The 130,865-nt window shown below is 41.1% G+C and overlaps 3 protein-coding genes across 22 annotated transcripts; 1 reads left to right on the top strand and 2 right to left on the bottom strand.

The window, feature by feature from the left end:
* Nucleotides 1-19,586: 19,586 nt before the first annotated feature.
* Nucleotides 19,587-70,368, bottom strand: fnbp1b (formin binding protein 1b). Of its 17 annotated transcripts, XM_030743356.1 has the most exons (18): nucleotides 53,559-53,663; nucleotides 52,679-52,794; nucleotides 48,937-48,993; nucleotides 48,438-48,585; nucleotides 42,536-42,598; nucleotides 41,340-41,444; nucleotides 37,204-37,332; nucleotides 36,499-36,645; nucleotides 33,959-34,150; nucleotides 32,207-32,395; nucleotides 27,568-27,582; nucleotides 27,237-27,272; nucleotides 24,615-24,724; nucleotides 24,355-24,487; nucleotides 23,811-23,932; nucleotides 23,531-23,697; nucleotides 22,383-22,541; nucleotides 19,587-20,446 (listed from the first exon to the last, which is right to left on the bottom strand). In XM_030743356.1, the coding sequence occupies exons 1-18, from the start codon at nucleotides 53,598-53,600 to the stop codon at nucleotides 20,439-20,441; spliced, it is 1,938 nt and encodes a 645-aa protein (XP_030599216.1). In that variant the 5' UTR covers nucleotides 53,601-53,663; the 3' UTR covers nucleotides 19,587-20,438. The 17 variants fall into 17 exon arrangements, with proteins under 17 accessions (XP_030599216.1, XP_030599219.1, XP_030599220.1 ...); XM_030743359.1 differs by lacking the exons at nucleotides 19,587-20,446; nucleotides 53,559-53,663 and adding an exon at nucleotides 70,090-70,368 and having other exon boundaries at nucleotides 20,512-22,541; XM_030743360.1 differs by lacking the exons at nucleotides 19,587-20,446; nucleotides 53,559-53,663 and adding an exon at nucleotides 54,319-54,705 and having other exon boundaries at nucleotides 20,512-22,541.
* Nucleotides 70,369-79,580: 9,212 nt separating this feature from the next.
* On the top strand, nucleotides 79,581-98,797 carry agpat2 (1-acylglycerol-3-phosphate O-acyltransferase 2 (lysophosphatidic acid acyltransferase, beta)). The gene is made up of 6 exons (XM_030742102.1): nucleotides 79,581-79,988; nucleotides 87,131-87,264; nucleotides 94,309-94,484; nucleotides 94,593-94,688; nucleotides 96,047-96,119; nucleotides 96,236-98,797. The coding sequence occupies exons 1-6, from the start codon at nucleotides 79,813-79,815 to the stop codon at nucleotides 96,391-96,393; spliced, it is 813 nt and encodes a 270-aa protein (XP_030597962.1). The 5' UTR covers nucleotides 79,581-79,812; the 3' UTR covers nucleotides 96,394-98,797.
* Nucleotides 98,798-99,961: 1,164 nt separating this feature from the next.
* egfl7 (EGF-like-domain, multiple 7) lies at nucleotides 99,962-110,462 on the bottom strand. Of its 4 annotated transcripts, none has more exons than XR_004020711.1 (9): nucleotides 110,251-110,462; nucleotides 106,795-107,053; nucleotides 106,136-106,258; nucleotides 105,111-105,223; nucleotides 104,181-104,276; nucleotides 103,884-104,087; nucleotides 102,035-102,097; nucleotides 101,537-101,669; nucleotides 99,962-100,469 (listed from the first exon to the last, which is right to left on the bottom strand). XR_004020711.1 is itself a non-coding variant. In XM_030743143.1 (9 exons), the coding sequence occupies exons 2-9, from the start codon at nucleotides 106,872-106,874 to the stop codon at nucleotides 100,450-100,452; spliced, it is 876 nt and encodes a 291-aa protein (XP_030599003.1). In that variant the 5' UTR covers nucleotides 106,875-107,053; nucleotides 110,251-110,461; the 3' UTR covers nucleotides 99,962-100,449. The 4 variants fall into 4 exon arrangements, 3 of the variants coding, with proteins under 3 accessions (XP_030599003.1, XP_030599005.1, XP_030599004.1); XM_030743143.1 differs by having other exon boundaries at nucleotides 101,537-101,699; nucleotides 102,021-102,097; nucleotides 110,251-110,461; XM_030743145.1 differs by lacking the exon at nucleotides 110,251-110,462 and adding an exon at nucleotides 108,920-109,044 and having other exon boundaries at nucleotides 101,537-101,699; nucleotides 102,021-102,097.
* Nucleotides 110,463-130,865: the final 20,403 nt, after the last annotated feature.

The raw sequence follows: 130,865 nt of genomic DNA, 5'->3' as shown, positions 1-130,865 counted from the left end.
CACTGCCAAACGCATCTTTCCCTTGCAACCGATGGCTGCATCACGTCCATAGTGGTCGCATGTCAACATGCGTACACCTATGCTGTTATATTGATTACAGGTAAATCTACACAGCTAATTATGACCAAAGTGCTGATGACAGTAGTGATAGCAAGGGGAGACTCATCTGTGTTCTAACACAAGCTGGATGTGTTTTAAAATTGACTTTGTCATTGAAGCTTTAATTTATAACTGCTTTCTTCAATTTATTGGCTGAAAACTGAAATAACAGAGGGCACTGCAGGCCACTGGTCTGATTATTACTGTATACGCAAGGGTTATTTCTGAAACTTTTACACCATAACGGGAGAAATTAGACTTTATCACAGAGGAAAGAATCTCCTCAGTGTAAAATTGGTTGACTTGCAGTGTTTCCTGATTTAATAAACAACTTTAATCTTCCTTGCACATAGAAGATGATGTTTGACATAATAAACCTGTTAAGGTGAACCACATCTAATCTCAGCTGCAGTGCAACTTTGGGCAACTGCCGCTTTTATAACTTGTTTTTATGTTCAGACTTGCCATTTCTGAAAATGTCTGTGTCATTTTGGTCAAAGCCGATGGCATCTTACGCTTACTCACAAGAGGTTCTTTGGTAATGGTGCCGTGAAACACCCTTTGCCATCACATTTAGAAACACTGGATAAGCATAATTTTACAGCACATAGAGGTAGTTTTTGGTCCCTAAACTTAACCAGCAAATGAAAGTAAAAGCAAACAGGAAGTAAAGATCGGCAGCATGGGCGGGTGTGTGGGTTTTCTCCGGGTGCTCTGGTTTCCTCCCACGGTTCAAATTAGTTAGTTTAAACCGTGAATACGGTTCAAACAGTTAGTGGGGTTAGGTTAATTGGTGATTCTAGATTGCCCATAGGTGTGAATGGTTGTCTGTCTCTCTGTGTTAGCCCTGCGACAGGCTGGCGGCCTGTCCAGGGTGTACCCTGCCTCTCACCCTATGATAGCTGTTAGTTAGTTGTTCTATCTAAAAACATGGTCACTGTTGCATTCTCATCATTTTTGTCCTCATATATCCCAAAAATCAAATCAGTTCCCAATGTGGGAAAATCACATGGCTGCTGCTGCTGCTGATTTTGGGAGTATCGTGACTGAAACACATTAAGCTTGAGGGTCGATAGGGTTTCTGCAGGTTGTGGTAACTAACTACTAATTCAGTTTTTACCGTAGGAGGTTCTTAGACTCAGGCTGGAGAGAACAAAAAGTCATGCTTATCTCAGGCAGCAGCTGTCTGAATTAGATGAATTAGACAATTAAAGGGGAATTTTTACTTTTCACTGCGGGAGGAAAGCCTATATCTCGGGCAAAGTCCAAATCAGTCAACCAACCAGCTAGCGTGCTTTTATCTCATTTATGTAAATGCTCTGCTGCTATGTATGTTTCACTTAAGTGAAGATACACAACAACTGCATTGTCTCATCCCCCCATGGGGATGAATAAAGTTTTCTGAATCTGAAATCTGAATCTGAATCTGAACTCTTCCTCTGTGATTATGGGGGTTCTCTTCTGCCAAACTTTATTGCATAGCCTCACAAATTTTAGCAGACCCCCACCCCCACTACCCCCACCCCCTGTTAAATAAGGCATTAATCAACCATCACACACTCTGCACATTTTGTCAAGTTTTTACTGCTCATGATCTGCTATAGGAGTTGAGGAGTGGGGGAAAAAAAAGCAGGAAATGGCAGAAAGGCGGAGGCAAAGTCAGGACTGTGTTGTTTGATTGAAAACAGCTTTCTGGTCGTCATTACCATGATGTTTTGAGAATAGATGAAGGCAAGGCTGACTCAAGACTGCAGCTGGGAATTATTTTGTTCCTCGGTCTTTGCTGATATTCTCAGAGATGATTTATAAACTCACAGCTGTGTCTATAACACGCTCACCATTGGACATGTTTCTTTTTGGATGGACAGGGCACTGTCATGTTCAACACGCTTAGTAAAAAAAAAAAGGCCACTTAGAAGAAGAAAAAAAAAAAAACAGCTTCATCAATAAATAGAAGCGTAGCTATCAGTAAAGGCGGCTGCAATCAACAAGTGAACGTTCAAGCCAAGTAACACGAAGATCGTAGCATGACAGCACTGTGTAAAGCCTCTGCAGAAGCCAAGCTCTGACAAAAGTGTTTTAAAGCCTGCAACAATGACTCAAGACTAATAAATCAGGAATAAAATCCAATAACATGGAAAATGTGAGGCAGTAAAAAATTCAAACAAGTGATATCAAAAAAGCACAATTCCACATGTTTTAGCACCAAATCAATCAATGTTCTTCATCTGTGAGCACAGAAATGAAAAAGTGCTACCTCTAATACTCCAAATGTACAGAACATATATATCAGTCATCATTTGCTGATGGTTTTTTTGTTTTTTAGCAGCTGTTCTGTTTATTTTAAGTCATTGATCTTGGCAACTTTTGGCATCTCGTGCTGGTTTCCTTGGGGAATCCTTCAACATAGGAAAGGAATTTATCACCCTGAGTCAGATCTATTTCCAGTTTTCCAGACTGAAGAAAGGATAACCCCATGGGGGTGGAAGCCTTGTTTAACTGATGAGGGGGTGGGAGTTGGGTGATTCACCACAGTTACCCCCCCTTCCCTTCAGCCTCCTGCCTCAACTCTCCCCAGGAGGGATTCATTACCAAGCGGGAGAGATGATGGCCATGGAAATAAAAAGAAAAATGGGTGTATTGCCTCTGCCGTTCTGTGTGATCATTGCAGACACGTTTCTTATGATGGTCAGTTAAGCAGTGATCAGCTGAAATAGTGCTCCAAACAAAGACAGCAAGGAGGAGGGGAAAGAAGAAGAAGAGGGAGGGAGCCGAAGAGAATGACAGACAGATAGACTGGTTATGTGGCAGGGCAGTGTCTGTGGCTCTGGTGGTAATGCATCCTAACTCAGCTCAGAGTTCAGGATCAAGGTTCTGGAGAGCACTGCTCTGCCGCGGTCCGCTGTGCTCCACAGGCCCTGCTGGAGACAACAGCATTACAAGCTGCTGTGGGTGGATTAGTGGGTCATAGTGCAATCCATAATCTGCTGAATTTACAATACACATGGGCACAGGACTCGAGCCTATACCCAGTGTTCTTCCTCCCTCCTTGCTCTCTCTATTTCTTTTTTATCTTGCATAATACATTTGGACATCCCCACATCTCACTTCTTTCCACACTTTCTCTTCAACTCGGTTTAACTCGTTCTCTCTCCTGTCAGTGGTAAAACAAAAAGGAGCGTAACAGCAGATGAAATTAAGATGATATAAAATAAATACTAGAAGATAACTGTGAGGTTTCAAGCCAGTTTGAGTGGTCTGGGGACTATTGAAGCTGATCATAAAACACTAAATCAAGGGTTAGGCTAAGATTTTGTTTGCCAAAGCATGTTGCAGCACTGGAACAAACATCTGGCAGACAGCTTTCTGCAGATCCCTTCAACCACTGACTTGTCTCTCCTCTTTCTCTCTGTGTGTATTTCATATCTTTGCAACTTTGCATCAGTGTGAAATTCTGTGTAGCTAACTGTATGTGCACTATGCTATGGGCTCCTCCCTTTGCATTTGCCAACACAAAGGAGACGGATAAATCATGTGGATTTGTGAGCTAATAAATGTCCTTTCATCAGAGAGAGCATAAGAACAGCATAGATAACAAATCCTGATTTTTACAGCCATCATAAAAATTCTCATTATCTGACAGGCAGTCACTTACATGGTTTCAAGTTACTGAAGGGAACACCAGGCATGAGAAGTGTCCCCCTCTAGTGGTGAGAATGAGAAACACATTTAAGATCCCTCTACAACCTTTCCAGTTTTCTCACCTTATAACACAGCTTTACAAACATTTCTAAACATTTAAACAAAAAGGACAAATATTTGAACTTCAACACAAAAAATATATATATGTATGTACAAAACTTATCTTTCGGTATGTTGTCAGAGAATATGTAACCTATGGTTACAGGATACTTCAGGTTTGAAAATACTGCATCAGCTTGAAAATAGATCAGATTTTTTAAATACCCTCAAAGAATTTCCTCAAGGAAAAACGTCTTTTTTTTTTTCAGCAGAGGCACGAACCAAAGTTTGCATTCAAGTTTGGGTGGGAATTAGTTTGTATTCATTAGAGCTTTGGCAAAAAAAAAAAAAAAAATCACATGTTTACACTGGTTATACATCTCATTGTTTTTGTCTGTGTGCATCAGATAAACAGTCTTTTTTTTCTCTCCTCTCTTCTTCTCTTTTTCTCCATACTGCTGATGTGTCACCACCCCACCCCACCCCACCCCCCATTCTTCTCCAGCTCTCCCTTCTCATACACACACACACACACACACACACACACTGGCTCTAGCGTTTCCAGATGTGTACAGAGATGATGTCATGGCAGACCGGAGGCATTGGCCTCTTATCCATCTCTTTCTCTCCAGAAAACATTCATCACAGACGAAGGAGCACGAGGCGGAAGAGCAAAGCGTTGATAAGTTCCCAGACAACAACGTGACAGAACAGCGCTTAAAATAAGGCTATCTCCCACTGATTAGTTCGGAGAGTAGGTTTTTCTGACTCACAGCCTGTTTGTCATGAACTCCCACCGGGGTTATTCACCACCAGACCTTAGAGCCTGGAAAAGTGTGTCTGAATGTTCTTTAATTTTGGCTTACATTACACCCCTGACTACCAGCGGTACCTGAACATCCTAAAACATGTGTAGGCTGCTGCAGCTGTTGCTTTGTACAAAAGTGGGTTAACTACCACTGACACAAGGAGAACAAGAGGGGCAGGAGTTAGTGAATGTTGTTTCAGTTGCTAGACAACTGCAGAGTAAATAAATTTCGGAGTAAAAAAAAAAAAGGGCCCTGGTCCACAGCGTGAGGCCTGTCTCAGACCTCTTGAGGATTGTGAAAAGGGGGAATGACTAGTGAGGGATAATGTGAGCTGTCCCTAACCTTGTTACACACCACAGCTGGGCCGGAATTCAGGCCTCAGACACCAGCTGTAAGGGAGAAACCCCAACTAACACCCCCAGAAAAAAAAAAAAAAAAAGGAAAAAGATTTCAAGTCCTTTTTTGGGTTAGCACAGCTAATACTGTACACACTGTCATGTACGTGAACTAAAACAGATGAAGAATTAAAATGAGCACCTTTCGTACTGGAAAGAACAAGCAACGTATTCTCTGTGATTTAAATGCTATCACGGAGTCACAACCATCCATTATTATTTTTTGGTTTTGCTGCCAGTTAGGACTAACTGATGGTGTTACACAGACAGTCCTGTGGAAAATGAAGTTCACCCCATGATTCGGTAGCTTGCAGAACCACCCTCAGCAGCAATGACGTGAAGCAATTATTTTCTCTTTGACTCTATCAGTGTCTCACATTTTTGTGGAGGAATATTTGGCCTCTCTCTTCTTTACAGCATTGCTTCAGCTCATTGAGGTTTGCAGGTATTTGTTCATGCACAGCTCGCTTAAGGTGTCACCACAGCATTTCAATCAGATGTAGCTCTCAGAGTGTTGCACGGTCTGACCCTGGGGTGAATTTGCTGGGATGTCCACTCCCGGGAAGATTGTGGCATTGGGTTAAAACACACCTGAATGCTCCAGATGAGGAAAACCTCACATCAACCTTTTATAGAGGTGCTCACACTTGTGCATTTTGTTAGCAGCACCATCTTAATTCCTACGGAAGCACCAAGGGTGCACTTTTTTCACACGGCTGTACTCCTAATCAGGAAGGAAGAGAAAGTAAGGAGGTACTGTAAAAATCAACGTTGGACTTGATTTCATTTATAGACTGTATATAAAAGATGTACACAGTTTCTGGTCTGAAAAGTTAAGCCTTTAAACCTGCATTCTTTCTAATGGCCAGCGGTGGGTGACTACTGTGGTTACAAAAGGAGGTCTGTGAGAAAAATGCCTTCCTTACTTGATTTAATAACTCATAACAAATTTATGGTCTCAACTAGTTTAAAATCTCCTTTTTTTAAAAAATCTCCTTTAATATAGCATGGGGGCAATTTTGTCAATGACAGTCCCAAATGGTAACACAAAACCAATTAAAAGAGATTTAAGGGTGTCTGTGCCGATGTCAGGCACAATGGAAGAGAGGGGACCGTGTGCAGCTGAAAAACATTAAAAAGTAATTGTGAATGGTGGTTACAAACCTTCAGAGACGGCTCAGAAAACAAATCCCCCCAAAAATATGAAGTTTGTGAAGAAAACATTTTGTTTGCTCAATGAGGAATTTATTGAGCAGCGTCTTTCAGAAGTCTCGGTTTAATTTACAGTGCAGTGTGGCGTGTTTGCAGATTTATTTATTATTTGTGTTCAAAGAGCAAAAACTGTGAGAATCACCACATAATGCAAACCATACACGGTGAGCATGCTGTGTGGAATTAGGACACATCAAATAAAGACATGTCATGCCGGACATTTAGCCTTTTCAGCCACAGGTGTAACTAACACCGTTAACAATGACTGTGGCCCATTTAGACACTCCAGTTCCAGGCGTCTGGCATTGTGCGTGATGACTCACTGATGTGAATTACTGGGACACCTAATGGAACAGAGGGATCATTAAAGTCATTAGTTCCACCTGTGCTTCTCCCACAGCCGGTACAACTCTCTGTCATGAAAAAAAAAAACCAGCTCACAATTCACTCCAGAGTCTTGGATCGCTTAAGTTTTGATCGTATCTTCAAATTACTCAAGAAATATCAAATCTCTGTCACTTTCAGCTTACAATGTGAAAAATTCAGTGTAGCACTGGCACATGACTCTTTTCACAGCTCAGTGTGTTTAAAATAGTGCAGGAGATCAGTTTAGCAGCCAATTGCTGACTTTAATCAGATTACTTCACTTTAGTCATGTAGTTTAAATCCCCCAGCCCACCCACATGCAACACTGCTGTGGTGCGTGTCTGCACGAAACGTCCCTCCTATTTGGACCATAAAAAGATCTCGTGGGGACGCAAAATTCAAAGCAAATAATCCAAGCAGCCTACAGAGGATTGTTTTTGATTCTCTGCTGTGATTAAAAATAAGACTAAAACTTGTCTTTATGCCTCCACCCCCACCCCACATCCCCCAAACCCAAACCTCCTTTCAGTCTTTCTTAGCCAAGTGGTTTCACAGTGTGACGAATCTTCCAGCTGAGGCTAATCTGTCCCAATCTGTGTGCCACCTTTGGACGCTCTGTTATTCTCGGTTACAGCTCATATTCAACTGATGTTTTGGTTGTCAGTTGATTGGAGAGAGATGCTTGTGGAGGGGAAAGGTGGAGAATCAGATGTGTTGCTTTAGTTTCCCGAGATGGTGAACCGTGAATTCAAGCAATGGCCAAAACCTGCCTTTGAAGTTCAAACTCTATTAAGTCAAGATGAGAAAATCATTACTAGCAGTTGCAACAAGAATCAAATGGAGGACCACGGGGCATTTTTGCCATGTTTGTTTTAAGAAAATACCATCACAGCGAGCTTCATGTAAGTGTCCAATTAATGAGAGACCAAAAAACAGAGGAAAAAAATAACTACACTGCTCAAAAAAAATCAAAGAAACACTTGGTCATCACAAAGTCAGTTAAACTTCAGGGATATCAATCTCTCCAGTGAAGACGCACAGACCACTGTGAACCCATTTTCATCTACTTCGGTGCAAATGAAAGCGACAACAGGTGAAATGGAGAGGTAACAGCAAGACAACCCCTAAAAAGGGAATGGCTTTACCGATATTGCCCAAAGTCTCATGCTACCATTAGTGGCAAGCAGCAAAAAAAAAGCTGAACTAGAGAAAACTCAGTCAGGAGGGATTTAGAGAGTGCAATGGTCTGTGGCAACAGTTCCCTTTTTGGGGACTGTCTTGTTGCCTCTCCTGTGCAACCGTTATCTCTTGGATTTGCACCAGTGCAGGTGAAATGGATTCAAAATGGTTTATGCTTCCTAGAGCCACCTTTTGCTGGAGATGCTACTAATTATGGATATGAAGTATGTCAGAATTAACATAGACACAAAATTAGCTTTGCTAAGTTTTATGTGGAAAAAACTGTGTCATGTCTGTTATGGCACAAGTGCACCCAACTATTTGTAATTGTGAGGAACTGTAAATGTAACTTTGTGTTCACCAAAATCATTTACGGGGTGTCTTTAAACTTCCACGTACAAAGTGAGAGATCACTGAGCAGCAAACGGTTGAATCCACTGCAACAGAGAAAAAGAAAAGCACATGAAAGAACATGTGAGAAATACATCCATGTTCCCTGCCCTGTTATTATCATGACACCAGTAAATATCGACTGGTTTAACATTTCTGATACTGAAGACAGCCCGGCCTGCGGCAGAGCACCAGATGATTCTGGAAGAAAATAAAACATGACTCAGTTTTTCTTGGTCTGTGAAGAAAGTAAAGAAGAGGAAGCATGTAATCGTGGAGATGCTTCCCAGATGGAAAAATGTGCTTGTTTTAAGTTTTGCCTCTATGCAACTATTATTAAAGAAATGTGGGTCAAGCTTGCAAAGAACTCACCTGCTTTTCTGTTAGATTTCCAGATCTAAGGATCAGCGTGTTTCGCTGGCACTTCAGTTTTATTGCTGTGTAAAGTGACGTGTCATCTGCATACGAATGTAGATGAGCACCGTCTTTAATTATACAGTGAGAATTAGGCTGAATCTCCAAGTGGAAAAGACCAACAAGAAGGAGAATTTGAATTTACTGCTCATTTTTTAATTTAAAACAATACTTAAGATCTGGAACTGCCCCCCCCCCCACCCCCACCCCCCCTGCCCTCCAGGTTTAACTAGTAATGCTAATGAATGCTGTGTTTCATGTAGGTTGAGGTAGGCCAGAGTCATCAGGAAACACTCAACCTCACTAAATTCAACTTCAACAATTATTTTTTTAAATAAATTTTGATAATAATAATACAAAGAAATAAAAAGTGAAGTCACGTTGACTACTATCTTTTATTTACAGTTGATAGGCAATCCTGAAACCAGAGCTTCTTAAAAATTCCAAATTCCAGCAAGTGACACCTAATCAGATTCAGCGCAATAACCTTTAATAGTCAAATAGACAAAATCAGTATATTCAGCTGAGCAATGTCAATATCTACATTAAGTTTTATAAAACTCAAAGAAGACCAGATGGGACGTCTAAGGCTTGTGATGCTAATTCCTCTGGGTTGCTATAATTTGTATGCTGGATACACTAAAGAGCAGCATATTCACATGGTGGGAAATAGAACTGAAATAAGAGGCTTTATGCTCATCAGATCACATAATAGGAACAAAGTGAATGCTGATGATTCACTGCCATGATTCAGCTTAAGGTCAAATACTCAAACAGCGGGGTGGTGATGAGGTGGCCATTTACAAAGAAACACTGTGCAAAAAAATACTGAAAGTTGGTGTTAGATGAAAGAATATTGTTTATACATATTCTAAATCGTAGGCACATTAACCTTTCCTGCCTTTGGCTTTCAAAAGACAGGCCGCAAAATAGAAGAAACCCCTCATTTAAAATGCGTTTGCCCATTTGGTTTCAGACACATTTTCATTAACAGTGTCTGGAGCACCCGTTCTGTGATTGGTAATCAGCTTGAGACTGGGAGTCATCTCGTGAATTAATTCCCGGAGAAATGAGATCTTCTGTCCTGCATGTAGCCTAGAATTTCATTGGAAAGAAAGCTTCTTAATAATTACAGCATATTTTGTGGGTCATTCCACCTCTGTATATACTTATTCCCCCAGAAGCTGGGGTTTGCTTCATCTATGAGTCACAACAGCAATCATGAGTCATCTCTAAACACACTTATTTGGTCAGTGACTTCTCTGGTATTTTCTTTCACAAACATACTTTTCCCATAAGAGTCCAAATTAAAGATGTTGTCCACCCAACAGCTTTTATTTGTTATTTCTGTAACAGGAAACTTTCAGCTTTGAATTTATAGATGATAGATACATACAAGCCCTCATCTCCATCAGGGTTTTGTCTGCCTGTGCGTACCAGTGTGAGGAGTCGGGAAGGATCTATTGGTTCGCTGCTGGCTCCACATGAGTGCTTTTACCATCCACTTTTGTAAGATGAGTTTTCTTTGGTGCGTGGAGTCAGAGATGGTCAAATGGTGTGGATGGTTGCCACAGCTGTAGTCATAGAGGGGAGAAAAAGACCTTATGAAACTGTCCAAAGATTACAAAGAGTGGCTGCAGCAACAGACGTTCCTTTGTCCTGCGGTGAAGGCATTCCTTACACTCGTGCACTGTGGTATTCATTGTGCATGCTCACTAAGGTTTGTTTCCAAATATATTTTTTCCATCGCGGTGAGTGCATGTGTGTGAGTGCATATGATGGGATCTGAAAGAGGACGATAACAGTGGGAGGAGCTCCATAGGAACCTACATCAAAAATGTCACCCTGCAATCCAACCGTGAGTGGCTCCTTGCCACTGTTGAGACCAAATTACAACTTAAGGTGGGGAGGTCAGCGGAGGAATTTTGTTGTTGGCCAGTTGTGTATGTGTGTGTTCTTTTTTTTGTACGTTTGTTTGTTTGTTTTACAGGTGGAGGGGTCATCTTTGAAGGCTGCTGTTGTCTCCCAAGCAAATCCATACAAAGAAAACACACAAACACTTTAAGGAAAGAGTGGAAATATTGAGATCCTGAGGATCGTGAGCTTTAATGCGGTCTATCAAAATCCACAGAAATCACATCACATGGGCTGTTTGGTTTTTTTAATTTATTTATTTTTATTTCTTGCCGTCTCTTTTGGTTTCCTTCTGTTAATGTGATGCTTTCCATGGCTTCCAAAGAACAAGGCTTCTGTTAACAGAGTACATTCACTGAAATACTTTAAATTTAAAGTGAAAACAAATGCAGCAGTGCTGAGCTTTCTCCTCTGGTAGGCAGCTTTTTCTTGCTCAAGTTTTCCCCCACTTAGTGGCAGCATATTTTCCACTATTGCGCCAAAGAATAAATGGGATCCATCGTAATTTTGCTGATGCCTGGAGCAAAAAGAAAAGAAAAAAAGAAATGAGAAGGAGAAGGCTCACAGAGCAAGAGATTTTCTGCTCGATTGCAAGGCGTTTTACAGCATTTGACCCACGCTTGTACGCCTTCGTCTCTAATTAGCAGCAGGTAATTGAAGAGCAGAGATGAGTGGATAGCAGCAGACAGCCTTGCTGTGGGGAAAGTGAAAAGTATGTGCTGACACACCCCCAGGCTCAGTGTAAACATATAGCTCACATCAGCGGTGCCCTAACCCCTCTTGCTTTTACAGCTTCGGCTGTGATTGCAAAAAAAAATAGTGCATGCTGGGAATCGGTTCAAGAGCACGTTCCACCCAGCCTGTAGCGCTGAACTCTCTCTCTTGGTGGATGTTTGTCTGTTTGTCTGTTCATCAGTGGGATTACAAAAAAAAAAGAAAAATCTGCCAGTTTCATCAAGCGTGGTGGAGAGGTGTGTCAAGGCCTGGGTACTGGCAGAGGATTCACTCTCTGAATGCCATTTTAAGGTTTTATGCTTTTCAGAGTAGACTAGTGCAGTGCCCAGGACAAGCTGTGCCAGTTTGGATCATGGCTTGCAGCACAAAGTTGAGCCAACATTTAGCTCCAGTGATTCAGCAACATTGCTTCTTGACAGTTGAGTAGTATGCTGCATAGGCTGATGTAGGCTAACATTTAATATTAAGCCACACAGTTTATCTTATGTGTTTGTGTTGCAGTAATAGACCAAAAAAAAAAAAAAATGATAATAAACAGCCAGAGTGATCCCAAGAAGCCAACAGAAATACACTCACTGGCCACATTATTAGGTACAACTGACCATTAATCCAGATGTCTAATCAGTCAATCGTATAGCAGCAACTCATTGTATTTAGGCATGTAGTCATGATCAAGACGACCTGCTGAACTTTAAAGGTTGAATGTGGCGTGGTTGTTGGTGTCAGACAGGCTGGTTGGAGTATTTCAGAAACTGCTGATGTTCTGGGATTCTCCCACACAACCATCTCTGGGGTTTACAGGGAATGGTCCCAAAAACAGTGAGCCAGTATCCAGTGAGCAGCAGTTCTCTGGGTGAAATAGTAAGGCAACAAGTAACTCAGACAACCAATTATTCCAACCAAGCTATGCAGAAGAGTACTTCGACATGTCGAACCTTGAAGCAGATGGGCTACGGCAGCAGAAGACCGCACCAGCTGACAGTCCTGTCAGCTAAGAACAGGAAACTGAGGCTACAGTTTGCACAGGCTCACCAAAGCTGAACAATAGAAGAACATTGCCTGGTCTGATGAGATTCCATTTCTGCTGCAACATTTGGAGGGTATGTACTAGCAAGGTGTGACCAATGAAGTGGCTGTTTCCAATGTCTGTGTGTGTGTATCCAATATCGCTGTTTTAAAAAGCAAACATGGCTGACATCATCAAACTGGTCACAGTATAACAGCAAAAACTGATCCGCAGTTGGATGGATGTTGATGTTGTTGAATAGAGATCCAGGCAGGCAAAGCCAGAAATATTTATAATAATCAATAAAAGGAAATGAAATAATCTTTGATGAAAACATTTAAAAAATTAAATTTTGATGCTCTGCGTTGGCACAACTTTTATTTTAGAACTATTTTTCAACCTTGTTTAGATGTCCTGCAAACATCGCCAACAACGATTCAACATCAACATATTTGCTGGAGAGCTGCAGATAAACAAAGGACGCTAATTGAGCCAGCCAGCGCTAAAGAGTCGAGCAGAAACATGCTGGGCCTTTAGGGAGGTTTCAGCCTGGGATGTCATTCAAATCATCCACTGGGGGAAGGTTGTAGCCACTGCAGCTGAATCTGTCAACTCCTCGAGTACCCCGTAACAGCCAGTGCATTTGGCTGTCTTACTTAACAGGAAAGGACTTTTAGCCCAAAGAGGACCTCTCGGCCATATGACTGCACTTGGGTCGTCAGTATTACACGGCTGTCGAGTAAGGTGAAGAACAGACGCCCATAAATCAGAGCTCTTTCCTCTGTAGTTCAGACACTTGTTAGCCATGTTGAGATCTCATTGCCAAATGGCATTGGCAGGAGGCTGCACAACGCTGACTCGACAGTCCGGGCTGTAATATGCGAAATATTAAAATACAGAAACTAAAGCCACACTCCAAGTATTAGCTCAGCTCAGGACCCGGTCTGCTGAAAGCTCAGCTATTCCAGGTGGAGGAACTAGCTTCACTCTTTCACAATTTCTAGTTTTGCTGACTTACTTTGTTACGCTGGCAAAACATCTGTTTTAATTCTGAGAAAGGCCACTGTGGACGTCATTTTGTTTGTTTTTATATTTGAAGCACCGGCTATTAATGGCTTATGTGTCCGTGAAGCCTAAGGTCTGCCAAGTGGCCTGAGGTGGCCAAGTTTCTTTTGTTGACTGGTAGTTTTTGTCTTCTTTTCCCACATTTCTCATACCTTTGGGAAGGATTCAGCATATTTTGGCTTTGAGAAATCCACCACAGCTGAAGACGGTCCAGTGAAGAAGACAAAGCAGCAGCAGGCCAGCAGTTGAGTGCTGTTCACAAGTGAAAGCTGTTTACTTATTTCAGGATCGATTTGACGTTGCTATTACAAAGACTGTGAATAACAGCCTTTGTCATTCTGTGCACCTGCGCTGAATCTGCGCTGTAGCTTCATTAGAAGGGCGGGAGAGGAGGTCCACGAGGCCCTCAGGGTCTTCTGGATGCCATCGTTTGGAGGACGCGAATAACATGCAGGAACAAGTGAAAACTGTTTGATCACATTTAGTGATCTCTGTCGTTCAGGAAGTTGAAGCAGCTGAAAATAGCCTCTGTTGAACTACAACGCCAAATTTTAAGTAAAACCAGGTCATTAATTAATGAAACAAGCTGCAAAGGTAGCATATGAGGTGACAGTCTCAAAGCTTTTCGCAGACGCCAGCCCTCGCTGGCTGTTAATGATGGGGCAGACTGGGCTGATCTCCAGAGGTGTGCTTTCCCCATCAGGCAGCCTGCTCTCACTCCAGGCCAGACAGGAACATAGCAGTAATGGAACAGAGTGAAAGCAGCAGGTAAAGCAGACTGTGGTGAGCAGCCAAAAGTCTCTTACAAACCTCCAAACAAGCTGCTGAATTTATACACCAGGTTTATTGATTTACTGGAAAAAGCGTGGCGCTGAAACAGTAGCATGAGCAGCACAGTGTTTAAGTCTCTCTGATATCTGAAGAGCCGGCCAAATTGGGCTTTTGAAGGATTTTGAAGCTCTCAAGTCAAGGCAAGCATATTTTGGGGGGGTTGAGCATAATCTTTATCATGTTCAAGCTGATGGGAATGCTGTTTGTTAAATCTCAGATTTACTATAATGTGTGTTAATTTGGGCATGACCTGCAGTTACCTCGAATGTTAGGCATGGCACCACCATGGCTCTAGGATCAGTCTGACTTTTAGGACTGAGTAGTCAGTTGATTATGTAGAACAGTTCACACACTTGATCCCCTGCCGTCCTTCCATCCTGCTGCAGTTAAAAATTGTGTGTTTCTCATTAGAGGGTGTCGGTACACTGAACCACCTGACAGCAACGACCTGTTCATACAGTACATGAACAAAAGACACATGTTGCCTGGAGTTGAACTTCTCCTGTTTTTCTCCTGTTAACCTACACATTCATATTACCTTATGATGATTTTAAAAAAGTTCAAAAATAGACTGTATATAAAAGATAGACTAATCCGCTGTGATGTCACCAACTGTTTTCTGGACTCCACATCAACGTTTTGGCAGCTGCCATGTTGCTTCGTTAGCATACTGCATTCAACTGTAAAGGTGTATTGTATACACACAAATATCTGCTGAAAAGTGCTAATAGATTAATCAACATAATACCAGAATCTCACTCACTAAAGTGGAAGCACAAACTTCTTGGTTGGGTTGTAGCACAAAGCAGGGACCAACAGCATAAACTCCTGACACAGTGACTTGAATTGGGAGGTTTCACAGCGATCAGCTGCAGCTTCCTGTTTCAGCACAAATGTCAATCAAATTCTATGCCCCTAACTTTAAGCCTAACTCATTTAAATTGAGGATGAGTTATAAAAAGAAAAGAAAAATCAGCCACCATTGAGCTGCTTTATCCACAGAGGCACAATAATAATGTAATAGACATTATATTCCATTAAAGAGCAGTGTAAATGTATCCACTGAGTAAAGAAATGTTTTTCCAAGGCACAGCTCAAAGAAAATGCATCAAACAGATAAGATACAGCCCCCCCCCTCCCCCAATATGATATATGTAGTAATATTTAAAATCAGACAAAATTGTACAAAATGCAGTAACTTAAATACAACCTTATAAATGGCTCTTTAGAGCCAACCTGAGATCATAAAAACTTAATGTATCAATATTTAATGCATACCCAGAGTCATTAAAGTAAAAGCAAAGTATTTTTGTGTACATGTAAAAGCTAACAATTTACACTTGTCTTTGGCTACAATAACACACACAAGACTTTGTGCAAAAGTGCGATGATCCGTCAGCGAGTGAATGATACAGCTTATAAATCTGCAGAGATTGTTCCCTGACTTATTTGGGTCCAAAGACAGATGGAAGATTAGTCTGAGGCAGCTTTAATCAATCCTCAAAGTTGAAAGCAGTGGCCTTTTTTTTTTTCTTTCAGAGAGAGAGGTTGTTATGGAGTGATCATCACCACACAAAGTAGATAAAGTATACCTGCCAAACCGAATGAAAGAATTGGGCATGTAATGCAATGCTTTGCTGCCATCTTCTTATTTCCACCTTTAATGTAATAAATCAAGGGATAGCTGTTTTTGAATGAATTATTTGTGTTTTTGATGGTTATAGTTATGTCATGTGATTCAATTTCCTCTGTTCTCTTGCTGCCTGTTTCATCTTTATTGTCTGATTTTGCACTTTGAGGATGACGCACATGTCTGCACAGGCCTTCATTAAAGTTCAAGTGTTCTTTCCTGCACGTGGCTACAGATGAAATTTTGGCATTGTAGGCCAACTCCTGCAAGTAATGTAAATTGAGGAGCATGCTGTTGCTCCCAAATAAACCAATTAAAAAGCAAAGTGGAAGAGGCTCTGAATCATGTTGGCAACACAAACTTTCTTGCCCTGCAGGATTCACTGAAGCAATTAATTTTCTTTAGCCTTTTCAAGCTACTGGGGAGTTCTAGGGAGCAAAAGCCAATGAGGCTGTTTGAAAGTGTGGTGAAGTGTGGTGGAGGAAGTGAGCGCTGCATCTGCTACACAGCATGCACCTGCATGCTGTGGGGCAGCTGGGATTCATCAGGCTGCAGCTTAGTGGTCCAGAATCAATATGTGTGACTACTGCCAGTGTCTGACTGCTAAATGCAATCTAACAAGAGTGCGGTTAGTAAGAACATCTTTTTCAAAGTCTACAAGACATAAACTGCTAAAAGAGAGTTAAGTAAATGCAACCTGATCCAAACTGAGGTCCGCCCAATGTGCGCTAAACATAAAACACAGATGGTTCTTGAATTATTTTTCATTTCCTCATTTTTTTCAGCAGTCACTGAAAAATAAGGCAAAAAAAAAAGAACTATACTCCCAAATATTCAAATAAAAGTTACCAGTTTTGAATGGAGCTTGACTACCCCCTGCTGGCCAAAAGAGGGAACTACATTTAGTCCTTAAAAGGAGCTTTTTGACATACAAAGCTTGAAAAAAAAGAGAAAAGTTTTGCTCAGGACTATGTTGCAGTTGTATACCTTAGAACAGAGATAGCCCAGTGGGTACTTCTGCCAGCTCAACTAATCAGAATAAATAAATAAAGTCAGACAGTGTGGTGAATATGTTTGAAATGATTAGCTAGATATATGGCCAGCTTTTGAACATTTTTAGTTAATAGTATGGAAACTGTTCATTAAAGTTATGTATAAGGTCTACCAGTACAGGTAAGCAAATCTGTATTAATATTAAATTGTTAGCTCACAGGATACATCAGAAATAGTTAAAATTAAGAATAAAAATGTAGAATTTACTACTAAATGCTTGGCTGGGAGTTGAAAATATTAGGATCACTTAGTATAGTTTAAGTACAAACAAGCAGTTGTGGTACCTAAACATAAAGAACAGTTGTTACAGTACTGTTTAAGTACACAACGTCACAAATTCAATTCAATCTAATTTGACTCAATTTTATTCATATAGCGCTAAATCACAACAAACAGTCGCCTCAAGGCGCTTTATATTGTAAGGTAAATTACAGGGAAAACCCAAATGTCAAAATAACCCCTATGAGCAAGCACTTGGTGACAGTGGGAAGGAAAAACTCCCTTTTAACAGAAAGCAACTGCTGGCTGAACCAGGCTCAGGCAGCCATCTGTCGCGACTGGCTGGGGCTGAAACGAATGGTGGAAATAGGAAGCTAGTAGTTATGAGACAGCATGCTAACCAGCCCTGACAGAGACCAGAGTGAAAAATGAGTTCAGTGTTTGTTGAACACATTTGAACATAACAGGAGGTCGTGATGAAAGAGCTTTAAAGTTCATCCGACGGGTCTTTGGGCCTTTTCCGCCTGTATGCTCTCAAACATAAAGATATGCTGCTGGATATCTTAAAACTTACATAATTTCAGTGGGTTAAACGATTAAAACAGGAGTATAAAAACAAGAATCTTTAGCTGTAAAACAAAGTGTGCTACAAGTGGTGCATTACAAGTAATTAAATCATAAAGCTCTGTCAGCAGACTTGATCTGTCTCTATTCATATAAAGTGCTTTATGGATAAAGCTGCTGATGCAGTTCATGGCGATTGATGTGATTTTTGTGGCTCATCAAGAGAAGAAAAACAAGCACACAATACACCATTTACTCTCCAGGCATATTTAATTGGCACAGTAAACACAATACAAAGTATTCAGTGCTCCAAAACACAAGCATGGCCTACCGAATGGAACACAAACGAAAAAGTGCAAAAACACACCATTTGGTAGACCTCACAAAGGAAAAGAAGTCTTACTTTGCAAAGCAGATAAAGTAATGGTAAGACTCTCCATAGTTAAAATAGATGTTTTCCTTTTTAAACTTTATTTATATACTTATATATTTTCTCTAATTCCATCACACCATTTCCACTGTACACGCAGTTTATTCTGGGGCATTGACAAGAAAGGTCTGTGGTGGTCTCACGTCTGAGCACTGGCAGGCAAACGGCTACCCTAAAGCTACTGCCGCCTCAGCAGATTTAATCTTATCATTTGCCAAACACCGTTTGATCACTGTGACACGTGAAGCGATGAGAGGGGAGAAAGCAAACGTGGTACTCGATTCAGCAGGGATTTGATCATTCCTTCCATCAAGAGTCCAAATGATCATTACGTCCATCGTTCCTCCATATGGGGAGTGAAATTCTGCATTAGACGAATAAACAATGGCTTCATCCAAAACACAAAACTATGTAACTGTTACTCATATTTGCAGTTAGGGGATTTTAGTCCCATTCAGATAGAATAAGCAACAATGTATCATTCCAGCTTAAAAAAAGAAAGAAGAAAAAAGAAGGAGAATCTCAAATCATCATATATAAAACAAAGAATGTTAAAATCACGTACGTTATGTGCCATTGAGCAGGGGGACATCATTTCTCTACCCTGATAGTTTCATGATTACAAATTTGCCCCCTTAGGATAATCACATCTTAATCTTCTCACCACACCACAGCTAACGTCAGCATCATTCCTCCTCTCAGTGAAACCTGATTAAGGCCCAAAACAGGTGATGATCGGCATTGTTGTCACATTTCAGTCAAAAAAACTCACAGGAAAACGATCACAGTATATTTTCATATACAGTAGACAGTAGGCGGAGCTTCTTACAAACATCAGGTGTAACTCAAATGTTCATAGGTTTGATTTTTTTTTTTTTTTTGGGTGCTGCTTGGACCAGGTGGAGCCACTTCCACAAGGTGATTAACTGTAAACTAGCAACTTGCATTAGACGCTCTGATCAAAACATAGCAAACTAGCACTTTTCATACATACTGTACTTACAGAAAAACAAGACATCCGTGACCTATCTATGCATGAGATCATTCAGGAAGGAAAAACAAAACAAAACAAAACAAAATGACATTTCGGGTCCCTATCGTCCTTTTTTGTGATAAAATTACAAAAATTTGGAGATCGCTTGCTTGCTGTTAAAAACAGGGAAACATGCCTTCTGAACCAACGACTGAAAAATGATGTATATAATTTAAAAAAAAAGAACCACAGGCACCAAACCCAAACAGTATCATTCAGGTTAATTCAAACAGTATGACTCAGCAATGAGGGTTAACTGAACAGAAAGGCTGGAGGGAAGGGGCGTAAGCGGACTTAACGCCCCCACCGCCTCCTCCGAGCCGCCAGCGCAGGGGCGAGGAGGAAGACAGGGCAAGCATGCAGCACACCACAATGCTGAGGGACCCCTGCCCCCTGAGCTGTTGCAACAAAAAAAAAAAAAAAAGAGGGCTGAAAGCAGCCAAGGGAGATAGCCTGAGCTACCTGAGGAGGGGGAGGGAAGGGCTGTGGAGGTGAGGAGGGGGTGGGGTGTGGTCAGAGAGAGGAACAGGTACCAGTGACAGAACACGAAATGGTTGGTTGGATGAGATGGATGGTGGATGACACCATCATCTAATGTTTTGCCCCTCCAGCTGGTCCTGGATATGTGGAAGTGATCATGGTGAGGAGAAAAGTGGACATCATAACACAAAAGACCAATAATCATTCAGATCAAACAAACATAGACCAGAAGCACAGAACACAAAGACACATGATTAGCACCTTCATTTCTTCTGTTTCCAGTTAGGTGAAAACCTGCAAACATGGAGCTGGTTTAAGTGGAAGGCGTGACTATGAGCATCTCGTGGCGTCAGATGAGCCTGGGATGATTCTGTATCGAGTCAGCGAGTGAGTCAGAGTTTCATCCACCCGGTCTTTTGTACGACGGCTCCTGCTGGTCTCCGTCCTTTCTCTGACCACACCCTCCTTCATGTATGTGTGTGTCACAGGGCAAAGGTGAGGAAAAAAAAGAGAAGTGGCAGAGGCAGGGAAGCCAGCAGCCTGAGTCATGACCGCACACGGTGCGAGCGGAGTTAGTTACATTAAGAAGCAAAGCTTTGCTGAAAACAACATAAAGCCAGTTGTGTACTGCAGCTGTGACTGCTGAATGGGGGTTAAAAATGGAGACGTTAAGAGCACTAAAATTTCGATGCATTCTATCTAAACTTTTCTTTGTTTGGAAAATTCAGATGCGCTCTAATCGGCCGTCTCTCTCTCTCTCTCTTTTAGACTCAGGTCATCTTTCTCTTTCTCTCTGACTCTGTGAGCATGTGAGGAACGTGGTGGTTTCTCCGAGGCTGCTTGCCCTGCCATTCCTCAGCCAGCCTCACACTTTTAGGAATCTGTAATTCAAAAAGGAAAATACAAACAAACAACAAAAAAATAAATAAAAAAAAAAAAAAAAGAAGAGTTAGCGTTAAAGAAAAGTCAAGACCAACCCAAACATTCAGATATGGAGAAGAGGGCACTGTATAAATATTAAAATGACAACACTGAGGTATCACCATGAAAGAAATGTGTGTTGGAAGACCTCCGTTGACCCAAAGAACCTTTGACCTTATTTCGCATTTGTCTTGAATGCATGTTAGAACGTAGTTACTACACTGTCACAACATGCTATAGCTCCCACAAATGCTGCAGCATGCACCACATTTCAGTAAGAATTACACTATGTGTAAAATCTGATGTTGATAAGAACCCTCATCTCTGCGCCTGTAACAAAATCTTTTAAACTGATAAAAGGGACACCGGCCTGTAGTGCTATTTATCCATCTCGATTGTTTTGGTGTGAGCTGCCCAGTTTTGGACATACTGTAGGACACAGGAACCTCAAAACGCTAGCAAAATCTTGACACGGTTAATTAAAAACATATAAAACTTTGTTACATGTAGGAACTTTTTTCTTGCTACCAAGTCCGTCTACCAGCGGCAACAGCCTCCTGTTAATGGCAGCGTGACAGGATGTAAACATCAATGGCGCTCCCCTCTGCTAAACTGTAATGTTAGCTAGCTGCATGTTTCTTTCAGTTAGTGGATGTAGTTGCACAGAAAGAAAATAGCACTAGAGGCCAGAGGAAAAATGTGTAAATTTTGTGGTGAGTGAGAGTTAAATAAGTGTGTGTCTGAAATGATTTGTGGAGGATATGGTAGCGCAGAATGTCTCGTTGTGACAGAGAAGCAGAAGGACGCAGAGGCTACACACGCCATGCTTTTAGAGTAAATGTATCAGAGACCATGCAATAAACCACAGAGCTTTAAAGTCACGACCAGCTTCATATCTCAGCCCAGCCTCGCCATATATACCTTAATTCAGCTAATTCTCAGACCTTTATTCTTTTACCAATGGCCTGGAAAAAAGAACCAGAACAGCCCGAATTGATCATTATCAAAAGATGAATAAAAAAAAACAAAAAAACATTATAAGGGGGCTATTACTGTTACTAAACTGGACGATAATTTATAAAATTACCCCCCACCGGGAGAATAACTCCTGTTGTAAATACACTGTAATTTCTCTAGAGCATGCAACACTTGAGGGGCAGCAGCATGATTGTTTTCCTTTATTTCAGTTTTGCCTACAAAAATATCTCTCAATATATATTCATACTGTACAGCTGATTTAAATTACATTTGCATGATTGCACATCGAGCATTATTTCTTTTTAGGGACATCACGTGACCAAAACACAATAACTTTTGAAAATTTAACTTTTACTTGACGCTCATTGTCTCATCACATGATGCTTCCACTCACTCAGCTGATTTATCACCATACAGATTCCAGCTTTGATCACATTTGTGGCCCAAAGTCTTGATTTGAGTGAAATATTGTGATTTGACATTTTAAATCTAAAAGAAAATCAAATACTGCATGTGTGAAATGTACAGATGATCACTGTTAGGAGCTGTTTTGTGCCATCATGAGCTTTGAGTGTGCCATATTTTATTTTCGATGACCACTAGGTGGCACTGCCGTGAATAAGAGAAGAGAAAACAGCAGGTTTCACTTCAAACACTTCATATACATCATATCTGACCGGCTCAACTCACAGTCAGCTCAGGCTACCAGAAGCAACTGTCCCAACTGTTATGAGGCGCTATGGACAAATCCGATTGGTCCTTCCTTCTTGAGCAACATGAAGTGTGTGTGTCTGAGCTAGCATCTTTAATCTCTGTAACTTGCCCCACTCATTTAACACACGAATGGGAATTTACTGACTCACGGTAACAAAAACCATCATAGCATAAACTTGCAGAGTTAAATGTATGTCATAGCACCTTTGGCATTTGTTTCCAAAAGGACTTCAATGTAGGACGTGGGCACATATCCCTCCTCATCCTCGTTCCTCCGCACTCGTGTCCAGCCATCTCCTTTGTCTTCTTCTATGACATATAACAGCTCACCCTCGGCCACGGCGATAGTGCCCTCGTTATGACCTGCAGGAGGAAGCAGGTCGCAAATCAACAAAAGATAAGAATGTGCAGTGACAGGAACTACTCTGAACAAGCCAGATTAGTGATGTACTTTGTAAATTAGAAACAAAAAAAAAAAAAGAGGAAGCAAAACCAGATGGTGTGTGGCAGGAAAATGCAATGTAACAATGTACTCACAAAAACTGCACTGGCCCTCTAACATGTATTCTGACCCAACAGCACAACATACACACACACACACACACACACACAGGTAGTGATTTATTCCTTTGAATTCTTTTTTCCTTTTAGACCAATGCTCAGAGGATTTTAACAATCTATGCCAGAACACAACGGGGTGTAGGGTTGTGACCTCTCTGGCAATATGCTGCACTGTCATTCATTTATATGATTCTAATCCACTACTGTCGGGTTATTCCTGGGACTATTTTTTCATTTCTTGTTGCTGCCGACTGGTTGGATTGCTGTTGGTTATTGTGTGGATCGTCGAGGTCAGCTTATGTAGTCCATGTTTTTTTCATACATTATTACTGAAAATAAACTGCAGAATGACTGCAATATTACTTTATCACTACTTAAACCTATGAGTCACATCTTCAGCGTTAACCCAGCAATCAGCAAAGCTAAAAATATGCAGGGTCATTATTTATATACACTAGCACCAGCCCTCAGATTGATCAGAGCTCTTTCCCACCTCTTCAGGTGCACTGACCTTTGTGTTTAGCAGCTTTGAAGAATTTTCCAAATTTGATTTGGAAATAGTGCAGCAGAGAAATTGGTGTATTTTTATTCACACTCCTCCACACATTTGAACAGGAAGGTCATATCCCTACTACTCCTCCTCATTTAGAGGAAACAAACTCCTCCACCCTTTTTCCATCACTCAGGTTAATGCCAGAAATAACAGGAACTTAGCAGCAGCCAGCAGCCAACCAGCAGGCGTCATACTTAGATTAACTATTTTTATTTTAAACCAGAGTTGTTGCGGTTACCTTCGAAGGGATACAAGGCTTTGCAGGTGCCGATGGTAGGCAGGACCTCTTCATCGTCAAACTCGTCATCGAACTCCGGAGCGGTGGTTGTGGGGTTGGGTTGGGCTTTGACCTGAACCTCTGAATTCTGCTCCTCTGTGTAGCTGCCATCCGGGCTGCTCAGGGGCCAACACACACACAGTAAATATACTGTGAAAACACACATAGATTTCTTCCGAAAAAGTAATGTGCGCTACAAACTCTGGGTTCTGGAGCTGGTGTTTATCAGAGTATACCATACCTCTCTCTGTCCTGTGCACAGTTGTTGCTCACTGTTGTGCTATTTTGGGTCTCATAGAGTCCGCTTCTCCGGTGTGTATCACTCTTAGACGGCATCCTCTCCTCCACCTCTGCTAACCAGCCCTGAAACACATGCAATCATTATGGATGTGTTAGCTCTAGCTTTACATTTTTGCTACATGACGACTTGGACGAATGACTTGAATTCTTTTTATCCGTGAGTCAGATGACCTTTACATTTGGCAAGAACCTGCACAGTAGGAACACCTCTGCCTTGCATTCGAACATTTTTTGCCACTAAACCGGGCCTTTGTTCTGGGACTTTTCTCTCCCTGCAGGGAGAACGTGAAACATGCAGCCAACCCCTCCAGCTGCCTCGCATCTTCTCCTAATATGGACGAGCGACAGGCTTCTTTGGAACTAGCCCAGCTGGAGATGTGTGTCTGAGCTCCTCATCATTTACTGTTTCAGATAAACCAAACAACACAGCCTTCCAACATTAACACTCAAACAGAAATAAGAGCTCATACAGGCACTGAACTAACCTCAAATTTCTGTACTTCAAACTGGAGCTTCTCAATGTTTTGACTTATTTCTGCTAGCCGGGGGTCCACACTGGCTGGGTCACCCATCTGAGGGTTCTTCACATACACATCTTTCATCTTAGTAAGAGCATCCCTGGAAGAGCAAATGCTAGTCAGTCACTGAGCCTTCATTTCATAATAAAGAGGCAGACACAACTTTTGGTTATAAAGAACAGAATGGAAAAGCTTTATAATACTATAGTAAAAACTCCTCTGAGTACCTCTGGTCCATCTCTTTTTGTATGTCTTTATTCAGCTCATCGAGCTTGCCCTGCAGCTTCTTCCTCCTCTGCTCTGGTGGCAGATGACTGAAGTCCTCTGGTCCAGAACCCTGAAAAAAAATCACATTGAGGAAAAAAATTTTTTAAATGTAGGAAAATAACCCACTTCAATAATGTTACATTTTTTTGTGTTTTAACAGGGATCTGTTCTAGATAGGTGCAGTATCTCTTTTGTTTTAAAAACCAAGAGAACCAAGGCTCAGGGATAAATGACCAATAGTTCAAAATAAATGGACCTCCCATTATGCTCTAACTGAATCAGCTGTGTGAAGGAGATACTGCAGCCGCTCTCTAATACACACTCTTTGATATTTAGGATGTTTGGCTGTGTATAGTCTTGAGGCCTTTCACCTATTCAGTCGCCACACCTAATTTAGAGATCTCTGTAAATGCATCGGAAATGTAATAAAAATATTAGCTACATCCTTTTATTGCTCATATAGTGTTTCAGGGTGAGCTAGCTAATGGATGTGAGGCAGTCTGACTCTTCTCTGACAGGAACAGCTCTTTCTTAAAATGAAGCTTATGCGAGCTGTGAGAGGTTGCCTTGACAGGGGTCATATTTCCTGATGAGACTGTTTCCAATCTATAACCCTGAACTGAAGAATGAGTCATGCTGCTCAGCCGCCTCTCATACGCTCAGTACACATCCAAATTCTGATGCTTGCACTCCCATAGTGCAAGCTACAAAACTCATAAATAGATAAATATAAACAAAATCTAAAAAATGTAAAAGTAAGTACAGTAACAGACTGTTATGAAGCAATCCTGAACAAACTAGCTGCTGCCGCTGTAAATCATGGAATAACCCACACTATGACATGGCAATATAATCACCTACAATACATCAAGATAGCTGACTAAAGAGTATGTATTTGTTTCCTTCGCTGTCTTTTTCCTATCATTACAGCTGAGTTTTAATGAACTCTGACATGAGGCCATGTATAGCTTAATATAGTAACATTACCATCAGCAGGTTAAATCTGATAAAAAGTATCCTTTCATTCACAGGCTGTCAATATTATATATGTTCCCATACAGTGTGGCCAGTTTCAGAGGGTTTATGAGCAGCTAAAAATAGTCGTATATTGTCAGAAAAAGTTTGTATTGTGTGGACTGAAGAGGTCAAGGCCCGTGATTGGATCTCATTGAGATGGGTCACAGTGGCACCACAGGATGTAACTGCTGGAGCTACAGACTGGAGGTCAGGATTCAATTCACATGAGCCAGGTCAAACACAGCACCTAGTTACCAAGGCAACCTTACCCCTTCTCCCTGTATCAGCATGCAACACTTAAAGGCGTGCAACACAACAAAGATCAGTCAGTCACCATGCAGACACATGCAGACATGCTCTCGTATCAGTGAGACGTTACAGTACAGACGTGATCTGTTAGTGTTTGCAGTATCCAGACCGGTGAGAGCACTATGATCTAAATGTATATTTATTCTACATGACTACATTTAATCGATAAACTAAAACTATAGGCAGACATTTAGTAATTTGGTGTTGTAGTCAACAAATTTGATGCATCGATGCAAAGGTTCAAACTGATCAGTCGTATTTGAATCAGGTACTGATGGACAAAAACAGACACCCAAACATAAACTGTAAAATTTCAAAAAGTAATTTTCTTTAAAATTTGGGGAAATGCACATGTCGGCATGCGCACCAACATCGTTAACATAAAGACTGGAAGCTCAGGGAAACAGAGGCGAAGCTCTCCTGCTCGCTGCCTTGAACGTAGGGCAATACTTGATGTTGTGTTACACGAACTGTTTCTTCTTTAAAGTTGTGCCAGTTATTTGCATCTCTTCTCTTTCACACGATTTCCAAGCCCGTCGACACTCCCCCTCTGCATCTGCATCTGCATCTGCACCTAACCCAAACCCACTCATTTACAAGTTCTCATGAAGCATGGAGAGACACGAAACGGTGACTCATCCTGTCGAGTGGATTTTGGAAAATGAATTTTGCTTAATTATTCCCTTAAAAGTGTTTTATTTTTGTGTGCTGGAAATACTAACAACTCTCTCTGAACCGCTTTGATACTTAAGGCAAGTTGTGAGCAAGGCAGGCGGGTTTGGTAGCGTTCTTATTCCCGCCCATTAGCCAACTGTAGAACTGAGATATACATTATATTATTTAGCACCAGTTAGCTTTTTTACATATATAACAGACAAAACTGTTACAGTCATAGTACAGCCTTTGAATTAGTGAAATTTTAGGGGGTTTTTGCATAGAGCCAGCACAGCTGTTTCCTACTGTTTCCAGTCTGTATCAATATAATCTCTTTACACACCATTAAAAAGTGAAAAGCATTCCCCAAAAACATTAAACTATTCCTTTAATCCTCAAAGTGTGTCATGTTTTGAAGAAACCCTCTCTTATGATAGGCTTACAAAGCACCATAAAAAATAAAAATCAATAAATGGAAGTGGCATGCAGTGTAAGGACAGGAGAAAACTTTCTATGGAACAGATTAGTAGACGTTACAGACAATAAGGACTACGAGACAAACTAAGAGACAGACGAGTAAAACACAGAGTAAATCTGATCACCTCAATGAGATTCCGGACGTGGGAATTGAGTGTGATCTGCATCACAGAGACCACGGACACATTTTGGGAGAGACAAAACGGGAACACAACCACAACATAAAAACAAACAAAGAACAACATAACACAAAAATGAGACAACGAGTCTCCGGTCCATTGTTGTGTTACAGCAAAACTTAATAATTAAATTAGATCCAAAAACAAACAAAATTAAGAGAGCACACCAAAAACATATCAGCGTACAGAACGTTATTAACACTGTGTTACTGGGACGACGTGACATGCGTGCTATGGTCATGCCGCTACGGTCGTGCAGTTATACGGTCATGCTTACCAGCTTGAGAGAAAGCTTCATGGGGGGAGAAGAGAGAAAAATGGCGAAGAGCGGGAGAGAGAAAGAGACAACAGATAAAAGTCAACATCAGGGGAACATTACGGCCATTTGTTTTATTTTCCTTTCAACAAAAATAGTTTACGTGTATTTTCTAATAATGCTTTACTCTGCCAGACTTCACCATATAAGGAAAAGAGGGTAAAGTGGTCAAAGCCTCAAGAGTTTGATTTATATACTAGCTGTGTAATGAAAAAAAGCTTTTTCAGAAACTTCTTCAGCTACAAAGACCCCGCTCTTTTTTTTAATGTGGTGAAGTTTAACATTTCTAACATGATGAATTCATGAGAAATGAAAAATAAGTTGGCAAACAGGCCAACCTACAGCACAAGCATGAAGTCACTGAGAAACGTTAAAGGAAGACAGATGCAAATTAAGAAGTAGAGGGAGAGTGACGGCGATAGAGGAGAATGTACCCTTTACTTCTTGTTCCCTCTCTGCTGCCAACACAATGACACACAGGGGACAGCAGAGGGCGCCAAAAGCATGTTATCACATTAGCAGGTCCATACGTTGACACGGAGGCAGATACTGTACACAGACAAGCTGGAGAGATGCTTTCAAAACCCAACTATTCACACTCGTGAAGAACAGCTTACAAATAAACAGGTCTCTAAATGTAACCAATTAAAGTGGCTGAGTAAGAGCCAAAAAACTAAAAGAAGTGTGGAAGTGTTTTAACATTTATATAATTTGCTGAGTTATTTTTTTTTGAGAAGATATGGTTCTGAATACAAAGAACAGAGCAGAGTAGGTTTATAACAATTGGCTGGTAGAGCCAGAGCAGGTGACTTGTAATCCTGTTTAGCTCACAGGCTGGTGCACTGAGGAGCTCTACTCACTTTAGTCCACTAATCAAGTCATCCACCTGGAATGGCCTTTTATGGTGCTTGCTATGCTGTCTTGTGATCTTCCCCCGCACACCTTCACATGTATAAAAACGATTTCCCCATACTGCTTCAGCAGAAGTGTAAGCAAAAACATGGGACCTTGTTTTTGTGTCTGCTGTGGGTAGTATCCAGAAATGAAAAAGAGACATTTTAAACTGAAAGCTTAAAGATACTGAAGTGAAAAAATGAAGTACAGCTGACACAAATGATCCTTTCATATTCCTTCTCTCAAACTTAATAAAAGCTATCTTTGACGTTTTTGTGAATTTAAAACATTCATAAACTTCTAGTGCTAAATAGTCTAAATTGGTCTGCTTTTATGTGACGCATCATTCTGTTCTAGTTTTTCTTTTTTAACAACAGGCCAGAATGAAGCCAACAGCAGGAATAAGGCTATCGAGGAGCAACTGTTCTCCGTTCAACAAAGCAGCCATCAGTGTGGCTTTTAGGATTTCTCAGCTCCATCTGATCTACAAGCATCATAACTTCTTTTCTGCTGCAGTTTGGGTTTCGTCTTTGTTTACAGCTGGCTTCCTGTAAATTTACAGTTTGAGTTAATAATTGCTGACAATTTTTTTGCAAAATAATCTCAAACACGAATCAATCTGAGCTTCCATGTGCTTATCATGCGACCACTTCAAATCTGCAGACACACATCAACAGTTATATTACAGACAGATAACACTGCTGCACTATGGCACACCAGCACAGAGAAAGCCCTGGAGGGGTAAATTCTGGGTACTGTAGGCTGGACCCAGATCCAAAGTGTAACCAACACCTTGTGTTATACATCCATACGTGAGATTTAATAAGTGTGGAGGGGCAATTCCTCAGTATCATAAATAGCATCCTTATAACTCCCCACATCCTCAGGTGCTTGTGACACTTTGTGAATTGACCCCTTTGTAGATGCTCAGTGGGGAAGCCCTGAAACAGCTGCAGGACACAGCAGACCTCAAGCTGGTACATGTGATGAGGGATGAAGTCATCATTTTCTAAAAATCATTCTTCCCGACTCTACACGTGTCACAACCATGTGATCAATATCGAGCCAAACACAGACACTAGCCTCCTTTGTGAGCATGTTTTGCCTAATTAGTTGTGAAAATCTCCTCAGACAACCATTATTGAGGCTACTGCCTGTGTTATACATGGCTTTTTTACTAATCACACACATCTGCAACTATTCAACGTTTATACACACCTGCTCACTCACACACACACACGCACGCGTGCGCACACACACACACACACACACACACACACACACACACACACTTACAACATATTGCCTTGCTTCAAAAGCATACGTGGGTCTGCCCAGAGTCCTCTTCATTAGCTCTTTGTGATAAATGAGAGAGCGCGGAGATTGTTGCTGTGGTGGTCATCAGAGAGAATAAAGCTTTGTCAATGAAACAAAACTAATGTGTTTAAGCTCTTATACTGTATACTGCTTTAATTTGACTCTCAAGACACAGACGCTTTCTCTTTTTCCTCAGAAACGACACACGTGCACGCACACAAAACAGCGACTGTGGATGGATTAGACATCTAATATGCAGTGCACGAAAGCTCTCCTGCAGGGGTAGACATCCTGCCATTGTGCAGAGACACAACACTCCACCTCCACAGGCACAACTACTCTAATCCCAAATGTGTTCTCCTTGCAGGAGGCGTCACAGGAATCTGACTGTGTTTTGTTAATTTGCCGTTAGCTGCAATGACAGAATATCACTGAAAACACATTTTACAGCTTCCGTTTCTTTTGCTGAATCTTTAAGCAGGAATTCTGCAGGACTTAAATTTGAATCTTATCAAGACAATAATAAAGTGTAAAGAATTATTTAGTATATTATATTACTTTTTGGGTTAATATTTTATGAATCAAATCAACTGATGTTTACCCATATATGCAACACAAAAAGGATGGATGATTAAGCATGATGCATAAGCATAAGATGATAAATGATTTTTATCAAGTATGACTTCAGTAAAATCACCTTTTCCCATTATGACACTGTATCTCTCTGTAGCCTTCTACATATACAATGCACTGTTGTTATGACGCCACTCTCTGAGTGTGTAACATCTCTGATAGGCCGCAAGCAGACACAGCAACACATTATAACATAACATAGCATTTATGCATCCAATAGTCCAAAAAAATTAAGACTTATGAAAACGTCCTACAGACTTTTGTTGATGACCCCAATTTGAAAAAGAAAAGTGAAGAGAAACTCGGCCTTTTATCTCAAAATGAGCACTGACAGCCTAATTCTGGTGCTTGTTAACTTGGTTCCTTATAGTTTTAGCCGATTTATTCCAAAAAGAAAGCAATATTTATTTTGTATTTTATATCAACCAGCATCTAAACAAACAAAATAAACTTTAATTAGACATAAAAACAACTACAAATCAATTCAATGTACTGTCATGAGACCTGGAAGGTAGCACTGATGAATTTAAATTCACTCTGTTTCTTCAAAGGGCCTTTCTAGTCTGATACAGCTTTTAACCTTTAAACCTTTATTCAGCCTTTCTTATGCCCTGAAATGTTAGAATAAGGTCAAACTTCTCTCTTTAATCTACGCCTGGTTGAAAACAATGCCTCTGATTTAACTCTTTTTATCACTCTTCTCGAGAGCTGTTGCAGCACATCCGCTTTTAGAAACGTGCGCTTCCTGTTAGACCTGCTAGAAAAAAAAAACACACTTCCCTCTGCACTGCCTCATTTTAATCATTTCCTCTTCGATACAGTCACACACTGCACTACTGCGCCACATTGTTCTTTTGCCTTTTCTGATCTCATGTTAGAACCAATTCATACCAACGTTTTTACTCTGAACTGCTCCCATTTCAAATCATGAGCATGAACAAAAACTATATTTGTGGAGTCCGGAAGGAACATTGTGAGTTACCGCCCATTCCTGAGGTCAAGGACAGCTGGAGAGTTAAGCAAAAAGAACAGGAAAGCACGCTGTGACCTTCCCCAGCAACTGTCGCCCTGTGTCTCCATACAACGTGCACTGGACTTTAGAACAGAAACTGTGATGTGACACACACAAGGGCGCTGGAGAGGTGCTGATAAAAACCTTCCTCCGGGAAGCCTTCTAAACTTACTCTGCCAGGCATCTCCCACCATATCAATCACTTGATTCACACTGTAACGTTAAACCATCTTCTTTGTGCTCCGTCCTCTATATCACGTGCAAAACCAAAAAAAATCTGCCTCCAGCAGAGACTGCAGAGAAGAGCGCAGGGAGCAACTGCAGTCTTCATGCTACTGCCAACACTGCTCAGGCTTCTTAGTTTCTGTCAGAAGGGGAAGGTGGTAGAGAGGGACTGTCATTGTGAGCACAGTTAATCTGAAGAATGAAGGGACAAGATGAACAGACTGCTGGTGAGTAAGACGAGTACGAGGAAGTCACAGGTAATGGTAATGCACTACAGAAGCATGCTAGAGAAGCACAAAAGCTGAGCACTGTATGAGTGAAGGTGGGACACTTGTTGGAGGTCACGTTGCTGACACTGAATCAGTAATAATGATGCTGTAGTCATGACCTTCCAAAAAGCATAGGGATTCAGTCTTTGGATTATTCACTCATACAGTGTAGCAGCTACAGAGCTCAAGTACAGGTATTCAGACACATGTACACATGCACAAAGCTGGCTGGACACACACACAGACTTACCCCTCGCCTCAGGCTCCGGAGGCAGTGCATTTTGGGTTTGGAGGTCATGAAGTCGTTGAGGCGGTGGGAGAGGGGCTCCTTGTGCTGCTTGGGAGACTGGGGGTCGTTGGGAACAGCAGAGGGTGAGGGTGGGGATGAGGCTGGGGGGGCAGGTGGGGGCTGGTGGGGGGACGTTAACAGGGACATAAGCTACCAGTAAGAGAGGGAGCCATGACGGAGAGGAAGAGGAAAAACGTGGAAGAAGAAGAAGAAGAAGAAGAAGGGGGCGAGAATCCAACGAAAAAAAGACAAAGGAGGAAAAGGAGGAGGGAACACAAAACAAAATAAATAAGCCTCCTACAAATATTAAAAAATAAACACACGCAACAGAAAAACCAAACGGAACATAAAAGACAACCAAAGGAATGTCAAAACCAGAGTAGCAGTTGTTACGTTGTGGGGGGGAAAAAAACTGTTGAACACATAAAACATAAAAAGAGTTAAAAAGAACAAAATGACCAGAGTGAGTAGAGAGCGTACAAATGTGTTAAAGCAAGCAGATGCACAAAGCAAACAGCACAGAGTTTCAGTCAAAGCGCATGCCGCCTTCCATTTTTGAAACCTTCTCCATTTTTTTTTTAACTTTCCCAACCTCATCAACATGCCAACCAAGACGAGTTATTCACCACATCCCCAAGGATAACAGCTGCTGAATTTGAGGCCATCATCAGACTTATCTAACTGCTTATCGCGACCCTAAAGCATCTGACTGCATAATTCATCAACCAGAGGTTAAGGAGTGAGAGTGAAGCAGTGATGAGATTTAGGATACCACATGATGCACATGCATTGGCAGGTGATTCAGAAACCCCTTCGTTTTTGGTTATGTAAAGCAATATTGTTTTTGTGTTTCTGTTGGCATGCATGTGTCCTCGTGTGCATGTACAGTGTAAATACCTCTCCGTACACTGTGCTCCCAAAAACTGCCTGTACAAGTCTGCCTTAATTTTGGGAGGTTGCACCATTTTCTGCACACCAGGGTTTCTCATGTAGCGTTGCACAAACTTGCTTTCTCTCTCACCCACACAGATGTGCAAACACACGCACACACGCACACAGAAAATTGCTCAATCATGCTCTGTTCTAATTCAATACCAACAATGTCACCAGCCCACAAGACAGCCAGAGATCAGTTCTGCTGTTCAGAAACAGGAAACTAAAGGAAGCTACTCAAGGTGGATCAGTCAGTGGAAAAGTACTGAAGGGAGTCTACTGCATCAGATCCAGAAGGAAGTTAATTTCTGCCACTTGAGTCCATCCATATAGGAAAAGGTAGAAATACATTAGTGTGTGTTACGGAAAGGAGGCTCCAACATTGGTGAGGGTGATTGCCAGGGGGAGGAAACGGGTGGCAAATAATAACAACAAAAATGGCAATAATAACAAAGAACTAGGAATAAATTTCTAAAGGTAACAGTGAACAAAAGTCAAAAAATCTATTAAAAATATATAAACTGAATACATAATCAGCACTAGGACTGTAACAGACACTACAAACAGTGAACACATATAATTCTACAGCCGCTATACAAAAAGTCAGAACAGACATAGTAGGACCTGTAATATCCCTCTGGCCCTCCATCCCACCCCACATAAATCTCCCTAAAGCTCAAGGTGACCTTCAAGTGAGGAAACTTCACTAAAGCTAGTGAGGCTTTGCGGTACGTTTGTGTGTAGAAGTGATTCTGAGTAAAGTGTTCATTCATGTGTTACCTTGTTCTTGTTCTTAATGAAGGGCCACAGTTTGCCTTTGCTCTTGCCAGTAGGCTTCTCTTTGCCCTCTTTGGTGTTGGACAGGCTGGTTTCAGATGCCGTCCTCTTCATGGCCTGGCCATAGTCCTCAAACTCTACATCTCCTGGGGGCTCGAACCCAGACTTGTAGGACTCCACCACCTGCTTTGAGTCCTAGTGAGAGGCAACAGTTGCAGCCGTTAGTAGAAAGCTTTTTCTTGGGCCCTCTTTAATTGCATTAGCTTTTCAAATACCAGACAATAACTAAAGGGAGGGTTTTTGCTGGTTGAGAGTGTTCTGAGAATCAGCATATATATATTGCATATAATCACTAGACCTGCTGGTGATTATATGCAACACAAATGCAGCCTGGTGACTCAGTTGTTTATAGTATTTTCTCTCTGATAACAATTCAAGAGTGTGTCATGAAAGGAGAGGGGCTGGAATTACTCAGTTTGTGGCCTACAGAAGAAAGAGAAAAAGACCTAAATCTGTCAGGCAGGAATTATGAGAGAACACTGAGGTCGGGGATACAGCCAGGCTTCTCAGACACAGGAAGAAACACATTCATCAGCTGCAGTGCACACCAGCCTATCTGAACTGATAATAGCAAAGGCTCTGGTTAGAGTTAGGATCAGGAGGTCAGAGATCTGCTCTTGTGGTCTCCACATACAAAAGAAGAAAAGAGGAAGAGAGTCAGCCAGAGGAAAAGTAGCATGTGATATGTTATTCCCTGCCGTTGTTTACTGCAGCACAATAGTTACAGGCTGGAGTCATCTTCTTGGAGCTGAGCCAAGCACGCGTACACACACACACACACACACACACACACACACACACACACACACACACACACACACACACACACACACACACGTGATCCCTGGGGATAGTCTTGTTTTTTATTTTTTTGTAATATGACAGGCAGCCAACATGTGACATCTCAATATATTACACTGTTCATTTACTCTTTAACAGAGGGAAATGCTGATTTAGCTATTCAAATAATAAATAACTATAAGCAATGAGACAGAACTTTACTATGAGGTTTAAATTCCCTCCTGTTCCAAAATGAAAGCACTAGAGGCCTACCTTTTCCTGACTTTTACTCGTATATTCTCAAAAATTCCTTTATTTAATAAGTGCTCCTAAATACCTGTCTTTCAGATTTCACACCTCCAGTATGCAATGACAAAAATGTTAGTCCTAAAGCCAAAATGGATATAATCCCAACGTCACATATCACGCTCACTATTTCAGTCTCCAGCAAGTTTCCTTCCAAAACCACACAGATATTAGACAATTGCTTTCCACAGGCTGAGAGGTACATCTGTTGAGGGATTAATGGAATTTGATGTGTAATATCACTGTAATGCCCCTTTAAGAAGAGCTACAATGAGTATATATATATATATATATATATATATATATATATATATATTAGGGCTGGGACTTTAACGCGTTAATTTCAATTAATTAATTACGGGGGAAATTAACGCGGAGATTAATTTCGATTAATTAATTACGGGGAAATTAACGCGTTAAAAATTTTAACGCATTTTAATCGCACTTTGCACCGTGGAACGTTTCTCAGTGCACGAGTTCCCGGCATACAGATTATATCGACGCACAATGTCCAAATTAGGGGCCGCATCCTGCGAAGGACCCGGCCCACGTCTTTCGTAGCCCACGAAGACCGCAAAGGCCGGAAGTGAGCGGCTAGCCTTCATATCACCTGCCGTCACCTCTGCGTAGCTCATGTCGCCTAGCAACCGTGAGTGTGAAGCACAGCTGTGTAAAAGCAGCTGTTAAACGGAGAACGAACTTTTTCTCCTTTTTGTGGTTTAATTTTAAGTCTTTAATTCAAAATAAGCTGTTAAAACAAGCATAACACATTTCAACATCAAGGAATACAGCTGAGAGAATGATTAATTTCCAACTATAACAAGTGAGACATTAATGTTGAATAAAACTATCCAGTTATGATGCTTAACTTTAATTTCAGGAGTTTGCTTATCACAGGAGCACTTCCACCCTTCTTTGGTCTGTGTAGTAGACTGGTGGGAAAATAAACAACATTTTGAAGTTTAAGCTTATGTATATTGATTCATTCATCAACTAAACTTAAATTAATATTTATCATGTCAAATATTGAAATGCGATTAAAATGCGATTAATTTCGATTAATTAATTACAAAGCTTGTAATTAATTCGATTAATTTTTTTTAATCGAGTCCCACCCCTAATATATATATATATATATATATATATATATATATATATATATATTTTTTTTTTTTTTTTTTTTTTTTTACCACAGAAAGCTGTAAAAGTCCATGATAGTTTGATTAGCTTTTCTCATTTAGATGGATGGATGGATGGATGGATGGATGGATGGATGGATGGATGGATAGATAGATAGATAGATAGATAGATAGATAGATAGATAGATAGATAGATAGATAGATAGATAGATAGATAGATAGATAGATAGATAGATAGATAGATAGATAGATACTCACAGTCTTGGGCTCAATGGATTCAGCAGCTTTCGTCATGCCATCTAAACATTTCCCAACGATGGGCAGCACTTGGCGGTCCACATCTGCAAATGTCTTCATGCACACTGATAGCCTCTCAATTCTTTTCTCCTCCATGTCTTGAAGTTTCTACATTTTGATGCAAGCATATTTGTACATAAATACAAGTGTAGGTCGAGTTTGGTTGAAAAAAAACTGAACCGCTTTCATCAATCTGAAAGAGCTGTCTTTTGATGCTGAGCAACAAAGGCTGGTCATATCACTGGAAATATGAGCACTCAAAAATCATATCATGAACATTACAAAACAGTGACTTCAAAGTCACAATCTGTACACCTTTAATATAAAATAATAAAGTGACTTGAAGAAAATGAGAGAGTAGAAAATGCACTCTAAATAAGGCCTGCTTCCTTCCCTGGGTGTTTCCTGCATTGCCAAAAAAAATTTTAGCAGGTGACCTGTGTTGGGGGGTGTAAACAGCTTTGAAATCACATGATGAGCAATGATTGCACATGAATGCATCATCCTGGGAGAAGAAGAGAAAATATTGCTAAATTGGAGAGGGTTTAATATATTTGTGTGGACAAAGTAGTTAAATTCTATATACTGGTGACACTGATGAACCAAAACCAGCTTTATAACAAATTAGCTGAGACAAATCATACACTGTAGTGCTGTTGTATTTACCTGGAATATGTTGGGAATAATTGTATAGTAATGTTCAGTCTGCTCCTGGTTGAACTTTTGCAGGTAGGAGGAGTAGTCGCTCTTACTGTCAGAGGCCATCTGGTGCCTCACTTGGGCTTGCTGCCGTGCCTGAAGAAAAAAAACACCCACAAACACATATATCACAATCACATTCGCTTCACTAAACCTCAGTGTCCCCTGGTGAAGACAGACCACACACACAGCCAGAGCATAAAAACCTAAATGAGTCAACATGATTGGGCATTTGAGCACTCATGCATGCACATGTACACACACGTACACAGTGAGCCTGTGAATGCATGGCCAAAGGTGCAAATCAAAGTTGGGAAGCAGCAACAGCCTTTGGTGTTAGGTTATATGTAGGCCAGAACAAACAAATAAAAAGGAAGAAAACAGCCTGCAGACGCTGCAGAATGGAGGGATTTGGATTTTCCCTACCCTCCCAGTCTAGCCTGCCTCTGCTGTCAATGATGTTGATTATTTTAAGCTAGTTCAGTCTAGGGGAAGGAAGGTAGGCAGTCAGAAATGCTGCAAGAGAGGCCTATTACGAATCTGCAGTAAGCAGATGGAGATGAGATTATCTCAGCTAGACAGCATGTGCAGTGTGTGTGTGTGTGTGTGTGTGTGTGTTAGTGCGTGCAGCTAAGTACTCATATCTGTTTCCTCTTTCATTCAGACCTGAGGCCTGTCCTCACATAAGTAGTGATTTCAATGGGTCATCTGTAACAAAGAGTTACCTCATGAACCTGTGATTGTGATCAGCATTTGATCAGCTGAATGCACGTACACACAGAGAAAAGTGCAGCTCTATAACTCTATGAGCCAGTCAAGGGAACATAACCCTGATCTGTCATCAGAGGAAAACATTTAAAGGACTTCATCCAGTTTACACCTACACACCAATCTAAGAGCAAGAGCAGAGTCTCTCAGACTCATTTACTCACACACACATACACATGGGTAAATGATAGAGGGAAAGGAGCAGATTAGAGTTGAGACACTCGTCAGATACAAAGGTACATTATTTCCAGCACATGAGGGATGACAGATGATACCTCGGTGGAAAATGATTGGCTGTGAGTCACACAGCCCACAATAGAAAGGAACGTGAAACCCAGATAAAAGCTAAAAAGCACATGGAGAAGTCCAGCTGTTTAAAATCTAAGTGCCAGCATGTGAGCATGCATTTAGCATATGTGCTTTGCAAGTGTAGGTGCATGCAAAGTGTGCTCAATGTGTTTAGAAATAATGACGTTACACATTATCACCATGGTTACTTTGCCAGTACTTCAAAACAAGCTGCTGTGCCTGCAGCCACATCACATCCTGTTGTCATTTTCTGGAAATTACCTGTTCTGCCGTCCCTAACGGCTCCAAATACATTTGTACACATTTTAAATTATTTATCTAGCTGTCAGATATGGATCATAAAGAGAATTTTGATGGAAAAATGAGAATGTGCAACACAAAGAAACTGAATGAACTTCATGAAGTTTTGCCGCACACAGCGTAATCAGCCTTTCTCTCATATTTCTTACACATAAACATCAGAGTGGGAACGTGTACAGCAGTAGACAGCGCGGTAAGCCACTGATCACAGTCAGACAGGACAGGGCGTGGTAACAGACCTGGTTGAGGCTATGTGTCAGACTCTACGGGAGACCGTGTGTATATCGAGACACAAGTCGAGACAGTGTGTGTTCCGACAGATACAAAAGGTTCTCTGCTCGCTGGACCTACCTTATGGAAACTTCGCTTCAAGGCATGGCATAAAATAAATATACAAACACACACATACACACAAAAGGATTGTTAGCTGTTTCCAGCTAAACAAGAAATTACCATAGATGCACTTCCTGCATCACCAGGAGAATCATCACTCAAAAGGGAAGCTGGCATCAGGATAAGACCACAATCACCACTAAAATAGTGCCATTTTAAGCTGCTGTTCCCTGCTATTGGTAGCGGCTGAACAGTTGAGAGGACTCCAATATGTTGCATTCCTTATACCTTATCACTGAGGATCTCCACTACGGGGAAGTCTGTCGGTGTGTGTGACGGCCGGGGGTCCCTCAAAGAACTGTAACTGCCTTTGTGGATATCTGGGCTGCCAATCCAAACCCCTAATTCAGGGATTTGTTTGCCAGAGGTGGAGAGGGAACACTTAGAGGTTTGCTCCAGCTGTGCATAAAACCACAAAACCTCAGCTCAACAAACAGCAGCTCTTTTGCATTAAGGACACTGCATTACCGACACACGCATCTCATGGAAATGAACTTTCAAAATAAAGCTCTGTGAAATATTTAGTTCACTGAGCTGCAGAATACTAATGTGCACAGGACTTATACACAATATACACAGCTTCTCTTTCTCAACTTCTTCTACCACCATGCCACCACCGATTCTGTTCATCACAAACCTACTCACAGGACAAAGGTTTCCATTATGACTAAAATACAAACTAGGCTATGGTTGTGACATTTCATCAGAGTGCTTTTTAAAATTTATTCTATAGAAAATGTACTGGTGTAAGTGTGAAAGTGGCTACACTTATATCTTACTAAGAATAACAACCTGTGGTAAGTTGTGAGTCATCACGGCTTACATACCCAAATCAGTAAGACAAAAAAAACCCAGTACACAAATAAAACCTACACCTACTTTTTTCCATCATATATCCAGATGCTTTGTTCATAATATAAGCACCTGTTATAGAAAGTCATTCAAAAGATCAGCTTTCAGCTTTTCCGATTCTGAGCTCTTCATTTCTGTACAACTGAAACATGAGTAGGTAAAAAAGTTCACTTAAGTTATCCACAGAAGAAGGAGAAAGACTAGAGAAGGATTAATGCATAACTAAAGGCTATGCAATATGAGTGTTTGTATTTAAATGAAAGGGCAATGCTGGCAGTTTGAATGTGTTTCTCCATGAACATTGCTGCTGACCATTTTCAAATGCTTTCTTGTATTGAGTGCAATAAATTACAGACTTGCAAAAAAGTAAGAAAATCAATGTTCCTTTAAAGTGTTTAGAAATGTCATACAGTGTATGCACATAAGTTTGCACACAAATGTAACCACAGTCTATTAAGATTAAGTGGGCCGTTTTGTCAGGAATCTGGCATTTTAAGATGCTGTTTAAATGGCCACTTTATAAGCAAGCAAAACTAGAACAAAGCAAAAATCAAATGATATTTTCATTTATTGAATTATGTGTAAAGTATGAATATTTTAACCTCTGTTAATAAACATAACTGCAATAAGAGTCGACCAAGCTCCTGTTTCAACAGCAGATTCTTGCACTGCTGTGTCCGGTCTTTCCAGCTGAGTTCAGTATTAGCCTAAGCCAATTGTAGTTCTCTGGCTGTATGTCCAGAGTGCAGAAAGGCTCTTTATTCCAGCCTGCATTTGCATAATAATCGGGTCTGAACTGTGTCAACTGTGAGCCTCAGCTCTGCTCCAACAGCTGATGAAGCAGCAGGAACATGCGCTGCTGACCCATGATGCCTTGCAGGCGTGGGAGCTATGTGGGTCTGACATTCTGAGGGCTCTTTTAATTGGTCATGACAACAGGAAATGACATCAGCTACAGGCCCGGGGGACTGTGGGCTATGAGTTCTAAGAATTGGGTGATTGCTGCTTGTGATGATTTATTGAACAGGACATATAATCTCTGAAACACCAAACTACTTCTGTAGTTCTTCACTATGAAAAAGCAAAACAAACCTACATGTATAATCCAGAGGATACACAAGAGAACTGCCATTAACACAATCTTTTCATACAGCAAAAAAGTGTTTGGTGGCTGCTCTACAGAGACAGTACAGACTTGCTGCTGCTATCAGGTTTGCTTAGCAGCAGATCACTGTGTTATTGGGACAATGCCAGCTTCTACATGCAGTCCCTGGCATCAAAAACATGGTCAGTCAGTCTTTTCTGTCTTTTAGGCTCAGTGGAATGAGGAGTCAGGGATGGGGCATAGATGTGGGAAAATTTGTAAAAGAAAATGGTGAGGAAAAAGGTTGCTAGGTGGGACGGTGAGAAGGCCAGGCAATTGTGTTAAGCATGGAGGATATAGGACAAGCTCACTGAATACGAGGTGACATGACACGTACCTTTTCCACGTCAGCCTTAGTCACGTTAATGTCAGCATCCATCTTCTCAAAGTATTGCTGCGCTCTGTCTGCCTCTTTACAGTCCCTCTCAAATCGTCTTTTACTCTGAAATAAAAGGGCATGAGATTTAATGAGATCACACACATTACATCAGTCATTTCCCGCCATGAGCTGTAGCAGGATCGCTATATTACTTGACTTTTAAATAAGCACGGTAACAGACGTCAAAATGCGTAAGTAGACGTCAAATTCATTTCAGGCCTGGCATTGTGTGCAGCAGAGGCCAGTTTATGTCAACTGACACAGGAACAGGGTCTGTTAAAGTCTGCAGTCTGCAGATTAAACAAATGTTCATAGTGGTCATTTGTGTACAGAAAAACAAGCATTCATCCAACCCTCTTTCGACCCCTCAAACTGAACAATCAGTGTTTGTTGGACTAGTGTGCACTCTGAACTATGCCTATCTGCCTCACATACAATGGTATCCATTGAGTGCACAGAGAAGTTTGAGGAGGACAAGGCATCTCTCTCACACGCTTTCTCTCCCCCGTCAAAGGGGCCAGGCAGAGATAAGAAGTAGAGTTCTGTGCAATTTCTCTTTAAGCTTCTTCACTAAAGCAAATACAAACAGAAATCCTGGACCTGCTCTTTTTCAGCAAGACAAACAATCTACTTAAAATCTGGTCTGCAGCCAATATTTAATTTATACTTCAGTATTTCAGCCTTGGCCGTGTTCTGAAGATCTTTTTATCTGGATACACCTGAGGCAGTATTGTGTGTTAATTAACACGCCCAATGTCATATTTATCATTTATAATGTGTAATTTCTGTCCTGCTCATTGCAAGTAAAAGAAATTGCTCTGTTTAAGGGCCTCTGCTGATTTACATTTTTTCAGAGAGAAATTCACTGACACTTCACGTCTGTGCTCATGTCTGTCAGTTTTTAATAATGATGTACTTTATGTGTTTTCCTTTATTACTGTTGACTGGTAGTAACCCTTCACTTGGGAAATAATTGGACTGATCTACAATGCATGGAGCATATATTTCATAAAATAAATGTTTTTTATTTCTAAAGTTAAAAACATCAGTTGTTCAGAATGGTTGATATTAGTCATTCATAACCTCAGTATATATATTTGTAGCTACTGCTGTAGTGAACCACTGTGGAACTGCATATAAATAGGGTCACTTACTGATTCCAGCTGTTTCCACGAGCTCTCAATGTGCTGCTGTGCCTTACGCCCATCATGGAAGTGCTGTTAGAGGAGGCAGAAAAAGGAAAGAAAAAATATTAATATTATTATACTATTCGTGAGCTCAAGGGATTTAAAATCAGCTGAACCTGCTCTTGCTATATTAGGGATTATGTCTCATCTTAATCATTAACTACTAATTCCTACACTGTGCCAGGAAAGTATAACTGCAAACTGAGGAAGCACTGCAAATTAAAATAGACACTGTACTATACATAATTATGACCACATAACCCACAATCTTAATGCTCAGAGACCTGGCCAAGCTTGAGCAGATGGCTATAAGTCTGTTTGATTTAAGAGTAACAACCAGATCCCCACAGGTGTATCAACAGTGCTCCAAAGGAAATGTGTTAAAATTCTAACATATACTACACAGCAATGAAAAAATAACTGAGGTAAACATTATAAATTCCATTTAAATAAAATGAGTGAAAGTTACTGTAAACAAAGTAACACAGACTACCAAGGGAGCACCAACAGTGTGATGAAAAAGGGCAGAAGCTGTTTGCATGAAGCACCAAAGTCACATCATGCTCAGGGCTTTGCACCAAAGGCAAGGTTTCTGTTTTTAAAACGCAAAAAAAATGATTTAAAAAGTCCTCTCTGCTCCCTGTTGAGGGCTCATGTGTATAATGAATGTACATTTATGGTATGAAGCTCAATGAATGTGTATATTTTTCTTACCAGAAATAGCTGAAAAAAAAATTATACCAAGACCAAAAAGTAATGAACCACTTTTGAGAATACACGTTGAAAGAAATTACTCAAAGCATTAACCTGCTGTGGGATGAGGGAAAGCGTTGGTCAACCAGTTCAATACTGTGATCTACTGATAATATTCATGAGTTTGATTCACAAGTTTGATTTGATTTATTCCCTTTTTTCTCTTTGTGGTTCACAGTGATGGGTCTGATTCAACTGTAATCACACTGGTGTTCCCCTAAATTTTCTCTAGAGCCATTAACAACTGAAATTTGTACTTTCCCAGCACAGCCTAGTGTTAATAAGCATGTTACAGCCAGGGCAAAGGGGGTAGAATAAGAAACAGATAAAGGCTAGCTGATATAATAATGACATAGCAGCTGAAGCAACAGAAAATAGAAAATCAAAGTGAACAAATCATGAAATAAATTCTAAAAGACTTGAACTATCTGGAGGTAAACAGCCCATAAAGGATTCTGGCTCTGTCAACCACGGCATATTGGAGAGGACTCGGTGGCAGCTGCTAGTCTAAACTTGTACAGCACATACACTGTGCTTTTTGTACATGGCCTCACTTAGCCTACTAACGTGCACTTGGCCCAGAGACAGAGCACATCCCTCTACAGCTTTCTGTGTGGATCTCAGCCAATTCCCCTGGAACTGGAAACACAGGGTACAATCTTAACTTTTGTTGTTTTTAAAATAGATTGCGATTAGCTATAAAGCATGCAAATACTTCTTTAACTGCTCACAGACACATTAATTCGCACAAGACTTCAAAAGGAATCAAATGAAAATGAAAACAACGCAGGGACTTGACTATTAACGAGGTATCCCCTAGTAACGCAGACTGCGGAAGCTGGGATCAGTAGCTGAGCTGAATATCGATGCTGCCATTCAATAACGGACCCGGGCTATTATAAAGAACAGAAAGCTGCTGTTTGCACTTCATTGGTATTTCAGTGCTTGGGAAGCACAAGGAGTTTAGTATTCAGACACAAGCAAGAGATGTGAAATCACGACTATTGCGGGAGGCTTAAAGGTTGATCTCGCTCGAGTCACATAGAGTAATAAGTGAGAATGCAACCTGGTGTACCTCAGGCATTCACACTTCCCATTTCCCAAAGTTTCGAGGGAAGCTGAGTAAAACAAGGAAGTGTTCCGGTGTTTCAGAGGAAGTACTTGAGCTTTAACAGAAAACAGGACATTGTGGAACTGCTGAAGTCCTAACAATGCAACGTTTAATTAACTATTTTGGGTTCGGTTTGATCTATGGGTCATGACCTTCAGACATCTGTTTAATAAGACCAAACTTTTCAGTGATGTAATTCTTGGTAAATGACAAGAGAAAGGGAAGCCCCCTCACAGACCGCAGCATCACAGACTGGGTGACAACCTTGTTACTGTGTTGTTCAACCAAATATTTGTCTCTATAACCACATATCTATGGAGATAAACAAAGTGTGATGACACTCTCCTACAAACAGCTCTGTCAGACTTATAAGATCTTGTTGGAGGATGAAGATTTACTGACTACAGGGGTGCATGGGGCTGATTTACTTTCAAACACAATAAAAAAGAGGCATCAGCCACCTAGGATGGCATGTGTACAGTAAACGGAGCAGATGCTCAGCAGTGTTTAAATTAATAGACTCCAGTGATACAAATATCCCTTGTAGTCCATTCACCCCTCAATGAGTATGTCATCTTTCTTCCATTCACGCCAATCAATAACAGCATGTGACTGCGTGCACTATCAGTGACATTTGACAGTAGTTCAGTGACCTCAAGCTGTTCCCATTACCAGAGCATTTGAAAGCAAGTGAGAGAAAAAGGTCTAACAGATTCTTGACCCAGACTCCAACCTTTTACTGCATTAATATATGAACTGTAATAAAAGTGGGATTGGAAAGTATGATATCAAAGACAGCCTGTTTAATATTTACTTAATAATGGAAAGTAGGCCTGCTCTTTCATGACTATGACACGTCCTTTATAGACATGGGAATTCCTCATACTACTACACAGACCCTTTAATGCCATCCAGGAACCAGAACCCTTGACAAAGAGACAAGGCCATAGATTTGGCCAACTATGATCCAGTAGATGCTCTTTATCTTATCTAACATTTTTTACTTCACTGGCATCCTTTTCCAGACTGAGCTGAGTGTGACGTGCACTCACAAGCTGCCTTATCCAACTTATTCATAAACCATGCTCTATGCTTTGAGCAAAGAAAGACAAGCCAACAAATATCCTCTACTCTGTGACACAAAAGAGAAGAAATCCTCTTTGCAGCATAGCACTTGCAATTTTGAGCTTACTTGAGTCAAGATGTGCGCATGCACATCTGTGTGTACGCAACTGTTAAGTGACACATTATTCATTCATTGACTTGACTTTGGTCATAGGAATGCAAACCTGCAGCCCTGTACTGCTGTCAGCACACATATAATCATTAGGCACTGCAAATAGCCACAAGTTGTAGAAGTTCTAGAGATGGCAGAGATGATTAAACACTATGAAACGTCTACTAGGACTTTTCTCCTCATGTTGAAACCATTAGGCAACAGTTCAAACTGAGTGGTACTGCAGGGTTTGTTTATACTGAAGTCATTCTGGATTGATATATGCATGCTGTGACTACTGGAAGATCCAATGATCAATTCTGCCTCTCACCTTCCTATTTGCCTTTCCACTCAACACAAGAAGGCATGTGAGGACACACCACAGAGATGTGCTGTTTTTACTGGGGTTTCTCTTTCTTGCCTGTCTCAAAGAGATAAATAAGGATAAGATCCTCTGGCAAAAGCACCTAATTTCCACTGCCTTTCTACTAAACGCAACGCATATTTTTAGAGGGCTTGACAGCTAAATAAGCTACTTTTTTTTTCCTAGCTGGCTGAATGTGTCACATATTTATAAAAAAAAATGACATATGAACAGTTTTGTAGCATTTATGGGTCTTTCTCAGTCTTCCCTGGAGAGGACACTTAAGCCACGTTGTCACAGACCTGGTAAGGACAGCAGTATGCTGACTGAACACCTTATTATGATTCCTCAGCACAAACAGTCCAGTGAGACTTAAGACCCTTCATCCTGTATTAACCCTGCCCCCTTTTCAACATTTCATATTACACTTTAAGGCATTAAGCAATGACAAACAGGACAGTATGTTGTCACAGGTCTGAAATATCTATTATATTTCTTACTGTGCTTGCAACATTTACAACATGTCAGCTTTAGTCTAAAATATAAAATCTGATTCCACCTTTGTAAAAAAATATATCTACTGTCTTAAATCTGTTAAGAGAACATTCTTGGCCTCACCTGATGCCACCCCAAGCTAAGCTTAGCAAGAGGTTCACTCAGGGAAACAGTAAAGGGGAAGTGTAGAAAGTTACAAAACAAGCCCACATGAGAACCTAATGAGGATTTTTTTTTTCTTCTGGGTTTTTAATGTGTCTTTTACCTGCCCAATAAGCTCCCTATAAACCCTGCAGGGGCTGGCCTTGGCCTCTAATCCCACTGTCTGGGTCTGCCTGCACGGCTTTGTCTACCACAGACAAAATGCTGCAGAGCAGACACAGAGCAGTGCTTACAAATAGGGGGAAAACTGACAAGTGAATGATAGGAAGCTGGGGTCATAAGGCAGACTGCTTTGCAAACAACACCCAAGATATCACTTTCACTAGTAGTGCTATGAAACCCAGGGTTTTTCTGTAGCTGGAAATTTGCTTTTGTCAGCAGGCTTTTCAACACTTGAATAAGCCAGAGCATGTTATTCCCCACCATTCATGAGTTGCATAAATGTGCTTTTAAATCTAAATGTAAAACAATATAAATGAATGAAAGTTTAATAGGCAACATTTACTCCACAAGGACACTGTACTAAATATGAGAAACTCAGTGTCTTTAGATGAAACAATTCTCTGTGGAGATCAAGAAATCTAAGTTATAGGGTCATGCTATAAAGGGGAACCCCCAGCCCAAGCTAACTGAAGAAATACTGTTTTAGGCATCTTTAGTCAAGACACATGACACACTACTGGCAACATGCGCTGCAAAAAAGATGTGAATAAAACTAAGAAAAGAAAGGTTTTTGGAGAGAAATGAGAAAGAATCAAAAGCGGACAAAACAGATATTTAAGACTAAAATAAAGTAAAAAAAAAAAATACGAGGAAATGCAGAGAAATGAGAAGGAAGAGTGGGGTCAAAGTGACATCCTGCAGCCTCAGAGCAGCAGGGGTCTGTCCAGTGAACCTTTACAAGAGATAAATCTGAACCCTGTAAGAGATCTTTGCCTCAAAACCAAGCCAGGCTCAAGCAAAGTTGTTTTTATGTATGATTTCCCTTGGCAACGCAGGAAATCCCCATTTTCTTTGTGGCATCTGCATCTAAAACTGAGCTTAAAATTCATTCTGATCACTAATGATGCGGTCCATGGACTAACTGTAGCAGCCTTGATGTCTGCACTTGTGCAAATGAAAATGCAATCTAAAAAAAGGTCACTGTGCCTTTGAGCAGCACTCTGGTTTTGGGTTTCCACTCCAGTTCCCTCAGCAGGACTTCCAAGACAAAAGAGTTCATGAAAGATTTTCAGAAAATTTTTCCAGCTGGCTCGCTCTCTCTCTCTCCCTTTCTGCTCCTCCACCACCTGTATGGTTTTAATGGGTACAACCCTGTTGTCTGTGTCATGCAATGCAAGCCCACCACTCTTTCTGGTCACTTTATAATGGCAATGATAAAAGTGGCTTAAATGGTTAAGAATAGCATGTGGTGTACCAATATTTTGTTGGTTTAAAAGAGGGAATACATTTGTAATGATAGAGAGACGAAGACCGTGTTCCATAAAAAGGACTCAGTCAGTCACGTTCTGCTCTTCTGGTGAGCCTTTGGGTGTATCTATATTTACTCTGTGATGACCTCAGTTCATGAAGAACAGAGCTTGCAAAGGGAAAGCACTACCATAATGCTTGTAGCTCAGTGTGTCTGTTTTCTTTAAACACATCCTCTTGTCTGAAGTCAAAGTTTGTTTTTTTATGGCATGTAGCAAATGACAAGATGATATGGACAAAATTCAGAAAAAAGAAATAAAAATCTAATTAAAAAAACATCAACTATCAAAGCTCTCACCGATTTTCTCTCAGTCTTGAGTTCCTGCAGGTAGCGCGTAAGTTCGGTGATGATAAGAGATGTCAAGTTCTCAGCTATAACCTCGTGCTGGCCTGCATAATCATTCAACTCATTGAGTGTTGTTAGGAAGGCTCGACAGAAGGTATACCTGGTGGGACACAGGAAGTGAAGTCAGAGGAAGGACATGGATAACAAATAACTGTAGTGGTGCTTTTAGTTTTTGTTTTTTTAAAAAGGGAAGATGAGAGGATACCACTCCCATTTCTATCAATTATATACAAGGCTACAGCAAAAATAATAATAATTCATCCCCATTCGAATTTGTCTTTTTTCATGATTTTAAAAATTAGATATAAAATGTTTCTAGTTGTAAAAAAAAAAAATGCTGGCTCTTCTACTTATTTACATGTCTTCTCTCCACCATAAAAAACTAATAATTTTTAGTCTCAAAATGTCACCACCCTTCCTTTTACTTCTTATGCAGCATCATTTAACGTACTTGCTCTCTTCCTCTTCTTTGGAGTTCTTCTTGGGCTGATATTTCTTTGATAGATTCCTGTAAAGACAAAGAGTCTGGTCAGAAATTTCTTACTGGAAGTTTATAAAGTGCCCCACCCACAGACTGGTAGTGCACCATACCCATTACATTACCCTGACACTGCCCTTATGGACCTGCCAAAGGATCATCTAAGTACGCCATTCAATGCAGCAGAGTGCTTTCTGCTCCTGCTGCTATGTCCTCTCTCTCGAGGTCATAATTCAATGCCCCCAAGGAGTATGCATGCAGAGGCAGTCACCAGAAAGAAGCTCTTCTAAAGCAGCCATTACCCTTGTTTTGACTCTGGCTGTATGTTAGTGGCACAAGATGAGAGGAGGGCAAGAAGGGGGAGGGAATGTAGTAGACAGGGGTGTGTAAAGATGAAATAAAACATGGTTGCAGCTATAGGTGCATGGCTAGTGATTTGTATGGAACGCAAATAGCTACTTTTATTGTCATTTCAGGAGTGTTCCTTATTGTCTTTCTCTCAGACAAGCAACATGATGAACTGGAGGCTTCAGTACATCATGTCACTCGTTTCATAAAGACAGTGCGACACACTCATCAACAGCCAACTGGGACTCTGTCAGCAAATCACAATAACGTGCACTATGCTCTGATGGATTTGGGTGCACACTGTGTGCTTGTGCCTTTAGGATCCTTTGTCTTATTAAGGAGCACTGCTGTCAAATTAAAAATGAGCAACCAAGCAGTGGACTAACAAAAAAAAGACAGATATTAAAATGATAAAGCCATGAATATGTTAACTGATACATAGAAAAGACATATAGTGAAGTTATAATTAATCATAACTGAAAGTGAAATTTTCCAATGTAATGTCAGGATGATTTACTGACATTATCATCAAAATTATTATAGCATGTCAACTGTTTGCAAAGAGCTGATTACAGTCACAGGTGGCTGTGTTTGATCTGAGATTATATCAGTTTATTCGCTGATGGAACCTAAATGCCTCAGCTTGCACAAGAGCTTGCTTAATTCATGCTGAAATAAATAATAAATGTATTAAGAAAGATGTAATGTAGGTCTGCATGAACTCCATCCAGCTCTCTCATGCCCACATCCCCCACGCCTCGATGTCCCGGTGGTGTTTGTACTGTTGCTAGGCAGATCTATGTGCCCATCTCTCTCTCCTTTTCAGCAACCTCTAATTATAGCTCCAGTTCCCACTCACCCATTCATTCACTCACAGCCAGAAGCCACGTGTCAGACTGTATGTGTCCCACTCACCTCAGCAACATATTTGGAAAAAAATGTTGAAACTAGGGTAACAGCTAGCTTTTAATAAGGAGGGTTAAATGAGGGAGTTTGTGTATCTAATTTAAGAGAATATGTCTCCATATTTTACTGGAGATTTCCTGAAACAAAATGTCTGTAGTGGTTAGCAGTAAACATAACATTAACATACAGTAATTTTTCACCCTCACCCAGTGTGTTTTTATCAGGACTTTATTCCCACTTTGATTTGGATTATTCCAGACTGGGCTCTAGGGCAAAGGAGGGTGGGACATTAATGCACTGCTCTGCAATGACCAGACTGAAGCATTGTGCATGTTTACACCAATTCAAGGGAAGAGGATTATTCATGGATTAGTGCAGCGTGTGGTCGGTATGGTGATGAAATAGTGTAAAGTAGAGCGATAGCCATACGTGACATTCAGTTGATTAGAAATGCAAAGTGTTTCATATGATTCAGATAACATTTATTGCAGCTGTATTGAAACTGTGGCCTCACTTATACAGTTGGTAATCAATAATTCCTCCCCCATAACTGGCCCAATTCTGCAGGCCTATTGATCTGACAAACATTTTCTCTGTTAATCATTTAGTCTAGAAAAATATAAAAAGTGAGTCTTCAAATTATTTGTTAACCTAATATAGTATTTGTTTTTCTGATTGACTAAACAATTAATATACTAGCAAGCTAAACCAGGCAGCCCTACCAACTAACGTTTTTAAATACACCTGTGCATTTCCTGTTGTGACTCCTCAAACTGTCTACTGTGATAAAAAATCTGCCCAACAACACAGCTGAGAGAAAGGAGGACTAGATCTAAGGATCAATTCCATTAGTTTATTAGAGTTAAGAGCTTTGCATTTCTTTTAGTACGCGCGTGTGTGTGCCCAATAGATTAAACCTGATCTCACGACTTAAGTTGATTACAGAGGATAATTAGTCCTGAGGTATGGCCAAGTAGCACCACAACAAAGACCCAGTGTGTTGAAAACAACAAAAAAAAACCCATAATGGCAAAACTCCTGCTTTAATGTCCTAATTTCCTCATTTTAAACTTTTCTGCCAAGTTTGCCAATGCGCACGTATCTCTGCATGTGCCTACTATATAACAGCAAGACTTCTGCATAAGCATAGAGGCTGAAAACATCCGCACCATCTGGGTAGCCTTCAGTTCGATAGACCTACCATGGCTAGATGAGCTGAATATACTGTAGGCAGATGCTACTGGCTAATAAAATTATTGGATATCTATATATTTGTTTGCATACAAGTTCAAACCTCTGAGCACATACTGCACATTATTAGTCCATCTTATTTTACTGATAGAGTGCATTAATTTAAATTTAAGGCAATGTATTTTACATGAAATTAAAAATGGTACAGACAAAAAAAGAGGACCTAAATACTTCAGGTTCAACAATGTTTTTTTTAGCAGAAAAACAAGAGCAGAACAAAATGAATAGTTAGGAAAACTATATGCACATATCATAAACAATCAATTACATATTTCTGTTTGCATGTGTCTGTATTTAAGTGTGAAAAGTTAATGAGTACAGAGATATGTGGGTAACACATGCACATAAACACAGACAGATAGTATTATTATCTCAAGCTGCCTTAATTCTCCAAAAACAGGAGAAGCAAGGTCTTTATACAGTTACAGGGTTACAGGGGGTTGTGAATAGTGGAATGGTACTGGCTAGATTCTGTGAAACTGGGGGGGTTAGGGGTCAATACTTAAAGCATTAGCCATATTGCGTGGCCTCTTTAAAGAGGAGGATTGTGGATTTGGGGGGTATCTCCCACTGTGCTGGGATGCAGGCGGCCTTGTGAGGTGCATCCTCTCAGTGCAGGACTGCTCACGCTCCCACTACTTCCCCTGAAACAATAAGTGACTGCAGCAAAACAGAGTAGAGGGGGTGGGTCGGACACTTGTGATTGGAGGGGAAAAAAAATCTGGGTCAGACCTGGGGTTGATAATGCTGATACCTAGTAATCTCTATGGAAACACAAGCTCAACCCCATCCCCCCCCCACGACCTGACTTCCTCTTGCCTGAAGCTGAAGCTAGCAACACAGACAGCATGCAGGAGAGAGTGCAAAGCAGCAGATAGACTCTTCATAGCCAGAAAGGACGGTGCTGAAACAGACAACCTCTTCCGCTTGCATGTTTGGTTCTGCAGTTACATAAGGCAATTCTGCTTCCCTGCAGACAAACAACAGCACTGCTGTGAAAATATGAGAATTTCTTGACAACTAATATTCCAATTCAGTGCTTTCCACATGGGATTGCTCATTTCAGTTTCCCCCTCCCACGGGAGGCCAGAGGTCAAGGTCGGCTTCATAATGAGGTGTTTAAGATTCAGCCTCAAGCTTGAAGGACACTTTAGTAGGTCAGTAGTTATTACAACTGCTTCTGCAATACTGAGCAAACTTAAGTACTCACCTAATCTGTTTTGCATAGCTGATTTCAATTTCTGATCTCTCCTTGACAAATTTGGTGTACTTTTCCACAAACTCGATCCCCCACTGTGTATGCTTTTCCAAGTTGTCAAACTGATCCTGCAGGAAAGAAAAAGACAGTGATTACATCATTGAAGAAGGACAAAAATAAAACAACATGTAATGCCATCTACACTAAAATAAGAAAGATAAGTTAACCATTACAAATGATTAAATCAATTCAATGAGGACACTGCTAAAGACCTACTATCTTTTACTCATTTACTCTGGCCTTGTACATTTTTAACAAAGACCATGGCAGTTGAGCACTGCTTACACTAATCATTAAGTTTCTTAAAACTGAACTTCTGTTTGTTTGTCGAATACCGTTCATCTGGCTTCCCACAGGGCATGCGTTGGTTTAGTCTCAGTAACTGATCAAACACACATAAATTATGAATTTAAACCCTTCAAAGGTTGTGTTTCCTTGAATAAGCCTGCGACTGTCCTCTTGACACAGAGTCATTTTCCAGTGAGTTTCCTTTGGCTTCTCTTAATTTAATTTCAAACTGTGGTCTGTCACAGAGAAAAAGTAGAGCTCATAGTAAAAACAGGCAGCAGCAGCAGCAGTCTTCACTACTGATAACCAAACACAGCTGTTCAGGCTGAACTCATTCTTCATGATTTGTTCATGACTTGTGAGGAAAAAATGAGCTTTAGTTGGCTGAGCTCATGTCTCGAAATTCATCACTTCAGAAAAGTAAAACTTTCATCTGGAATATCAATTAACATACGTGTAACAGCAAAGCTTTACTAAGGATCATACGCTTTATTCCAAAAGATCTTATAACATAATTGCACAGGTGAACAAAAAAATTAACGACCTTAATGCAGCTCCAACAATCTCCCATCCTCTCCTCTAACATGTCGGTAGTGTTCCTGAGTGCAGATAACAGTTCTTAAGCTGAGTGTGAAAAAGTTTCTTTCTGTCTAAGCAAATCATGCAGAGTACTTCAGAACCACTTTAAACATCCTCCACTAAAAGCGCTTTCATACCCGAGACAGGAAGTGGTTGTGGTAATGAGAAGTTAAAGAGGTGCTGTGAGTCTATGAGAAGGCGTGTTAAACTGTTTTTTTTCTCAGATTTGGAGCATACTCAAACACTTCAAGACAATATACTTCTAGCTTTACTGAAGCCACATCATGTTGTATGAAGTGTGATGAAACACCTTTGAAACAGTTTTCTCAGATTTTACTGGATCCCACTGAAGTACTCAAGGAAAACAATGGTGCCCGCCCCCCCTTTCCAGGGCACTCTGCATTGTTAATCAGTCATCATCAATGGGCCACTCAGCAGAAGATGAAATCAGTGCATTTACATATTTTACTGAAATTAAACTCATCAATCCTATTTGTTTCTTTACTTTCAGTCAACTATCTACTATTTTTCTTGTTCTTGTCTAAGTACATGCTCACTCTGAGAACCCCATGTGCCAATTAAAGCAGTCAAACAGTATTTACTTCATTATGATTAGACATCCGGTATTCAGGGCACAAAACAGAAAACAATCAGCACACGTAACTGCAGCCACATCATGCACATTAAACCCTCCTCTCTTCCTCAGCACACGTGACTCAGATTACCCTTTTTTGCAGGGGCACCATCTTATCCACTGTGTCTTGTCGTGGAATCCTTTAGAAATATCCAAATCCAGAAAATGTCCATCCAATGTCGTCCAAATTAGTGCGCCAAAAAGCTGAGGCTAGTTTGGAGAGGGTATCCACACTACCATGTTCTAGGTATCCACAGTTAAAGAGTAATGTCCTGAGGAACAATGAACCCCCACTTCTACACAATAACAACAGAAACTGCCCAGTTGTAGCAAGAAATTCCTGATTATCCAGAAGGAGCAAGAATCCCAAAGACCAGGGGAGGAACTAACGCAGCACTGGCTCACTTGTGTGCATGCTCTGAATCTGAGTCCATGGCTGCCCACAGCATTCAGGCTTAATGCTCCATCAGCCGTAAGGTGGAATAAGTGGGATGGGAGAGGACAGTGAGAGAGTGCGGAATAACAGAGGGAGGGGGCATGAAAGGAATGGAAATGACAGAAGAGGCGGGATTACATGGGAGGGGATTAAAATTAGAAGGGGGACTAGTCCATGTTGGTGGGGGTCTCATAAATATTGTCACCTTTCTCATTTTACCATAAATGTAATTAAATACGTATTTAAACAAAAAAAAAAAACAATAGCTTGAAGCTTAAGAGCCACAATACGATGAGTCCATGAATCAAGAGGCACTTGTTGGAGTAAAATGGAAAAGCCATCAACAAAGCAATTTGCCAGCTACAACAGAAAAAGTGTGCTAATAAATTATGAATTAGATGGAGAGAGCTATCAAAGAAAACAGTCCATTATGCGAAAGTAGGACAACAAGCATATACTCATACTCCTCATTACATCAACCCTCATTTTCACTCCTGTGTTGTAATGCCAGTATCACAACAGGAGTAGCAGTGACATCCAGCCGGGCCAGATTGGACCTTTCTGCAGGCTGGGTTTAGCCGTGCATGGTTTGAAGCAAGTGTCAGTGCTCTTCAGGCATCACATATAAGGTCGGGTATTTTGAAGGCTCTATTTATATGAATGTGGACTGAGGTGTAATGGTTAAAGGGACATAAAAACTGCACATATAGAACAAGCTATGCATGTGCAGATGCATGTGCAGAGATGACAGCTCAAACCACAGTGCCACATGCTAAGCAGAGATGCTAATCCCATGAGGGCACTGAACAAGTGCAATGCTAATTCATGTTAAAGATGTAGTAAGCTACAAAAAAACAACAAAAAAGTACACTTATCTACCTCCATCTACCAGGAACCTCTACTTCCCGCATAGGTGTACCAACAGGATTGGCTTATATGTTTCCCATTTCTGGCTGTTGATTGGCTTCACAACATTGATTTGACACAACAGATAAAAATTAGCAACTGTCACTGGTTAAATCTCATTCTATTTGCCAAAAAGCCAATACCAGTCAACAAGGCCAATACAGCAATATATTAAAGAAAATTAACGATGAACCGCTTCTGATAATCTTTTGAATTGATAATGATTTGGGGCATGTTTAGATTTTAGACATTTGGTCAGTTTAGTTGAGGAAACTGAAGACAACAAACACTTGTAACTCTGCAAAACTGTGATGGACACTTTTTACTGCGTTTGACACTGAATACACTGAATGAATAACAGAAAATTACAAGGAGCATAATCAACAATGAAAATGATTAGTTGCTGCCCTAAAAAAATTAAAAACCCAAGTATTTGAATTTATCCACACCCTGCACCCCTGGTACTAATGGCTTATTACTCCCAATCTTTCATCTGCTGCCTCTGACACCTGACCTTATTCCTACAGGAGCGAGTACGTTGGAATTCCTTCAGGAGATGACCCAGGCCCACTCCACTTATTATTTCAGGAAACAATCCCACTCAGTGAGAGCCATGTACTATTGCGGTAGTACGTGAAAGAAAATAAATAGAACTGCATGGCTAAATATTTTTTATTATCCAGGAAATGGAAAACAGGTTCAAACTGAGAACAAAGGGGACACTTAGCAGTTGCTAAATTTACGTAGGTGGCCCATGGGCTGTAAGAAAACAAATGCATGTTTGTATTAGGATCAGCCTCATTACCTCCAACGTTCCTCAGCGTTTAGGAGGATTATAGTGCAGGTGAAAGTATCGGACTGTCAGTTAATCTGAGCAAATACATGTTATTTAGCAACTAATTCTGTTCCAATCTCACCCAAAATAAAGGCCCATTGCCATAGACAAACATAAGGCAAAGGTGAGCCTCATCTTTTGCCCTGTATTGGCAATCAGAGCAAAGAACATCTGTAAGGAGTTAAATCCCTGCTGGATTAAATTCACTGAAATATTTTACTTTGTAAACAATATGATATCATGTGGTTGGTTTTGGTTCCTCCTTCACCTGACAGAAGGAGCTTCTTGTGTTCTTATAATAATTACATTAGCAATAAGAGAGCTATTCAAAAACATCTGGAGTAATCCACACAAGAAACGATCAAGATAAAGAAGGCCCATTCAGGGTTTTTGTGTTTTCTTTATCTATTGTTTGTTTTTTAGATGCAACAGTGGCCTAATCTAAGGTAATTTCATCCTATGGGAGACAATAAAATAGCCTTATCTCCAGTGATCATGAATAACAAATGCACCTTTTACAGCAGTCTGTATTTCTTTCACTATCAGAGAAATGTTGTTATGTCTGACATCAAATACGCATCAGATACAAACAGTATTAAATCAAGAAAATTATTTTCTGGCCTCCTGCCTTTTCTCCTTTCTTCAACAGAACATAGTAGAGAGTAACATTCGCACCCAAAGTCAGTTCAGAATAACCAATTAACCTAATTAGCCTAACGTAAAAAATAATAATTTTAATTAAAAAGAAAGATATGTCATTCCTAAGTCATCTTTCCCCAGGCCTCGTTGAAGATTTGATTATTCACGTTTGATTACTACCAAAGCGTCAAAGCTAAATGTTAGTATTCAGGTCAGCCCCAGACTTTCATTTCATGAAGGAATGCAGAGAGCAACAGAAAGGAACCGCTTAGCATGGCTATCGCTCCTTTTGTATGATAAAGTCAGGATAATGAGATCATGGAAAAAAGAACCTGAAACAGTCTGTGTGTTACAGCAAAGCGAATACAGCTGGCACACTTTTATATTACTGGACTCTTACCATCCCTGCAGAGGTCAGTTTGCTGCTCTGATAACCACAGTAAAAATCAATAAGCCATTAAAACACAAGAAAAGCGAAAGGACCTGTTTCACTGGTCAACTGAGGTGAAATAACAGGAAAAGGAATTGCAGACTAATAGCTTTAAAAAAAAAAAAACATATAAATTGTCTAATTATTTTGGATTTCATCAGAGAGTATGGACAGTGTGCTTCACGCATTTGTCTCTGCAAAGTAGTCAATTCTACAACAAATTAAAAATGCATTAAAAATAACAACAACACACCAGTAGGAAAAGTTTTACTGCTATTGTACTGATGCACCTCTATTTGTTTATGCAATTACAAAATGGCACTTTAGCCTTTAATCTGAGTTCAACTTTTCACATAAGAAGCCTAACCACTGACCGGAAACCTTTCAAAGAAAAGAAAGAACAAAAAGTGATGAGCTCACACAAGCACAGAGGGGAATCCAGAGAGGTCGAGGAGACAGATGCTCACCTAGAGAGGGAGCAGCAGGACAAAAAGTCTATACATGCTTTTGTATTTATTTTGAAGGGTCAATGTGTTGACTAAAGAGCAAGAACAGCAGGCATATGCTGTCCAAGGAGGAGCTCTTTCTTTCCTACTGGTCTGGACTTTTGCTGGTTGAAGGCAAATACTCAGACCACTGAGGTGCACAAGTTTTTGTTTCACACCAAGATAATGTGATCATAAAAAAAAAACCAAAGATGGTTTTAGATTGGTTTTAAACTTTAGTCATGGTAAATGTCAATGAGCTATTTTGAGTCTCTTTAGCTAACAAACTTTTTCTGAATGAGAAGAGTGAGAAAAAAGATTTTCGCTGAGAAGTGGTCGTTAGGCTCTGAGGGTCATACTAATTAAAGAAAAAAAAACAAATAGCCCAATTGTTTTAGGCTGGTCTGTTTTTAAGTGATAAAGTTACATACAGCTTTTTACTGAGCATGCACACCCCACCGTCAGAGAAGCAGTGAAAACTAGTGTCCCCGATGAGTGGGTCAATGCAGCGTTTTCTTGTGCCTCCTCACGACAGTGGGCGTTCAGCAGCAAGAACAAATATTTGGTGGAGATGCCAAACCCTCTCTCCAGCACACATCGGGCTTTGTCCAATAAAGCAGGGTGGAACAATGCCTCCATAGCCCGGTATAACCCCCATGTCCGAGAGGAGTTGCAGGATAAGGGACACACAAATGCAAACGAGCACATCCATAAACAAAGACAGTTGATCATGTGCGCGGCCAGTGAACAGATGTCCTCAACTATTTCACTTTGGGTTAATAAAGGTTGAGAAGTGTTTGCCAGCAACCCTGTCTGATACTCTGTGGATCTGGTTGGATGACTGGACAGCACTGATGATTAGCCAATTACATTACATGTTAATTTTTTCTGTCCTTTTTTTTTTTTTTTTGCTAATGGCACTTTTTGCCCTGCCTCCAAATGCATATTGACAATTGCCAGCTGTTCTGATGGTGGCTCTTTGGATATAAGAGCAATATCACCCAACTCCAGTCTAATATATGAATGTAAACAAATTCTTTCTTCATGCAATTCAAAAAACTAGCACTTATTTTCTGTACCTGTTTCTTAATGCACTCATTGAGGACTCCATGACTGCTGTATAGCTAAGTACAGGTCAAACAACTATGCCTATAAGCTTGTTTGGACAAATTCTTATTGGCCAGTGTTGTTTTCATAAGGCCAAAAGTCACATCAATAGCCTTTAAGACTTGAGGCACTGTTTTTTTTTTTTTTTTGCAGAATGAGGAAGAGACTATCTATGAAACCTGCGGTGTTTTCACAACTCTGGTCACCAAATAATGCATCAGTTTTCATACTACAGATCACAACTACCAACAAAATCATTGTCATCAACCGCCAACTATAAACAGATATCTAGCTCATCTGTGTGAGGATGTTAACTGTGAATTTATGATAATTATATCTCGGAATATGTTTGGTCTAGTCATAGTTTTGCAATGGCACGCACACCCAATCACAGCTTCACCAGCTACACCATGTGATATTAGCACAGTAGAAGTAGCTACAGACATTCATTAAACAGAAAAATGGCCCACAGACTTTTATTTTAACAGCACTTTGACACACAAAATTCACTAAGTTACGAAAGTCAATAAACAGGCTACTAACTAGGATTACAAGGAATGGAAAATTTAAAGAAAGACCATTAAAATTAAAAAGAAAACAAATAAAAGTACACTTATAAGAATTGCAAATTTAAAAAATAGGTTAAAATAATTACTATGGTGCACATGCTCTATTTTTATGTCTAATTATAATGACTTAAGGCTAAAAAAATCTAGCAGGAAGAACACACTCTAAAAACAGTGCCCCATTTTCAGCCCCGCACACAATAACAGAATTGATATTTGGAAATGACGTTTATTATCACTGTTCAGGATCGGCTATCCACTACCTCACATTAGGTGATATGAAAATAACTCTGAAAAAACAAGATACACAGGCCCAGAGGCAAATGCGAACATGTGCAGACGACCATACACGCAAAACTTTCTGTAAAATATGAACAGCTGTTTGGGGCGGTGGGTGACCTTATGTGTAAGAAGTCTTGTTTGCATGCCATGCAGGTATTTATAGAAACAAATCCTCTGCCAGTCTGAAATTTAAGAATGCGAGTTAGTGTATACATATGTGTATAAGTATAATGTATGCATGTTCTTTGTCGTCTCACAACACTGGTGAGAAGTATCAGCTCTCAGAAGTTGGTTTCTTTGATAAGAAAAGCTTCTTGTGGCATTTAGGTAACAGACAGTTGCTGTCTGTCAGTAATAATCAAAGGGGTGGTCAGCTCAAAGACATCAAAAAGAAAGCTCTACTGCTCTACTCTCTTCAGCACTTTCCTTCGCAGGTTTTTCATTTTGCTAAACTCAGTCTCTCTTCTTCCAGTTATCAGTATATCACAACCCTTTATGACTGGTACTGATACCTTTGACTAATCCTAATGTTTATCTGAACTGAACAAATTGTTATGCAAATGTGACTGAAGTCAGAATCACTTGACTTACAGCACTGGTCATTTTCATCTGCAGAAGCAACTGTAGATACTCTTCATAAGGGCTCAGCTGCTGCTCCTCTTTTTGTTCCTCTTTTTCTGAACCCACAGAAAGAGCACTGTCCAGAAAAACAAAAAACGCACTTCTTCTGCGTAACATGGTCACTGTTTTCATGAAGCAAAAGAGTAAGGAAATAAGTCGCAAATGAAGTTAATCCTGCTCACAGCAATAAAATACACAAGAAAAACAAGTCCTGGACAAACAGATGAGTGTCGATAGATTGAAGATCCAGAATACAGTATTGCAAAAATGCCTGGTAATATCTAATGCACAAATATTTTCATTTTATGAGGGTCAGTGTAAACTCAGCAAACCCAGCAAGAATAAGAAGCATAATGAGAAGGAACAACAGAACAGTAACCAGCATGGAATTGATTAAACTATGTAGTCATTAATCTGATTACTACACCTCCCCTCTAACTACCTTTACTACCCAATAGGCTGCTCTGTGGATAATCCTGCAAGGCCAGCAAACACACATTAGCCATTGTTCCTGCTGAGCTGTTTTTCTTCTTTTGGAGGATAAAGCTCTTTAATTCTTTATATAACACGAACCGTGTGGAATGAAGGAAACCTTGAACTTTGGAAATATCAATGAACTGTAATGAAACTGTATACTAGTCTGCCTGGCATCAGTTGATAATCATCCCTCATTTATTCAGTAAACAGGCTGGAGGGTATCCACATGTACCTGTGATAGAGTCTCTGTCCACAAGCCTGATACAATTATATAAATGGATGGCTAAAGCAAGACGGGTACTGGCTGACCAATGAATCAATTTATGCTTTCATATATAGGTGATCTGTACTCTAATTTACCCTAATATTTTCTGATATTAGCATATTGCAGATATATGCTATTATATGTTGACCTGTAGGAAATTTCAGAAGAACTGCATACTCTGTTCAATACTGAGCAACATGTATCGTAGTCACAATTCTTCAGAACATCCAGGGGAAGAACGTGTGTTTGAATTTAGGTATTTTTAAATACTGTAATACTATCCAAAAACATGGTTAACCGTCTATGTTGTTGCTGTTAAGTATGTAAAACAGACTGTAAATACATGATGGATGTGGCCTCCGTGAACTCACCCCATTATCTGAACTAGTTTTAAAGATTTGAATTTGCCAAGATTGTCATCGTTGTTTTTGTTTTTGCTGGTTTTTTGTTTGTTTTTTAAAGTGCAAAGTTATCACCAGCTTGACTAGCAAGGAGCATCTATGTACTGGTACATCATACAAATACAAATATCCTCTCATTATTGCTAACATACAAAAAGTAACACTAGGAATTCACTCACTAAAAAGCACAAAAAAAAAATATGCAGAGAGACTTTGTACAGTGTCTGTTGGTCTAATTAACTACACAAAGAGACAGATTTTCTGTCAGATTATGTATTTAAAAATGCTCCAAAACGCACCAACACCATGAACACCCACCTGTCATTAAAAGTGACCACCAATCACATGTAAGTCTGAAGACAGTTTCAATGAAAGTGATATAAAAATTAACCCCCCTGCACAGTTGCAGATTGCTCACCTTTGGAGCCAGCCTCAAATGGCCATTTGAGGAAATCTGAGGAACACTGGCTTCATTTTACAGGCCCAGGGGCTGCTGCTTGGTAAATAAATGCGGACACATACCAGAGTAGTGAGTTAATACTGGCTTCAGGTTCTAAATGACACCCCTGGTCAGCTGTCGTTAAAAGTACACTTGCTACATAGGTTTCAGGTGAATATCTTGTCGAGGCAGTCGTGCTACATGCAGCCATGGCATGCCTGATTTAAATGCTTTCCACTGAACAACATACTTATAACATGTTCTTTTGCAATGGGTCAAAATACACCCTCTGAGATTACTGTGCATCTTTGAAAAACAAGTGTCAGTCATTAAATTAAATCATGGCTGCCATGGGTCTTGTGCATTTAAAAAAAAAAACACAAACAAACTGCACTAACTTATAATTAAGTCTGCTGGCAAACATTGTGGTAGTAAATGACAGACTAGATTATACATGTTTGAATTTTATGTATTTTACACTTTCAACTGTGTGCCTTGCATAGACTTTTCTGCCAGTGTCATGTAATATTTCTTGCAAAAGCTCCTTACTCACTCAAGTTTCGCTTCAGATGACAAGGGTCAAATCACTCTCTTTAAGACCAAGTCAGTCTCTTTAAGAGCGGCATAACACAACTTAAAAGTGAAGTCACACAACCTCTGCTAGTACATCCAAATGAGCAGTGTTGCTATTAAAACAGAGAGCGTTGTTTTTCACTGGTCTGTCTGTCAAAGTAACAGATAAACAAAAGCCAGTAATCTGGTAACAGGTCACATAAACTCTGAAACCATAGCTACATTTATATATTCATTCCCTTCATGCTAAAATATCAACACTACTTTTGCACAATGTTAAGGCCTCAGGGAACATGGAGTACTTTCACTAATCTAAATGAGCTGAGATATGTGGTTGGTACAGTTTCCCAAGCAAGTTCTGAATTATGTGGTAGTTACATTGCTCCACCCTAACACGCCTCATCTCAGGATATGAGTAAAGATGGTCCGTTTTCAGCACTGCCTGACACGTCAAGCGGATTACTCATCCTGGAGGAACTCAAAATTGTCAGCGTGTTTAATTATAAAAGTTCTAAGCAGTGCTTTCTACTTTAATGTGCAGTATATGGAGGGCTAACACCTGCTCAGGGAAAAATGTAAGTTTATAAAGTTTGTGAGGGAGGCTGCTGTTACTGAATGGAGCTAGGACTTAATAGGAATCATGGATAAAGATTTTAATAATATTTACACTACAATCAGTTAGAGCTGCAACAATTCCTCGAGTAACTTGAATTATAAAAAAAATCCATGACACAAATTTGTTGCTTCGATGCTTCATTTAAACTCTGCAGGGCTCAGGTGCCTCCGTGTAAGCGGCGTGTTTCACCCACATTAGGAGCATTAAAGTTCTGCATCGTTGCAACAGATTTGGAAAAAATGACCCTTTAACACCGAGTGGATCATCGCTGACATGTTTTTCGATGCCTCCACTGCTCTCTACACAATCGTGTATCTGTGTGTGTGTTGTGTTTTCAGCTGTAACTACCCGAACGCATCGCCATCACCTCAGTTTGCTAGTGGGCTAAAAATAGACCTGCAATAGAAATATATTTAGGAGGATGCTTGTGAATACAAATCACTACAAAATTAAATTCACGCAGCCCCAATGTTTTTCAACAAAACACTGGTAACACAACAGCAGCAGTTTTAAGCGCAGTCTGTCTGCACACACGAGGCAAGCGCAAAGAGGCAGAGCCGTTATCGAGACGGTGAGCTCAGGTGGAGCGAAAGGAAACGTTTTTCTAGTGTACAAAGCAGCAGAGCTTTTTCCTGTAACCACCATTAAACCTTTGTTGGGAAACAGCTGGAGGTCCTTCATCATCCACCTTATCAGCAAGTGTCAACGTGAAGAAAAGAGAACTTTGTAGCTGCTCCGTCACTGCTGTTTGTTTCACACAGCAAAAAACTGCAATACAGAAGTTAAAATATGCAGATGAATTGTTAATATGAATAAAGTATTTCTTATCTGATTACTCGATTAATCCATGGAATAATCGATAGAATACTTGAATACTCTCTATCCTCTCTGCCTGGCATCATTAATTATTAGTGTAAGTCTACACACTTCATATTCAAAATATGAGTCTAGCTGAGGCAAAATGGGTTTAATGCAGCTTCCTGCAACAGCAGACTCCAACCCAATGATGTACTTTTGCCAGGAAGTCTCCTCAGGCTCAGCTACTTAAAAACCATAAAATATGAAGTCACTTTTTCAACTGTAAAAAGAAAAATATCATAGATATAATAAAAACTGAAGGGACTCAGGCTGATACAGATTGTTTGCTCAATAAATTGGTGCATCCTTAATAAACACTGTACAGACACGGTCATTGCAAACAAATATTTTAAAGCTCTTTCCAAACCAGTGGGAAATGAAGAGGGAGCAAGAGAAAAGAATCACTCAGAATTTTTAAAGAAAGGTATGAGTGGGCTAAAGCAAATGTAGGAATTGACTCCTGCAGTTAAAACAGTGGGAGACAAATGTGTGGCAACTGGATGTCTGTATGATCCAGCTTTTATTAGCACTGAATCGTTTTACAGTCTTAAAGTAACTGATAGCAAGCTCTGACCACATCTTGAATAAAAATGAGGAGATTTCCAGGTGGCAAAATATCAGGCCAGTACATTCACACAAGCAGCTAACCTTTTTTAGCACATACACAAGCAAGATGAAGCTTCCTAGATGGCTGCATCTAACATCTGTGCTGTCATATACAATTTGTCTTTGGGGATAACCAAAGGGTAAAAGCCACAAAAATAACAGACAACAAATACGCTGCCGACAGTACAAATTGCACTTACAATATGTGGTACAATATAATAGTGATTAGGACAATACACACAGCTACAAGGCTCAGGTGACAATATGTCAAGCTGAAGTGACTGCCGTCCAATAGCTGTATATTTTCCAGTCACAGCAATGATTAGAGACTGACTTTACAAATAACAGAAGAGGTGGTGACTAAAGATTAGAGGTTACATTTACAGTCTGTAGCAGGAAGGACTGAGTCATATATTCACGGACAACATGACAAAAAAGCTTAAACCACTCCCATTGTGGAGGAAGCAGGAGGAGGTCACATGTCATCTGAAAAGCAACAAATTCCCACTTTTAAGAAATTAGTAAATGTGAGTCAAAAGAAATTTTACTTTAAAAATGGCCTATCTAATAAAAAAGAAATGCTGGGAGCCTACTCTGTATGAATACCCCTGTCTCCTGCTCTTCTCTCCTTAAGGAGTCTGGAGCCTTTAGCTCAAACACAAGTCCATTCATCTCCATTTTACCATCAGAAAGGCTTAAAGGAAGAGGAGCAGAGAAAATGGACTGGAGGTGGTATCACTGAGTCAGCAGGTGGGTGGCGACGGGTATAAGATTTAATGGGGAGGTCTGCTGTAGTCTACCAGAGGTTTCAGTCTCTGACCCCCGCTGACTCCAACACACTGATAGAAGGAAACAAACTAGCTCAGGTTTCAGTCCTGGAAGTGTCCTGAATATCAAGAGAATACCAGGAGGGATGAGGCTAGACCCTGGGGGAGCTTGAATCAAGATGAAGTAGAACAGCAGAAAACCCTGAGGAAATCTCTCTGTAACACTGTTTCAGACTCCGAAAGCTCCACCAGGAAATGAGCCCTGAAACCTTCACTATGGGAAATGCAAGACTAAAACCTGTGGAAAGCAGACCATCAGGTGTTGCTTGAACATTTCCAATTAAAAATATGAGAGAAGAACACAAACAAAATTTTAAAATCCTCTCCAGCCAATAAAACTTTCCCTTTTGATAGATGATAGACTTATCCATGCCTTGACTGAAACAGACTATACAAGATTATGCACAAAGTGGGAAAGTGCACTTAACTTAGAGGCCATCCATGGGCTATTCTGTCCTCTTTTATAAATCCAGTGACACTTCTGTAAAGCTCAACTCACCTTAAGCTGCTGCTCTTTGAATAGAGTTTCAACCTTGTCCATGTTTCCTCATCAATTAGTTGTGTGACAGGAAAAGACACTTTTATATCTTACAGACTGTGAAGACCTACTGGACTCCTGCATGCAATTGTGAGAAAAATGGCTTATGTCCAGTTTCCAAATTATCCACAGGAGAGAAGTGAAACATTCAAGGTGTGTCATAGTGGAAAGCTCTATAGTCACACTTTAACGTAATGCCAAAGGGTGAGATTAACTTCTTTTTTCAGTTTTCACTAGCTATAAAACTTTGGTGTTTGATATTTTGTGTATCTACTTCTTTCGTTGATCTCTGTATAGCAGTAATTCTGCAGCATAAAGCACCAGCTATACATCGTGCATCTGTGCAACATCTCAGCTGCAGTCTTGCTTTCTTTAATGTTTCAGCTTGACTTGATTTAGAACAGTTATTAAGAGTAGCAATAACCCTATAGTTAGCTACAAAACTGTCAGTTTTTTCTGACACCAGGTCCACTGTGACTGACACCAGGTCCAAACTTGTGACTGTGAAAACAGTCACAAGTTTGGCCACAGCTAACTTTATTTAGTTCCATTCAGTCACATTTGTAATGCCTATTCCTTTTTGTTCATGCATGTGATTTTAATTGATTTCTTCCATTCTCTGCTTGCACAGAAAGAAAAACCACTTGCTTCCAAATAATCTTGCAAAGATGTGTAATAATGTTCACTATCCCGATTAGGTTGTGTTGTCAGTGGGAGCCGGACGCTGTTTAGCATCAATGTTTTAAGACACATTTTGTCTCTTCTCAAACGCTGTTTTTGTATCACTCAGCATCTCATTGGTAATGTTACAAGGACAGCAGCGTGATGGCATGCCAGCATACATTCCCAAAACCTTTCTTTAAGAACACAGTGAATACTATAATCAGTGCTATGATGTTGCAACAAAGGTATTCAACATTTGGGAGTCAACCAACTGGTGCTTTATCCATTGTGAGTAGCACAATTCAAACAAAAGAGGCCCCACAAAGTCAGTTTATTTATTTACCCTGTTAGTTTAATTTCTAAAGCCCGCATTTGCAAATTTTCATTTAATAAGCTGTCAGTGTAATTTGCTAAGACTTTAGCCATCATCGTGCTCTATTGTGATAAAGCTTCAGTTAGAGTCTACTGATTCCACAAAGCAGTAAAGGGAGCAATATCACCACAAGACCTGTTTGCACGACCTCACCATGTGGCTAAGATTTTAGAAACTCTGCTCTACTTTTTTTTTCACTTCCTGAAATATCATTCACTTTCCTGTTCAAAGCGAGAAGCAACAGGATGAGCTTGTTGAAAAAGTGCAGCGCGTGTGGTGAGTCAACCTTCATCTGTCACGCTGCATGCATGCTCCTTTTAACGCTGATGTCCAGTAATTTCTGTTGCACTGGGCTAATGACGAAAGCTGCAATGATTAAGCAATCGAGGGTTGCCACAAGAATAATGTTTCATTCATCCATGTTCTTGCTCTGGGAGTGGAGGTAGACAGGTCGGCCGCCCATCGCAGAGTGAAGAGTGCCAGCCATATTGTTGTGTCTGTGCAACCACACAGTTAGCAATTAGATTTATAGCAGATGCATAGTGCTTTAATAATTTAGTGCAACAGTAAACTTTGAACCCTGTCATAGCTGCTGCTTACAATACACTGGTGGAAAGCCTGCACAGATCTAAAAACACTTATAATAATCATTTTACTGCAAAACCTTTTCTGACTTTAGCTCCTCTTATGTGACTGTTGTCTGTTTATATATTTTTAATATCCATCAAATTAACTGGCAAAGTTATATAAAATAAAAACAGTGCATAGATGCAAGGTGTGACTTCAATGTTCTAACCTACAAAATGCTGGTTTTGTTCTATTTTAAATTGTGGGTGCTGCCACAGAAGCAAGGCTGAGGTCACTGGTTTGGGACAACAGCACAAATAGCTGTGTGCATCCTCCACCTGCAGAGGACTGCTGAAATCAACCTGCATCCCTTTGGCACGCTAAAGGAGCGAGCGTCTGGATTCCATTCCAGTAAGCATCTGGTTGTAATACATTATTCTATGCAAAAGGCAGTCTATGTTTAAAAAACTTGCAAATGCTTTCCAGACCAAAAAGGTACACATGAAAGCCTGTAAAGTACCTCAAGGGTATGTTGGCTTTGTATGACTACCTGGGCGATAGCGTTTCTCGGTCAAGCACTGTAGTAGAAAAGTTAAAATACACAGACAACACAGGGAAAACTACAAAGAATGTGGAGTGCCAGTGGTTTTCTTTGTGAACCTTGGACCAGGTACAGTACATTACTAGAGAATTCAGTGAGTGCCTACCCCGCCTTCTTTTTTTACTTTTTTTTTTTTAGAAAAGAAAACACATCCCTGATTTAACTATCTCCAGACCCCCAAAAAATCAAACTTAAAATATTGACTTTAGACTGACTTTAGTTAGGGCAAAAAAGTGCTCCACAGTGCAATCCCTAAGAAACTGTGATGTGAAGAACATACTGCAAGCAGGTAAAAAGAAATTCCTCAAACTGAACAGCTCATATTAAAAGACGCTGTGTTTGTTATAAATATTTGTACAAAAAAGGTGCAACCTGAGTTTATGTAAATACAATCTGACCCTTCTGGCAGGTTCAAGCGCATGCTCCATTTTTGGCTTTATGCAGATATGCAATGACGCACAAACTAGCACATATCCTATATTTAAAACATGCAGTTAATTGTGAAACAACCAACAACTAAGCACTTCTGGGGAATCACGTCTTCTCAACTGCTTATTATCAAGTCATAGAAGGAGTTTGACACGGTCCTGTAATCTTCATTACTGCTTTGCTTCTCCACATGGTTGCCTTACAAGTGTGCGCATGTGTTTGAATATAAATTAGGAAATACCAGCTAGGACTACTTCCAGGTTGTACTAAGTTCAACACTGCCTGAAAGTCAATGTCAAAGGGAAATAGTATTAAAAGGGACATCATGGTAGAGGAATTTATTACAATAAGGTCACTGCGCTTCTACTTTGTCTTCTACAAAGATCTTGGTGACTCCAGAAACCATATTATTGGTTATTCAGCCAAACCAAAGCTACCATATTGACAGGAAATAACAGATTAACGCACGTGTTACTAATCACATTAATTAAAGCTCTGATCCTTCCATAATGTAATTAGTAACACCTGTGTTAACCCACTATTTCATGTCAAAATGGCTGCTGTGATAAAATGCTTGCTGTCAAGTCTATCAGAAATCTCTCTGTAGATGGAAACAGTCATTTTAGGCACAGAGCTGAGGGGTTAAAGGTTGTGAGCGTAAATGCATATCTGCTGAAATGAGTGTAAACTGTTACTTAAGGCCTGAACGATGTAACAATTTACCACTGTTATTAGTTCGCCTGTGAGCAGAGATGCATAAGTAAACCTTATCTACTTCCTCTACTGGCAGTGCAGCCCGTGAGATGTGCGTTATTTCCATGCTTGTTGGCCATGCATTACACGGTAACAAAAAAACACACACACACACACACAACCGTCGCCGCAAACGGGAACAGACAGGCTCAACAACTTGGCACCGCTGGGAAACGGGAATTGCCGTGTTACATTGTGTGTGAGGGGGGTGTGTGCAAAGCGTGGCTTTGAGATGCCCAAATGTAAACTAAAATGGATGTCGAGCTAACGTTAGCTGCGTATATTTATGCATCGTATCCTACTTGCTAACAACACTATGACACCTCGGAGTAAAAAACGCAAACGTTACCGCTACAAATTAGCCCCCCTTTTAGCTTATGTCATCGAAGCCTAACATAGAGCATAGAGGTGCATGCTTGCTTAGAGGTCGTTTTAGCGGAAAAAAACAACAACAAAAAAAAAGCGGGGCACTGCGCATTGTCACACGCGTGTTTATTCTGCGAACCGTTATATCCACACGGGCTAAATTACAAGCGTGAGCAAAACGTTACAAGTGCTTTGGGACTCACCCATAGCTCTGTCCCCCAGCTCATGGTTTCAGTGCGATATCCTCGGTATAATCCACAGCTCGTATCAAGTCTTTCCAGCACACACACAAACAGCGGTAGCAGACGTGATTTTTTTGGCCTCTGTGATATTCGTCTGTTAGCGCTGAAAAAACGCTCCTCTGCTTGTAGTTTTTTTTTTTTTTGTTTTTTTTTCAGTCTCTCATCCTGTCTGACACAAGATGGCCAAGAGCTGCAGCCTAATCTTCAAACAGGATAGTGTCTCTATATGCAGCGCGCGGGCACCAGCGCCACTGACAGCTGCTGCTGCGCGCGCACAGGCGAGAAAAAAAAATTGAAAAAAAGAGAAGAGCTTGGTGTGGGGGGGTGCCACTGCCTTTACCAGCATTTACCAAATATCCCTGCTCATTCATTCTCTGCCCTGTGTCACCGCACTGGTGAAAAGCCCGTTTAGAAATGCTGGAGGAACGTTGGGGGTGGGGTGAAAAGGGTCGCCACCCTTGGCAGATGTTTCATTGAATACTCCCAGAGGGTTTCATAGTAACTTCTGGCCAACAAACCCTACTTTCTCTCTCGCCTTTGTCTGGGTTTTCCCCCTGTTTGATGAGCCATGGTGATCGCGCATGGCGCCTGTAATGTAATTTTAACCTCACAAGAGCCACAAGTTTGAAAATTTTTGATTGTTTGTTTGTTTGTTTGTTTTGCTTTGATGGACCAAGAATGGCCAGAAGGGGGGGGGGGGAAATGGTGATATATTTCAACCTCGATGTTTTGTATCTACTTGAAACTTTGGACGCCGGCAGGTGGTCGTTGTTTGCATGTTATCACTCGCAATTCTACGTAAATGCCCAGCATCTTACACTTGCTCCTTCTTGTTCCTAATGATATTTTTATCTCGACTTTACTGGCAGCTAATTAAGTATAAATATGAATAGTGAATTATTCATATAAGCAACATGTTACCCAGGCGTAAAACACTGATCAAATCAGACTAATGTTATGGTCATCATGTTTATTGTGATCATTTATATCAATCATGGTCACTGGAAACTTTTTAGCCCCCTTCACACGCAACGCTGTCCTCTGTTGTTGTAGCAACACTGACCTCTGTTGGCAGAAAACAGAGGTACACCACTATACAGATGAAAGGAAACGGGAAGTACTAAACAAGAGAACAGAGCTCATGTTTATGGTGTTTAGATCTAAATATTCACCAGGATTAAATTATTTTGAATGTGACTCATAGTTCTGAATTGTACAAGATTTTGGGGGGAGTTTTAATGGAGCAAGCCATGACTGATTTAATTTGTTACGCTTGTGCTTTCCTGCCATTAGAAGGAATTATCTGTTGGAAAGACAATACTATTAATTTAAAATGGATATGTAATATCAAGCTCCACATTTATATTATTGGACTCTGTTAGAGTACCTCTGAATTAGTTTAAAATCATCCTTTTTTTTAACCAGGGCCTTGGTACAGCCCATCAGTTCATCCACTATCTAAAATGATTTAGTGATGAAACAACTTCCACAATATCCAGAAAAAAATTTCAGTATTAAATGAATAAAATTAAAATTACTTACGTCACTTAAACCCAAGTTAATCATTTTTATCCATTTAAAATTTGTAAATAATTTCTAAGTAGTCTGGACATCAATGTATATGTGTCCTTAAGTTACACTAGAAAGTTACTGCAATTACCTGAAAGTCTACTGTATGCATTTTCAATGAAATTAAGAGCACACTATAATGAAAGTGCTACAGAACACAACACAAAATTAATTTAATTTCAATGAAAACATTTTATTCCTTTAGATAATTAAAAGTTTGTCCAAGATCTGAGGCTGTTCCAACAACTTCAGTTCCATTATTATGATGTCAGACTCAACCAATGCTTCTGCTACCAGTCTGGCTGTGCTGCTGTTACTGCTGCTAAAAGAAAAGCACAAAAGTGCACCACTAACTAAGGCTTATGTAAAGGGAAGGTATGGTTGATGGTAGAGTTTGAGCGGTGGATGAAGTCCAGGTCTGGCAGGGAGCAAGCACAACAGGAACTTATTTATTAATGTACTTACCGAGTTCTCTTTGGACAACTGACATGACGGGTGGACTGCAGAGGACTGAAAGGCTCTGACTGTAAGAGGAGACATGCAGAGCCATGATGAGAGGATAAATATTATATTACTTTCATTTCCTGGAGACTTGGTCTTACCTTAACTGTAACTACTTTTTAAACCCTTAATCTAGCCCAAACCTTAACCTAAACTCAAAGCATGTCTTCATTTTAAAATTGAATTTAGTTTAGGGGAATTTGCTGTCCTCCTGAGTAAGGAAGACACATCCCACTAATGTGACTGTACAAATATACTTCGATGACACAAGTAATACTAGGCTCTACAATGAAAGAGTACAATCCAGTGTTTAATATGAAGTGATTTATGTTTTTTAAATATTAGGGTATTTTGTTAGGGAATATATATATATATATATATATATATATATATTACTGGCAGCCATCCCCAGCAGGTTTTCCTTTTATCTGATCTCCATTTTTTAAAGCTAATACAACTCAACACAACCAGAAGATGGCAGTGCAGACTTTCAAACGGCAAACACTTCCTCCCTCGTTAAGAAGGCACCAGCGCCTCTGCTTTCTCAGGAGGCTGAGGCAGGCTCGACTTGGGAGCCCAGTCCTTATTTTACAGATGTGTGGTGCAGAGTGCCCTGTGCTCCTGCATCACTGTGTGCTGTGGCAGCTGCTCCGTGACAGAGAAGAAGCCTCTGCTGACCGTGGTGAAAGCAGTACAGGGATTGTTGGCAGCAGACATCTTCACCAGCAGATGCAGGAAAAGGTCTTCCTGTATCTTGAAGGACCCCACTCACCTAGCACACACACTGTTTGTCCCCCTCCCCTCAGACAGGAGGCTGCAGAGCATCAAGAGGAGAACCACCAGATGAAGGAACAGCTTCTTCCCTGAGGCTGTAAGACTGTTGAACTCTGGTGCCGCTCTGTAGTCTCTGCTGCTCCCAGCCAAAGTTTTTTGAAACTTGAAATGGACTCTGACATTTTCTTATTTATTCTCAATTTACGCTGTAAATGTGCTTCTTATTTCTCATTTATATATATCGTGCTTGCTTCTTATTCTTACTGGCTTTTATAATCAGGACCTGAGTGCAAATTTCATTTCACCTCACGTGACTACATGTGTTGGAATGACAATACAAATCCTTGAATCCTTGGAAACCTTATCACTGATGTGTGCAGATAAATATGCAACAAATACATGCCCTGCAGAAGGAGAACCTTGGACAATAAATGAGTCCTGTTTGGATAATAAATGAATGGCTACATAAATCTGTCTATTTCATTTATAGTAAGGTAGATTAGAAGAGTTCTCAACCCGCAGATTTGCTTAATTAAGATGTGCAGTTTTATGTATATATTTTTTTATTTATTTCAGAAATGATTAATATAGTTCGGCACCTTTGTTCAGTTGACTTTAAAATTCAGTAGGGTGGCACCTCAGCCCTTTTCCATTTCACAATTTTAACACACCTCTAAAAAATCACACCCCATCAATATTCTTGGTACTCGTACTTTATATACTTTAAGTCAAAAATATTTATAGTATTTTTTTTAAGTCGTGATTTTTTTTTTCTTCACACTTTTATGCCCATACAAAATTTCCATACATTCTGTGCAATCTATACCAAAAAAACATGCTTTTTAATTAATAATAATAACAACAATGAAGTTACTAAGAAAATGTTTGTTTTCCTTTGTTCCTCCAGACGTCCTGAGTTTTTACACTGAAGATACTTCTATAACGGGCAGAGATGTATAAAGTACTGGAGTAGAGGAGTGGAGTAGAAGTACAAGTACTATATAAAAAAATTGACTTGAGTAAAAGTTGAAGTGTTCTTTCAACACCATACTCAAGTGGAAGTACAGAAGTACTCAATTTTTTTGGTACTTAAGTATTGCAAGTAGAAGTATTTCAAAAATTGCTACTCAAGTACCGAAAGTACAAGTACAAGTAAAAGTACAAGTACTGTGTATATTAAAGAAAGGCAGTCAAAAGTTTGATTATCATTGTTTATATTATTTCAAACATTTGAAAGGCACAATGTATTTGGCTGAAGCTGGAGTACAATGATAAAAGGCCATACAAGTGTTTACAAAAAAACAAACACAAATAAAACATCTCAAAAGGCCAGAGGGGCAGTCCACAGAGCAGCTAAAAGACAAACCTGGACAAGGTGTTCCTGGGACGTCATCCATCTCGATATCGGACAGTAAGCTGACGCGTTTTGTCCTCAATACTTGCAAGCAACAGCGCAAAAGGCGGAGACGAAGCCTGCGTTTTTTTATTAGGCTTGATCGCTCAAATCGCCCAATGATGAGCCAGCTTCATAAACCGTGACAGCGCCATCTACCGCTCTGGCATTGATACTATGACTTGGGGATGATTAATAATGTTTTCATAATAGTAACGAGTAACGATTCAGCACGTGAAAAATGTATCGGAGTAAAAGTATTAAATTAATCAAAAATATATAGTGGAGTAAAAGTGAAAGTAGGGGAAAAATATGTACTCCAATAAAGTACAGATACTGCATTTTAGTACTTAAGTACAGTACTTAAGTAGTTCTACTTCGTTACTATACATCTCTTATAACGGGAAACCAAGGGAAGGATGAGAATCAAAAGTGGTAAAGCATGGGTGAAAACTGAGGTGGCAACGCACTGGTGGCATCACTGAGGTTTCCTGCCTTCTAACCACAGTCACATCCTCTCTAGAAGCTCTCTGATGCCACTACATCCTCAAACACAGCCTTTCCCATGGAAAGCACACAGTCACTCGTTCATTTATGATTACACTGTCAGTAATATATTTGTCACATGTGTTTGAGCCAGGTAAAGACCAGGGAAAAATGAAGGCTTTAAAAATGTCTGTGTGTTGGTCATAGAGTGTTTTCAGTTGTGGTTGTTGTTTTTATCTGAAATTTCAATGTGGCTGGATGTATTTTTTTTAAACACTTCCTGTTTTTTATTAATTATATAGTTTCTCACTAAAGGATGAAATTGTGGTTTTTAGGGATTCTGTATTTTGTATATATACATATGGCATGACAAAATGATCACTTCATTCCTGAACTTGTAAAGAGAAGCAGTAAGCTGAACCCTTGACTGCAAGTTACTAGTTTGTGGATCTATAACTCACCAGACTGACAGATCCGACTTCTGTTGTTGCATGTTCTCACCATGAATACAGTATGAGTAATAATTACTGATAAACATGAGTAAAATTATTTTAATAATTTAACAAAAAACAAGATAGGAGATGCAAAAAAAGTTTACATTTTAACCCCTTAACTGGCAGCAAATAAAATCACCTGAAACAACTACATAACACCCTCTGGTTATTATTGGCTCTGAACAACCCATTTCATAACCTATTAATCGGCTGCGTCTGGTCCGCGGGCCGAATGAAGTGCATTTATATGGCAGGCTAGACCCGCCCATTTTGACTGACACCTCATTCGGCCAATCATGTTAAGAAATGGGTTTCCCAGAGCCAATAATACTCAGAGGGCGTCACGTAGCTTTGTCAGGTGATTTGGTGCAGCCAGTTACATGATTGGCCGAATGACGTGTCAATAAAAATGGGAGGGTCTAACCTGCCATATAAAAGGGACTACAAACGGCCCGTCACCGGGCCCTTGCCAGTTAAGGGGCTACCCACTGCCATAATCCATAGCTGTTGTGGAGCTCAGTATTGAAATGGAACCAGAGCCCCTTTTTGTCACGTTCTTTCTAAAAGGAACTTTAGGCTTCTCCCTTTTTCACAAGGGGTCACCACAGTAGCTCTGCATGTTTGATATGGCAGATTTTTTTCTAAATGATATTTAATGAAAGCTGTAGACTTGATAACATTTTAAAATCAAGCGCTCAGTGATGATGAACGGATGATGTCCAGATTAGGAATTGGACTCTAAAGATGAGAATCTGTCAGCACCAAGACAAAGACATTAACTTTTATCCAAAGGAAAAACTGTTTCCTTTAAGTCAATTTAGTGCAAACATTTTATGATAAGCAGAAATCATTTGGGAATCTTTTTGATATTTTGCAGATGAGAGAGCGTCCACTCCAGCACAGACAGCAGATACGACTGTTTTGAGACACACAGACTTGTGTTTGTGGAACTTGTTCAGCAGAGGTACTGACATGTTTTATTAATGTAATAGTTAAGTAATGGATCTGTGATGAAGCATTATATTATTTCCTTTCTTATTTAGCCAATCAGGCTCTTCTATTGCTGCTGCAACCCCAGTACCAAATGCTGCCATCTCCTCCTGGATTAGGAAGGGTGAGTAAATTGTTTGACACAGATTTGACTGTTTTGATGTATCCATTTAAAGTCTGTCTTGTGTGTAATAATAGATATTTGTCTTTTTTTTTCCCCCTTGCAGTCACTACACTCGCATCATAACTGCCGTGTCTTCTGTGAAGATCAGCCCTGACATACTTTAACCTCGGGCCATAAGCTGGTGAGCGCTGATACTCTGTATCATTTAAGCTGCTATTAGCTTCAGTATATCCGATTTTGTGAAAATCAGATTCTTATGATATCCTGTCAAGCCAAGGAAACGTGTGTGTTTCCTCCTACAGTCATCCACATCCCTCCTCTCACATCACTTCAACCCACCAAGAAGTCAGCTCGTCAGCACCATCACTGTCTCTCCCACACTCAAGACTGCATTCTCTTCTGCAGTAGTCTCAACTATACCTGCCCGCTACATGAGCCCTATGTGACTTTGTAGAATGGTTTTCATTTGTTTGGTTTATTTTTGTGAGTGTTTGTGAATTTTGTGTTTAACAGCCATACAGCCAAATGTCCTCTTTGGTTGGGAGGCTTTTATCAGTCATGCTGCTAAAGTTGTTATAACAGCTCAAGATGTTCCCCACTCTACTTTTTAAAATGTAATTTACATGCAAATTCAATTAACAGTTGTTGTTGTTTTTTTTGTGTGTATGTGGTTTTAAATTATCTAAAACAAAATGTAATTTTTCAATGTAAATGTGTTTGATTTTAATCTATAAAGATGCTTAACAATTTAATTTTTTGAGTCACAGAGATTCATTTCATGGGAATTAACTGCTGAATGAAGGTGTTTTACATTTTTAATTTGCTCTTAATTGCTGGAAAATGTGAACTCCTTTTTTGGAGATACATTTTCAGTTTGATTATTAAAGTTGTGGTTTAAGGGTCTGCACTGCCATCTGCTGGCTGTGTTGATTGTATTCACTGACACTGTAGGAGATAAAGCTTCAGACTTAACTGGTGTTAATGATGAGGAAATAACTGTGTGGTATGCAGAAAGAGGAGAAAATAGACCCGTTTTCTAATATTCAATTAACCCATTAGTCACAGCTTTTTGCAGGTCATCTCTAATCATAAAAAATTAGATATTAGTTAGTTATTAAGTAAAAAAAAAAAGATATTAAGTCAAACAGTGGCCTGATAAATGTATTTATTTATGGCATGATGAAACCATTCTGACTTTAATTTTTAAAGCTCCTCTTGGTAAAATATTTAGTAGCAGACACGTAAAAATCCATCAACCTTCAACAAAACCAAAGCTGCTCATTTTTCAAAAACAAAGTTCTCTTTTTCTTTATAAAGACTTTGGTGATTCAGTTTTACGATACATTACGTTTGCTGGTGTTACTGACCAGCCAAACACTACATCACTATTATGTGGACTTCAAGCCTTTTATGGAATCACCAGTTAACCTAACCTGCACTTTGGACTGTGGGAGGAAAAGTTGGAATACCAGGAGGAAACCCGTGCAGGCACGGGGAGAACGTGCACTCATGCAGGGTGGCTGCAGGAGGTAGAGCAGCTTACCTACTAATCAGAAGGCTGGTGGTTCAGTCCCTGGCTGCTCCAGTCTGCATGTGAAAGTATCCAGATACTGAACCACAAGTTGCTCTCCAATGCAACTGTGTGAATGTTAGATAGAAAACACTTAGCTGTAAAAAGATGTGAATGGGTGACTTGATGCACATTGTATAAAGAGCTCAAATAGAGTATAAAAGTGCTATACGAGAACTAGTCCATTTACTAGTCCAGCTGAACAAGAAGGTTCCTCATTTGAAGCTTTCTGAAAAGAAGTGTGAAGTCTGAAAACAGAAACTCTAGTTTCTGTTGTCTGAGATGTTATCCAGCATGCGATCTTGCACCAGTTTCTCCTGTGCTTTGTCCCTCAGTGTGTATTTAGTGCAACTGAGAGCTTGGATGACCTCCCGCTCTATTTCAAATTGCACAATTCATGCCACCTTTCCCAACCAGCAGTTCCATCCCACATTTAGACTGCGAGCTTCCATCATGTTCACCTTGCTTCACCCGTCCAGATGAACGGGATCATAACCACTGCTACATCATCAGGTGAATTTATTCTTAGACTTTCATAATTATTTAGCACATTAAGTACAGTACACCAGATATCACTAGAAGACCTTTGCCACGCTGTACAGTCACAATATTCATAATTTGTACTTTCACATCTCGGACCAACTTGGAAAACAGTTTATTTCTGACAATAAATTGCAGTAATAAAAGAAAATGCAATTCTGAATTTGCTGATTGATCACACATGAGCCATGATAAATAGGATTTGCATATAATTGTGCAGATCCCTGTACATGATTTTTTTTTTTTTTTTTTTAAACAGTACAAACAGTGAGACTGTGGTTTGTGTTAGAATATGTCACAAAGACCAGCGTGTTGACTTAAACTCCTGGTTAAACACCATCACGCCCTACCGGTTGAAAAGTAAACTTTACCAAGTTGTAAATGCAGTTCGGTCATTAAACGTTAACATAACGCTGGCATTAAAATGCATACTGATCAAAACATGTTTCCTCTCTTTCTTGCAGTTTCTTTTTTAATTAACTGCTTACACAAGGGGCAAATTAGACAGCCTTGCTACTGCCTCTGATGCCAAGTTTAAAGTCAGCTAGTGATTAGGATATTAAATTAGGATTAATGACTGATTGAACCTAATCTTCCACAATCATGTCAAGCAGAGCTCTCGGACGTGGCTGAAACTTCACAGTCAGGGCCACGGACAATGTCAGATTATAGCCGAGGACTGGATTATCACTGCTAATCCAATTATACATGTTGTGCTGTAATCGGCTGTCAAACTGCTGTAAGTAAGGATGACCACGTGGAGATAGTGAATTTACAAATTCTGGATTCGCAGCCATGCAAAAAACATAGACAAATAATAAAACAGAAATAAAAAAAAACAAGACATGTGGCTGCAAATAGGAATGATTGTAGTGATGTGTAGTTTGTGCTACCAAAGTCCTTCTCTCCGCTGATCAGTGGTCGTCTCTGGTGACATCGGACCACGTAGTGGCCAAGCAACCGGAAATAGAAAAAACCCCACAACTGATGACGATTTGACTCCACCTCATGATGCCATTTAGCAACAGATGAGCAACGCTTCATGTTCATTTTGTTGGGCCGGAGTGAAGCACCGTGGCCGCCGTGGTTCCCTAAAGGAATACTTCACTGTGTAATGTTTGTCGGGGCCGCGGTGCGTCCCCTTGGTCCCTCGGTCCCTCGCACCGTAGCTGGCTGAAGCGTTTGCGGCTTCCTCACCCAAACCCAGCGTGAGTCGGTGCTGCTAGTTTCTGTGGCGAGCGCTATGGATGTGCTGTGGATGATCCCGCTGCTGCTCATTCCGCTCCTGATGTGGACCAGCAGCACGTTTGTTTTTTATTTCAAAAAGTTCTTTTACGTGGCCTGGATGATGCTCCTGGCTCTGATCGGAATACCTTTCTGCATACTAAAAAGCGGAGGCAGAGACATTGAAAACATGAGGTGAGAAATTGTCGCGTGCGGCGCTCCTCTGACAGCTAGCCCGCGTTAGCCTGTTAGCTGGCTAGCGGGAGCGGTTGTTTATATTACAATTTCGGGTTTTATTCTCAGTAGAAACACTTATGTACTCATTGGAGCGAGGAGTTCATTTGGCATCGCAGCGCTGTATTGCAAGAGAATGTATTTTCTGGCAAACTATGAAATTTGCAAGAAATTAAGCAGAAAATAAAGGAATCCTTGATGCTTTTTTTTTTTATTTATCATAGACCCCTCTGACACATTGGCGATAGCGACGTGTGGACGTTAGCTAAAAACCAGGGTGCTAATGTGACGTTGGGGTAATGTTTGGCTAATCTTACTGCAAATACAGCGATAATATCTTTAGATAACGGTTATTATTTTTGGTGTATTTTATGCATACACTTTCCTGGAAACCCTGCCCACACAGGTGTCCACTGAGTTGTTGGTGTTCCCGTTGTGATCTGTGATCCTGTAATCTAGCTCTGCCTTTATAAATCTCTGTTTGAGAGTGTGTAAAGGAGTGACTCATGTCTTCAAGCCATAGTTGCTTCATATTCATGTCTGTTTTAGGGGGCAAAATGTTGCAAAGGTGTTATTTTACACTTGCCAAACTAACACAGTCAGCTGAGCCTTACTGTCAGCGTCCACGTTGTAGGGGGTGTTGTTGTGGTGGTTAAATCTAGTCAGTGGTGATGGCTTGCTGCACACAAATTACTGCATTTCAGTAATTACCCTGAAGGGACAGATGCCAGATGGCAAGTTTCCCCTGATTGGAGCTGGGTTACTGAATAGTTATGAGGTCCCATCCTCAGTGCAACCTCACTTGGCCCTGATCTGCTGACAGCAGCAATGTCAGTTGCAACAGCAGACCTTACTGCCTCAGTGCTCTAGGAATAACAGTGTCACAGTCATGTTAGCTGTGCCGGTGGTGTCATGTTGCACCAGTGTACCGTTCTGTCAGCGCAGAGGTTATCTGGACCTGTTGTCTGTGACAAAGTGACTGAACTGAGGTCAGATCTCGGACAGGGAATGAATAGACTTTTTTTTTTTTTTGGATGGATATTTTACACAGCAGACAGGACTGGAAGAGAGAGCTCTGTGATTCAGAGGGGTCTGTCACAGACATTTACTGTCACACCGAAGCCTAAAGGCTGCAGGTTACTGAATTAAACCTGTGGGCCACAACAGGCACGCATGTGTTCATTCGGTCAAAAACATCCATGAACACATCAAATTACAGTTAGTGATGTGCTTTTGAAACACATCCATTAGTTTAGATTTAATGGACACACGGTCTTACTCATCACTTATGTGAATGGCTACTTCTGGGTATGGGTCCAGCATTAGTTATTAGGTAGGATCTCATGACAGCAGATAAAGGACAGAGGTTTAGTTTTCTCACTCACAATTGCACGAGCTCATGTTCCATGTTGTGTAATGGTCTCGAACATCAGTGGGAGATCAGTGTTCCTGTCTTTTAGGCAAAGGGGTAAAATTGCCACTCAAACTTATGCAGCTGGTTTCCCAGTCATGGATTACGCATGGTCCTAGACTAAAAGGAAGAAGTCAATGAAGACCACAAAAGGAAAAAGTATTTAGTCCAGGATTAGACATAATCCCTGTATGGGAAACTGGGCCATAACGTCTACATGCTGTATTTAAAACAACCAGTTTTCTTGCCCTACGTTTCTGAAGGAAGTTATTGTTAGCTCTGTCACTCTGGGCCTGTAACAATGTTCTTGCCCTTGACAACTTACTGACCTAAAACTTTTGAATAAACCCAATAAGCAGTTTTATATTTGCTCATTCAATATGTTTTTTTTGGGGGGGGGACACGTCATGCTGACCTTTAGAGTGGCCAGGTTGTATGCGATTTATCCACTTGTTCAGATTGTACTCTCGGGGTTACTGATAATGAAATGAACCAAGGTAAAATAGCTTGATCATAAGTGACCTCTACTGAATAATTTTTATTACCCTTAAACATACTTACAGTTGCTGCAACACTAAGCCATTGCATAACCTGAGGCGTTTACTTTAGACTGAACGTGTTATCGCTGTTATTGCTATGTTGCAAGATAACCGAAAGACTATTCTGGTTTAAAGGTTAACACAAGTTCCCTGTAGGTTACTAGTCACACGCATATGCGTAAACCGAGCTTCAAGACAGACGCTTTAGAGAGTTTGTCATCTGCTGGGAACAGAAGTGATGGGTTAAGAATGTTCTCATGTCTTAGATTATGAAATAATGAGTTAAATCTGTCTGATCTGATTACCAAAGAAATGTGTCGTTCTATTCATCAGTACCTGGCTGCCACATTTCACAAATGGTACAAAAGCTATAGCTCTGCAAGGGTCGGATAATAATCGAGTATTAATGTAAATGGTATGTTCTAATAAGTTAATAATTTTGATGTGGGCTTGTTTAAATTCACATTTGTGCATCTGAGGGACAGTGAAGATTATGAATATCTCATTAGGCTTTAAACTATGAAAAAGTTGCACACATGCACTAGAAGCTATTTGGTTATGACCATTTAAAAAAAGAGAGCCAAAAAGACTTAGAGGTCAGATTGACAGAATTCTGGTGTGGTAATATTAGATGACACTGAAGAAAAAAATAACACTACAGTCAAGAGATTGTTTTGAGAAATACAATACTGTGAAAAAGTCTTGGGCCAACCCTCGTTTCTTTATATTCCACTTCCAAGGAGCCAGACTTTCTTGTTTTTTTTTTTTTTTGTTTTTTTTTTTTTTTTTGTTTTTTGTTTTTTTTTAAGTGGTCTTAAGCAATAATTTTCCAAGCTTTCTGAAGGTCTCTCAAAGACTTTCTTTGGACATTGGCTTCTTTTTCACCCACTTTCAGTCCAGGCCTTGTACCTGACCATTTTCAGAGGAATGTGTTTGCTTGTTTGTTTGTTAAGCTACTCAAGTGATGAACATCATGGATAACTTGGATAACAAGTAGTTTAAATTGTAAAGAAATGACAAGACAGCTTGCCTAAGGGAGTTCAGGCAGACTCTGTTTTTGCCTCACTGTAGTTCCTTGTATGTTTGCACATTTCAGTGCACCTATTTCCCATTCTCCTAGCAAGATATTAAAAAATGAAGGGGTGTTCAAGACTTTTGCACAGATCCAGAAACAGAAACTAGGTCCAGTGCAAATTCTTCAAAGAGTCTAGCAGTTCCTGATGTATATCAAATATTTGTTTTGCTTGAAATGCTGCTTAGTTAATATCTGTTTGCTGTTAATTTGTAGTAGAGTAAAATAACAGTTAAATTATTAAAATATGCATGTAACAAGATCAAAAAAACCTGGTGATTGGCATGAATACCGGCTTTTTTTTTTTTTTTTCCAGTTCAGTGGCTCATCACTGTATTAGCCTAAAACAGCTAATATTACAACACTGTTAGCTTCAAGAGCACTGCTAGCATCGGTGTCAGCTGCTGCAGTTTGCATTTTAACGTTTTAGCATTTCTGCATTTTTAACAGCATGTTGTTATAAAGTTAAAAACTGAAACTCAGTCACCTTGAATTTGATGTACATATCTAGATTCCTAAATGGTCAGTGCGTAAATGCAAATGCAAACCAGGAGGATAATTTGATTATATACACAGTGGGAGGGTAACAGCCAGGGCTGAGAAAGGGAAGGAACTGCATCATCACTGTAGCTAACTTTGTGGTGAAATGTGTGTTTTAAACTGAACATCTGTTTAAACGTTTAAATGTTTGTGTGTTGGTGTAATGAGCTTGTGTGTAAGTATAGGATGTGTAATGGCAATTACAAAATAACTTGTAATATGCTTTATGTAACTGTAACTAAGTAGCCATGTGCTCACGGTGCTTATGCTAGTTAGCCATGTGTGGTTAAAGCTGTAGTATTTAAACTACCGGTACAGCTTTAGAGTGGACCTGCATCAGGGTATTAAGAAATTACTTCCTTTTTTTTTTGTTTTTGTTTTGTTCATAATCCAGTTATAAGGTGATTACACCTGTGGTTAAAGCATTTGGTTCTCATAAAATTGCTGCATCCAGAGCATCTTGGTTTAACTTTTCCTCGATCATTCAGCATAAACACGAAATACTTAACTGTGTGTTTGTTAGAAAGGACCTGTTGCTACACTTCTGCTTCCCACTGTCATTCCAGATGTCATGAGAATTTTAATTCTCGTGACATCCCTTACAGATATTTGTCTTAATTTTCCTTAATATCCAAAAATATGTACCATTAATAGATGCCTTTTTTGAGTTAGTCGCAATCAGTCAGGATGTTCCTAACCCCTTAAAGCTGGGGAATTTAGCATTCCTAGGATAGTTTTCACCTTGTGAATATGTCTTGGCAAAATGTAGTCCTTCAGACACCCATTATAGCTGAAACTTGTGTCTGTGGACAGATTCTGTCCACAGACACAAAATTAAGCTCAAAATGAGAGCTGGGGTTAAAGATGAGTGTGGTCCAGGTCAGACATCAGCATGCTGGTGGGCTTCGCAGCTGGTGTTGCAAGTAAACTACCCTACATTACAAGGAGAATGGGAGAAAGCATTTTTGTGAGAACAAACGGAGGAAGATGTTGCAGTGGGAATATGATTCAGGGACGAGGAACGCACATTATGTACAGAAGTGATATTTCTCTTCCTGAGGCGAGATTGGGAGTGGCTCTGCTGCTTTTTTCTCAGGAAGGTCATTCAAATTATTGCTGTAACAGAAGCCAGTTTTAGTGTGTTGCAGCTAGTTTGTTATCCAAAATTAGTGGTACTGTTTAGCATGGAAAATTTTGGCATATGTTATGGCAGTATATTCATTTAACTGAAAAAAGGCTAAAGGGCATTGGCTTTCTTTGTGAGACATTTTGATATCAGATGTTTTGCATTGCTAATCAAAGAAAATCTTTGCAAAGTCATGTTAAAAAAAGCCTGAATCACCACATGGGTTTTGTTTTTAGTTGAGCTTTCTTCTTGGACTAATCTCCTTCTGCTAAAGGAATATGTTACATTCAACCTGCAACCTGTATGTTAGTAATGTCGCCAAATGAAGCGTGCAGTAGAGACACGGCAGCTCCACATTCACAGAGGTTTTCATGCATTCAGTTGGTGATGCATATAAATATAGATATGTTTTTTTTAAACATACATAAACAAGTTGCTGCTAATATGTTTGTGGATTTGCATTTAAGAGCTAGACTCATGATGGTGGTGAAAGTGTGGTGAAGCAGGAAGTCACAGTGGGAACATGGCAGACAGCGTGGGAAAGTAAATAAGGTAGCTAAGTAGTTAAAATGGAATATGATAATCACGTGCAGTTGCGGTTATGGAGTGAATACAATGCTTTTTTTGCCTCATATTTCACGGAGAGATCGCAATGTTTTGTATATGATGGTCTTGCAGTGTATTGTGTTACAGAATGGCTGTATAGTAGCACCATCGTCATCGTGGCCGACGTACACAATAGTATCATGTGTCACACCTGGAATGGCGTTTACAGTACATTGATGGATGGATGGATGGATGGATGGACTTTTCAAGCATTTTCTGAGTTGAAAAGCTGTGTTGTCCAGGGACAGTGTAGGCTTTAATGTGATATGTGGGCCAAAGACAAAATACCAGTCTTAGTTTAATCATGCAGGTTGGTACAACCCTGTGGTCTCATCAGGGTTAACTCAGAATCACAGTGAAAATTTGCCAAGCCAGCGTTCACCTTAGATCTGTGTTAATAAAGTTCAGAGTCGTCATCATGTTTGTGTCTACAAAGGTCGAGCTCCACAAGTCACAGTAGATAAACTCTGACCAGACAGATCAGGAACAGGAAACGGTTCACTTTCAGTCATAAATAGGGAATGGTTCAGTTTCAAACTTTTACAATTGCAAGGGAAAAAGCTTAAGAACCTTTTGGCATTATTAGAGCTTCAAATCACAGTTATAAACAAGCATAGGCTCACTAAATAACACACAAACAGTTGCACTATTCACCTCTGAACTTGTTGAGTAATCATACATGTGCACTGTGGGGGAAAAAAAAAAGTGAGCTCTTGTTCAGATCTCTTTAGGTCATATCACAGCATCTAAATTGGATTAAGGTGAAGACTCTGATGTGGCCGGTCCCAAACGCTGGTTTCTGTTGTAGATTTTTCCTTTTTCATTGTTGTCTCATTGCATCAGTGAGCTTCTCCATAGCTCCAGGTCATGAACTGCTGCCCTGACAGTTCCCAGGGAAAGTCCCTTGTAATTTTTTTTTTTTTTTCTTTTAACTGTAACTGCAGAAACTTTACTTTTTGAGATACTTTGAGAGTTGGCATGCAAGCCTATAGATTTCTGCACAATTACTGTAAGGTCAAAAGACAGCTCTTAGTTCTTGTCAGCAGACAAGCTCTCATAGATGGACTGTGTACTAACTGCCTATTAGGATAAGACAGAGAGAGCAGCTATCTTGCAAAGAGATGCGTAACATTTAAATGTCCATATATACCTTATACAGTTCTGACCTAAAAGAAGAGCAAATATTGAACTTACATTTGTTCGGTGACTTGAAATAATAATGTTCAGTCTATTGTGTATAAATGTATCCACCCGTTTGACACATCAGCATACCAGTTGAGGATATGATGGTAGTCAAAGTAGCTTAAAATTTTTTTCTTTATGTCAGAGATTGCCTTTAGCAAACTATTCAAAACAGAGACTATTTTTTTTTAAACATTTTAAATAACAAACCAAATCATAAGATATACCAAATATTATATCTTCCCACTATAGGTCTGTATTTTCAAATAAATAAAAATCTTTGAGTGCCTTTGCTCTTGTATATAAAATGTGTCATGAATTCAGTGTCAGAGGCAGATGGTAGAGCATTCACTCTCAAAGCTTACGGGAGCATTATACTTAGTGGGTGTTGAACATTTATTTAGCTAATGTCTTCTAAGACAGTAGTGAGTTTATTGCCTGGTTAAGGTTGGATTTTAAATATCTCAGCTGGTAAGCTCACTTTGTATTGTAATACCTTGGGGCTTAAAAGGCTTTACATTCCACTTTTACCTCCTACCTTTCATGAATGGCTTAGTAATATGTAGAGCACACGGGCCTCATAAGCAACCAGTACATGCTCACTGTGATTAATCTTTGCCTCCTCAGGATCATCCGTTTCATGGTTCGTCACGTCAAGTATTTGCTGGGTCTTCGATTTGAAGTGAGCGGCTGGGAGCATCTGCAGACCGAGGGTCCCTATGTCATTATCTCCAATCACCAAAGCTCCCTGGATGTTTTGGGTGAGTCTTTTAATGCTTTAAAGAAAGATATTCTTGATATGAATTCAATTTTATTAGATGTTATTTTTGGCATTTTAGCAAAAATGTAATTCGCTAAAAAAAGACAGAAAGGAAATGTAGATCAAGCGATTGGAGAGTGGGTGGGTATGCAGTAAAGGTCCAGCTGGCGGGGAATTGCTGGACGCCTGCTTGGGGTATTTACACCCATGCAGTATGTGTCCTCGCTGCTCTGTCATCAGGTAGGTCCATGTGATGGCACTCTGAAAATCTAATTTGAAACACATTTTAAGCCCTACAGACTCAAAAAAGATGACATTCACCAGGGAAGAATTGTTTTACAGTCCAGTCCAGTTCATTTTGAGTAATTTGACACCGGATTTGAAACCCTCAGTTCTGAAGGTGGAGTAGCAGCACTCCTCTGCAGGAGTCCCAGATGGAAGGAAAGGAAAAGCTGAGTCTCACTGATTGCTGGCTAATTTGCTTTCTGCTCCTTTGTGCTCCACTATGGCCCCAGTCACACAGGCCTAGAGACTGGTCAGTGACCCACTAACCACCAGTCAGTTGGGAAAAATGTGTATTCCCCAACTGGAGGGTAGTTTTTGTCACTAGATGAAATTGACGGCATGTGGTGCTGCATCAAAAACCTCCTTGTGATTGCGCTGGTCGCTAGTAGATTGCCACAGTCACCTGCACTTTGTAAGATGGAAGATGCCAAGTTATCTGCAAACACTCGCCAACTACTCACTAAGCAGTTGTGAAAATATGAAATGCGTGATGCAAACCCGAAATGTAGAGCATTTGCCTTCAAAGCAAAAGTAGCACTTATGTGTTGGTTTTGGTGGTAATGCCCAACTTTTATTTTGAAGGCGAACATTTTCCATTTCCAGTTAGTGTCGCACTTCCTCTAGTTTCAGTACGAAACTACTGGCGTCTGCACTAACCAAATACACATATTAGAGTAATTTAGAAAAATAAAGAAATAATGTAAGAAGAACACATCTTGGGTATCAGTCACCAGAAGAGCTCATGTCACCTGACTTTTGTGGGCAGTGTGTAGTGATATCCCACCCACCTCGAGCCAGTGTGTGCATGATGTGAAAACACACAAGTGACCAGGTAACTGGTATTGGTGTCGTCCGCTCAGTTACAGCAGACATTGTACCAGATATAACTTGTTTTTGCTTCAAACTTTATCCTTCATCCCTCATTTTCAATGTCAGTATAGCTAGAATCATTATTTTATTTCATGATGCTAACATAATTCTTTTTTTCTGCATAGTAGGTTAGTAGGTTAGCATAGCATTTCTGAGCCCTGCTCCACTTTGATGCTCGTTCCTTTGTGTGCCAACAGCAACAGAGGAATATGTAAATGATAACTACTACATTGTGGGTTATGCCACATGAAAACATTGCTGTGATCAGAGACTGCAGGATTGTCTGCGGCAGCCGTGATAGAACCAGACTGTTGGTGTGGCCAGATCCTGTATGCACTGGTCATTAGTCACAGTCTGGTTTGGATCAGTAAATAAATGGTGGAGCAAGACATCAGCTGTGACACCACTTATAGCTTTATAGCTCAGTTCATTAAGGGAAAGTCAGTGCAGGCTATTCAAACTTATTAGAACCAAATGCTGAATCTTTCCAGGTGTATCAAGCTTTAAACTCCCACTTACTTAAGCAACCAACCACCTTTTGTGGTTTTGGTTGGTAAAGCAGATTACAGTCTCAGATAGGCAGCAGGCATGCTAAAACTAGATTACTGCATTCCAGCTTTGTGCTGGTACTCAGTACTTGTCAGCAAAGAAAATTTTTCATAAGCTCTGCAAAGCGTGGCAGCTGAGATGGAGATCATGTGTTTGTTTGTAAGCAAGACTACACAAAACCAGCCATCTGAATTTGACAAAACTGGGTGAAGAGGCAAAACATGGGCAGAGGAACAACCTACTGCATTAGTATCTTTTTTTTTTTTTATGTGGATCCAGGTACCAGCTCCCCCCGACCCTGAATTGGATAAGCGGGTGGGCGGATGGATGATCCAGATAACTTTCTTTACACACCAATCACTAGAAAGTGTTGGCCTCTCAGAGCCATGTCTGAGCTGCACACTGGTTAGAAACATACCAGATAACAAAAGCGTGCTGTGGAAAGGTTCTGATTCTTCTTTTTCAGCTCCTGTTGTTGTTGATATTTTGAATGTCTTTTAACAGTACCTCATTCTTTCCTGTCCTGTGAGTGTTGAACACCAGCTTAGCAGAGGTACGTTTTCTCTCCATCAGTGTCTGGGGGAGAGTGTTTTTCAGTGCCGGTGAGTGATTAGGGCAGGCTCAAGGCCAGGGTAGTGATAGCAGGGGGAGAGCTAGGCATCTAATTAGCACTGACAAAACTCAGCATGTGGTTTGTTTGGCGTCCAAGTTGCCATACCAACTACTGTACCTAGCCATTAATAGATGCTCATCCTAGAGCGGATGTTAGAATAGTGTTTGTAAGTCCTTACTTCACCTGCCTGAGCCGGATTAAACGCATCTACTTGCTCTGCTGTTTTCTATTGTTTATCAGAGGAATAGCTTATAAAGAGAAGATGGAGAGGCCAAAGCGTGGATGCTTCATCTAGCCCCTGTTGCTGTTACTGAATGAGCTGCAGTCAAAAGGGCAAAAACATACAGCATGTGATTTCAGTTTGGCTGTTGTTGAGATAGCATCCTTCAAGCATATAGCCCTGCTACAGAAATCTTGGTCTGACCACTTGTGTTGGATCTCCTCCACTCTATCCAACTCCATCCATCCATCCATTTTCTTCCGCTTATCCGGGGCCGGGTCGCGGGGGCAGAAGCCTAAGCAGAGAAGCCCAAGCTTCCCTCTCCCCAGCCACCTCCTCCAGCTCATCCGGAGGGACCCCAAGGCGTTCCCAGGCCAGCCGAGATACATAATCTCTCCAGCGTGTCCTGGGTCTACCACGGGGCCTCTTCCCGGTGGGACATGCCCGGAACACCTCACCCAGGAGGCGGCCAGGAGGCATCCTAATCAGATGCCCGAGCCACCTCAACTGGCTCCTTTCGATGTGGACGAGCAGCGGCTCTACTCTGAGCCCCTCCCGGATGGCCGCACTCCTCACCTTATCTCTAAGGGAGAGGCCAGCCACCCTTCGAAGGAAACTCATTTCTGCCGCTTGTATTCGCGATCTTATTCTTTCGGTCACTACCCAAAGCTCGTGACCATAGGTGAGGGTAGGAACGTAGATCGACCGGTAAATCGAGAGCTTCGCTTTTACGCTAAGCTCCCTCTTCACCACGACGGACCGGTGCAGCGTCCGCATCACTGCAGAAGCAGCCCCGATCCGCCTGTCGATCTCCCGTTCCCTTCGCCCATCACTCGTGAACAAGACCCCGAGATACTTAAACTCCTCCACTTGAGGCAAGAACTCGTTCCTGAGCCGGAGATGGCACTCCACCCTTTTCCGGCTGAGGACCATGGCCTCAGACTTAGAGGTGCTGATTCTCATGCCAGCCGCTTCACACTCGGCTGCGAACCGTTCCACTGCGAGCTGGAGGCCCCCCCCTGATGAAGCCAACAGAACCGCATCATCTGCAAAAAGCAGAGATGAGACTCTGAGGCCACCAAGGAAGAAGCCTTCCGCCACCTGGCTACGCCTAGAAATTCTGTCCATAAAAATTATGAACAGAATCGGTGACAAAGGGCAGCCCTGACGGAGTCCAACACCCACAGGAAACAAATCCGACTTATTACCGGCTATACGGACCAAGCTCTCACTGTGGTTGTACAAGGACTGAATGGCCCGCAACAATGGGCCAGACACCCCATACTCCCGCAGAACCTCCCAAAGAACACCCCGAGGAACACGGTCGAATGCCTTCTCCAAGTCCACAAAGCACATGTAGACTGGTTGGGCAAACTCCCACGCACACTCGAATATCCTTGAGAGGATAAAGAGCTGGTCCAGCGTTCCACGACCAGGACGAAAACCGCATTGTTCCTCCTGAATCCGAGGTTCGACTAACGGACGCACCCTCCTTTCCAGCACCCTGGCATAGACCTTACCGGGGAGGCTGAGGAGTGTGATCCCCCGAAAGTTGGAGCACACCCTCCGGTCTCCCTTCTTAAAGATGGGGACCACCACCCCGGTCTGCCAATCCAATGGCACTGCCCCAGATCTCCACGCGATGTTGCAGAGGCGTGTCAACCAAGACAGCCCTACAACATCCAGAGCCTTCAGGAACTCAGGGCGAATCTCGTCCACCCCAGGGGCTCTGCCACCAAGGAGTTGTTTAACTACCTCAGTGACCTCACCCCCAGTGATGGTCAAGTCATCCCCCTCATCCCCAGACTCTGCTTCCACTACAGAAGGCGTGTCAGTGGGATTCAGAAGGTCCTCGAAGTATTCCTTCCACCGTCCGACTATAGCCTCAGTTGAAGTCAGCAGCACCCCCCCCGCACTATAAACAGTGTGAGTGAAGCACTGCTTTCCCCTCCTGAGTCGCCTGACGGTTTGCCAGAATCGCTTCGATGCCGTCCGAAAGTCTTTTTCCATAGCCTCACCAAACTCCTCCCACACCCGAGTTTTTGCTTTGGCCACTACCCGAGCTGCATTCCGCTTGGCCTGTCGATACCTGTCAGCTGCCTCCGGAGTCCCACAGGCTAACCAAGCCCGATAGGACTCTTTCTTCAGCTTGATGGCTCCCTTCACCTCCGGTGACCACCATCTGGTTCGGGGGTTACCACCACGACAGGCACCAACCACCTTGCAGCCACAGCTCTGAGCAGCAGCCTCAACAATGGAGGTGCGGAACATGGTCCATTCGGACTCAATGTCCTCAGCCTCCCTCGGAATGCTGTCGAAGTTCTGCCGGAGGTGGGAGTTGAAGATCTCCCGGACTGGGGCTTCTGCCAGGCGTTCCCAGCGCACCCTCACAATACGTTTAGGTGTGCCAGGTCTGTCCAGCATCTTCCCCCGCCACCTGATCCAACTCACCACCAGGTGGTGATCAGTTGACAGCTCAGCTCCTCTCTTCACCCGAGTGTCCAGAACATACGGCCGCAGATCTGATGATACGATTACAAAATCGATCATCGACCTGCGACCTAGGGTGTCCTGGTGCCATGTGCACTTATGGACATCCTTGTGTTCGAACACGGTGTTTGTTATGGACAAACTGTGGTTTGCACAGAAGTCCAATAACAAAACACCATTCGGGTTCAGATCGGGCAGGCCGTTCCTCCCAATCACGCCCCTCCAGGTCTCACTGTCATTGCCCACGTGAGCGTTGAAGTCTCCCAGCAAGACTATGGAGTCACCAGATGGAGCACTCTCCAGCACCCCACCCAGCAACTCCAAAAAGGGTGGGTACCCTGAACTGTCATTCGGCGCATAAGCGCAAACAACAGTCAGGACCCGTTCCCCAGCCCGAAGGCGCAGGGAAACTACCCTCTCGTCCACCGGTGAAAACTCCGACATACAGGCAGCAAGCCGGGGGGATACAAGAATACCCACCCCAGCTCGCCGCCTCTCACCGAGGGCAACTCCAGACTGGAACAGAGTCCAGCCCTTCTCCAGGAGACTGGTTCCAGAGCCCAGGCCATGCGTTGAGGTGAGCCCAACTATGTCTAGCTGGTATCTCTCAACCTCACGCACTAGCTCAGGCTCCTTCCCCACCAGAGAGGTGACATTCCATGTCCCAACAGCCAGTTTCGATAGCCGGGGATCGGTCCGCCAGGGCCTCCGCCCTCGGCCACCGCCCGACACACATTGCACCCGACCCCTACAACACCTCCTGCGGGTGGTGGGCCTGCAGGAGGGCGGGCCCATGTAACCTCTTCGGGCTGCGCCCGGCCAAGCACCACGGGCTAATGCCTGGCCACCAGACGCTCTCCCTCGAGCTCCCTCCCCAGGCCTGGCTCCAGGGTGGGGCCCCGGTAACCCTATCCCGGGCAGGGTAAACTGTTCCCTTGTTTTTTCACTCATAAGACTATCTATATAAGACATCTATCCAACTCTTCATCTTAAATTTTATTTGGGCCAGCTGCTTTATCTATGTGTGAGAGTAGGTGGAATATGGCACATGGCACATGCCACAGTTGGGCTCTCCCTCTGCTTTGAGAGGGCTTATTTTTAATGTCTTTATGGTAAATGTACATTGCTCTTGGAATATTATGCAATTACTCAAAGAATACAATTTATTATATTGGAAGGTCTCATTCACTGTATGTAGGTTCTCATTAGCTTATGTGTGAAGCTACAAAAGAGCTGCATACTGCTAGTCAGTGGTGATATCCTGCTGTGGGAATATTAGGAAATGGTGTGTGTTTAACTGCTATATCTATTATAGAAGACACAAAATATTTTAAGTCACTGGCAAGATTTTAAAAAGGCCTTCGAGATTTGTTTTTGCATGTACACCAAGTGCTACTTACATCGCCTGTACATGTAGTGTGTGTGTGTGTGTGTGTGTGTGTGTGTGTGTGTGTTGTGGTGTGGTGTGGTGGTCTTAAAATGCCATTGGCCAACTGTCTGGAACAAACTAGATCACTTGTTTATTTGAGGATGCTTCAAACTGGAAATGGCAGTAAGATTTTGGATGCTACAATTACTTACTGCCCCATCTTGTGGTTCATTACGCATTAGTACGGCCTGTACCTGTTTTCACTACAGTTGTCTCTGATACACAATGCAAAGACTTCATGGAAATGTTTTTTACAAGCGTAGCTTGAATGCAGCAGTCCAGTTTGTTTAGAGCACATTTCTAGTTGCAGTGCTCCTTAATTTAATGTTCTCTCATATTCGCAGTCCTTTTCAAACAAACAGAGCAAGTGTTTTGTTGTAGTCCTAATTCAGGAACAGTTTAAATGCATTTGAGTGTTCAAGTTCTCACACAGGTATGACTCACTTTATTTCTGATAAGTATGAAATTTGGTTTAAATGCATCAAAATCAGTGGTTCTTGTGTATTTACACACACACAAAAAAAATGTGTATATGTGGTAGCTGCAGTGTTTGACCATTCTGAAGATTAAGCCTCTCATTCTCTCTCAGGCTTGATGGAGATTCTACCAGACCGTTGCACCATGATTGCTAAGAAGGAGTTGATCTACGCTGGTACAGTAGGCCTCATCTGCTGGCTGGGTGGCATCGTCTTTATCAACCGCAAGAAGACGAGCGATGCCAAAAGTGTCATGGCTGACGCTGCCAAAACCATGTTGGAGGACCAGGTAATCTGCCTCTTAACGCAAAATATATCTTCATCTCAAGGTTCTGTCTTTAGTGTTTGGTGGAGAGTGTAAGATGATTAAATTGCCTTTGTCTTATGACCTTCGCAGATTCGTCTGTGGGTGTTCCCAGAGGGAACTCGTAACCAAAACGGCGACCTGCTGCCCTTCAAAAAGGGTGCTTTCCACCTGGCAGTGCAGGCACAAGTGGGTTTTTAAATATTTTCTTTAAAGACTTTTTAAATTTCACCTTTTTTGAGTTTGTTAGAGCTCTTCTAGCTTTGCATGATTCATACATGTGGACTAAGTCAATACTGCATCCTGTTGATTCTCTTCTCTGATGTTTCTGTTGGTATTTCAGGAAACTTCTGCCCACTTTTGGTTCCCAAAATAGTGAGGGGCTGATTCTAGACACACGGGGGAGCTAGCAGCCTTATATGGGGCAAGATTAAATTATGATTTTAACTAGATTTACTACACAGATAGCACAGATTTTAGCCGGGCATATGTAAATGCGTTGAAATGCTAAAATTACTTAGTTATTTTGTAACTATTTGCACATTTTTTGAGTGCTTTCACTCTGATATTTTTCTCCATTCCATTTGATCCATCGCTAGTCTACTCATACAAACTGATGAGAGGGACAGCAGCAGACATGACTCCCAGTGCAGAGTGGCTGCAGCTCAGCTGTGGAAATTTATGAGCTTTATCTCTGCATGCATGCAGGTGGGAGGTCTCTGTTCTCCAGTTAATGTTTCATAGCAACACTTGGGGTCAGACAGGTGGAATAAATTACACACGCACACACAAAAAAAACACTCTTGAATGAGATCTGGCCATAAACCCCAGCTTGGTTCACTCCAGGCTACAGTGGTGTGTATGTGTATGTGTATATGTATGTGTGAACTCAGATTTTGTAACTTGCAGCTAAAGATTGATATCAGTTTGGTTCAGACGTGCACCGGGGCTACAAAAATAAAGGCCTTCTGCTCCTCGTTAGAAAACACATTAACATTTTCTTAAGGGGTTCTTTCACTTCAGAGCTTGCTAACGTGCTCTCCAAATAGTGTGAAGTGGATGTTAACAAAAGCACTATTTTTTGCATGTGAAGTGGTGGAGCAACTTCATTTGAAATCTGGTGAATACAGTCTGTTTCACTTTTCCCTGACGGCTTTTTTTTTTTTTTTTTTTAAAACACTTGAGACTGTTTCTGTCTCTGCATTTGCTTCTGCTGAGTTAGTGCAGCCTTTCCATTCGTACCCAGCCGGCCAGATTGAGTGGAAACAGGACAGCCCCCAGGGGGAGACGCGTTTGGCTCAGTCAATCCTGTTGAAGGGCCACTCGGGGCCTTGGGAGAGAGCTACTCGGCCTCTATTAGCCGGAGTGGAGGAGATGAATGCTTGTCATGCTGAGTTTTTGTGTGTGTGTGTGTGTGTATGTATGTGTGGGAATGTACTGCTGGTTTAGTCAGGCATTTCTGCCATCTTTTGACTGATTTTTAGCGCGTCGTCTTAGGTCTTCCTTCCTGTCTTTGTTGTTTCTTATTTTTGTCTTATTTCTTACAGGTACCCATCATACCTGTCGTTTTCTCCTCCTACAGCAACTTCTACCTACGGAAAGAAAAGCAGTTCAAATCGGGTAACTCTGCTTAGCTTTTTCAGTTGTGTTGGGCTAATCGACATGAGCATGAAAAGAGCAACTTGATGTTCCCTGAGACTCCTGACTGTGAAGTTTTTTGTTTTTTGCCCCTGCAGGAAGCATCAGATTGAAGATCCTTCCAAAGATTGAGACAAAGGGGTTGACTTCAGAGGATGTGTCATCCCTGTCTGACAAATCCTTTGACCTGATGCGCTCTGCCTTCCTGGACCTTTCTGACTCCGTAACCCAGAGCAACGGCCCCATAAGGCACTGAACATTAATCTTCCTCCCGCGTCCCTTTTCTCCCTCTGAGACCCATCCATCCCTCCCTGAGACCTCCCCACTCTCCGCCCCAGGTTGTCCCACCACCTGGCCAGGAAACAACATGACACAAGTCTCTTGTCATGAAAGCTCTTCATGTCTAGTTGACGCCTGGTCCAGCCCGCCTCTGGCCTGACCATACAGCACAGTCAGTCCTGACCCTCACAGCTGCAGCAGCGGCGCTGCTCTGCACTCTGTGAGCGGAGTGACGGACGGCAAGCCGAACAGTGTGGATGTGTGTTGCTCATGCATGCCTTTTGGATGGCTCTGTCCACCTTCATCCTTGCTTTGGAAAGCCTGACTTTTTATTGTCTTACTTTATCACCATTTTGTACTTTCTTTGGCCTTTTTCTTCTCCTCCTTTTGTCCATTCTGCCTTCTGTTTAAGCAGACAAAACTTTGGCATTTTCTTTTCTGTTCATAAATGTCACTGGATATTTATGTTTTCCTCTCATGCTGCCTTGGTTTTAGTTATCTTCGGACGCTTAAACACACGTGTACACAAATTCAAAGTAGCCCATCTCCTTCCTTCCTTTGGCTTTTAGTATTTTCTCCCCTTTTTGGCATTCCAGTCTTTTTTCCCAAAGACAAAACAGAGTGGGGTCTCCACAAACTGTGGAGCGTGTGGAAGGAAGGACACGCCTGAGTTTCTTTAGCTCCGTCTCTCTGAATTCAGTTCTGTATTAGCTCTTCAACTCAATGACCAATATCTCCATGACATGCTTCATGATGTCAGAAAGCAAGGAATGCAAGATACTGTGTATAACAGCACCCATCTGTGCTGAATTTATGGACTTAAGCGAACTGATCAGATCTCAGTGTCATATGTTGGTGTGTCATTGTACATTCTTCCAGTTTGTCTCTCCAAAAATGAATTGAAGCAGCTGGTGTGCAGCACTGAGCAGCAAGTGTCCTCTAGCTGTGCTCCAAACTTCTGCTCTATTTATTTTTAGTCTTGCTTTGGTTGTTGTTGTGCTGCTTTTTTCTTTTTTTTCCTTCCCTTCTTCCTCCTAAGCAATCATGTTTATGTCCCTTATATACGAAGTGTCAAAAGAAATGAATTCATCAAGTGCAATGTCCAACTGTTTCAGCGTTACTACTGTTCCAAAGTGCGAGCTACCTGCTGTGCCATGACGAAGACTTTTTGGGAGGTTTCCGGTGTAAGCCCGTTTTTAACATCTTGCTTTGACCTGGTTCAACGGTTACCCACTGACCGATTTGCTCTTTGCATTTCCAAATGATTTAAGGCAGTTCTTGCCATAAGCAAGAGATGATTTAGATCTCAAGTATTTGTTCATATATTAGGATTAACTCGAGGGATCCCGAAGTACTAACAGACCTACTGAAAATGTATTTTGTTGATTGGCTTGTGAGGGGATGCCCCTGATTTTTTTTTTTTTTTTTTTTAAATAATAATGAGTTATTTTTAGTTGTGATGTTCTGATTTGATCATTTAAAAAGTGCAACATTTTGGCCTTAATTTTGATGGATCAGGTTGTTCAGCAAGTTTGCTCGGAATCGATTTTGTTTTGTGTTTTGTACTGAAAATAACTTTGAACCACTGACTGAACCGACTTTAGTTTATATCCAGGTCTCAGATTTTCAGTCTGCTCACCGTACAGCCATAAAATCACTAATTATACCCATCAAACACCATCTGAGAATGTACTGCAACATTCAGGATATTTGTTTGTTACTAATTGCAGCTTATGGTTTTTATTTATATATATATATATTTTTTTTTTGCTTTAGTAAAAGTGGGATGTCGTCTTGCATACAGTTGGCATCAAACGTAGGTGATTATTTGAGCGTTAGATGTTAGACTTAGTCTGACCTGTTGTAGACAGACTTCCTAAAGATCTCATGTAAATGGGTTTGTCTGTACTTTGGTACTAAGCCTGTACACTGCTGTTCATAGCTGAGTGCTTCAGTACTTTTAGTGAGCCCTGCTTTGGGTACATGTGAGAGTCAGGATTTCAGGCAAGTTCCGAGGCCAGTTTGAATTATAAGACCTTACTACTTACACTACTAATGACTCACCCACCTTTTCTTTATTGTTAATTTTTTATTTATTTACTTTTATTTTTTTCTGTCTATAATACCAGTTTTTTTTAATTTTTTTTTGTTTGTTTTTTTTTTGCAGCAGGTGTTTCGAATGTTCAAAAAGCACTCTACCAAATCGGTTTCTTTCCAAAAATGATCCTGTACCATATACATTTATTTAATGGCGTGTGCTCTCCATTTATTCTGTTCTCTCTTTTTTTGGGGGGGGGGTGTACAACAGATGAGTGGGTGGTGAGCTTTGGCTGACGGGCTCTGCAACAGTCCCGCTCATTTCTTTTTTTTTTTTTTTTTTTTTTTTTTTTGGCAGTTGTTTACAAACTAATATATAAGATATATTGGAAAATATTCAAAGTATTCTTAAAGCACTTTTCATGCCGAGTTCTGGTGATGAAAAATAAAAAGAGGTTTGTTTTCACCAAAGCTATTAAAGTGTAATTTAGATGGATATGAGGAACAGAGCTGACATCCTGCAGAGCCGTGTGTGTGTGTGTGTGTGTGTGTGTGTGTGTGTGTGTGTTTGCGCGCGCGCGTGTGCGTATGTGTGGTCCTTTACTGTATGTGTGTACATATGCACACATGGCATAGATGCCCATTGTAGTATCTGGTTAATATTTAATGTAGTGTTCTTGATTTCACATATTCTGGGTAAATGTGAATGCCTTGCAGAAGTAAATAAATTCTTTTTTTTTTTTTTTCTTAATTGGTCGTGCATTGAAATGTCTCTCGCCTTCCTCTGGGACTCGTTTTCAAATCAGTACTTACTGTATGAGACTCGGCAGTAATGACTCTAATCTGAGGCTCGACAGAACTTAGTTTGTTCCAGCTGTTTCTAGAAGTCCGTCCTCTGGGTTTGCTACATACCATCAGAGCAAATCTATTCATATGTTTCTCCTGAGCAGCAGAGTTGCACGTAAAGTTGCAGTAAATTAATGCCCCAGCTTCACGATGGGCTCAGCCTGGATGTATTCTGTTTCTATTTTCATTTTCTGCTACTTCATATTAATATTCCACTCTAACTTTGCTACATTTTGTTGCATGTTTGCAGTCGTTTTGCACTGTGAAGCACAGCTGACATGTTTTTTTTGAAACCTAAAAAGTTTTTCATAAAACAAAGGAAAACAAAAAAAAAATGGACTGATATTCATTAAGTGAGTTATGTACTCTAGTTTCTTGATTCTGAAGTAATGAGCCCACTTATTTACAGAATACAATCATTGTACAAACCCACTGCACCCTTATCAGTTTGGTAATGACAACCCCAGTTTATATGCATGTGTACTTTTTGATATACATAATTTTTTGAGTGTTTTTGATTCTGATGAAAACTTCTGCCACTAGTTGCAGTATTTCCTGGACACACAAGAGGTCAGTAGGTTTGTAACTGCAATCTTTTATCAGCACTCTAGACAAGGTTATGTATCTGCACACATTACTCAGTAAGTTGTGTTAGCAACAAGTGTTTTTGATTAGGAATTTTTATTACAAAATGTTACAAAACTAGTTACAAATGTCTGTTGGAGCACTGAGACATAACTACAAGTAATCATAATTTAAATACATAAATACAGATGCCCCGGGTCAGTTTGGGGCTGTGACTAGAGCACAAAGCTGCACTGATGAAAAACAAACACAGAAACTAAGTGGCAAGTTTGACCTCTGACTCTGAGGGGAGTTTGATTTAGACGTTCCTGGGGTGATGTAATCGTAAAACAGGTACTGTTAGAAAATCAACGACGTGACAGCGATTCAACGAGAAAAGTAAATGAACCTGTCGGGGGGAAAAATAAAAATCCCAAGTGATTACGTCGCAGTGTTACGGTCACCGAGGCTGCTCTCTGCTGCCTGCCGTCGCTCTGCTGCGAACGCCAGCGGTCTCGACGCGTCCAGCCTGGCAGGTTTGTGTCGATGGTAACTTGACTGGAATGATGGCGGTCAGGATCAGAGGCTAATTCTCCTGGCATGAACCTGCAGGGAAGAAGATGAAAAGAGCTGCTGTAGTTAAGTTTACAACTGTGGACTTTGTAATATGGCTGAAAGTGTCATCCAACAGGATTTCCATTCAAATAAATTACAATCCTTTTATTTTATAAACTGTAATACTGGCCAAGGAAATGTTTTATAGGAAAGACGTCATTGGTTTAAAATGTTCTTATTTAAGTTCATGCTGAAGTAACAATTATTGAAATCCAATAAAACTAAATTTCATAAAGTTTATGATTAAAAAACTGTTCTTTCAGAAATTTTAGGACCCATTGTCCTAAAAGTCCTGAAAGTATGTTTTATATTGATGTTTTTGGATTAAAAACAATTTAGGTTTGATAGAAATCTTTATACTATCCATAACTTGGATACTATTTATTATTCATCATCTTTATTTAAAACCACCGCAGCTGGCAGTCTCTACACAACCACAGCACAACGGGGCTGAATGTAAATACAAGTGAGATGTGGGCTCATGGACGCACAGCTGCACTGTAGCAGGAGTGCAGTGAGCGCAGCAGAGCCTGCTAGTGTTTAAATTAGGAGTGACGTGTGCGTCGCGCTGTCAAGAGCTGCTGAGACAGCTTCAGACAGAATGCCGTACAATTTTCTCCAAATATTCCTGATTGCCAGAGGATAAATTCCTCTAGTGACACCACGAAGTTTACGGTCTGTATTTGTAGTGATTGTTGGATAGACTGAAGTTAGTGAAATCATGCTCAGCTTGTGATCAGTTATACCAATTTTCCTCCAGTATAGTGTGTCTAACACTGATTGTTTCTGTCAAAACTAAATCCATGAGCTTTAATTAGGTCAAACTTTAAGAGAAAATGCATCATTTCACTTAGTTTGTCCGATTTACTGTACTCCATCATAGCCAAAGAGGTTATTACATTAGAGGCACAAGATTTTATTATACTGATGGACTGGATTGTGAATTTTATTACATTTGAGCTTTTGCATGGCCTCCTGTGTGGTGTATATGTATGTGTGTACACACCTAACTAAATATTGGATTTTAACCTATGACCAATAAGGTGGTGCTCGCTCACATGTGCCGAGGCGCTCCTCCAGAAAGCCAATCTGCTCGCTAAGGGAGTCGATACGATCTAATTGCTGGAAAGAATGGGACAGCAAGGTGGTTTTCTCTGACAAGCCCTCATCCAGGGACAGCGGGAAGAAGCTGCTGAAGGGGGTCAGCACCAACTGCAACTTCTTAACAGAGGGACAAAAATGAAAGGAAGTTAGGAAAAAGAGAGAAATGCTCCACAACAGGACTGCTACTCATCTTGTAAACAAATAAAATAATGTTATTTTCTATGCATCCATTTACTCTTTATAATTGTTTAACATAAGGAGGATTTTAATAAAGTTTTGAAAAGCCTCTTGTGTGGGTCTGGCATATCTCAAAATCTTTGGTTGGGGATTAAAGAGCAGCTTAGATGTTAGACGTTCTCCTGGTGAGGCAGACTGGGAGGTATCAGAGTAGGTGGCTTTTATGTGTTTGAACATGTGTTCTGGAGTTTTCTTGTGTACCTTTTCCAGGAGCTCGACTCTGTTCCTCAGACTCTGTACCTCCTCTGTCACGTTCTCCACCAAGCCAAACTTTCCATCTACAGAAAACCACACAAATGCAGACGTATACATGAGAGCGTGGAGATTTCAGGGTCTTAATTTGTGGAATTAAAGTGATGAGGAACAGAGAGAAGGGACAGGACACAGATGAAGGGTGAGAATGATGAGAAGTTTATATTGCATAGGATTCCTCGGAGCATCCTGCCCCTCTTCAGCCTCTCCTCGAATGAGTCATGACCACTGCAATGTCTCTAAAGTATAAACCAGTTAGAGGACGGCAGAGCTGCTGAGAGAGCGAGGGAATGCAGGATATTGGGGGCGGCCCAAAAAGCCAATAGACAAGCTGAAAGACAGAATGAGAAATAGGCAGGCAAACATTCATTCTTCCTGCGACTTGATTACAAGGAAGAGCCTGGCTGTCTCCATCCAAGGGGTCTCTGCTGCAGGCAGGACTGAGACTGGGACACAAACTTAGGAACCCCCCTGCTCTCTGGTTGCTCTTCCGCAGACAGACTGGGAATGGTTCAATCTCTCCCAGATGTGGTCCATTACTGAGACAAGAATAAATTGAGAAACAGAGTGAGGAGGAGGAGGAGGAGGTGGAGGTTCGTGAGGAAAGGGGGGGAGCTGGCGATGACCCCCAGCAGACCGGGTTGATGGAACTGGAATGAGAACACAAGTGTTGGCCAAGAACAGGGTGAAAAGAATGCAGGCGGGAGGGTGTAAGGACTGAAATGTAGAAATGTAGTCCAAGACTCTTGGCAGAGTGAGAGCAATGGTTCCCATTTAAAAAAAAAAAAAATATATATATATATATATATATATATATATCCCTCTGACATGTGCATGTGAACACAAATAGAAAACTATCTCAGGCAAAACATCTTACAAAAACACTGCAATCATTTTTGCCTCTGACAAATAACACACTGCTTTCCTAAAGTACAAAAATCTGTTATATTCTGGTTTTTTACCCCCCCCCGCCCTTCCTCTGAGTGTTTTTCTGTCCTTTTCGCAGACTCAGCAATACTTCCACCAATCTATCACGCCGTGTCACAGAGACGAGCAGTTTCCTTTGAACAGAGAAGACTCGCTCTGTGTGAAGCTCTGATAAACAGAAGGGAGTTTGGAGCGGAGCCTGAGAAATTTGGCAATCTCGCACACTTTACAGAGAAATATTTCTTTTTCTGAAAGTACAGGAGACACACACTCTCCTTTGGATTTTAACAATGTGGTGAGTCAGAAAAAAAAAAATCCCCAAGTTGGGAAAATCAGGACGAGGTATGTCTTCTTTAAACTTTCATGTTCCATAAATTTCTGAGAGCAATAATGTTGACACAGAATAGGAGTTAAAGGGAATATCCTGGGGTCAACAACCACATTTCTAGACATGGAGGGGGGGTTGTATTTTTTGTTGCTAAGTTACAGGAAGCACACATGGAAAAAAAAGAGACTTTTTCTTGGTAGGAGATAACATTTTAACTTTTTTTAAGAGAACTAATGGAGTGTGTGGGATAAAAATATGTCTGTATTAGCACGGGAGCTCTATTAGAGGCAGATGTTTGCTCTGCTCACAGGACTCATAGGAGTCATTATCAAAGCTCAATCGGTCCCAGTCTCGCCGCACGGGGCCAGACCGCAAGACATCTGTCTGGAGTCGGCACCAGTCGCAGTGCATTATTACTCACGGTACGAGTTGAGAGTGGCATAGCGCGTACCAAAAGTAATAATGGACCGCGAAGCTGGCCATGTTCCTCTCTTCTGTCCAGACACTTTGCTGCTGCATAACACAAAATTACACACACTCCTATCCTGTTCATTTACCTGCATCAGTGTCATGACCCGCTGTTGCCTGGCTGCTCTGTGATGAAGAGGGAGGACTGGCAGGAGGAGAAGGAGGAGGAAGGCTTTGACAGGAACGGCCATCTCCGGCTAGGGTGAAGCCCTCCCTGCATGCACATCGATAGCTGCCAGCTGTGTTCACACACTGCTGGGCGCACGGCTGCCGCTCGCTGCACTCATCCACATCTGACGGGCGAGAAAGACGTGCATACTACTGTGAATATACAGGCAGACGCTCCTGAGGTGGCTGCGCAGGTGAATGTGTGTGAGCGCATGGACCTGTTTGGCACTGGTGTCCCGTCCAGCCAAACGGACAAGCACACCGGTTGGGTCGTAAACAGGTACCTCCATTCAAACAGGGCTGCCCGCACACAGCTGTGAAAGACATTTGATTAAGGCGTCACTCTCATATATTAATTCTTAGTATGGCTGATAGCAAGGGTTAGTATAGATTCTGGAAACAGAGCCTGTTTCCAGAGTTTATTAAAGCCTGGCTTTAAAACTTTTTACATTTCTGTCACATTGAATCTAGTTTGTTTTAATCTGTACGAGAAACGTGCAAAGTGACATGTCTGAGTTCTAGGGAACTATGTTGTTTCACTTTCTCACTCAGATGAAGTGGACATTCTTGCTGAGACTCAGACAAAAAGATCGACACAAGCTGCAGCTGTAAATAAATTTAAAAAAAAACAACCTACCACCACCTAAAAACCCTGAGAATCAAACACATTTTATATTGTTCCAAAAAAAAAAAAAAAAAACTAAATACAAACCTAATTGACTGAGGAGTAGGGAATTAAGCAAAAAGCTAACGGACAAAGAGGAGCTAAAAATAGTGACTGTTATAAAGAGTGTACCAGGCTGTAAACATGTTTATTTCTGCTCTAAATCTGAAAACATTAACAAGGGTATCTAGGTGGAATTCTGGGAGCAAGCCTGAAGTGGCCATTTGAGGAACTGCAGCTTTGTCACTTCTGTATTAGATGCTTTCAAGACTGCAGCTTAGACAATCCTTCTGTTATGCCAAGCTAAGCTAACTGTATTCTATGGCTTCATATTAGATTTAAACATAAAAGTGGGATTAAGCTTCTAATCTTTCTCTCACTAGAAAAAAAAATATAGGCAGGTTTTCTAAAAATCTCCAAAAGCTGCACAGGGACAGAAAATGAAGTAAAGGACTCTGAAACTCATCACATCCCACCAAAATACCTTGGTTGCAGTTGTGGGAGTGAAATCTCCTCCAGCCCGGGCAGCACTCTGGGTAGAAATGCAAAGGAGAAGCTGCTCTGCTCACCTGTCGGTACGCTACCGAGTACGTAGTCCTGTGGAAACAAAGTACAGACCCACAGCATTGAGGCATTTGTAATCATTCATGCTGTCATCACTCTCATCTGTGTGTGTGTGTGTGTGTGTGTGTGTGTGTGTGTGTGTGGTTCAGCCTGTAAAGCCCTTTTCCATGATCTGTCACACTGCAGGAATGCTGATGAGAGGATGGTAATTTGGTGGAATACTGAACCACGGACCACTGACTTCCAAGAGTGTGTCAGAGATGAGAGAGGGCTGGAGGGGCTGGAGATGGTATCTATAATCAGAGTTTTTGCTGCAGCCTGCTGAGAGCCTGGTATGTTTAGCTTGCAGGGGGCGATAAACTGAAAGCTAAAGGGAACTAGAGTTTGAGATGTGCTTTCTTAAAGCAAAAACAAAGAAATTATTTTCCAGGTCTGTAATCGCCTTGATAATGAGCACACAAATTACAAATGCCTAAAAGTGAAGCTCAAGTTTGCTGGTGAGAGAAGAGCTAAAAGAGGAAAAAAATGGGGAGAATCTGGGGGCTTTTTTTGGGATGGGGGGGGGGGCAGAAAGCATCTGAGCTAGAGTGAGTCCAAAATAAACACGACCAGTCTCTGTGGGCAAGCAGTTCATTTCCCGTAGTTACACAAAGTATTCGATATTTAGATTCTACCCAAATATGTGCCACCATGACCCAGTTTTGTGAAAAATGCACATGCGTGTGTGTGTGTGTGTGTGTGTGCGCGCATCAAGTCAAGATCTATTTATGACTGTGCTCCTCACCCTTTCTCTTCCTAAACATGTCAAGCATTGTTTACTCCTTACATCTTCAGATAAAGGCCTGTCTCTTGATGTAAACTGTGCATGTCTGGTTTGGCTGTTGTTTCTGTGCACTGCGTCTGTGTGCGGTTGTTTGGTGCTGGAAGACTGAGAGTTTGTCTCACTTGTATGTGCTGCAGAGGCGATGCCCCTGACACAGGGTGAGGTAGGGTTTGTGCACCGGCTGGACGAATGACTCTGTCGTAGTGACAACACTGTGACGGAAGTCTCGGCCACACGCCCTCCTCCTGCAAAAGGCAGATGTGAGATCTGGTGTTAGAAACTGACCTGAATGCAGATCTGTGAGCGCTCCAGCTGCACCGGAAGCTGAGCTGGTTTTAAATGAGAGGTTTTTACAGCTTTTAAGTCATTCCAGAGCCGAGTTCAAACAGTTTGAGACATTTAAGCCCACTTCACTTGAAAAACTCCAGATTGGAGTCTAATTGCTCCTGATTGACCTGTGTAATCACTCCTGAATTTGTCCGAGTTAAGAGTTGATCTTTGTCTCCACTTGACCTTTCATTCACCTTTCAGTTTATTTTGGCCTGTGCACAAATCGACTGAAAATGGCAAGATGCTTCAAAGAGCTTAGAACAAATAGGAAGTCTTGATTGTTTAACTGCCATTTGACCAATCTGTACACACTCGTTCTGGCTGAAAATGTCACAATGAACAGATATGAATGACAGCTAAAGTGGAGATTTGCAGCTGAAATCGTGACAAAGCTACTGACAAAAATGACAGGCCATAATAAACACAGGAAGAGCATTAAGTGGGATGTTACCCGTGGTGAGCGAAGAACTGGGGAGTGGCCATCACATGAAAGATGAAGAGGGAGGAGGAAAGGAGCAGTATTTGGTACATCGTCTTCCTCTTTCCCACGTTCCCTCGCTGGGTCTCTTGGACTCTTCTCTGTGCCAGCCGGAGGGAAGAGGAGAGGAGGATAAGGAAGGGGTGTCGGCGGGGAAGGGCGTGGACTGTATCCAAAGTCTCCTCACACTGACTGTGTACGCGTTTCCTTCAAGGAGGTCGACTCCAGCTACCTGCAAGAAAAAAGCATGGAGAGAAGATGTGTCAAAGCAAAAACTTTTACAAAAAAATAAAGATCAAATCTTACTTCCTTTGAAGCAGTGGACCACTAGAGGGCTGGACTCTGGTGTTGGTGTCAGCTGTGTCATGTCTGTATTAGCAGATTTCTACTGGAGGCCACACCAGAGCCTGCACCCCTTTTAATAAAGGACTAGCACACTTTAAATCTGTGTAGACGATGTTAACGGGTCTGGAAAATCATTAGTGGGTTTTGCTGAGGATAGGTAAAAGGGAAACCTGTGAAACAGCAGACGACTGAACCTGGAAGTCATTAAGTAGCAAATGAGAAACTATCCGAAACTGGAAAGTGGTCACATTTGGATGGCAGGAAGTGGCTTTAGCTGAGCAGTGTGGGTCTGGACAAAGGAGAGACATGATTGTGGGAGAGTTTACATCAGGAAACATCTAAATAAGGCCTTGTTTCTAGCTCTTTTTAGTTTAATTCTGAAATTATTTTTCAAGAGCTGCCAGGATCAGAGCTTTCAATGCCTATCTTTTTTTTTTTTTTTTTTATAAACAGCAGTAAAAACACAACATATGCATCATTTTTGCTTCAAACTAAAAGTTTACTTTGCTCCCACTGTAAATTTGGATTTCTTTGCTAGTCCTAAACGTGCAGCTGACATTCCCAACAACACAGAAAGCCTTTTGGAAAGACATTGGATAACTTGATGCTAGGCGGATGTTTGTCTGCATCTGTAAGAACACAGAGAGGCATCAGTGACCTGCACCTGCCCTGCCTTTGAGACCACAGGGTAAAAGACAAAAGGCAAAAAACACAGAGAACTTTCATTTCACAGAAATGTTCACCCATGCCCTCACAACATATTAGATTATAACATACTGTAGAGGATTAAAACATAGGCTGCGCCACCCATTCCCAAGCAGGACTATCATAGTGCATGACAGTCAGCTTGGACCTGCTCCTGCTCCAATCCTCGCCTACAGGCATGTTTTAACACAGCCGATACTAAACCCTTGGGAAATCTCTCGTAGCACATTAAAACCAGCCGGGTGGGATTGCAGGTTTTCAGGGCTGTAGCCTGCTGGAGAGTCCTCGGTTATCCTGGAGGTGATGCTAAGCCTCGGATGACAGCTTGCATGTCGCGCTGATCTCCTGCTGGCTCTGTGCCTGGAGACGTGACATGCACTCCTAAAAGCCTGTGTTCACTCACAAATCACTGCAGAGAGGACGGCACTCAGTGCAGCAGGAAGCCACTTTCAAGACAGTATGTGTTAACAATCAAGCATCATCACATTGGCAGTGAGAACATTGCTACAGGGGGAAACAGTCGTCCAAAAAGTTAGTGTCAGTTAGGAGTGGTATGGGAGTTTTATTAGCTTTATTTTGAAGTCTTTGGGTGTCATTACGTACCTTAGGAACAATGCTACATAAAACATTTAATCCATGCTTATATATGGATATGCGAGTGCTTTAAAATGTAATCAATCCTGGCCTAGTGACACATTGAGTAATTTGACGAATTTTAGAGTCACCACGAGAGGGCGCTGTTTTGCAGCCTGCACATGAAGCCTGAAAGACCCTCGTCCCTCGCTCCCCTCTGCACAACTCCCGCGCACACGCACACAGGGTCACACGTTAAACGCATGATTTCACGAGAGAATAAGAAATAAACACAAAGAAAAACCAAAGCCCCACATTAAAAAAAACAAGCAGGGATGCTGGACACGCCATTACATACAGCGCGGGTGCATGGATACAAAAAGATATTCACAAACCGTGCAATGAACAATCTGCTCTTCTAAGATGACTCCCGCAAAAGAAACAACAGAACAAACACACAAACACACAGTCCTACACTGCAGGAAGTAGAGAAACAGCCCGAGGTTTGAGGAAAAGTTAGTTCCCTTATATTCCGCCACTGAGGGGAGAGAGAGTCCAGTGATAAAACTCCGCTACCAGTCAGGTTTCTCCTGGAGCTCAGACTGTCAGAGCGCATGGGGGGTGATGGTAGGACCTCCTCCCACTCCTCCAGCTGGGTGTCCCGCAGCTCACTCTGCCTGCACAAGAGGAGGAGTGGGGGGGCACCCGGTGTGACGTCAGTGTGCAGCTCTGTAGACTACTCAACTTTTTCATTCATAAACTACTGACTGTTGACTGGGTTGGTGGAGAGACCCGAGAGAGGCAGCTGATACATTTTGCCCCTCCTTTAAAGCAATTTACCCGTAACAGTGGAGCAGACTGGGTGCAGTGATCACTCCTGCAGCTCACACACGGTCACTGTCTGTGTGATATTATATTGTTGCTGCTACGCTGGAATAAATATGAATATATTTTTTGTTTGTTTGTTGCACAAAACCAGAGACATTCAGTCTCCCATTTCCCAAGTGCAAATGGTTAAGTTAACTGTTAGTCTGAATATTAAAAAACAAAACAACGGTGAACCTATACTTTAATTAAAATGAAAAATTAGTCCGAATAAATCTTTATCACCAATACTTATTAAGAGCACAGAGAAAAGGATAAATATAGTAGCCTATTGTTGAGACATTGAACACTACAACCCCGCTATTCGAACGCAAATGACTACACATTTCCCGCTTGTCTGATGGAAATTAATTCACAAATAGAAAAAGAGCACACTACTGCTGTGCTTCGGTTTACCTGTGCAGTCTATCCTGCGTGGCCACGATTCCTGTTATGATGATGGTTGAAAGATTTTGCATTGTATTCTTAATTTATAAAGTTGTACAGGTCTAGGATTCCGCATTTGTATGTGATGATTTTAAAAGAAATAAAGTCTCCAATTTGAGTTTTTTACTGCTCATTATAGTTAAGCACACACTGTGCAATAACACATATAACAGTGTGATCCACTGAGCGCGCAAAAACAGTTCTGTGTTAACAATACGCTATTTTAATGGGGGTTTTGCAGCACCTTTGACCCCGTGTAGCAGAAGCTGTGTGGATAATTTTCTGTATAGCTAGCTTATGCTGGATTTGAACTCGTTTGTTTAGGTAGTTAGCCTCGTGCATTTCCACTTCGTTAAATTTCTCCTGCATGAAAATGAACGAGTCCAATGTTTTGTAGTACCTGAAAATATGCAAAAAAAAAAAAAAAACCCCACAAAAACTATGATGACCTCTCTGACTGTGACCGCGGGCCTGTGAAAGGTGTGGAAATCTTACCCTCGCAGTATGAGGTCGTCAGGTGCGTGTGCGCGCGCAGGCTGAGCGGCGGCCATGAGCACGCGCCGCTGGACCAGCGCATAAGGGGACATTTCCATGGTGCCAGTTTCTTTTAAAACCTCTAGCCTGGTGGTTTCGAATAAAAAAAAACCCCTCTCGCTTGATTCGAGGTGCTCCCTCTGAGTCGACTGGCGGCAAATGAAATGTCTTTGGGCGTATTTCAGTTGCTTTTTATGCAAAGCTTCCTGTGGAACGCAGGAATTGGATGGACAATCCCAAACCGGAATTCCTGTGAGTGTTTGCCGCTGATAAAACCCCCTCTCCTGCACAAACACTCTCCATCCTGCTCAAACCGCTTGGCGAATCTGATTTTGAAGCATTTCTCCCCCCTCTTTCCATCCCTACCCCCCCTCATTGTGGCGCGGACATTTTTGATGGGGGCAAGTACCTGCAGCCTTCTCACCTCATGGCCTTCTGCTGCCTTTGCAGTTCAGAGAGAACTGAATGTCACACTAGGCCCACTTTAACACCGCTTACTACTGTTCTATTAGGGTAGAGTCGTGTTTACAACTGTTTAAGGCCACTGCCAGATCAAATCTGTGAAATTGCAGCTTGTTACTTGATAAGGGAAGTAGTTTCTTTTCCCTGCTTGCATGCATCTATTGTGTATCAGTGCAGCTCAGCAGGACAAATGGTAGCCAGAAAGACTTTGCTCATCACCTTTGCCTCTACAATAGTGACCAACAGTTTGATAAACTGCACAGGCCATGCTCAAGCTTCCCATGATGATTGCAATTAGCTGCTGACATTTTCCAGATGCGTGAATTCACTTCAGAATTTCTTTTCTTCTTTTTTTGTTCGCCTGACGTGTGAGAACTCATTCGTTCGTTGGGTTGAATCACTGCACTCGGTCTTGGTAGACTCCTGGAGCGTGTTGGATGTGTTCACACCTGTGTTCACGGGAATCTAATCGAACCAAAGCGGATTTCAGTGGCTGACACTGGATCTCAAAAGAAAAACAGGCTCCTCAGCTTTCTCCCTTAAACTGAGCTTAACGTTGACTAATCTGACAAGAAGGATTTATTTTTCTTCCTAAGTACAGAACTTTTGACTGGCACTGTATGTGCACAACTGCCCTGTTGCATTCACCTAGCTGCATGCATGTTGACATGTGCATACCGTGCACACTCAGACAGCTTTTGTGTATGTGTTTATGGTGAGCTTTAAGTGGCATAAACCGGAACTTTGCTTCTGTACTAATGATAAATGACTTGATATTTTTTGATATATTTATGTTCTAGTTTGTTTCTCTTTGTTATGCAATGATGCTGCTCTGGGGGATGCTTGGCCCCCTTTTTTTTAAGTGTTTGTTTAAGGGCTTATATTGACTAAATCTGACCCTCCCTGCATACAAAGAACTATTTTCTCTGTGATAACAAAGAGCCTACGTGCCGAGGCACCATGGGAACCTTTGACTTTGGGGTCGCAGGTGAGCATGCACCTTCACCACTGATGGCTGAGAGGGGGCGCATTAGAATATGATGCAAAAATCAGCGTGGGCTTGTTTGTCAGTGCGTTAACCTGTGTGTATTTGTATATTGAGGCTTGTGTAATGGAGCACAAAGTGGGAGGGTGTCTCCTTTTTTATGGAGCTTTCATTCTTTGAAATCAAGACTTGGCTGACAAAAGCAAAATCTTGCAGCTACTGTTCCAGATTTGTCCCAGAGAAGATGTAGAGGGTAGGGGTGGGGGTGGGGGGGTGGGGGGGGAGCAGAGCAGCACTTCCTCTTTGAAAGGAAACAGGAAAAGGCTGGGGGAGTGAGATTCTGGAGCCTGCTCCCTTGGAACAATAAAAATCTCACTTTGACAGGAAACGGATCTGCGTCAAAGAAGGCCTGACAGATTTTACTAAAGGGCAGTAGCAGTGACCCTGGATGGGGCATGAACAAGAGGGCAGCTGTGCCCCGTCAGTAACTCTAAAACAGTTATAACACAGTTTTAACACAGAGATTTGAAATCAGTGCTGCTTAGAAAGGTGCATCAGTAGGAAGGCAGAGAATGGGGAGTCAAGTCCACACTTTTACAAGAAAACAGGACTAATCAGATCAGATGCGAACGGTCTTAAAAAGCGAGTCAAAGAAAATGCACGTTTTTAAAGTGAGCTGTAAGGGGGAATGCCCACCAGCCATCTCGAAGCCTGTATGTCAGATGAGTTACAAAAACACCTAGATCTTTTAGATAAATTTAAATGTGAAGCTGTTAATTTTCCCTACCACAAAAAAGTGTTAAATTCAACTTTTACTTCAAACTTTTTTTAGTTTGTGTCATTCTTAATCAGTGTTGTGCGCCAGTGGAGCAACACAATCAACACACATGCCACTTTTAGAGCTTTGATGCTGAGATAAAGTTCTAACATACACCGCTGTTAGAAAAGGGAAGTCAAAATAGTGACTGACTGTGTTTTAGGTTTTACTGTTAAAGAGTCAGTATGACAGCATGCAGATGTAGCAGTTCAGCATCGGTCCGCTATTTCCTCGCTCAATTTGGCTGCATAATTTAGCAAGGAATTATGAAGTATTTGATTTTGCTAAAGCAAACTTTGCAGTTGCAGACTACATTTTAATGACTGCTGATTCATTCTGCTGAACAAGACTGGAGGTGTAGCCTGTGTCTCTGCTCTCATTTCCCTTCTGAGCAGCCAAGCAGGACATCCTGTTGTCCAAGTCTAGTACCATCACTCCCCTGTCACCCCCAAACCCAAAGCGTGCAATCCTCCAAAGCCGACATGTTAATGGCTTTATGCTGGTGGTCTCCGTGCTTCCTTTGTTCCACAAGCACAGTTGAATTGAAGAAAATCATACTATAGCTTGAGACTGGTACTGAATTCTCACAGACTCGACAAGACCTCAAAATATCCTTGGCAAATGGTGTCTTAGTTTGCGAGCACATGTTATAATAAATCTCTGGAAAAGATTTTTCAGGAAGACGTCCTTCTTACCAGCTCTATTTACAGTGACATCCCAACCCAAAAATGAATTTGCAAACTTCCATAAGGTTCTTAAGATTAGTTCAGAAAAGTGACAAATTCTGGTGTTTGTCCACTGAAAAACACATTTAGTGCACTATTATACCAAAATTTATTAATTTTGTTCGCTTATCCTATGCTCTGTTCATTTCCCTCAACCCCAACCGGTTGCGGGAGATGGCTAAGTTTTTCGTTCCCACTGTTGCCAAGTGCTTGCTCAAACAAACAAACAAAAAAAATCTAATCTGCATATCATGTCAAAAAATTAGGAACAGGAGAATTGAGAGGATACGGTGCACAGACAGACCTTGAATGGCAGCTTGGGCTGCATAACTTTAAGTAAGCTCAAAAAAAAGGCAAAAGGATTGCTTTAGCGATCAACCACATTTACTGGACACAAAAAGATTCCAACCAGACTGCACTAAGACTAGAGTAAAACGTGGAAGGTGGGAACATTGAATTTCGGGGCTGAAACCCAAAACTTTGAAATTACAGACATTCTGGATGCAAACCTAAATAAACCTACTTTATTTATTTATATAGATCTTGCACCAGGATCCAAAGATATCTATAAGCTGCCCTCTGAAAAACCGTTTTTCTAGGTAAAAACCAGTCTTAGCGGTACAGTGGCGCAAACCGCAGTGCTGTCGCCTCACAGCAACAAACTTCTGTGTTTGAACCTAATTCTGGATGTGATTGTGGGAAAATGTGCCTGTGTTAGCCCTGTGATGGACCGGTGACCCTTCCAAGGTGTACTCCACATCTTTATCTCTTCAACTTTCCCTATTTTGCAGAAAAAGTGTCAAATAATACAGTTACTCTGTAAGGATTGCTTTCATTTGAATCTCTCCTGATTGATATGCCCCCTTTTTAAGGCCTCTCTTTCAAAGAGTAATTCTTTCCTCCTCCTGCCAGCTCTCTGTGTCAGTCTATCAACACTGTAGACTTTATGCACATTCCCCAGAAACACATGTGAGTCTGATTGGCTTATTTACTATAGTAATGAAATTCTCCTGTTCTGAACAGATTTTGAACAGTGGCCATGTTGACTGTGGTTCACAGTTTTCCAAAATTTGTTCTTGTTGCATCTGCAAGCGTGTTAAGTGTGGGTGCTGTCATTGCTTACTATACAAATCCTAAAATAGTTTTTCCAGGCCATCCATCCATCCAGCATGACTTAATGCTCAGTTCCCACATGCATATTTGCTGCCTGGGTGAGGTGTCACAGCGCGGAGCGATGTTTCATGAGGAGAAATCTGAATAATGTCTTGGATATGAAATTTACCACACTACTGCCAGCTTTAATGATGGCTGCCAGCAGCAGCGTTTGGTGTTTTACTGATGTTTGCTGTTGTTATTCTCAGATTTACCATCTGGATTTTTATCAAACTTTTACAAAAATAGACTAAAATGGGAAATGATTCTAGCATTTGGAGCGCTATTCATTTTCTTTTTGGTTGAATAGGTATGACCTTTACAGTATATTAAATAAATTAGTCATTTTTCCCCCCAAAGTAGTGCTTATAAAGGTTTTTAAGGCGTTCAACCTGCTGGCTAGAGGAAAGGATGGCGATGCTTTGCATGATTCTCAAGCCTTGAACACCCTCCACACAAAAAGGTCCTGGCCAAGGTGGATTTGAACCCAACAGTGTGAGGCAACAGTGCTAACCACTGCGCCACCATGATGCCCTGTGATGCCTCGTGATACCTCGTGATGGTACATTACCTCATTAATAAATTCAGAGGACCAGAAAAGACTCAAATCAAGGCACAAGGTTGAAATCCAATACTTAAAGGCTGTGATCGCAGTAGTGCATTAAAACAGGCTGTAGTGTAAATCACTGCAGGGACACAGGAACAGAAATTGTTGCTTCATCCATAAATGCAAGTTAAATTCTTACCATGAAAAGAAAAACATTAGATAATAAACAAGATCTTTTTTTTTCTCTCTCTGAGCCCAAGTTGATTTGATATGGACTGAGGCTGAGTGCAAAACTGCCATGTGTTGTGACCAATGAAAATCTGTAACCCTCTTTTTGGGAGTTGTGGGCACAGTGACCTCTGTGCTAAAGAGCAGAGACTCTTATCCAGTTTGTTATCAGCCCACAGGTCAAATGTCACCATTCAGGCCATTCAGATGCCTTTTTAGGAACAGCCCTCTATTCGAGTACCACATTTTGCAGACATTCTCCAAAGACTTACAGAGAGTTGTTAAAATAAGAGGTAATGCAACACGATGTTTTTGAAATTTGGGATTTTTTTTTTTAAATGCAGTTCTCAGTTTTGATATTTGAAATATGACCATTTTAGTGTTATGGATGTTTAATAATCATTTTATTCAGTTTTAAAGTGTTCCATAAACAGGGTCAGGGTTGTAGTCGTGCTGTAGGTTAAGTTCAGTGCTTACTGACTTGTTAATTTTCCTGTAATCAGGCCAGATTTCAGATAAAGCAGCATTAAAGCTGTTCTACTTGTTGATCCTCCTGTTTATTGTCTGTTGCTTCCACTGTAAAAATCAGGACAAAACATAATAGAATAATGTCTTTACTTTGTCCTTCAACCATCAACGGTGTGCTCTTGGTAAACCAACATGTAAAACTGTTGAAAGTCTGCTCAGCATAATTGATTCCCTTCTTGCAGTAACCAAAGAAGCCCCACCAGTCAATTTTATAGATCTTGATGCTTGCCAGTCTGGAGCCACTTTGATGGCAGCCGCAAGTATGTTGCCTACGCTGCTGAATGGAGGGATATTACACCAAAAAGTCTGAGTGACATCAGGGTGGAGCAGAGAGTGGGGTGGGGGTGAGCAGCCATCTGTTCCCGAGACAAGGTCCACGGTTCATTAAGGCCAGGACCACCAACATATTGGCAGTTTCTTCCCAAGAAGTATATATATACTCAGTCTCTTACTAACTCGCAATAAAACAGATATTTACTGTTTTTACTTCATTCATATTTGAATTATGGTTATGCACATTGATGATTCTGTCAATACATTACCGCCAACCTCAGCTCGTCTCAGTCTTTACGACAGATTAGCGAATGCTGAACGTGATAAATGTTTCACTGACTGCGCTTCTTTTGCAACTTTTACAAGCAAAAATTCAAAAAACTTAAAAAGAAAGCACTACACTCGGCTCAGTTTTAACACCTTCCTTTTGGCAGGAATGGGGGGGGGGTTTGTTTTGTTTTTTTGCTTTCTCTCAGCTGATGCAAAAAAAAAAAACAGAAGTTCGGTGCAAGTTAAGACTGAACTGCTGTCAGCGACGCAGCGTGACTTCTTGCACTGATGAGTTTTATGAGAATCCAGCTCTGAGACCCTACTGTGCTCTTTCTGTCAGGTTATAACTTGATTCTGACTGATGTGAACTGAGCATTAATGCAGACTCGCACAGCTCATGAGGGGGACTGCAGTCCTGCAGGGCAGTTCTATAATGAAATACAGTACTGTCTGAAATGTTGTATTTACGGAGACATCAGCAGACCACAGAGAGGGAATACCAGCTGCTTTCTTAATGATAGGTTCATTAAAAAGGTATCTCGCTCTCTAACTAAGCGCAGATGGCCGACAAGCAGTTGTATCGAACAGAGGAGATTTATGTCAAACCGCCGCTGAACCTCAAGAACTCAGCACAACAGTCTCAACATTACATCTATTTGATCTCCTGTCTGTCTCTGCGTTAACGTGAGGGCCAAAGCTCCACTGTCCTTGACATTCATTTAGTATGAATGTGACCATTCACTGCAGCTATGGAGAGCAAATCAAGGCAAATTTAAACTGGCAGTTTGTTCAGCATTGCTTTAAATGTACCTGCTGAATTGATACTGGATCCCCACCAACTGGAAACATAGTCTTTGGGTTCCCTCTAACAGTGTCAAAAGACACTGAAAAAGGGAGATTATGAAAATAGAGTGACCTCTCAATCTGAAGTGCACTGTAGCAAAAATTGACTAATAGGCCTCGCTTTGATGGGGCTTACAGCTACTGCACACGGGCTTTACGAGACAAAGCACTCTCATAACTTTGTCAAAGACATTAGCAGCGGAGCCCTAATGTGCCCACAAAAGTGTGCGCAACATTGCACCATCTAAAAAATGTCTCCAATTCAGTAGTATTGATGGCACCGAGGAGACGACCATGGCATTAAGAAACAAATGGAGACGAGGGGGGGGTAGTAAAGCAAGGGGAAGTGAGGCTGAGCTTGCATGAAAAATAAGCCATTAATGTGTGTGTGTGTGTGTGTGTGTGTGTGTGTGTGTGTGTTTCAATTGGCTTACTCTGCCATAAAAATGAGCCCTTAATCCATTTGCCAAAAGCAGTGTGCTGCACAAGACCCCCGTGTTTATTTCTGCCCATGTCATAACAGCTCGAATTGTTTGACATTTTGGTAAATGCTCATCACATATGCACTAAATATGAAGCAAGAGGTGACAAATTGGCCAATATAGAATGTCTAAACACGCTAATTAACACAGTTGAAGCTGTATGTTAAAAACTAAGCTAACCATCTTTGAGCTAAAGTTTCATGCTTAGCACAGACGCAAGAACGTTTTCAGCTTCCTCATATGACTCTTGTCCAAGATGTCAAACTATTCCATCGGTAGATCCCAACCCTGGGATGTGTAAGATGAAACTATTTGAGGGTTGAAACAGGGAAAGTTTAACTCTGCTAAACTAGATTAGAATGTTTTTGCATCAAACTTTTAGAGGATGGAAAATTATTCATTAATCAAACTATTCCAAATTTGTCGACTTACACAAGCTGCAATGAGTGCCAGCAGCCCAAACGGGTGAGAATTCAGGCTCACATTTGTGAAGACCTGCCAAACTGGCGGTGGAAAAAAAGTTTGCCGTATCTCAGCTCAAATCCCTCTGCTGCTGACTGCAGTTTCCTAGAGAGTCATTAGTGGGACTGAAGTCTTTTCTGCAGAAAAATGGTGGATTTCCGAATTTCTGTGAGCAGAGAATGGGGCATAACTTGAGATGTCCCAGGAGAGATATACCCACTTACAAATAAAAGCCTGTAGACACGCTGTTGGTGAGCACAGCATGACTTACATCCTGTCTTCACCAAACACAATGGAAGTGCCAGGTGTTTGAAGCTGTGGAAACACACTAAGCCAGCCTGGTTGATGGGATAGGTTAACAAGTATTTGAGTTGTGCGTTTTGGACATGAAGTTGAGTAGTGTATTGCACTGCAGTGACACATCTAAGCAGACAAACATAGATGCACGCACACAAATACACACAGACTTCCTTTTAGGGGTCAGTGTTTATGTCAGTGCGCTGGGACTGCAGGGTTTGGTATGTCTGGAAACAAGGACAGACCTGCTACAGGATGTGAAGCGGGTGTGGTGCTCAAGATTTCTCAGTCTCCCACAGACCTTGGGACACATGCAGTGCAGGACGCGTACGACACACACAAAACCAACTGCGCGTGATTGGTTTAATTCACCGCAACGGCAGAAAGTAGACATAAAATGCGTTCTGGTGGGCGCCTTGTACTAAAACTCATTCATTCACAAACACAACCCACAAATAGACTCACAGTCCTCTCCCATTTCGGTGCTCCCTTATGTAGAGGTTAATGAACTTGTTTTGAATTCCTTCACCTATTTGACAGGAACCACATTCCGAGCCTCGAAAATAGCGGCTAAAACAAAGAGAGGAAGTGATGTGAGAACACTTCCTATCGACTCCCTTCTGAATTTATCTCAATCCTGCAGACTCGCTCACCCGTGCCTCCTGCTCGGCCCCACCCTGAAAAACGTTAAGCGTTACATCTGAGCACCTCAGCACGGTTAACCCCACCGTTTGACATCAAGCAAAACAACATCTTCCAATTGTTCCCGGTCTTTGATCCCCCTGGTCCTGAGCCGTCACTCATTCTTTCAGTCAAGGCCGGTCTGGTTGGGATTATCCACCCTGGTCGGCCCAGACTTATTGTTTTTTTGTCAATTCCCTTGACTTAAATGTAGATGTATTGGCGGTGAAAAGAGCAGGATACATCTGCAACAAGCGTTAGGGCGTATTTTGCGCTCGATTCAATGCAAACCTGCTGTGAACTGTGACCTCTGATTCATGTGGCATTCTGCTGCAGGGACTTTTGTAGAAATAAAATATCCTTGAGTGCAGAAGGTGGGTGCCTCCTTTGGGCTTGCTGCTCAAGAAGTCTCCACTTTTGCCTTGAATGTTTAGTTTGTCACGATTCATTTGGATGTGACAAATGGTCACCGTGCAATCTGCTTCTTTTTTTAATTTTTCATAAATATTCAGACCTTGGCTGTCACTAATTGAAAATGCCTGGATTTCTGCAATGCACAGGTACCTTTGACTGCATATCTGTAGCATATCTGCTACGGAATTAATGATGCAGTTGTTGTCCAAGCGTTGGTTATATAAGCACGCAGCTAGAGTTCAAATGGATAAGAATGATTAAGCAGGGCTATACGGTAGCACGAGGCTTTTAATGTTGATATAATGGTCCTGTAGGCAACATTAGAAGAGGGAATAAGGGGTGAGAGACAGGAAGCGTCATTTAGTTACTGGCTCAATCTGCAGAAACAGATCTTCCGGTCAGCGGGTGCTTCCCTGTGTTAACACTACAATAATATATGAGTCACATTGCAGGCTGATAGATGAGGAGATGAACAGGAGGGAAGGGTGGACTGTGACGGGGATAAAAGCCTAACAAAACTGTACTCTGTGGCCGTAGTAGAATTAGAAATCTATTGTGTACAACGCAGATAGGCAAAGAGGGCGGTCTGCTTGGGCAGCAACATTAGCTGGCGAGCTGGCTGTTCTGCTAACAGTGAAAAAGTGTAAAATGGATACCTTCTGGTGTGATTTCTGCAGGGGGAAAGATGTTCATTTAGGATTTTGCGTCAGGATGAGTGTAGTGTGAAGGCAACGTGTAGTGTGAAGGCCGCAGAGAGAGTGAAAGATAAATTACACACACAGCACTCTGTCTTCATTTCACCGCAGGGGGGTACATGGACATGCCATGACCCTGTTACTAGTTTATTTTTTTGAAAGTAACTCAAGAAAAATAAATCCAGTCTCGCCTCAGCAATACTAGGTCAGTGTTAGGTTGCATTCAGGGACACAAAACAAGCCCGATCACTGAAATGTCTGCGCCCGCTGATGCAGCTCTTCTGTCTCTCCACCTCATCTTGACTTTCAGTCACTGGCACCATCTGCAGCATTTCCCAGCAGGTAATATATACAGATTCTAAAAAAAAACACACACACACACACACACATCTCCCATGAATCACAACCCGTAATACATGTAATAAAGTGTTGACAACCATACAGGGAAAATCCCCTCTGTTCTATCATGTTTGCACATGTGCACACACACTAATGTGAGTTAATGTTTTTCTCTGTCTGTATAAATGCATGTTGCACTTTGTAACTACGAGTAAAATTTAAAGACTGCTAATGTGGTGGTGGTGGGGGGATGATGACCCCCCCTCCCCCAGATTCTGCTCCTGGCCAAAGGAACGTTCTGAGGTTCCCACTTTTAACAAGTCTCTGCTGGCCCATCCGTCTTTCCTAAGAGCCTGTCAGTCAGTGCTTTGGGATTTATCAGGTTGATAAATGGACCAGCTCTCACATGAAAAGGCGCCATCTGAGGCTACTGGGCACACAGGGGCTTAACGTGATTTTGGATGTCGCCATCAAAGAGCTGCTGCTCTCTAAGTTTGTTTTGCTTTCCAGCCAAACCTGGTTCAGTTTGCCAGGCAAAAGAAAAAAGGAAGAAAAATTACAATTTTGCAGCCTGAGAAATTCTAATTTGTGCCGCCAATATTGTTAAAGAAGGAAGTGCTGCCTCCCTGACACTTTTTTTTTTCTAGGACAGGAAACAATTTTTCTACTATATATAGCCAAGGGTTGCTGGATTCACAAAATTCAGGCTGTGAACAATGAAAAGTTTAGCTTTTGTAAGGCTTAACCAAATAATTTAATAAGACTGGGGAGAGGCGGGGAAAAGGCAGCACACTCTGCCGCTAAACATTCTTTTAAAGGCAACATATATCCATAGGATCTTCTTCAGGCATTTCTGAAGATGAAAACCAATTTTCTAACTTATCTTTGGTCTTGAACCCACTGCTTTTTGCCTGGATCACTGCAATATTTTATTCTTTTTCAAAGTTTTGTGGTTTTGAAGCTTGACGTTTTGACTTTTTAAAGGATCGGCTACAACCACAGCTGCTTTGCTACATATTTAAAACACATTATCAGTTAATATCTCGCAGATGTGACTTGGGAGACATGTTTGGATAATGTTGAGTCACTGTCTCAATATAAAGTGAATCATTTGAGTGGCTTTATGCACAAAAACATACAGATGAGGTGATGTGAACAACTACAATGAGTAACGTGCAATAATTAAATACAAAATTAGTGAAATTGATGCATCACATTCATGAGTATCAAACTCAACCTGCAGTGAAGTTAAATATGAAGAAAAATGTCTTGCATGGATGCTGAACTTTTGTTTTTCCATGGGCGGAGTGTGGGTGGCAGCACAACACTGCAGTGGCTGGGGAGAAACATCCACACACACTCTTGTACTCGCAGTGTTTGTCCATTGATCATCATCCTGATTACCAGCAGTTCTTATCAGCGTCTTGGCCCATCAGCTGTCTGCACTGGCTCACTTTCTCAGTTCAATCAGCTCTCTGCGTTTATCAGTTTGCGGCTGCATACTCTGTGTGTGTGGGAGAGCAAAGGAGAAGTCAAAGAGCAAAGGAGGGAGAGTAAATGAGTAGCGAGGTATAAAGGTTGCAGATGGCCTCGGCAACCTCTTGCTCTCCGTCTTTGTCAGGACTCTTAAAGCAATGAACTGTTATCTCGCAGCTGAGGTACTGCCTATTGAAGCTCCAAGTGTCCTTTCACAGCTTTTACCAGGACAATAATGAAGTCTGGATGTGTGTGTGTGTGTGTGTGTGTGTGTGTGTGTGTGTGTGTGTGTGTGTGTGTGTGGGTGCATCTGTTTGCGCTTTGGTTTTAATGCTTTGTGTAATGCTTCGTTTTTAATTTTATATTTATATTTAAGTCAAAAAAAAGAATGTGAAGGAGAATAAACCCTCAAGCGTCAGAATAATGCAACCCTAAAAGTTTGTGTTCTATTTTCAAATATGGAGCTTTTAGTATCTTAAAATGTAAAAAAAATTTTGGCAAGCTCAAACAGCAGAAGACAGCTTGATGAGCACATCAGGCCTCAGAGGGTTACAGATTAACTGACAAAGGCAGCACTGATATAATATGCAAACACTCGCCTTTTGGCCCTTCTGGCAAACACAGAGCAATGTTTGTTTGGGGTTTTGTTTCTGGACATCTCCTTCAAGCTCTGTGCGGGGCTCTGATATCTCCTGTGGGTTATATACCTTCACTTTAAGCAGTTCGTTTATATTCCCAAATCTGTCTAGCATTTGGTGGTGGCCAAAGAGCTACCTGCTAAATGTGGGAAGAATCGTGTTGCGAGCGCTGAAAGTGAACAAAAACAGGAAAAGAAACATCTTGAAGCCAAGCGGAAACCACCCTCCAAGGACACTTTTTACATTAGTCAGTTAATTTTAGGCATAACGGCTCTTAAGAGTCACTGCAAATGCTCCATATTTAGCATTTACCTTAATGCCAAGAGGCTGATATTTAGGAGTAGCCTCCAACATTTACCATGACCACAATTTTAGCTTAATATTTTAGCAGGCAGGTTATTTATTACACCTGAGGTTTTATTGACTTGACAAGTCAATACAGCTGCTGTAAAAAGGTCTGTTAGCGTAAGGCCCAAGTGTTTTAAAGGACCAATAAACGTGTTTTAGTTCACTGATGAGGCTAATGAAGGCCAGCACAATCACACAGTGTTTGTGAAACAGTCATTAAAAACTTAACTTGGTGATTCATGTTCATGGACATGATTTTGCCATTTTTAAATTTTTTGTTTTTGAATGAAGACATAAAAAAGCTGCAGCCTAGTTTAAGGGAAGTTCTTAAATATGAAATTTTACAAATTCAATTGTGTTCATAGAACTAAAGTTTTTACACTGTCCTTTTTACCCGTAAGTTACATTTTCACTAGCTGTTTACTTTAGTTAGTTTAGGTGCCAAATCTTCTCAGTTAAGGTCAGGAAACATTGTGGGGTTGTTAAGTTTAGCAATCTTTAGAAAGCTCAGTTTTCTGGCTTGGCCGGGTCATGAATCCTATGAGAGGTCTTGGTGCAAGCATGAAACCACAGAAAACCAGAGAAAAGAGGCAAGGAGTGACATCACCCACTCGTTTTGGACTCTGCAAACCTTAATTTTAGCGATATCTCTGCCACCATGCTTTTATATATATATATATATATATATATATATATATATATATATATATATATATATATATATATATATATATATATATATATATATATATATATATATATATATATGTGATATAAAGTCGGGCATTTTTATATGGAAGTGTATGGGAGCTCATTCACTTTTGCTGCCAGCCTCATGTGGCAAGTCTAGAAATTTTTGACACTTCTGCCACAAATCTGGGCACAAATTTCATGGCAATCTGTCGACTAGACTTACCGGTGGCAATAAAGGAAAAGTCAGGAGATCAGACTCAGGATATCCTACGGAGTAGCTGTATGGATATTTCAGCTGGCATCAAAGCTGTAGACTCCTAAAAGACATGCTGCCACCATAAGGAAAATAAAAATATTTGTGATGCTTCAAGCAAAGGACACGTACGTTTCCCACTGCTGCTACACGCGAACATGGAAAATGCCTCTTTGGACTGATAATTTAGTCGGCCTTTTGCACACTTGCCAGTTGTCAAACTGTTCTTTTCTGTCAGTAGCTGCTATAGAACAGCTGGTAAAGCAGGTGGGAGTAAAACTTGCCCTGTGTTTGTTTGTTTCTCGCCCCCACCCACCACTGCTTCCTCAGTTCATTTAGTTTCACTTTCCTCATTTCAGGTTGTGCTGCGAGAAGATAATCGTGTGGCTGCATTTGCACAGTGGAGGTTGTAGGACACCTGTTTGAAAAGTCCACCCCAACAATCCAGTCTGTGTTTATTTAGCTTTTAGACCTGAAGGACACTCGCTCATTTACGCACACCAAGCAACCATGACCCAATACAGCAGCCACTTTAAAGGTCACCACAGGTGTATTTTCACTCTTTCTCTCCGTGAAAACAGCCTTTTTTTGTTCTCAGCCATCTTGAAGCTCTGAGTTGTTAAGTTTGACCGTATCACCTTACAGCTCCCAGCAGACTAGATTCATTTAAATCTGTTTTATAGCTCCTTGCCACATACTGTAGCTCTGAAAAATGCTATTATTCATGTTTTATATGCTTCTAATGTCTTTCCTTGTGTTTTTCTAAGCTGGTAACAGCCAAATGATTTATTCAGGCATAAAAATAATAGCGTCCCTGTTCAGCTTCAGTGCTTCTGCAAATGTTAGTGGACTCAATTAATTGAACCCAGTTTTGGAGCTGTGTTCATTCTGAGATTTAAAGTGATTCATTTTCTTCACGCATGTTATTTTTCAAAAATGAAATGATAAAACCCTGTTTTGAGTTCACTTAGAATGTTACATTTATTTCTTTCATTCTCATGTCTGTCTCTTACTGGTTTTCTCTTTGCATGTTACCACGCGCAATTTACAGGTTTGTTTTAAAACGGTATTAAACTGCTGCACGTAGCTCCCCCTTCAGCCAAGTATGTTTGCCTTTTCCTCAGCTTATTAGCTCTCGTCAGGTTCCTTGGCTCGTTTTCTACATTTGGTCTGTTGTAATCAGTGGTGCTGATTAGAGCTATCCACAGTGGACCCGCCAACAGGACAGGTCCACTGTGGATAATGGTTAAGTTTCATATGCTCTAAGCTTTGGTATGCAACATGTTTTAGAGTTCACAAGATTTTTTTGCTATTCTGTGACTAAAAAAAGTCTGAGAGGGAGCAAGACTCCAGCTCCTCCTCCAAGGCCTTGGGTTGGTGTAAAGAGAAAAATAAAACAAATAAAAATGATGTAGATAAGATATAATTTATTTACCCCATATTTTGGAAATTCTTTTGTTATAGCACTTTGAACAAATTAAGTTTAACCCTACATTTAAAAAGAGCTTACTTAAGTAAGTTCTTATTCCACTTTGCAATTATGCCGCTCAGGTTTGATCGTCAAACATCTGGAAGGGAAGAAATTTTGTGAACTAATCACAGCATCACGCTTGAATTCAGTGAGCTTTTTAGAGCAAAGGCTGCATGGCTTTGAGCTTGATTTCATACACCTGTTAATAGAACTGTTAAATAAATAAAAACTACAAGCTGAGACGTATAAAGCATAAAGAAATGTATTGTTTGACATATTTTATCTCTAGAACGACATGTTCTTTTATTTTATCTTTTCTTTCTGCAGTCGCAGTTGTGGCTCAGACAAATACTTGTGCTTCATTTTAAACTGGGTACTAATTTGTGTTAGGATTGACTTAAAATTTTTATTATTATGATATAAATGGCAGCGTAGTTTAAACCAGGTGTAAGTGTTTTCTAGAGTGTTAAAACGTATTTATTATCAAAAATATATCGTAAAAAAATGCATTTATGCTTTACATTTGTAAATTTAGCTGTTGTAAAGTAATCAGCTGTGAAAAACACCAAGGTGTAACTAAGCCAAATAAAACACCAAATAAAACTAAGGAAGATATTTGGTGGTTTTTCCATTAAATTACATTAGCAAAGACTAACTGGCCCCTTCTTTACTCTGAGCCCCTCCTGCTCTCCATCACTCCCTTTCCTTGATCTGGGAGCCCGGGTGCCCGGACTGTTCACCACCTGAAAGAGGAAGGCTGAGGCGGATGCTGGATATGAAATCACTTCCTGCTCAGGGTCTGAATATAGTCGTGATTTGGTAAAGGGAGGATGTTTACATAGTGGGCTGCTGGCCTGACACAATAGGAACAGCTAAGAGCATCTTTGTGGGATGACGGCAAGCATTGTTGTGTAGAAATGTATTCTTTCGCTCTTAGTCTAAGAGTAGAGTTGCAGCTAGGCCTTTGTTGTGTCGTATCGTCCTGCTGCATTCTGGTATAAACGTGTGTGTTCCTATTTTGCTGGGAAAACTTTAGGGTTCTGCAGGCTGGTGCAAGAAACCTCTTGGAGGATGAACGTTGCCTTTCGCCATCTCCGTTTACATATTTGTGTGTTTGTCATATTTCCAATCAGAAACGTTTCCATGAGGGCTAGTTGTGAGAGGTTTATCTTTAGTGATGTCAGAGTGAAGCTGATGTTAGGTTATCATGAAATATTCATTCAGTCATTGTAGCTCGACATTATTTAACTCACTCCTGCAGGGCCCAGAGGATAATGTCACACATATGGTGCAGTAGTACAGATCTCAGAGCAGGTGTTCCATGTTATCTGTGGCGAATGGCCTCTGCTCTCCTGGCTCATTCACGTTTCCCTGTAAACTGTTCAGTTTATATATGAACGGAAATGTGGACAGAATACAAACACACACACACACACACAGACACACACACACACACACACACACACACACACACACACACACACACACACACACACACGGTTTGAAATGGAGTGTTTTGTGTGATTATTTTCTCACATATTTTGAGCCATTAATGATGCAGAACAAAACCCCAGCAGGTGACATCACAGAAAAAAGAAAAGCAATGCCCTCTATGGCAGTGATGTCATGTTAGGTCAGTTTATTTTTAAACTATGTTATCTGTATCTATATGCTGGCATCATTATAAGGTCACATCTTGAGCATGCTGACCACTGAAGCTATTGCCTGATAATCTTTAATCAAATTACTGTTTTATTTTTTGTACGTTGTGAAAATGTTCACATTTCATTTCCATTCATAAAGCTAACAATGAACAGCCAGAAAAGGAAGGTAGTCTAAAGGAAAATAAGTGCAATAATTCAGTAATAACTCATTTTTTTCACATTAAACAAATCTAATATGATTAAAATCTTAGCTGACAGGAACACCTGGTGTGGTCTTCTGCTGCTGTAGCCCATCTGCTTCAAGGTTTGACATGTTGTGAGATGGGAGATGAGCAACCTTGGTTGTAACAAGAGTTACTGTTACCTTCCTGTCAGCTTTCTGACAGTCTGTCTGTCTTTGTTTGCACCATTCTGTGTAAATCCGAGATAATTGTATGGGAAAATCCTGGTAGATCAGCAGTTTCTGAAATATTCAGACCAGTATGTTCGCTTGTTTTTCAGTTTTACTCTCTGCAAAACCATCTCATGGGCTATAAGGGAGCTGTTGGTGGTCTGGTATCCAGGCAGTGTGTTTGACATCCTTGGCCTATATTGTGAAGACTATCTGAATTGTGACCACACAGATGTCAAAAAACAGGACAATACCCCCAAAATCATCTCATGAATATCTGACTGGCATATGATTTTAGACTTTTCACTTATTCTATACTGCTTGCCCAATTTAGTTGAATGCATTCATCACTGTGTTGAAACTAAATTCAGCTCCCCAATTACAAATTACTCATATTCCTGACAATTTATTTATAATTTCAGAGCACAGGGTGGGTAATCTCAGCTTATTTTAAGGTAGTGCCAGTAATCTTTTCAATTGCAGTGAACAGAGGTCAGGAGCAATAGCTATTTGTGAAGGTCCATGAAAAAGCAGCAAAACCTGCAACAGCACACGAGGAATGAGGAGTCTTTAGCCTGTAGAGGGAGCTGTAATCTACACAATCTCTCACATTCAAGGCTCCACACAAGCGTATGGCAGACTGTTGGTGTGCTCCCTCTCCTGCAGCACCACCATCAGGTGGAAGAAACTGCAAAGACACAGTGTGTAGTCTTTTCAGCAAATATTTTCCTCCCTCAGCCAGTTTGAGGAAGCTTTGAAATAGTCCTGAGCTGTTTGATAAATGCCTTACCAAAAATTCATGCAAAATAAAATCCTTCTGAGGGCCTCCTTACACATATTTGACATTTTGAGAATCAGTTTGACTTACAATTTAAGCAGATAACGCATTCATTACATTGTTTAGCCAAGCTAAATCAGGAAAAATAGATCATTTTACTTAACTCTGAGCTTTCAGGAAACAACATAATCTTTTACTAAAGTGCTGGCAATCCAAATATGTTCCACATACTTTTTAAACAAACTGTTCTACTTTTACGTGGATTTATTCCAGCTTCTGATCATGATGATGCAATAACTGAGTGGCCACTATGTATGACTCATTTTATTGGTATCCCACATCCCACATCTACTCTTTCCCCTCTAGTTTCCATTACTACACATTGCAACATAAAAGCAGTGAACCCCTCGTGGTGGCAGTACACTGGATTTTCTCACTGTTCACTTCACAGGAATGTGCTTTCAGCCTGGTTTGATTCTTTAAGTTCAGCCAGAGCTATCACTGTATGGGGGGGTTAAGGCGAGGGTTAGATGAGGTGAAAAGAGAGGGGAGTGGGGGGTCAGTGTGAGGTTGCAGCAGCGCTATTTACAGTGGGATTAGAGGATGACCTGTCCCCCTCTGTTCTCCCCTCCAAAGCTCTGATGCTTTGGGGGCAGGAGAACAGTGTCCATGAGAAACTGGTGCCAACAAAAGAGCAGAAGAGACTCAGAATCTGTCACTAACTGGTAAAAGCAAAGTTATTTTAAAAGCAATCTAAAATAATAATAAGCTGACTGAAAGAGGAAATAGAAGCCACTGACATCAAGACAAGAAAGCTCCTTACCATGCATGGAGGGTTTCACCCCAAATCCAGCACCCTGAGACTGTACGCTAAGTGGAAGGAAGGTGGCTGAGGACTAGTGAGTGTCAGAACCACTATCCTGGACGCAACAGCGAAGATCCATGAATACTGATATCAGGAAGATGGCCACAAAGGACCATGTGCTTAGTGAGTACCTCAGGCAGCAGAAACCCGAGAAAGAAGAGGAGGAAGAACAGGAACCATCAGGCCTCTGCACGGCATGTACCACCAGCAGATAGAAGAAGTGCCTGACATAGAAAAATCCTACCAATGGCTGGACAAAGCTCGACTGACAGACAGCACTAATCATGGCAGCACAGGAACAAGCTCTGAGCACAAGATCAATAGAGGCTGGGGGGTCTACCACACAAGGCAAGACCCCAGGTGCAGGCTGTGTGGAGATGGCCATGAGACAATCCAATACATAACAGCAGGATGTTAGCAAGCAGGGCATACGTGGAACGCCATAACCAAGTGACTGGCATAGTATACAGTATACATAGTATGCATAACATCTGTGCCGAGTATGACCTGCAAGTCCCAAAGTCAAAATGGTGTACACCCCCATGGGTAGTTGAGAATGGCTGAGCTAAGATCCTGTGGGACTTCCAGATACAGACAGACAAACTAGTGATGGCTAACCAACCGGACATAGTAGTGGTGGCCGTAGTGATAGACGTTAAGGACTGTAATGTTTTTACAGAGACGTGGCTGGATCCCTCGGCTATTGTTCCTGTGGGCCTCTCCATTCACCACCAGGACCAGGCAAGGGAGTCGGGCAAATGCAGGGGAGGAGGTATATGCATAATGACTAATAAACGATTGTGTGCAGATGTACAAACAGTGTCGACGGGGTGCTCTCCTGATCTTGAACACCTCATGATCAAATGCAGACCATTTTATCTGACTAGAAAGTTTACAGCAGTGTTCTGTACCAGTGTTTATACCACCCCTGAGGACGTGACCCAAAGGCAGGAAGAAAAGGCAGCGTACATGAAAACCATGAACGATAAAGCACAAAGAAAACATAACAACACAGGGAAACACACAGGAAGTCCTTCATGCTGTCTGCCTCTGTAATGCAACCCCCCCCCCCCCCCCCCCCCCCCCCACGCACACACACACACTGAAAATGTTAGGCTGCTTGAGTTCAGTGATTTGTAAATATAATAAAACCATATTTTATCCACAACAAAAAACAAATAAAATGTTTAAACTGGGATATTTTATTACTTCATGAAAAATATTTTGAGTTTGATGGCAGCAAATCTATCCAGTCTTCTGCATGGGAGCATCAGTAAATTAAATTTTAAATTTAAAATGTACAGATTGAGTTTGAAGTTTATTTTGTGCTCTTACGAATAATGCAGCTCTTTTCAGAATAATGTCTGAAAAGGGTTATGCAGATGCAATGTTTTTTGTTTTTTAAACAGATGTTTACAAATGTGTCATTATATCCATGCACTGATTACTGCTAGAAATGATTTCAAGCACAGAAATTGACCGATGTGCGTGTTGTTCGACATATGCGCCAGTAGATGGCAGCACACGATTGTGGTTTAGTCTTGTGAGGCTCGTCAGCAGAGGTGGTCCCGGTGTGGCTTTCTGTAAAGTCTGACACAGGTGAGCCCATCTCCCGTCCTGTTTTCAGCTTAGTGTGTGCTGGTGGGTGCAGGTGTAAAAGCAGGTGCAGGAGAAGGGATGTGTTGTAACGTTTGCTGTGCTTCACGCTGAACGTTCAACCGCGGTGAAGTTAGTTTCAAGTTGGATATTGGATATTCAAACTCCGCAGAGTTAGCGGCAGATTTTGAGTCAGTGGGTCA

The sequence above is a fragment of the Archocentrus centrarchus genome, chromosome 12 (assembly GCF_007364275.1).
Source record: "Archocentrus centrarchus isolate MPI-CPG fArcCen1 chromosome 12, fArcCen1, whole genome shotgun sequence".
Taxonomy (NCBI): Eukaryota; Metazoa; Chordata; class Actinopteri; order Cichliformes; family Cichlidae; genus Archocentrus; species Archocentrus centrarchus.
This window is presented reverse-complemented; position numbering and strand designations above follow the sequence as displayed.

Bases quoted from the DNA above. Each gene is read 5' to 3' on its own strand.
- fnbp1b (XM_030743355.1), bottom strand. From the start codon at position 53,600: ATGTTAGAGGAGAGGATGGGAGATTGTTGGAGCTGCATTAAG. The intron at 48,994-52,678 runs GTGAGTACTTAA...TTGTCTTTACAG, and splicing joins AGCTATGCAAAACAGATTAG to GAATCTATCAAAGAAATATC. The intron at 24,488-24,614 runs GTACTCAGAGGA...TTGCTCTTCCAG, and splicing joins CAAAAAGAGATGGACCAGAG to GGATGCTCTTACTAAGATGA.
- agpat2 (XM_030742102.1), top strand. From the start codon at position 79,813: ATGGATGTGCTGTGGATGATCCCGCTGCTGCTCATTCCGCTCCTGATG. The intron at 94,689-96,046 runs GTGGGTTTTTAA...TATTTCTTACAG, and splicing joins ACCTGGCAGTGCAGGCACAA to GTACCCATCATACCTGTCGT. The intron at 96,120-96,235 runs GTAACTCTGCTT...TTGCCCCTGCAG, and splicing joins AGAAAAGCAGTTCAAATCGG to GAAGCATCAGATTGAAGATC.
- egfl7 (XM_030743143.1), bottom strand. From the start codon at position 106,874: ATGTACCAAATACTGCTCCTTTCCTCCTCCCTCTTCATCTTTCATGTG. The intron at 106,259-106,794 runs GTAACATCCCAC...TGCCTTTTGCAG, and splicing joins CAGTTCTTCGCTCACCACGG to GAGGAGGGCGTGTGGCCGAG. The intron at 102,098-103,883 runs GTAAATGAACAG...GGTTTTCTGTAG, and splicing joins GGGTCATGACACTGATGCAG to ATGGAAAGTTTGGCTTGGTG.